The sequence below is a fragment of the Gracilinanus agilis genome, chromosome 2, assembly GCF_016433145.1.
Source record: "Gracilinanus agilis isolate LMUSP501 chromosome 2, AgileGrace, whole genome shotgun sequence".
NCBI classification, from domain to species: Eukaryota; Metazoa; Chordata; class Mammalia; order Didelphimorphia; family Didelphidae; genus Gracilinanus; species Gracilinanus agilis.
The window spans coordinates 244,433,566-244,577,744 of record NC_058131.1 but is presented as its reverse complement, the minus strand read 5'-3'; the positions used below and the strand labels follow the sequence as shown (position 1 = coordinate 244,577,744).

Genomic DNA, 144,179 nt, shown 5'->3' with positions numbered 1-144,179 from the left:
CTGAGTAAAGAGATGACATAGTTCAGTGATGGGCAAACTTTTGAGCTTGGTGTGTCAAAATTTGCCAAAAAACCAAGCATAACTAGGGTGGTGTGTCACATCGAGAAAAAAAAAACATAATTTCATGATATTCATAGTTTAAATAACAAAAATGTATAATTGTAATATATAACTATTTAATAAATCAAAATAGGTAAATCAATATCTATAGAATTGTCATTTATAGTACACAGAGTGTTTACACTACACTACAGCAAATGTTTCATCTTTGGCATTCGGCCCCATACTTCTCTGTATTATGACATCGAAAATGGCTATGCATCTGGCCTCAGACACTTCCCAGCTATGTGACCCTGGGCAAGTCACTTGACCCCCATTGCCCACCCTTACCACCCTTCTATCTATGAGCCAATACACAGAAGTTAAGGGTTTAAAAAAAAAAAAAGAAAATGGCTATGTGTGTCAGTACCGACACGTGTGTCATAGGTTTGCCATCACTGATATAGTTGAACCCAAGCTTTAGGAAAATCACTCTGGCAGCTGAGTGGACAGACTGGAGTGGAGAGAGACCTATGGCAAACAGAGCAACTAGCAGGCCATTGCAGTAGTCCATGTATAAAGAGACAAGGACCAACACCAGGGTGGTATCAGGAAAGAAGGAAGTATATTTGAGAGATGCCCTTAGCAACAGATTAGCTATTAGGGGAGAAGGGGACAGAGATAATGAAGAGTCAAAGATGACACCTAGGGTATAAGCCTGGGGAACTAAAGATAATGGATGATGATCATGATGACAGGAAAATTTAGAAAACAGGGCAAAGATGGGTTCAGTTTTGGGCATGGTGAAGTTAAGATCTCTACAAAACATCCAGTTTAAGATATCTGAAGGATATTTGGAGATGAGAAATTGAAGGTCAGCAGAGAGATTAGCGCGAGCTAGGAAGCTTTAAGAATCATCATCACCAAGATCACCACTGAATTCCATTGAATCAATGGAAGCTGAAAAGATCACCAAGTGAAGCAGTATAGAAGAGGAGAAGGTCTATACAGAATCCTAAGGGATACCCAGGGCTAGTGTACGTGACCTGGGTAAAGATCCAGAAAAAAAAAAAAGACTGAGAAGTGATCAGAGAGGTAGGAAGAGAGCCTGGATGGAATAACGACATGAAAACTGAGAAAAATGAGAGTGTCAAGAATAAGAGGGTGATCAACAGGTGTCAAAGGTCGCATACAGATCAAGATGGATAAGAATTGAGCAAGGGTCATTTGGTGGTTAATACTGAAGGGGGCAGCTAGATGGCTCTGTAGATTGACAACGAAGAGACAATCAGAGACAGGAAGTCTTGGGTTCAGATCTGACCTGATACTTCCTAGCCTTGTGACCTTGGGCAAGTCACTTAATCCTCATTGCCTAGCCCTTTCCACTCTTCTGCCTTACCAATACATGGTATTGATTCTAAGACAAAAGGTAAGGATTTAAAAAAACCCAGGATACTGATAATTTTAGAGAAAGTAGTTTCAGTTGAAAGATGAGATCAGAAGTCAGACTGTACAGATAAGAATAGAGGAAGTGAAGACACTTATTGTAGACCAGCCTTCTCAAGGAGTTAAGCCACAAAAGGCAAGAGAGTTATGGGACAATAGTTATCAAGGATGGCTGGATAGATCAAATGAGGGGTTTTTGAGGATAGGGAGAGAAGGAGATGTGGGCATGCTTGCAAGCAACTAGTTGGGAAGCAGTCAGTAGATAGAAAGTTTGAAAATAAGTGAAAGAGTAAGGATGATAAAAGAGGCAATCTATTGGAGAAGATGGAATGGAATGGGATTACTTGTGAATGCAGTTGGGCCAACCTTGGCAAAAAGAAGGACCACCTCATCAAGTGAGACAGAGGTGAAAGAGAAGACAGTAGCAAAAGGCATCTGGTTGATGTGTGATAAAGAAACAGGGAGAAGAAAGAGCTCTGAGAAAATGGCTTCAATTTTTTTTTTCAGTAAAATATGAAGCAACGTTCTCAACTGAAGGAGAAGAAAGACAAGAAGATATGGGATATTTGAGAAAGGATAAAAAAGTTTAGGATAATTACTGTTGTAAGTAGAATTATGAATTAACTGGGGGAGAGGGTGGAAGTGGGTATAAGTACCTAGAAGTAGTGAGGGCCCAGTTGTAGTGGACCTTGTTCAGACAGTTGTGTAATTTTCTCCATCTCTGTTTGGCAGCACATGCTTAGATATGAAAGCAACAGAAAATGGATATGATTCAAGGCTGAGGCTTGGCAAGGCATACTGGCAATATGCTGCAAGAGACTCTAAAGAAGAAGATGATTTAGAGTTGAACTGGTTTTCCATAGAGTCAAGAGGGGGACAAGACAAGAGTACAGGGGTGGTGATCTGAGAGAAAATTGGGGAACTCAGCCATTGAAGGTCAATAGTGTGAATGAAAGAGCTGGTTTTGGAATTGGAGGGCAGAAGAAGAGATGGAATGCCTGTAGATTGTGATAAGGGAATTTTGGAGACCATGAACATAGAAGGTGTGCATTTGTTTGTGATGGATGGCGAGATGAAGGACGTGACCACATTTTAGGAGTGGAAGAGTAGGTCATGAGAAAAGAGTATGTTGAGGAACTGGAAGGTTAGGGTGTTTGTGGGAGTATCAACATGTATGTTGAAGCTATGGGAAATGTGTAAATTGAGGAATTTTGAGAGTATTATATCAATATTTATGTTGGAGTCATGGGAAAGTAGTAAGTTAAAGAACTGGGAGAGTTTGGAGTATCCATATGTATGTTTAAGTCCCCTAGCACGATGATAGGAGTTGCTAGGAGAGAAAGATTGTGAACCAGGCACTGAGCACACTGAGGAGGAGCGCACTGAGATTTGTAGATAAGAACTACCAGGATTTTGATAGTGGTAAATATGGATTGTGCGAATCTCAAAGAAAGAGGTTCCTGAGTGGTAGCAGCATCAGAAGATCCCAGGAATGGCAATGGCTAGCTCCCCTACTTCTCTCAGTGAATAAAGGAATATGAATAAAAGTGCAACTGGAAAGGGTAGCCAGGGAAACCAGGTCATTAGGAGGGAGTCAGATTTCAGTGAAGGCCATAAGATGGAAGGAGTAGGAAAGGATAAGACTGAAGATGAAAAAAAGTTTCTAATCTATGTTGCAGGCATTTCAGAGATCACAGTTCAAGGGGTGAGCAGTTTCAGAGAAGGATATTGGGGGTAAAGGGATGAAAAGGGAGTGGGCAGATAGATGAAAAATTGCAGGTGAAAGTATAGCTTTTTTTAGAAAGGGAGGCTGTGAAAGAATTCTTTACTCTATTGTCTATCCTGATTTAACATTAACTTAAGTACCCCTACTTAGTACCTCACTAGACTGAAGACAGGATTAACTTGTCTACTTTTGAATTGAATCAACAAAAGATTGATTACAAAATATGAGTTCTTTTCAGTCAACTAGAAGTTTTCATTGAATCTCTTCTTTGTTTAAGACACTGTGCTACTAATATTCCTTAGGAATCCAAAGACAGAGTTTCTGCTTTCAAAGAATCTCCATATCCAACTATATATAGGCAACAAGCATAAATCTTGTATCCTGGAGAATTCCTCTCTCAAAAGCTGCCCAGTTATACATCCTTTCCAAGATTTCAATAGAACTTAACCTTGCCTTCTAGATTCAAAGTTTGCAAAGAAAGGAATGAAACAAGCATTTATTGAGTACCTCCTATGTGCCAACCATGTGCTAAGCACTTTACAAATATTATCTCATTTTATCCTTACAACTACCCTGAGAGATAAAGAAATCAAAGCTATCAATAATCCTATAAAATAATGTTCTACATCACTTAAAAAAAAAAAAAAACCACTGTTACCTTCTGTCTTAGAACCTAGGCAGAAGAGTGGGAATAGCTAAGCAATAGAGGTTAAGTAACTCACCCAGGGTTACACAGCTAGGGAGTATCTGCGGTCAAATTTGAACCCAGGACCTCCTGTCTCTGAGTCTGGCTCTCAATCCACTGAGCCCCCTAGCTGCCACCTAAATTACTTATTAGAAAAATGCAAATTAAAATAACTCTGAGGTACCACCTTACATATCAGATTGGTCAATATGACAGTAAAAGAAAAGTGATAAATGTTGGAAGGGATGTGGCAAAATTGGGACATTAATGTATTGTTGGTGGAGTTGTGAAATGATCCAAACTTTCTGGGGGACAATTTGAAACTATGCCCAAAGAGCTATAAAACTATACATACTACTAGGTCTGTATCCCAAAAAATTAAAAAAAAAAGGGGGGAGAAAGGACCTACTTGTAAAAAAATATTTATAGCAGCTCTTTTTGTGGTGGCAAAGAATTGGAAATTGAAGAAATGTCTATCAATTGGGGAATGGCTGAACAAAACTGTGGTATTTAATGGTGATGGAATATTATTGTAATATAAGAAATGATGAGGAGGATAATTTGATTTCAGAAAAAGCTAGAAAAACTGGTGCAGAGTGGAATAAACAGAACCAGGAGAAGAGTATACAGAGTAACAGCAATATTGTGAGATGATCAATTGTGAAAGATTAGCACTTAACACAAAGAATGCTATCTACCTCCAGAAAAAGAATTGTTGGAGTTGTAAGTCAAAGCATATTATTTTTCACTTTATTTTTTATATTTAAATATTTAAAATATTTTTATTTTGGGGTTTTGGTTTTATATGACTATTCTCTTACAACAATATGGAAGTAAGTTTTGCATGAGAATACATGATAAACTAATGGGGGAAAAACTACCCTAAGCGGTGGGCGCTATTATTATACTCATTTTATAGTTAAGGAAATTGAGGCAGAAAGTGGTTAAGTTATTTGCCCAGCGCCACACAGCTAGTAAGTGTCTGATGCCAGATGTGAAGTCAAATCTTCCTGACTCCAGGTCCAGCATTCTACCAGCTGCCTCTAAACAACCCATGATAAGGCTAATTGTTGCTCTTCTTCAGAATACTATTTGTAGAGTATTCCCTTATACACATCCCTTTGAATAGTGGTTTCATAAATCGATTTTTCCTCTCCACCCTATTCCTACACTGAAAATAAATTGGATATAACCTAATAGTTAAGTTGTTATAAAGAAACAGGAAAGGGAAGTTAGGTGGCTCAGTTGATTGAAAACCAGATAGAGATAGATTGGAAGTCCAGGTTCAAATATGACCCCAGACACTTCTTAGCCTTGTGACACTGAGCAAAAGTCACTTAACCCCAACTGCCTAACCCTTAATACACTTTTGCCTTGGAACCAATACCTTATTTATTTGTTTATTTTTTTAAACCCTTACCTTCCATCTTAGAATCAATGCTGTGTATTGGTTCTAAGGCAGAAGAGTGGTAAGGATTAGGTATTTGGGATTAAGTGACTTGCCCAGGGTCACACAGCTAGGAAGTATCTAAGGGTAAATTTGAACCCTCTGGGCCTGGCTCTCAATCCACTGAGCCAGCTAGCTTCCCCCCTTAGTATTGATTCTAAGTCAGAAGGTTAAGGTTTTGTTTGTTTTTTAAAGAAAGAAATACATGGGTATGGAGGAACCTACGACAATTTAGGACTACTGAGGAAAGCAGCCATAAAGACATGCTTGTAAGTTTGCTTGAGATTCTTGGCAAGGCCAGTCTCAGCTCACAATTGTGAGCCGTTGTCTAGGCTGAAACTCAGAAAAGGAGAACCCTCGAAGGATTCCTCCCCAAATGGTCGTAATAAAACTTTGAGCTATTCTTTATTTTGAGGAGCAAAGAAGCCTTTGTAATGTCATGACCAAATGACCCAGACTTTCATTTCCCCAAGTTACTCAGCCTTAATTTGCTTGGGTTTGTACAGGAGCCCTAGAAATGTTTTGAGTAAAGTCTTTTCATAAACAATATTCTGTGGGAAATAAATGCCTCCTAAATATGATGTAATGTTTAGCATTCTATTTTCTATAAAAATCATTCTCTTTGTCATAATAAACAGAGATTATGTATCATCCCATCTGGTACTGCTTTGTATCTCTCTCTCCCTCCCTCCCTCTTTTCTTACTCTCTCTCTCTCTCTCTCTCTCTCCTGCTTTCTCTCCCAGTATCCAAACCCTGGCATTCAACACATGGGCAGATTTTTCATTCTATCAACTATACTAAGAGGGGTATTGACAGGAAACAAGATTTTCACTTATTGTCTACAATTTGATAGAGGTTTTTTTGAAAGTAGAGACTTTGCCTTTGGATTCCTTGTATTCACTTAGGAGTATTAGTAGCAATGTCTTGCACAAAGAGATTCAATAAATACCTCTGTATATAATTATCATGAATATTTATTATTATGATTATATACTTATTATATAAGATATTCTATTTGTTATGTAATATATTCATGACCACATGACTGAAAATTCATTTCTCAAAAAGGGAAATCACAAGTCCCTTTCCTGACTGTACGTATTTTCATAGGTAAGTCACACAACTCTTATTTGGTACTCTAGAGAACGATAACTGGGAGATGTAGGGAAATGCTATTTGTAAATTTAAAATAATAATGATAACTGATTTTTTAAATTGCATTGCAAAACATTTTACACATCTATAATTGTATATGATTCTTACAATTTTGTGAAGTAGGTCTGTCTAAAATGTTTGCAGAGAAGTGAAGCTACTTTAATACTTAAAAGGTCTGTGATTTTGTGGTTACAAGTGCTCCCCTCACTGATGCAGATCACAACACCTATATACCTTACTATACAATATAGTCTTTGTTGTGGCCTAAATATTTATAACAACATTTATAATTCTCCTACCAGTAAGTATCCCTAAAGTCAGGTTGGTCCTCAGGTTATAGACATACAAGTTTGTCACTAAATCCATACCTGGGTATTTACATATTGTGTTCTATTGCATAGTCTTCAGAAATCCAAGGTTATTCTACAATTAAGCCACCAGAAGAGATCTTTAGTGAATGCTCAAAGTAATGTGAATGGTAAACTCCCATAATTAGTAGCATCATGGTGTGAATTAAATCTTAATTCCTTCACTTATCAGCTATTGTGTCCTTGGGCTCTCTCTCTAACTGGACCTCAGTTTCCTCCATCTCTAAAATGAGGACATAATATATTTACTGTTTACTTCATAAGGGTGTTGTGAGGAAAGCACTTTGTCAACTGGTAAGCAATATGTATATAGATGCAATGGAAATAATATCTTCCCTTTGTTTTGGCAGTCTAGTATGGAAATGCTACACGAATGCTATGTCTAATAGGGAAATGCTACAAGAAAATATATTTTCTTTTATACATTTAAAAACATTATTCCTAGAAGTGATGCAAAGGCTTTACCAGACTGCCAAAAGGATCCATGACACAGAAAGAGTTAATATGACACCAGAAGAGTCAAACATGGAAGCATGTTTGGCATGGAGGCCACAAAATGTAATTGGGAAATATTTATTTTTAAAAATACAATAAAACATGTTAATATTTGGTTTTCTAAGTCAGTCAGACATCCATAGGGAGCCTTATTATGGTTTAGAGGTCATCATTTCTATTTGAGTTTGACTCCACTGCCTTACTACTTTTGAGGGTAAAGAAAACCATTATGATACCTGGAATGTGTCAGAAAGTCATGAATGATATCAGTTTTTCACCAGTGTTCCTAGAAACCATCTACCAAAGAATGAAGATATTTTCCCAATGGAATTCTTTTAATGGGGTATTCCTTTCCAAAGCCTCAGAATCTAAACAGTAAGTCCCAACCTTTTCTTATACAAGAACCCCTTTTGTTGATTAGAACATAATGACAAATAACTATTATGAATTCAGTAATGCTTTTAAATGAATCCGTATTATATTATTCACAACAATACCTATATACATTTGAAATATGAGAAATGAGCTTTCCTGTGAAGGTCAGTCAACTTGAAATAACACAGTCAGGATCCATGAGAAAGTAACTCCCTATAGCTGTCTCACAGTCCAGGATAAGATACACGATGGAAAGTCCGGGATGCTACTAACCAAAATAATTTCCAGATGATAAAGTTTGCTTACTTCATCAAGGTTATGTCTCTTTTATGAACATTTACTTTGTATCTGCACCTTATAAAAACTGCATTATAATTTCAGTGTGGTGTAGCCTTCACTAGGAAACTGCCCTGGCCAGTAGGTACAATTATAATTAAATATTGGTTCCATTAATCTGAACTTCTGGGTGTCTGGACTTGCTTTATGATGTGCACTACTTCATATGTATGAAACAGATTATTATTTGTTAATTTACAGTTGGCTTATTTAAGTAATTTAATAAAATTAGCCTCTTATAATAATTTCTTGACCCCCCCCCCCACCTCTCAGCCCAGAACCCAAAGCCCACAGATTAGAAAGGATGCTAATAAAACAGACATAATCAAAATAATGCACTATAAGATCGAGGATACAAAAAAACTTAAATTCTCATTAGCATTTAAAGTGGCCGAATTGTGCTTCTAGTCATTGGCTTTCAGAAATAGAAGGGATCTTAGAAAATACAGCTGGAAGGGGACTTTATAAACTATGTAGTTCAATTAGTTCCAACTCCTCATTTTACAGCGATGGCAGTTGAGGTCCAGAAATCTTATTAAGAAGCACTGTTATTAAATGTGAACATTTATGTGCCATGAAGAAAGGCAGTGAATAAAGTAGGATATTGAGCTGAGAAGACATGGGTCTTATAAGCCCCAGCCTTGATACTTACTGGTGGTTTGAACCTGGACCTATCACTTAAGTTCTTATTGATCTAGACAACTCTATAATCTTAAATTGCAGAGAAGGAGCCAACTTTCATTGGTAGATGGAGTTTTCTCCTCTGGAAGGATATTCCAATGGAATCAAGGGTCTAGTCTCCATCTCTCTGGCACCTAAATTCCAAGCAAGTTGTTAAGTACTGAGGACATAAATATAAAAGTGATACAATCCTTGCCATCAAAGAACTTACATTCTATATTCTTAGTTAGTATTTTATATGTTTAGGTAGGTCAGTTTCATGAATTATATTTTTCATATTCTTTATTTGGAACTTCTTATATAATCGATCAATTTATAGAGCATGTAGATGTAATATGTGTGTATATATACATATGTATGTATATGTGTACTATATTATGTAGACCCAAGGGAGGTAGCTGCAGCTTAGTGGAAACAGCACAAGGAGGTCTGGGACTATTTATGATCTTATGAAAGCTGCATTCCCTCTCTTAGGAAACAGAAACCTCATCTGTTGATGTTGATCAAAAGAATGTAGATATAAAATGGGAAGGGACATTTACAGGCCATTCAAGTCCAATTCCTTCATTTTATAGATGAAGAATTTAAAGCACAAAGAGACTTGATCTCTAAGGTGTTGTCCAGTTCTATTTTGAAGTGAACTTTGACATTTATTGGAAGAGGGATAAAGAGGTGTGCTGTCATGGTCTCAATGGGTCCATCCACCACTTCTTAAGACACTGGGCCTGCTCAATGCAATGATCCAGGACAATTCTGAGGGACTTATAAGAAAGAATGTTATCTACATTCAGAGGAAGAACTGTGGGAGTAGAAACACAGAGAAAAAACAATTGCTTGAACACATGGTTCAATGGGGACATAATTGGGGATATAGACTCTAAGTGATCACCCTAGTGCAATTATCAATAATATGGAAATAGGCCTTGATCAATGATACATGTAAAAACCCAATGGAATTGCCTGTCGGCTGTGGGAATGGGGGAGGTTTTGGAGGGGAGGAAAAGAACATGAATCATGTAACCATGACAAAATATTCTAAATTAATTAATTAAATTAAAAATTTCAATTAAAAAAAAAAACTCTGGGTCCGCTGTCTGGGGAATCGAAAAGTGACCGGTTCCTTCCCGTCAGTGACAAATAGAAATGAAGATCTAGGCTCTGATATTCGCAAACTCTGAAATTATTTGTCGTGTAAGAAGAGAATGCAAAAGTCCCACACGTAGAAAGAGCTGTCATCTTAAAAGAGACAACCCAGGCATCTGAGCTCCCTGTTAATAGGGCACCAAATCTAAACCCCCGACCCCACCGGTTTCCAAGGCAACTCAGACCGCCACAACCTTGGGTCGTCGCTCTGAAACGTCACTTCCTTTCTATTGACTTCCGGGTCGTCGCCCCGGCTCCCTGCCGCTCTCCCTCTTAGGACCGGATTGGAGAGAGGTCGCCGCCGCCGCTGCTGCGGACGCCGTCTCATCTCCCGCTTCCCAGGAAGGTGCTCGCCTCAAACCGGGCGGGGCTCCGGCCTTCCCCCTTTTTCCTCCGCGCGCAGCCGCGGCAGATCCCTATCACTTCCGGTCTGTGTATTTCCGGGTCGCCTTCGTCCCCTCTGGGTACGGGTCTCGCTCGCCCCTCGGGTGGCTGGAGCACCGAACGCCTGTGTCCCCGCTCCAGCTCCTCCACTTCTGGCACTCTCCTTGCCACGGTCCAAGGTGGCAGCGGTCTCTTCAGTAAGTGTGAGCCTTTAGCATGGGGTGGCCTCTGGCGGAAATTCCCCCCCGAGCTAGCGGGGCTTCCCCGGGCTCGGGGCTTTGGCCAGACGGGGCCCTGGGGAGAGGCTGGATCCAGGCGATCTGAGGAAGGGGCGTCTGTAAGAGGGGTTCGGGGCGTGGGAGGAAGGTCTAACTCTACGACCTCTAAGATCTCTTTCCGAGCTAAGGAGTTCCTAGGGTGATTCTGAGCAGAGTACTGGTCCAGGACTCCTGGTTGGAACGAGAGTAGAGACCCCGGGAGGCGGCATGGAGAAGGAGGGCCGGGAGCTGCGATCCGAGGTTGTAGCGAGGGGAGAGGCTTGGGCGTAGAATCGGAGAGCCTAGAGTAGAACACCAGTCAGCGAGGTTGATGATGCTGTATTTGGACCCCGAGAGGAAGGACAGATGGAAATGAACTGAAATATAATCCTTAAGAAATGCTGAAGCTGAGATTGCTGTAAATCCGGGGTGGAGGAAGATAAATTGTGGGGTTGAGGGAATATACTGGGACTTGATTTTGTAAATCTCTGGTTATCTATGAAAATAACGGTGTTCTATTGCTCTGCCACCTCAGCTCCTGAAATCCTGAGATGTAGGACTCATTTGGTCCTTCAAGGTGGTCACCCTTTCATTTTTGTGATTTTTGTCTTTAGATGTGGTTTTTCCAGAAGGCCTGGAAGTTAGTATCTTCAAGAGAGAGATTAAAACATCTTTAGAAATAAAGAATAGGGGAATGGGGCAGGGGATTGGTGACTTTGGGTAGAAAGGTAGCACTGAGCCTCTATAAATCCTATTCAAGTAAGAAGTAGGTGAGGAATCTTTTTAATTCCCTTAGTTCGAAGGACTTGTGAGAGTTGTAAACCGCAAGATCTTACTTTTGAGAGCAGGGAAGCCAGAGATCTCTAGATTCTGAGACTGATGTACACCATTGGTATACATTATTAAGGCTGCCAGTCCCCATAGAGATACAGAAGGTAGGACACAAAAAGATTCCTAAGGAAATTCTTCTAGTCTTTTTCCATTCAAGGGAAATGGCTTCAGTGTGCCTTCTTCATAGCCCCTCAAGGGGCATAGAGGGATATAGTTGCTGTTATATATAGTTGTATATATATATATATATATATGTATATATATATAGTTATATATAGTTGCAACAGGAAAAGGACAACTTTTAGCCCCATTGATCCAATTCTGAGGTTCAAAAATCAGGGTTCTAGTACTTCTGATTAATTTTGAAATTAATGGAAAGGACTAAATCCAATCAAGTCTTTATATGTTAGCTATCAATGGAAGGAGTCTTGTGGATTTCCTTGGGTTGTACCAGTTTTATTTTGGAAATCTCTATGGATTCCATTGCTTCTGTTCTGGTGTAATTCCTATGAAGTTATGCAAATATAGGGTTGCCCTATTCTGTGGACTTAGGATGAAATGTGATAGAAATAACTCTTGCCTTTTTTTCCTGTGGTTTAAGGATGTGTTTTCACTAGGCTGCTTCTGAAAATGTTTGTTCTTGAATAGGCCCACTGAGCTGAAGGTGAACTAATGCTTGTTTGGCCAGGATAATTACTTCAGCTCACTTTGGCTTTTAAACAACATACCTTTCTATTGAGGTGATTTAAAAAATCCTAGTTGAGCTGCAGAATCTCTAATTGGCATTTTGCTTTTTCAAAAAGGGACCTTATTTTGAAGCATTGTGTATGCTGACTGAGCACCTTGCTTTCTTGCAGCTGTCTGAGTGCTTTAGATATTTACATTTGAGGCTTTTGAAAGAGTGACAAGTGTTTGCATCCTGATCCTGAAACTGCTTTGATAAATTAACTGCTTCTGCAGCTGGGCTGCTTTAGTCTTGTCTAACTATGCTGCTTTTCATAGAGTGTAATTTTGTTCAATTCTCAAAGTGCTGGGAATACTGGCTGGAAATGAATAAAATGCAAACATTATGCTCAAAAAAAGCTTTCACTGTGACCAGAGACGATGCAATCTTTATTCCCTTCCTGGTATGAGAAGCTGCCAGTGTAAATTCCAAAGCGAATTAATTTTGAACCCTGGCACCCCTATAAAAAGGGTTTACTTTTTCTCATTGAGAAGGGGTAATAAAAGAATAAAAGAAGAGGAGAGTTTTGTTCTATTCTTGCTTTGTGTCAGAAGGCAGAAATATTTTCATTAGAGTTTTGTTTTTGGAATTTGACCATACCTGTATGGACTTTTCCAACATAAGAGCCCTAAATTGAGCTTGCCTAAATTACTTAATTTTAAAAACTAGAACTTTGTGCCTGGATTAGAACAAAATTAGGAGCCCTAGAATCATAGATTTAGAGCCTAAAAGAAGGGACTTTTAAAAGTTCATCCAGTTATTTCCCTCATTTTGTAGAAAAGTAAAAAGGCTTAAGGGGATGAGGGAAGAGCATTGCATTTATTTAGTACCTACTGTGTGCCAAGCACTGTGTGTTAATGTATTTTTACAAATATTTTATTTGGTCTTCACAACAATTCTGCAAATGTGATGCTATTATTATCTCCATTTTACACTTGAGGAAACTGAGACATAAGTGACTTGCCCAGGTTCACACAACTAAGGGATTTGAACTTGGGCCCAACACTGTATTCGTTGTGCCACCAGCTGCCAGTTTACTCCTTTGGCCCCCAATCTACACACTATACTAGCTCATGGATTATTGGAAAGGATTCACCCCTAAATGCGTTTGAGCTATAGGAGCTCTTGGACCATCTGGTCCAACCTTCATGTTTTCTAGATGAGGAGATGGGTCTAGAAAGATTGCCCAAAGCCACCCAGCTAATTAATAATATAGGACTAGAATTTTGCTTCCCAGTTCAGTTCTTCTACCACTATTTCTGTGCTCTGAGTTGTATGATTAAAAATTATAGCCAAAGATTGTTGTAAATGCCATATGCCTTTTTTCATTATTGATTAATATTGATATGTATTATCTATAAGTTTAGACTTTTATAGCTAAAAGGCTACTTTGTAGAAAACACAAGTTTGTAAGCTCAGTTTGAAGGAGTCTGAGCTTTTGTTTTTCAAAGTTACTATACTTGGTTTAGAGCAGATCGGAGCTTTAAGAAGAAGCTTAAGTAACTTTTTTTAAACTCTTACTTTCTCTCCTAGTAATAATTCTAAGACAGAATGGCAAAGGTTAGGCAAATGGTGTTAGGTGACTTTCCCAGGGCCACACAACTAGAAGTGTCTTAAGGTCAAATTTGAATCCTGGTTTTCCCAACTTCCTAGTTCGGTGCTCTATCCACTGTACTATATAGCTGCCCATCATATGTAGTTGGACAACCTCCATTGATCACTTCCTTGAGTGATTTTTAAGGAAATTTCCATGCCTTTAGTTAAAATGTATATAAATGCTTCAGAAAAAGTTGTCTGCTGGTCCTAGTAGTCAGTTTATGACATCCTGTAGATAAATTATGTAAATTGATACTTGAATAGTTTAATTGCATTAATATGTTAATGCCATTTATGTCCATGTGCTTTTGGTAAATTCATCCCAGAGGGCCTCCCAAGTATTTTTCTCATTCTCTTGACAGAATGGATTGTCAGTTATCCCTTCCTATGGCTATGTGACCAGCCCGTCTTTTTTTCCCTTTTGGTCATGCTTTTCTCTTATGACATCCTTTTATATCACTTCTGAAGAATCATCCTTAAGTTCCAGTTGTTGTTTTTTTTTTTTTTTTTTAAATAGAGTTCCAGTTGTTGTTTTTTTTTTTTTTTTAAATAGGCAATGGGGGTTAAGTGACTTGCCCAGGCTCATACAGCTGGAAAGTGTCTGAGGCCAGATTTGAATCTAGGATCTTCCGGCTCTAGGCCTGGCTCTTAATCCACTGAGCCACCCAGCTGCCCCCTGCAGTCTGGTTTTTGATCACACTACTCAACTGAAACCACTTTGTCCAAGTTTATCAATGATCTTTTAACTATACGTCTTTTCTAGGGTCTCCTTTTATTTTCACTCTGTAGTTTTTTACATTGCCTACAATCTTTCCTTTCTGAGCATTTTCTCTTATGTTGGCTTCAGTGCCAGTACTCTCCTTGTTATCACATCTTAATCTGTTCAGCTTCTTCATCTCAGCATCCTTTGTTACATCATCCATGTCCTATCCCTTATTGTGAGTGTTTAGCACTTTTCACAGTGCCTGGCACATAGGAAACATTTAAAATTCATTGAATTGTAGTGTTATAGCCTGCTAATATCCATTATATGCGGTTGAACAACCTCCATCGTTCTATAGGGGTGATCCTTAACTCTTGTTCATCAAAGATTGCAGTGTTCTGTGATTGAGCTATCTCCAGCCTCACAGGAGGAATATTGGTGTTGAAAAGATGGACTGTATCAGGAAAAAGCTTTTGGGGTTCATTAAAAAAGAAATATGTAGTTTCCCAAAGGCAATCTAGATTGCTCTTCCTGTCTATTTCTGAACTCAAATTATGGTTTATTTGCTTTTGCTTGTCCAAGAGATATGTTCAGATGGACAGGTTCTACAGGTTGTCCATCTAACTATGTACTATAGTCTGAACAATATATATTCATGTATTTTGTTTTTCCTATGTGCTTAGCAAAACCCTGGAGTATTTACAGATCTTATTTAGGAGACCGAATTATATACAAGGTCATGTAGCAATCAGCACAGTATTATCAGTCTGTCAGCTAGCATTATTAAATACCTGCTGTGTGCCAGGCCCTGTCCTAAACACTGGAGAAATAAAGGCAGAAGACAGTCCCTGCCCTCAAGGAATTCACAATCTAATTGGGGAGACAACATGCAAACAACTACACATATATGAGATATACATAGGATAAATTGGGGATAATTTCAGAGGAAAAGCACCAAGATAAAAGACAGAAGAACTAGCTTCAGAAGGTTTGCTTTTAGTTGAGATTTGAAGGAAGCCAGGGAAGTGAGGAGGGAGAGTTCCAGGGATGGGGTACAGCCAGCCAAATGTTCAGTCAGGAGATAGGGGGTCTGAGGAGGCTGGTGCCATTGGATAGTGGAAGGGAGTGGAAGGGAGTGATGTAAATAAGGGTCAAAAGACCAGAAAGTTAAGAAGGGAACAGGTTATGAACTGCTTTGAAAGCTAAATAGATAATTTTATATTTGATCATTATAGAGTTAATAGGGAGCCACTGGAATTTATTGAATAGGGGATGAGATTTGCATTTTAGAAAGATCAATTTGACAGCTAAGTGGAAGATGGATTTGAGTTGGGGGAGACCAGGCAGGAAGAACAACTAGCAGGCTATTGCGATTATCTGGGTGTGAAGCAAAACAAGTATGGGGGTGGTGGCTATGTCAGAGTAGAGAAGGGAGTGTATATGAGAATCCACAGGATTTGACTATTGATTGGATAGAGGAGAAAAGAATTACCTTATGGTCCCTAAGTGATGAATGGGAAGATGGTAACATTTTTGTCAGTAATGACAAAGTTAGGATTAGGGAAGGGGTTGGGTGATGAGTGAGTTCAGTTTTGGACATGTTGGATTTTCTATGTCTTTGGAACAACCAGTTCAAGATTTCTAGAGGAAAGTTAGTGATGTGATAGAGGTATGGAGAGAGGTTAGGACTGAACAAATAGATCTGAGAGTCATCTTAGAGATGAATAATTGAATCATGGGGGCTGATGAGATCACCAATTAAAATAATACTGAGGAAGATGAGAAACTAGCTTCCAACCTTGAGCCACCCCCCACCCCGCCCCCTTCATTAGCAGACGTGATATGAACGATAGATCCAGCAAATTCAGCAAAGAAAACCGAGGAGAAGCAGTTAGGTAGGAGAAGAACCAGAAGAAAGCAGTATCATGGAATCTGAGAGAAGAGAGTATCAGGAAGAAGAGAGGGATCCACAATGTTAGAGGCTGCAGAGAGATCAAGGATGAGGGTTGAGAAAAGGCCATTAGATTTGACAATGAAAAGATCATTGGTAACTTTGTAAGGAGCAGTTTGAGTTAAATGGTGAGTTTGGAAAGCAGACTGCAAGGAGTTAAAGAGTGAAAGGAAAGGAAATAAGGATACCACTTGTAGAAGGCCTTCTCAAAGAGAAATTTGAGCTAAATGGCCCCAAGAACTCTTCCAAGTCTTTATCTTCGAGATGGATATAGAATTGACAAGACCTGCCAATTAATTGGATTGGGGCTGGGGGGAGATGACAAGATTGCTGAAGAATTGCAATAGCTCCAGAGTTGAAAACCTAGGCTGGAGAAGAGTCAATTTCAGTTTCATTTTGTATAGGTTGTTTGAAGTACACATAGGGGAACCAGTTGGAGATTTTTAAAGGACACTTGGTAATAAAAATAGGAGTAAAGCTCAAGGAGAGATTAGAAATGGACATATAGATCTGAGGATTACCTGTCTAAAGATGATCATTGAACCAGTGATAAGAGAACTTATATAAAGAGAAAATATTTTACAAGGGTGGGGGATAGAGCTCCATGATTAAAGCTATTCATTATGATCCAGTGAAAGAGACTGGAGAACAGGAACATCTGATGGTCCTCTCTATCCAGAATCCCTCTTTGACTTGAACTCTATGCCAAAGTCCATAACACCTTTGGAGAACATATATCTCCATATTTTATAACTTCCTTGAAAACAACAGGTTATTTGTTATATTTTACCAGAACTATTCAAGTATTTTGACATTCACAGAAGATAATTTGCTGCAAGTGTGTAAAAGGTAGTGTTTTAGTCTTATGAAATTTCATACTTTTTATAGTCAATAAACGCATGTTAGAATTTTGTATGTTCTACACTTTTCAGTCAGTTGTGTGGCTATTAGATTTACCTGTTTTCAAATACTGTCAAAACCTGCTAGTTCGCTTCTCATACTTTCATAAAGGATGGCCTTGATAAATGTTTATCCTCATAAACATTTTGTATTGATAAGGGAAAGGTATCTTCTCTTTCAGATCAGAATTGATATCTTGAATACCTCCAAAATTTATGTCACCAGTATGGAGGTCTGTGTAGACTTTTTCTTTTCTAGAAGCTTTTCCCATCTTTGTTTTCTTCAATGCAATTTCCACATCTTTCTACTAGCACATCTAGGACTGTGATGTCAGAGTTCAAATGTAGTAGCATCACAATCCATGACAGCAAAAAGAGTTTGTAAAATTTTTACAGTTCTTTTCCATTTTTCTTCTGTTTTCTTGTCCTTCCTATTTCATCTTAAATGCCCTTGGAATGACTGCATCTCTCTCTCCAGGCTTTCTTTAAACTTTTTTTCTCTCCACTGCCATTTTATGTTTTATGAGGTTATAGTACACATCTTTCTCCACGTTTCTATAAGAAAATTTCTATTCTAAAACTTTCTCTTCTTAACAAGAAAATCCAATGCACACAAGTTGAGGTTTTGGCTTTCTTTTTAGTCTTTCTGTTTATTATGAAAATTGATTTACTTGTTGAGAGTTCTTTACAGCGGGCAGCTGGGTGGCTCAGTGGATTGAGAGTCAGGCCTAGAGATGGGAAATCCTAGGTTCAAATCTGGCCTTAGACACTTCCTAGCTGTGTGACCCTGGGCAAGTCACTTGATCCCCCATTGCCTAGCCCTTACAGCTCTTCTGCCTTGAAACCAGTACTCAGTATTGATTCTAAGATGGAAGGTAAGGATTTTTTTTTTTTTAGAGTTCTTTACAGAATAGTTATAATTTGTGTTAATGGCCATTCCTCTAATTGGGTCCCACATTTTCACATCAGTGTCTTATATGTTGAAGTTGTTTTAATTTTATTTCTTTGATGTTTACTTGGTGCTTGCTGTGTTCAGTGCCCCCGATACCATTCTTGAAGAAAATACTTGTGAGATTTCTTTGTAGAGTATAAGCCATTTGCCTCTCATTTCTTAATGTAAGAGGGAAATTAGGGTATTTTATAGATATATGTGGCCACCAGGAATCAACAGTTCAGATTGATTCCGTAATTAAATCAGACCCAAGTCAGCATCCGGTTAAGGCAAGTTTATTTACAATTAGGAAGGTGAAGGTATAGGATTAAAGAGAAAGGGAGAGGCTAGTCCAGGCCTGTGAATGCCTGGACTAGAGAGAAGGTTAAAAGGCTAAATAAATCAGGCTACAAGCCACAAGGCCTAACAACCAGATAGAAGCGGCCTAGGTAGGCCAAGGAAGTCAGCCTAACTTACCCACGTGACAATACAGAGTGTAAGCGTTCTGTGGTCTCAGGAGATCCTTCAGCACCAAGTTCAGAACGGGAACTGCCTCCACAGGAAGTAACCAACTTACTTAAAGAGAAAGTGTCTTTCGTCACTTCCAGTGGGTCCACCTCTAATTCAAGTGGACAAATGGCAGCCTCTACATTGATTTGGGCAGTCCTTTGTACTTGATTTGTTACTTATTGTCACGTGTGGGTAACTCATCTCCCCTCCCCACTAAGGAAGGTGAGGGTGGCATAATTTCTATGCCTAGGTTGAGTAGGATTTTGACTATGAATGGGCTAGAGTTAATTCCATTTACACATTAATAACCTAATTTACTCCCTCCCATATCATATATTTTCTAATATTTTTGGCTGTCCTTTCAGTGACTACTTTTGCATTACACACCAGTTATCAAAGTATTTCAATTTTAATTTAAAAGGTCTTAAGTTCTTTGTAGAATTTTTCTTTGTCTTCTTCAGCAAAAAAGTTGGTATGTAAGATGTGTTTATTTTCATAAGGGTCTTTTTGCAAATGCCTACTAGAAACATTGCAATGGGAGATCATAACCAGACATCCTGTGATTTTTTTTTTCTGTTGTTGTTGACTTTGGATTGAGGTAAAACCAACTTCACTGACTTCCTTACTTGCCAGCTTTTCATTTAGCAGTAACTTCCTGTAATAAGAATGTCACAACTGATACTCAGTTTCTCCAGGAATAAGTTCACTCATTGATTACATAATTGTTTTGTATTTTGTAGTACCAGCAGCTAAACTAATATTTATATATGTCTAGAAATATTATTCTAGGGGCAGCTGTGTGGCACATTGTATTGAGAGCTAGGCGTAGAGACAGACAGGAGGTCCTGGGTTCAAATTTGACCTCAGATACTTCCTAGTTATGTGACCCTGGGCAAGACATTTAACCCCCATTTCCTATCCCTACCGCTCTTCTGCTTTAGAATCAATATTCTAAGACAAGGCAAGGGTTTAAATATATAGGTATAGATATAAAATTCTTTGAATCCTCTGCTCTATTTCCTCTCAGTGACACTATGCTATATTTTACAAGGTGGGAGGGAGATCCACATAAGACTGAGTCCCATTTTGTATTTTTGTTTCGTGGGTTCCCATTGCAAAAATTTCATCACTAAGTGGCCAGTCTCCTACCAATGCGCTTCTCCATTCTGGTTCAAGTTTGTTGCTTGAACCATACTTGAAGCCTTTTTCTCTATGGTAGAACCTGCCAGAGCCTGTATTTCTTAATAAAAACCTTTGACAATCTAGAATGATTCCTATTCCATAATGAGGCATATGGGTAGAAGTGGAAGTTTGATATATTAAAGATAATAAGTATAAGCTTTTTAAAGTGACATTGACAATGGCACCTAGTTTTTCTTGCTTTGAAGAATATTTTTTAAAATTGACATTGCATTCAGAATTAATTCAGAAAATAAGATCTGTTTTACTGTGTTCTGTAGGAAATTCAGTTTGGTTCTTAATATCTGTCCTCAGGGGACCCCAAGACTATCCAACATACTCATTAAATCCAATATTATTGTTATTATTTTTAAACCCTTACTTTCCATCTTAGAATCAATACTGTGCATTGGCTCTTAAGTCAGAAGAATGGTAAGGGCTAAGCAATGAGGGTTAAGTGACTTGCCCAGGGTCACACAGCTAGGAAGTATCTGAGTCAAGACTGAACCCAGGACCTCCCAACTCTAGGCCTGATTCTCAATTCCCTGAATTACTTAGCTGCCCCCTCCAATATAATTATTAAATCATTTTGTAGTCCACATCAAGGAAGGAAAGCACTAAATTTAGCATTCTTGAGTATGAGTCTCATCATTTACTTAGTTGGATGACTTTGGACAAGTCGTTTAACCTTTTGAGCCTTAGGTTTCCTATCTGTAAAATGGGGATAATGCTACTTTTACTATAAGATGTAATGAAAATTAATTGAAATGGTACATTTATATATTACTTTATGATTAACAAACCACTTTTATAAGAAGAAAGAATTTCTATTATTTGGATCAACTGCTATAATTTTAAAATTCAATTAAGTGAAAAGTTTTTTGTTAAACTGAGTAATTAGTCCAGATACTTATTGGTTGGCATATATATTTTTTTCTTTTTTTTTTTTTTCTTAAGCCCTTACCTTCTGGCATAGAATCAATACTAAGAACCAATATTGATTCCAAGGCAGAAGAGCTGTAAGGGCTGGGTAAGTGGGGTTAAGTGACTTTTGCCCAGGGTCACACAGCTAGGAAATGTCTGAGGCCAGATTTGAACCCAGGTGCTTCCAACTCCAGGTCTGGTTCTGTATCCACTGAGCCAGTGAGCTGGCCCTTACAATTTTCAAAATTGTTTCCAGATTACTAAATTGTAAGTTCCATGAGGTAGCAGTCTGATCTGAATTTTATGCATCTCCTAGCACAATGTTCTACACACAGTAGGTGCTTATAAATATTTAAATTAATGAGTTAATAATAACAATAGCTGATGATGGATCAAGATGAAGGAAGTCTTGTTTCTTAGAAACTTGGTTTATTAATGATCACGTGGAAACACTACTAATATCTTTTTTGTTTCTCCTCTTCCAGAAATCACAGTTGGCCAAGGCAGGTAACATGCCAATACCCTTTAAGATTGCCATGCCCCCTGGAGAGAAGCCATGGAAGAGATGAGGTAGCTGCTACCTGGGAATGTTCTAGGAAAGCTGATTTCAATGGATACAAAATATAAAGACGACTTATTCAGGAAGTACGTGCAGTTTCACGAGTCCAAAGTGGATGCCTCCAACGCTAAGCAACGACCTCTCAATGATGAGTACCTCCGGGTTGCAGCCTCGGCTGTACTCAGTCTGCATAAGATTGAGCCCTTTCATAGATTCCGGTTGATCAAATTTTATGAGGTGGTTGAGAGCTCCCTTCGCTCACTGAGGTCCTCTAACTTGCGGACTCTGCACAGTGCATTCAACATGTTGGAGACAATGGCAATCAACCTCTTCCTTTACCCTTGGAAGAAGGAATTCAAAAGTATTAAAGTAAGGCATACAGAAGTGCTTTTTTCTGTAGTTTAAATAAAAATTGGCTTTTTTAGGGAAGGTTCTTCTTCTCTGTAAAATAGGGGTTTTGAAATAGACAATCTCTTTCCAGCTATAATGAATCTATGATTTTGCAAAGACTAGATTGCTCCTTTAGTCCTTGGACCCTGTTATATAGTGAATGGAACTTTGGGTTTGTAATCAAGGGAACTGAAATTGAATCTCAACTTGGTTCATTATGATGTGACTTAGACAAGCCCCTTCTTTCCCTAGGGCTCAATTTTCTCCTGTAAAATGAAGGACTTGAAAAAATTGCCAAACCCCTACTGGCTTTAATGAACATAGACTGCAAAAAATAAATAATTGTCATCAGTATTATTTTGGGAAAAGATGTAAAACCAGCAATTGAGGCATCCAGTGATTGGCATCACCAATTGTACTTGGTGCCTCAGGACCTTTTTGGCCCTTAAAACTAAAACTTTTCAATGGATGGATGATGTGAATAACTGGCATCGTTTTAGTGCTTTAAGAATTACAGAAGCCCTGGGAGGGAAATGATGAGTTGTTATCCTCATTTTATAGATGAGGAAACTGGGGCTTGTAGGGGTGAAGTGACTTTTGAACTCAGCCCTTCTTACTTCAAATAAAGTATCCCTTTTCATTGCACTATCATATCTTTCATGGTATACTCTGCCAGGTAGGTGGTATTCTGGGAGGAGAATTTAATTGACCTGACCAAATTTAATTGGCTTTTCAATAACTGCCAATGGCTTTTATGATTTAGAGCAGTGATGGGCAAACTTTTAAAAGAGGGGGCCAAAGGAAAGGAAATGCTCATCTGTCAGGATGTTTCTAAGGCAACTCTTTCGAAGTTTCATTGTATTGTATCCTACTCATTGTATTCGTCAGATTAGGAATAATGTCGGTTGGCCTGATAGAACATTTCAGGGGGCCACATCTGGCCTGTGGGCTATAGTTTGCCCATCACTGATTTTAGAGTATGTGGATCCAGGACAATTCTGAGGGATCTATGAGAAAGAATGCTCGCTATTCATATTCAGAGAAAGAACTGTGTAAGTAGAAACACAGAAGAAAAACAATTGCTTGATCACATGGGTCAATGGGGATATAATTGGGGATGTAGACTCTAAGTGATCACCCTAGTGCAAATATCAATAATATGGTACTAGGTCTTGATCAATGATACATGTAAAACCCAGTGGAATTGTGGTTTGGCTAGGTTGGGTAGGGAAAGAACACGAATCATGTAACCGTGGAAAAATACTCTTAATTAAATAAAAAAATTTAAAATAGAGTATGTGCAATTACTTAATTTCCCAGTCTACTCATTCAGGTTACCTAAAAGATATGTAGTAGGATAAAATTTGGTAGTTTAGTCTCTACCCCCTCCTCTCACAGAGGAAATAATAGCTCCAAGGAAGTTAAATGGCTTGTCTGTGCTTACTTGTTAAATAGAGCCAGTACTAGAAACTGAATCATCTTATTTCCTATCCAGTATTCCATTTATTACAGTTTGAACCAGATTTCTGTATCATAGATGGTCCCCAGCTTGGTTCTCCAGAAATCTTTCTAAAGTGTAGAACTAAGTTAGATGGTAATTTAGCCTCATGAGTCTGCATTAAGGCATTCTGTGAGAACATTTGGATAATTTTACCAGGTAAAATGGGTTAATTGAATTATTTTATATTAATGGAAACCAAGAAAGAATTATTTTTGTCATTGGATTTTCTCCTTTGAATCTGCTCCCCTTTGTCATTCACTCATGTTTCCCTTCTTGGTAGAAAACTAGCTCCTAACCCACAGAATCATCAGCTCAAGTCCTGAATTTTCAGAAAGAGAGGCAATGTGGAATTTCTCTCATACTAGTGTCTTGGCCATTAATAAATATTTAGTCTCCTAGAACACGAGTCTACTAGTAAAGTAATTCACTTCCCTCACTTTTTCCCTCATGAACTATATTGCATTTAAATGGGAATTGTCTTCCATTTTGTGTAGACTAAAGAGATAATACTGGATTTTTCCCCCTCCTCTTTTCTAGACCTACACGGGACCTTTTGTTTATTATGTGAAATCAACATTACTAGAAGAAGACATCAGAGTCATCTTGAATTACATGGGCTATGTCCAGGATCTTGGGAGTGCATACAGGCTCAAAGAACTGATAGAAATTTTGCAGGTGAAAATGGTCTCTTTTGAACTTTTTTTGGCCAAAGTAGAGTGTGAGCAGCTGCTCGAGATACATTCCCAGGTGAAGGACAAAGGTTACTCAGAGCTGGATGTAGTGAATGAGCGTAAGCACAGCAGTGAAGATGTGAGGGGCTGCTCAGATGCCATGAAGAGGCGAGTAGAGTGTAAGGAGAACCTCACTGCTTCTATGGCCCGGCTGGCCCTTCAGAAATCAGCCAGTGAGAGGGCAGCTAAAGATTACTTCAAGCCCAAAGTGAATAAGCCTTCCAAGTCCATGGACACTTATGATAGTTACTGGGAGAGTAAGAAGCCACCGCTGATGACTTCACTTAGCCTCAGGAAGGAGCCTGTATTGGTAGATGTGGAAGATGACATCAAAGATGAAATTATTCGCCCATCTCCCTCTCTCTTGACTATGTCCAGCTCCCCGCGTGGCTGCTCTGACGAATTTGTGCCCCTCTCCTCCAATCCCAATGGCATGTTACGAACCATCCCCCCTTATAACACCTATTTTTCTCCTCAAGATGACCTGGACCTTTACACAGATCCAGATTCCAGGGGTACATATAGGAGATCAGATTCTCTCAAGCCAGATGTATGGTTATTCCGAAACGACTCCAACCCCTTTTACCAGAAGCGTACACATCCCGCCAAAGAGATCGCCTCTTCCAAGTGCCAAAGCTGTGGCGTAACATGTGGCTCCTCGCTCTGCCAGCGGTGTGAAACTGTGTTCACATGTCGGCAGGACTATCCTGTCACCAAACAGAATAGCTTCCCCATAAAATCAGGCCCCCATGATGGTTTATCCCATGGGGCCACGCTGAGGGAGAAGTCTCTGTACACGGCACAGACTCAGGGCCCTGACAGGGGATCCCACCTCCACTCAAAATCCAAGGCTGTGGCTGCATCTCGCTGTGGCTTCTGTAACCGGTCGGGGGCCTCGAACACATGTGCAATCTGTTCAAAAGTCTCATGCGATACCTGCCTCACTGCTTACCACTACGACCCATGCTGCAAAAAGAGTGAGCAACACAAGTTCATGCCCAATAGTCAGCTCAACTATAAGTCAACCCCATTCTCCCATCTCGTGTATAGATAGACTCAAACTTGCATATTCTGCACAAAGGGCTAAAACTGTACTTTGACTTCCTTGGTGAAGTCTTACACTGACCTCGGAAGTGGAGCTCTGCTGACCTACGGGGAATGACATTTCACCCCTCAGTTGCTGACATGTTTGTGGCCTCATCCAGCCGATACACACCTTGGGATCCACAGTGCTGTCAGATCTTTCCAGCAACAGATGCTTTGTGATTCGATGAGGGGGAGAGGACTGGGTTTCCTTTCCAGTTTGGCACTTGGGCTTGCTAGTTCTCTTAATGCACCTGTCACCCACCCTCACCCCTGCCCAGTTTTGGTTTTTAAAGGAGTTTGATACCTAAGGTTTTGAAGTGACTCCCCAGCTGCCCCACTGATGGGCTGCAGTGGGCTCAAGAGGGACAGTCACAGAGATTCTTGGTTCCCATTCCAGGGACTTCTGAGAGATTTGTGAAAGAGCATTCTCTCACAGCCTCCCCCCGGGGGGGGCTCTACTGCTGCCCCCAGAGGCTTATCTCCAAGTGCTTCCTGAAATATCTACCCCATCATCACCTCCACATAGATATTGTTTTCAGTAATCACCAAGATCCCTGAGGAGGCTCTCCTGAGCCCTGTCACATTTGGTTCCCTAGGTTTTAAAGTTTGAACAGAAGACAGTCATGCTTGATTTTTGTAGTGCTGCCAATAGCTTCCTCTAGTTTACTGTACAGTATTAGTGGACTTGTTGACATGACATATAATGCATTGCACCCATCCAAAAGAGGCCTGGTTTTAATTCCTTTCTGTTGCACACGTATTGACTCTCTTTGTACTGTAAATAGGTGATTTGAAAAGTTTTATTTTTTAATAAATATATTCATTGTTGTGTGCTTGAAAGCGGTAAAAATCATTACGTGGCTATTTATAACTTCCCCCTGGGTTTTTTGATTTGCTTTAATCTTCGAGGGGCAGGGCTCTTGTGTTTGCCATTTATAGTTCTTAGCTTCCTAAACTTCCCTGGGTGAAGTTAGTAGTGGGAAGGAGCATTGGAGACGGGCTCCTTTTTTGAGTCAGTAGAGATAAACTAAGCTGTTGTCTTCCCTTCCTAAAATAAACAAATAAATAAATATATGTGTACATATATATACTATGTACATGTAGATACCTACCTCCCATTTGCACTCCTTGGGGGTTAGTGCAGACTTAGCAGTGAGGCTCAGCCCCTGTAGACTGTAGTACCCTCATAAATTTAGAGGCCACACTAAGGGCCTTATCCTCAGGACTTCACTATGCCCCATGGTCTCTCTGGCACAAAAGTTGGACCTGACCCTCCTAATTGTCCAGGTCTTGTTTCTGAAGGAAATGTAACTTAATTGTTCCCTTGACTTCTCCTGTACCTTTATCCTCAATTTGCAGAATGTGAGACACAGTTTGAGATATCTTTGCACTAAAACTGGCCAGAAACTAACTGCTTATTAGGTCTTTTTATGTATGCTAGGGCCTGCCCTAAAAACTCCTTCCAGCTGAAGATACCTTTCACTCCTCCTGATGACTCATGCAGTAAATGACCAACTCACCTTTCAATTTTGTTTTGAGGTGAGGTGGGAATGGAGGAAGAGTAAGAAATTATTCCAAATAGCTTCTTTCTGAACATGCAAAATTATTTTAGCCATAAGTCTGTGTCAAATGTATAAACCTTTTGGGACTTCACCAAGTGTATTTCTAAGAACAAAGCAAAAAAAAGTTTTTTTTTGTTGTGGTTTTTTTTTTTTTAAGGGGAAAGGGGGAGCAAATCTGAATTTGACTGGATATGGTGGTCCAATGTTAATTTGCTGACCATCAAACTCAGTTGAATGATTTTTTTCCCCCAATTGTCTCTGACTTTTTAAAATCTCTGTGTATATATGCATAAATATGTACATATACATATAGATGTATATGTATCTGATAGATCATGTGTAGATACACTGTAAATAAAAACTGGATTTTAAAGAATTTCACTACTGAGATTAGCTACTTTATTCTGGAGTGTCATGCTTGTCCTACTTCTGAGGTCTCTAGTTCTCTTGTCCCCATGTCCAGATTGCCTACTGCAAATTTCCTACCAAACTGTGAAGCCACATTACTTAGATGGAACTTTAGCCCAGATGACTGCATTAAAAAAAAGTCCTGTGTATAGTACATATTGTCATGGAAATACTGTTGTTCAAAACTATTGAATTGCAAGTGCTCTGACCATGCACTCTTTTGGTGTGTATCTTATTGTACCAGGTTGCTGTGATTGAAACAGTAAAAGCATATCTGACTTTTAAATGGAGGTGTTTTGCATTTGATTTCTACCAAGACAGGTGAACTGAAGAGGTGATTTTAAAAATAAAATGTCTTCCACTGTTGTTAATAGAGGTTTCCTTCCCTCCTTTTTGGCTTGATTTTTGTTTTGTTTTGTTTTTGAAGGGGACTGGGAAAAGGATGCTCAAGTTTAGATATAGTTATAAAATCCCAGGGTACTAGAAGTCAGTTTAATTATAAGCATTTATTAGTCCAAGTAGGACTTGGAGATACAGAGAAAAAAACTAAACAATTTTGCCCTTATGCAGCTTACATTCTTTGGGGAGGAAAAAACACAAACACAGATAAATACAAAATAAATATACCTGGGGGAGTGGCAACAGAACACTAACAAGGTGGAGGGGATGGAATCAGGAAATGCTTCTTCGAGAAGTGAGACAGATGAAGAGGGTAGGACATGACAGAATTGGGGGATAGCCAGTGCCAAAGCACTGGGTACCAGAATGTTCCTTATGGGCATCAGCAAGTAAGCTAGCTTAGCAGGAACAATTGAAAAGGCAGCATGGCAGAGAAAGTGCTAGACTTGTAGTCAGGAAGTCATGGGGTCAAATCCCATCAACCCTACTTAGCTCACCTGTAAAAGGATGGAGTTTGACTCAGTGCCTTCGAAGGTCCCTTCCAGCTTTAAATCTATTCTACAGTGAGGGGGAAGGAAAGTGAAATCCGTCTAGAAAGCTAAAGTAGAACCATGTTGGTTTTACATGTCAAACAAAAAGAGCAATAGGGAATTCGTGAAGCTTCTTGAACAAGGCAGTAACACAGTCAAGCCTGTGATTTAGGAATATCAATTTGGTAGCTATATGGAGGAGATGGAATGAAAGCATGAGAAACTAGAAGCAAGGAGGCCAAAACGGGTCTGGTTTAGAGAGAAGGCAATGGATGTGTGAGAGATTGTGGATATAGAATTGACAAGACTTGGCAAATAGTGGGATTTGGAGTGAAGGAGAATGCAAAGAAGAATTGTCTCAAGTGATTATCCAGATCGAAATGGATGCTAAATCAACCTCCCTAGAACCATCAGCTAGCTGAAGCTCTAGTACAGTGTTGGCAAAGTACGGGTACTTGTACTGGCCCTGGCATGGGGAGCTGCTCCAATTCTCCCTCTTTCCAGCACCCCAGGACATTTTTTGCATGTCCCTCTGTCCAGCCAGCCAAAGCAAGCACTTCTTCCCTCTGCTCTCTCAAGTAAGGTGGGGGACTCAAAGACAGCTTGAAGTTGCAGTCTGGGCACATGAACTTGAAAATCTTCAACACTGCTCTAGTAGTTCTGTGGGAGGAGAAAGGATCAGATGCTCCCTTTTGGATGTTTAATACAACTATGGGGCATGCAAATGGAGATGTAATGGTCAGTTGGAGATTGGAAGCCTGAAGCTTTGGGAGCCACGTGGGCTGGATATGTAGATTTGGGAGTCATCTGCTTAGATGTGATAGTTGAACCTGTGGGAGCTGATGAGGTTGAGACAATGTAGAGAGACTAAGCCCAAGATTATCCCCTCACAATGGGGCAGGACATGGATGATAATCTTGCAAAGGAGGCAAGAGTGGTCAAGTAGGAGGAGAACCAGATTACATTTTGAAAACTCATAGAGGAAATTTGTGGGATGAAAAAGCAGTCAACTGTCAGCCCTGCATGTCTATATAATCATTTTTCAATCGTATCTGATTCCTAATGACCCCCTGTTTGGGGTTTTCTAAACAAAGATATTGGAGTGGTTTGTCACCTCATTTTACAGATGAGGAAACTGAGGCAAACGGTGAAGTGATTTGCCTAGGATCACATAGCTAATATAGTGTCTGGGGCCAGATTTGAATTCAGGAAGATAAGTTCCTGATGCCAGGCCTGGCACTCTTTATCTACTGCACCACTTAACTGCCCCAACACTGCACAGACATCAATAAAAATGAAGCCTGAGAAAAGACCATTAGTAGAAGGACCCTGGATATCTAGGACCTTAGATAGAAAGTGGCTTGCCCCCAATTAGTGGCATCATTAAATTAATAATTCCTGCCTGTCTCAAGATAGGGTTATTAGTACCAAATTGAGACCACAGATTTGTAAAAGTACTTTGAAACAGAAAAGATAAATATGAGATTGTAAAATCACAAAATCAGAGCTGGAAGGGATTTTTAGAAATAATTTTTTTAAAAAAAATCTTAATTTTTACATCACTCACTTTCCAATGATTCCCTCTAGTAGAACCCTCTCATAGTAAGTCAATAAAAACAAAACATATTGCCCATGTCTGAAAATATATGCAGTACTTACAAAGTTCATCACCTCTCAATGGAGAGGGTAGGAGTTCTTCACCATCAGCACTGGATACTGCAGTGATCAGAGTTCTAAAGTTTTTCAGTGTTTACTATTGCTATCATCTTGTAAATTATCCTCCTGGTTCTGTTTATTTTGCTCTCTTCATCTGTTCAGTCATCATCTCAGTTTTCTCTGAATTCTTCACATTCATCATTTCTTATAGTGCAATAATCCATCATACTAATAGCACAATTTGTTCAACCATTCCCTAAATGATGGGCATCTAATGTCCTTCCTGCTGTAAACATCCTGCTATACATATTTTTATATATATGGCACCTTTCCCTCCAATTTGTCTCACTAGTCTATATGCCTCTTAGTAGAATTGATGGATCAAAAGTATTTCAGTTTTATGGGGCTTTTTAAAAGTATAATTCCAAATTTTTTTCCAGATCACTTGGGCCAATTCATGCTGAAGAAACCATCTTGTCTAGCTTTCTCATTTTACTGATGAGGGATTCAAGGCCAGAAAGGACATGTGATTTGCCTAAAGTCACCTGTTAAATCACTAGCAGAGCCCTCAAGTATAATCCTGGTCTCCCAGCTCTCAGCAGAATCCTTATTTTTCTTTCCACTCTGTTGCTTCTCAGTGTCCAGTCTTCTTCTTCTTCTTCTTTTTAAACTCTTACCTTCTTTCTTGGAGTCAATACTGTGTATTGGTTCCAAGGCAGAAGAGTGGCAAGGGTAGGCAATGGGGGTTAAGTGACTAGCCCAGGGTCATACAGCTAGGAAGTGTCTGAGGTCATATTTGAACCCACAACCTCCTGTCTCTAGGCCTGGCTCTCAATTCACTGAGCCACCCAGCTTCCCCCAGTGTCCAGTCTTCTGACAGCACTCTATGCTCGGCAAAACCAAGCTCTTCTAGTCTTCTAGAAAACCAAGGTCTTCCTAGGACTATCAGCGCTCTGTGACTTCACTAGTTCTTTTACTGACTGTGTGACCCCAGCTAAGTCATTTTGCCTCTCTGAGACTTTTTCCTCACCTTCGAAATGAGAAATGAATGAATGGGGTCAGCTAAGTGGTTCACTGGATAGAGAGCCAGGCTTAGGGGTTGATGGTCCCGAGTTCAAATGTGGCCCTAAGACATTTTCTGTGTAACTCTGGGCAAGCCACTTAATCCCAACTGCCTAGCCCTTACAGCTGACCTGACTTGGAACCAGGACTCAGTATTGATTGTAATTCAGAAGATGAGAGTTTAAAAAAGAAAAAAATAATGACTACAAATCAACCTTGTTGAAGAAATGACATGATTCTTTGAGCTTTCTCCCTTTTCCCTTTTCTCTTTTTAAGAAAAAAGTTTTTTTTCATTGATAGATTTTCTTCTTACATTGCCTAAATTCTTTCCAGTATTTCTCCCCTTCCACACCTAAAAAAGCCAACCCATACAATATTTTTTAAAGACAAAGAGGAAGAGGGAAACATTAGCAAAACAGTCAAGTACATCAAAAAAAGACTGACGATATCTGCAATGTTGCATACTTGTGAACTTCCCACTTCTGCAGACGAGTAAGGAGAGGTTGTTTCTCATATCTCTTCTTTTGAACCAAGCTGTTCTTTGTAATTTTGCAATATTCACTTTACATTGTTTCATGATAATGGGTCTTTTCCATTTTACATTGTTGTAGTCATTATGTATATTTTCTTGGCCCTGCTTACTTCACTGAGCTTCATCAGTTCATTTAAATCTTTCCATACTCTTCTGTATTTATCATATTCTATCTTTCCTCTTTAAGTCACTTCTTTCCTCCCTTTTCAAGCCCCTATTTCACAGATGGTTGCCATCTTACAGGGATCATAGGGTCTGTAACATATGGCACCTTCCCAACCATGGCAGTCCCAAAGCTAGTCACATCTGCTGGGGAAAGGGTCCTTTTAAGGGACAGGAAACTTACAGTCAAGGCCCTGTTAACAGAAGATTCTGGTACAATGCAGCTCTGCTACCAGGCAGGTTGGTAAAAAGAACGCTGAACTTGGGAGTCAGGATACCTGCATTCAAACTTTGGCTATGGCAAGTCCTAGCTGTGTGAATGTGGGCAAGTCACTTAAGCCCTCTGATTTGCAGTTTCCTTATTTATAAAGAGGAAATAATTAATAATGTTTACACTACCTACCTCACAGAGTTGTTGGGGGTGAGGGGAAGAGAGAATGTTCTTAAAGTTCTATAGAGATGTTAACATGCTACCTGGGAAGGTTAATATATATTAGCTCATGGCTATGTGGGTCTTGATGGTCCTGTGATAATTAGATTAAATCTACACAACCCATCTTTAGATTTAATCACCAAAGGTGAAAACATCTCCATTTTTGTGTGGTCTGTAACCCATGTTTGCTAGAGTAACAAATCAGAATTTACTGACTGCCTTGTGGGCAGTCCTAGGAAAAGCATCTGTTGTGATTGGACATGTAAACTGAGAGGAGGCCACAGGAAGTGATGCAAAAGAGGCTCCTTTAAAAAGAGACCTCAGTCAGTTGGGCTCCGTCTTCTGGTTCTTGCTTGGATGTGGAGAAGCAATGGACCTGGGACCCTGAGACCCTGATGAGACTGCTCTTAAATCTCTCTCTTAGAACTACACGTGGTGAAAGAAGAAGGCTGACTCCTTTAACCTCCCAGGAGGTACTAGCCTCCGGGTGGCTCCCTTGATTGGGAGAAGCCCTTGAGGCTAAACCCCTTGTTAATTGACTTTTAGGCTATGGCTGGGCCTCTGGAGCCCTGCAGAGTAAGCCCAGACTTGAATACAAATCTCTTACTCTACCTTTTTCTCATCTCTCTATTTCCACTCTCTCCTATATTTTGTAAATAAATTACTAAAATCATTTTGGGGATTGATAATTATTCAATTCCCTGGTGACCTAACCTTTTAATATATTTACCAAAAATCCCTTTTCCCCCTTACAGTCCACATCAAAGAAGTACCAAAGCTGAATAATTCCAAATAGGGAATGTTTGAGTCTCTGGATCTGAAACAAAGGAGAATGCTTGCTCAGCATTTTGCAAAGTCACCTGTGCATTAGAATCTAGCAATATGCCTTAGAGTTCACCAACATTCATTTTTATTTCAAAATAAATAACCAGGACCCTATACCATTGTTTTCTATATACTTCTGCAGTATTGGGTGCCTTGAGTTATGCATGGAAAAATTCCAGCATAGTGGCTACATACATATATATTTCTTCAACCTTCCTCTCATTTCAATTACAAATCAACAATAAACAAATTTGTTGTTTTACAGAAATCAATTACTAATAACAAACAAAAAAACCCATCACAGCTCATTTATTTGGGGAGGAAGGAGTAAAGGTGTAAGAAGAATAATCATAACTTCTACTTGTTTTCATATCCTTGCTTAAAATGCCCTACAGGATTAAAAGCAAACCAACCCCCCTCCACACACACACTCTGAAAGCAAAAGACTTCATAATAATCAAACCCCAAGGAAATCTAGCAACCCTGGCCACGAAATATAACAATGAAAAATTTGTAAAAGTTGTCATGTGGAGAAGTTAAAATTACTTTGGTATCAGCAACAAACCAACCTAAATATGCAGGCTCTCCCCACTCCCAATCGTCTGAGCATTGCCCTCAATGCCCAGAGTGGCAAGGAGGCTAAAGTGCTCCTTTCTGTGCATATGAAATAATACAAGAAGGAATTTAGCATTGCATGCATTCGTTTTACAGATACCTTATCTTCTTCTTCCTGTGCCCTATTAAGACTATAAGATTCACTAGGGCCAGAACAACAGCTTCTCCAAACTACATTCTTCCTCAGCATCATGCCTGATGCTCTGTACAAAACAAATATTTAACAAGTGGCTGTTCAATGTTGTTTCTTTGCTGAATTCAGATAAATGGTGTTAGTGAGATGCCTCAAAAAGTGCTAGCTAATTGGCTGCCCTTTGTTTTGCTGCTACCTCCTGGGTCTGTGGTCAACTCTTCCATGTGCACATGAAAGACAGATCAACTATGACCCAGGCTGGCATGGTTGTGAAATGAAATCTGCTATTGAAGCTGACGATAACTGGTGGGTGTAAGGCCAGGGGAGAAGGATCACCTTCCTTTCCACTTTTCTCTCGGGAAGCCACAGCTGGAAAACATGAGAGGGGATGGGCCAAAATTAGGGAAAGCCTTACTCACCTAAACCTCCATTCACCCTCACACTGTAAAGGAGAGGTCTTTTTCCCTTTCAGTTCCTCCTCATGTTTTATACAAGATGTTTCATTTGTACATTTTCCCATCTGAGGATGTCACTCAACCGAAAGGTGTAAGCCATGAAATTCAAGAAACTGATATTGGTCATTGGGAAGAAAATCCAGTTAGCAGTTTTCTATATTAAAGGCTGGCCAAGGGTGAACTGGTCTTGCATCACATTTTGCTTAGCATTATTTATAAATGACATTTTCCTACTTTTGTGGCATTGCTTGGTTTAGTTATTCTCCTTCTATGTTCCTTTGTAAAATGAGGTGGTAAGAGAGATGACCTTGAAGGTTGTTCCTAGTTCTCAAAACCCTAAGAAAAAAGGCTTTCCAATTTTTTAACAACCCCTTAAAAATGTTCAATCTTCTGTTTTATGGCTATCCTACCAAAAGCAAATAAAATATAAATAAATTAGGAAATAAGTTATATTCAAATTCATATTTGTAGTATTATCCTATAATGCAAGGTTTAATATCTTTTGGAGAAATTTCAGGAATAGAAACTAACTCCTCAAATTGAGAAAGTGAACTGTTTGGAGAAGGCACCATGGAGATGCCTGCAGAAACCACACACTGCATCAAAAGATCCAGAATGAACTTTGGGATGTAGCAAGTTGAACTGTGGGGGGTTGAATGCATTTATTCTGAATGTAAACTCTTATGCCAAAGGGAATTGCCCCCAATTGGCTTTTTGTCAATGTGCCTACCAAACATTGGTTTTGCTCTCTTTCTCTTTTATTTCCCTCTTATCCCCAAATTATTGTAATTTCCCTTTAAAAAGTACAATATTGTATGCACCTCTAGTAAGAGATCTTTAGAGATATAAGCCGGTTATGTGTAATGATTTATTGGGGAGACTAGACACGTAAATCTGGGAGATTCCAACATGCTTATCTCCCAATGGAATCACAGTGGGGATTGTGTGGACAGAATTTGCTCCCCAGAACTCATTTATCCAGCATCCCATTTGTGTGCTTATGCTGCATGCAAACACTGTGTAATCATATGGAGGATAAAGTTTTGGTGTGACCCCGCCTCCCTCTCTCTCTCTTTTCCCTAAATGCAGCTGTTGACACTGGCTTTCAGCCAGGCAGGAGAATTTACACACATGGTCATACTTTAGTTAGATTATTAGGCTTCTATTTCTTTTTTTTATTTCTTCTACTCCAAGTGATTATTAATAAGCTCTATAAAAAATAATACTTGGAGCTATTGATATTAATTTAAATCTTACTTATTTTAATATCTTCAGTGTATTAATTTCCTTAAGAGAAGTGCTTTCTGCATATTTGTGGTTCAAAGATATGCCATTTTTCAGAGTCTGCCAAAATTTTGTCATTTTCCTTTTATAAATGTAAGAAAATATGCCTTCAATGAAGAACTGATTTAAATAACTAGCCAGGACTAATCAATCATAGTTTAAATTCCATGCAAATACTGTTCATAGTTGAGCTAAATCTGTATTCTTCCAGCAGAGGGCAGGAAAGCTCCACTAGTGGTGGAGAGGCATAATCTTAGCTTTTAAGAAAGCCTGTCTTAATAAATGAACAAATAAAAGGATTTTATAGCCTCCCCATTGGGTTTTATGTACGTGAATTTGCTCCAGTGTAATTTCGATTTCACAAACAAGAAGTGAAAGGCAGAGAATGGCTTGGTTAAAGAATAGGGTTCTGGTGACTGAGGCAGGATTAGAATGGAGAAACTTCTATCACCTGATAGGTGTGTAATCCTGTTCTCAATCACTGGAGCAACCAAATAGTTGTTTGTTTTTAAATGCTGCTACTATCCATAAACTTCAAAGGAATATGTAGTCAATAATGTTGGTTAGCTTTTAAAGTCAGATAATTTCAGAGCTCAGGCAAATTCTGCAGGGAAATTAAATGAGAAATCAGATCCAGGAAAGTTTTATGGATGTAACCAACTTGACATTGTTTCCATGGCTTCCATATGGGTGGAGGTAAAATACTTTAGGGCCCAGGATCTTTGACTGTCAAGACTCTTCTATTATAGATAATAGTTATAGGGAAGCATTTGCCATAGTGGGCAGATGGCTAGACTTAGAATAAGGAAGCCCTGGGTTTGAATCCTACCTTTGATCCTTTTGAAATATGTGATCATGGGCAAGTCATATTCATAACTTCTATGAGCTTTAGTTTCCTCATTTGTTAAAAAAATAAAGATGAGAATTAAAAGAAGAAAGAAGAAAAAAGAAAAGAAAAGAAGAAAGAAAACAATAGCTGCCACTAGTAAGCTACATGACAATCTTTTTTATTTGTGTATACCAGTGGTTCCCAAAGTGGGTGCCACCGCCCCCTGGTGGGTGCTGCAGTGACCCAGGGGTGGTGGTGATGGCCACAGGTGCATTTGGGGGAGGTGAAAGTATGTGACGGGGGCACTAAGTAATATTTTTTTCTGGAAAGGGGGCAGTAGGCCAAAAAAGTTTGGGAACCACTGGTGTAAACCTCACTCCACATGCCTCAGATATTTAACCACTAACATAAAAGTTGAAGCATGATGCTAGAATATTTGGGTTAATGAAAGGAGTTCCCAACGTGGAAACTCCCTCCAAAAATGCAGATTAGTAACTCATCTGCAATTTATAATCTTAGGGAGTTGGCTGCCTGGGACATTAAGTGGCTACATGACTTACCCATGGTCACACAAATAGTATGTATCAGAGGGAGGACTTGAATCCAAGTCTTCCTGCACTCCAAGACCATCTCTAGCTATTCTGCATGTGGTTTCTCACCATTATGGGCATCAGAAGTATAAATGTGTAGATTTCAAAGATATTTTAAAAGTTTTGTCACTACACAGAACTACTTTTTGTATAGACTGGGGAACACATATATATTGGGGGAGGGGGACTGAAAGAGATGAAGTAATGCCTATGACCTGTATGTGCAGAGGTTTGTTTGAGTCACAATTATCCACACAGGTGGCAGGAAGAAAAGGGAATGGAGTTTGTCACAATAGCCTAGAAAGGGCTATCAGGTCCTTCTTAAGGAGATCTCAGGGATTTAGAGAAAGATTTATATTGTTCAGATGAACTTTTCTAGGGGAAATAGGACAATCCTTATTGTTACTTCACAGTCCCCTTGCTAGCCAGGTGGTGTGTGGTAAGGCAGGTAAGAATGCTTTGGTGAGCTAAGGAGCTAAGGAGAGAGAAGTTCAAACTGGAAGGAATTGAAAGAAGTGTGGTATGAATGTGATGAGCTCAACAAGACTGCCAGAAGCTCCACCAGACAAAATTACCAGGTTGCTGCCCTGTGTCAGAAATCAGACATGGTGATTGGAAGGTTCTTTCTGCTTTCTAAAAGTATACATACATCAAATCATAGATGTTGGTCAACCAATGTAAAAATGTACATTTGGCACTATAGAGGGGTGAGAATTTCACCTATGACTCCACTATGAGAAAGTGTGACATTAGGGCATACCTCCTAATCACATTTGAAGAAATGAAACTTACTTCCAGCTAAGGGTTCAAATGTAAACATTCACAGTATTTCCTGGAGAAACTAGCTGCCTGCTACTGTAAAATTCTGTACATAGTGTCAGCACATTAAACAAAAAAGACAATATCAATTTTTATTTCTTTGGAGTGCTAAAAAATAGAAGGTGTTTTGTGCGTTGTCATTTTCAATAAAACTGCTATTTCCGTAGATTGAAATCCCTTGTGTTTTGCAGTTATGGGTTTGGTTGGTCACTGTTGTTTTGAAGGGGAGTCCAAGACATAGCAAGCTTCCAGTCCTACACATATAAGATGTTTGCTCATGTTAAGACTGTGCCTGCCAACTCAGCAGGCCTGCTCGTGAGGGCACAGTGAAAATGCTGGCCTAGGAAAGGCTGAGATCAATTGAAAGGTACTCCCCTACACTATTACTTAGTCCTACTACTGTGAGCTGGTCACTGCTAATGTCAGAAATGACGGAATCCTCTTTACAAAAAGCCACACAATTTCACAGTTTGACCTATGACAGTTCCCAGCTGGGAACCAATAATGAAAAATTCTGTAGAGAATCTATCTTGTAGAATTGTCTACCAAAGTAAGTATTGATGCTACACATTTATGACAGACACTTAAACAGGAAAACAACAAGGAAAGAACACATATTTCAAAGCAACCATCTCAGTTTGGAGGTCTGGGAAATTCAAGATTAAAAATTCATCATTCATTGTTTTGAAGCCACTTAGCTGTTCTTAAACACCACAGCAACTTTAAACAAAACTAGCTCATCTGGAGGAGGTCATACTAACAGTATCTGTATGTGCAGCATACTTACATACAGGGCTGCCTCCGGGGAGGCATAAACTTCAAGGTTTCTTATAGCTTTTAGCATCAGACCTTGTACATGACTAAAAATCTCAATGGTGGTAATCTCACTGGTTATTGTCCTAGAGCCTTCTGCATTACAGCAGCTCCTGTTCATCATCCTCAGAGCCCGATGGTCCCTGGCGTACTTCTTCATACCATTTGTTGGTAAGAGTTTTCATCTGAATTCGGCCATGATGCAAGTCCTGAGGTGGGAAACAAGAGAACCGCTATCATAGCAGGTTTGTATTCGTGGATCAAAACAAATGCCACAACTAAGCCATTTTTTTAGTGCTTGAAAATAATGACTGCAAATGGCCATATCCTCATGTTTGGGGTAGGAGAAAATGACACAGTGCTGTTCAGAAATAAAATAGGGTTAATGGAAGTCAAGGTAAACAGGAAACATTACACAAATTCATCCCACTTAATGTCAGATTAAAATGGTGCCTAGCACACAGCAGGTACTTAATATTTATTGGTTGATTAACTGGTTCTATGAAAACACAACACTAGAGGAAACAGCCGTATATAGGGATATTTATGAGTAAATAGAAAATCAGTATGGTAACTGCACGGTAGTAAAAATGCCCAAAACTAGCTCATGTGGGGGCATCTAGGTAACACAATGAATAGAGTACCAGCCTTGGAGTCAGGAGAACCTGGGTTCTTACAGTAGGGTTTGGGTCTAGCCTGTTAAAGACACTATAAAATGAGATAGATTGGAAAAATGTTAGGCGTGGTATAACTATACCATTGAAATATTATCAAGTCTGTGAAAGCCAGTCCAAAGTTAACAGCAAACCACAGTAAGCTTGTCTGAAAGCAGTAAGAATCTTAGGCTTGTGCCAAGTAATAAAGGAACTAAGGGGTCAAAGCTTGTCAATATGCTGTCAGAATCCTGCACAATTGTAATATTTACATACATCTCCAAAGCTCAGATTTAATAATCAATTCACTACATCTTTAACTAGCTAAAATCAAACTAAGTTAGCAAGTTATATTGTCTATTATTAACCTATTACAGAAGTCAGAGGAAAAATAGAAGATGTTGAATTCAATGAACATTTCACAGTTGCTTCCAATCCTACAAGTTCATTATTAGGGAAAAAAAAATGAAAGTAGCTTGTCTTCTACAGTTCAAATATTAACATTCTGAACAGTTTCCAACAGCATCTCCACACTGAGTGCAAATGGGATAATAACCTCATGTCTGAGGGGAATGCTGAAACAGCAGGTTTTGGTGGCCAAGTCACTCTCACAAACATGAGAGCAGTAGAACCTACCTCCTGGGTCAGCCTCCGGGTGAGAAAAGGATTCAGATACTTTGCATCAAACCACATAAAACCCTTGAGATCCTGGCGCTTGATGTAGTGGGCTTCATACTCTTCTTCTGTGAGCTCTGAAAGATGTTCAGACTCAATGGTGTTACCCTAGAAAAAAGGCATCAAGGCTGTGACCACAATTTCCCTGAATACCTGAAAAGCAATAGGTCTTTCTGTCTCCGTCAGTCAGGGTTACACTATTTCTATGTTAACTGTCCAATGGAGTAATGACCCCAGTTGTTTCAGGGTCAGACAGTACACAAATAATTGTTTGTATCCAGTTAGGAGCTGTTAACTATTATTATTATCATCATCATTATTTTATTTTATTTTTATATTATCATTATTTTTAAAAGACATTTATGTATGACTGCTGCACAAGAGGTATAGTCACTGCTACTGACAACACTGATTGTTGTCGAGGTCTGGTATCAGTATAAGAGAAACTTCGGTAACTAACAGTGGCAAAACAAAAACTTAATCTGAATAAAATTAGCCTCAAAGCAGATATAATCCAATTGCCCTGTGCCAAGCTACAAGGCCAAAAATAAGTCTATGAGCAACAGCCATGGTTCATCTCATTTTCAGGGCTGACAATGTTATGAAAGGGGATGGACATTCTCTTTTTGGGATTTCTTAATTAAAAGAGCATAATACAGAAAGGCAGCAAAGTGTATTCAAAAGAGACCTGGAATGAAAAGATCTGAGTCCAAGTGGCTTTACCATTTTTAGTCATGGGACTCTGGGGAAGTTGATTCCATTTCTAGTCTCAGTTTCTTCATTTGTAACATGAGGATTATAATATTTGCCCTGGCTATCTTATAGGGTTTGGCAAGGATCAAATGAAATAATTTATGTAAAGTCTTGATGTAATTATAGGAGAGTACATCCCAGACTTTTGGGGGGATATTTGTACCAACTGTTCTTACTATTCTACCTTACTAAGTAGCCATTTCTTTTTCTTTTTCTTTTTCTTTTTTTTTAACCCTTACCTTCCGTCTTGGAGTCAATACTGTGTACTGGCTTCAAGGCAGAAGAGCGGTAAGGGTAGGCAATGGGGGTCAAGTGACATGCCCAGGATCACACAGCTGGGAAATGTCTGAGGTCAGATTTGAACCTAGGACCTCTCGTCTCTAGGCCTGGCTCTCAATCCTCTGAGCTACCCAGCTGCCCCCCTAAGTAGCCATTTCTAAAAGCTAAGAAAAGTGCCTTGTCAATTATAAATCAATATAGAAATCTAAGTTATTATATAAAGCTGGCCTGAAATAGCAGAAATCACAAGTGGGAATAATAGTATTGTACAATGTAATGTATTCCTCTGTGGTTCCTTTTACAGTCTCAATACAAACCATTTTTTCTGTTTTGCTGAGGTTGATATCCTTCTTATTTCTTTTTCGGGCTTTTGAATCTTCAATGTCAATCAGTCTAATGAGAGGCATCGTTCCTCCTCCTAGCAACAGGATGGTGAAGAGAACAATGATTATGGTAGTTGTCCCAATGAGCTGCCGTTTCTCCATGGGTTCCAGGTCCAAATGAAGACTCAGGGCGTATGGAATTGCTCCACGTAAACCTGACCACAAACAATAAAGAACAATTAATTTAAAAATGAGGGAGGAAAGGGGAGAAAATGAGAGAAGAAAAACAAAAACTATTCTATATAGCTTTAAAGCAAAAGAGAGGCAATCTGTTATTATGGCAGAAGTATTGGGTTACAAAGTCAGGAGACCTGGGTTCAAGTCCTGGATCTGCCATTAACTCACTAGAAGACCTGAGGCAACTCACTTCCCTCTCATCAATGTCTTTAAAATGATAGGTGAAACTAGATTATCGCTGATCCTCCCAACTGTGAATTTTCCTTTTTAAGGGCTCTTCCATCTTTTAGACTATCATTCTAGTACTGGCTACTCATATGAAGTTGGAGGGGACAAGGGGGAGAGAGAGGAATAAGCACTGTTATAGCACCTACTGCACATCAGGCACCGTGCTAATAAGCACTTTACAAACATTACTTTACTTGAGCTTTAAAACAATCCTACAAGGTAGGTACTATTATTATCCCCATTTACAGTTAAGGAAATGGAAGAAATTGAGAGGGAGGTTAAATGACTTGCCCAGGGTTACACAACTAGTAAGGATCTGAGGCTAGATTTGAACTCAGGTCTTCCTGACTCCAGGTCAGGGCTCCATTCACTGGGCCACCTGGCTGCCTCCAGGGAAGGAAGATTTTCTGGTGAAGGTAACATTTGGGCTAAGCCTTGAAGAGCAGATAATATTTCAGTTGATAAGACTGCTCTACCATTAGTAGGGCCCTGAATTGATTTTAAAGTCTAAAACTCATAAAAATTTTCAGCTAGAAGGAACCTTAGAACACACAGAAAAAGTATATGAAGGGGCATGTGAATAGAGAGCCAGACCTGGAAAAGAGAGGTCTTGGATTTAAATCTGGCTTCAGACACTTCTTAGTTGTATGTCACTTAATCCCAATTGCCTAACCCTTACTACTCTTCTTCCTTGGAACTGATAGCATCAATTAGAAGAAAGACGGTAAGGGTTAAAAAAAAGTATATAAGAAACATGTGTCCTCAAAGAATGTCAGGCCCAGAAGAGCTCTTGGAATACATAATTGATAAAGTTAAGAGGAGAGAGAATTGCTCTAACCATCCATTTTACAGTTGAGAAAATAAAGGCACAGAGAAAGGTTATGACTTATTTAAGGAAATAATGCCTAGTGGTAGAGCTTTAACTAGAACTCAGGTCTTCTTATTCTTGACCTAGTATTCTTTCTATTATACCATGGACTTTCTTGTTTCAACTCTTAAGCTAATCCCCTTATTATTATTTTAAAAATTAACAAGCATTTTTTCTCTCCCTGCCACCTATTATCTTCAACTGTTTAAAAACAATCAATAGGGGGCAGCTGGTAGCTCAGTGGATTGAGAGCCAGGCCTAGAGACAGGAAGTCCTAGGTTCAAATCCAGCCTCAGACACTTCCCAGCTGTGTGACCCTGGGCAAGTCACTTGACCCCCATTGCCTACCCTTACCAATCTTCCACCTATAAGTCCATACACAGAAGTTAAGGGTTTAAAATTTAAAAAAAAAAACAATCAATAAAAGCAAAGCCCTTGTAACAAATATACATAGTCAAATAAAATAAACTTCCACATTGGTTATGTCCAAAAATGCCTAATACTTTGTTTTATAAATGTGGATGTCCAAAAGGCATTCTATACAAATCCTCTGAATGGTGCTATGGGACATCAAGACAGCCATATTCTCTTGTTCAGAAATAATAATAGCTGATTTATATAGTACTTTACATAGATGATCTCATTATTTGTTATCCTAATTTTACAGATAGAAAAAAAGAGGGTCGAAGACATTAAATGATTTCCTCATGGTCATAGAACTAGTACTTATCAGAAGCAGTATCTGTACCCAACTTTTCCTGCCTATGCATTTCAGGACTCAGGTGAAAGTCTTTAAATTGCCAGGCTGAGGAGTTTTAATTTATGCAAGAGACAATAGGGAGCCAATGAAGATTTTAAGTGCTGGGGATAACATGGTCAGAGCTGTGTTTTAGGAATATCTTTTAGCAGCTGTGTGGAAAACAATTTAAGAGGTAAAAGGCTAGTGGCAGGCAAACTAATCAGGAGGCTGCTGATAAATTCTTAGGGAGGTAATTATGACAAAGAAAGTGGTCTTAATTCAGAACAAATTCAATGAACATTTATTAGGCACATATGGAGAACGAGGTACTGAGATTACAAGAAAAAAATAAAAACAGACACTGCCCTCTAAAAATTTATGTTCTACTATAGAATATAACTTATACAGACATTAGTAAATATATAAGATAATTTATGAAGGGAGAAATCATTAAAACCAGAGGGCTCAAGATAGGCTTCACTTAGAAGATGGAAAGAAGGTATGGAAAGCTTGTTTTTAGAAAAACAAGGACAACAAAGAGAAGTTTTAATGCTAAATAGGGGGGAAAGAACCCTCCTGCTCAGGGTAGATGTTTTGATGATAACTGATCATTTTTTAAAAGGAGCTTATTCCAGTAGTAAGATGACAAATTAGGGGCAGCTGGGTAGCTCAGTGGATTGAGAGTCAGGCCTAGAGACGGGAGGTCCTAGGTTCAAATCCGACCTCAGATACTTCCCAGCTGTGTGACCCTGGGCAAGTCACTCGACCCCCATTGCCCACCCTTACCACTCTTCCAACTAGGAGCCAATACACAGAAGTTAAGGGTTTAAAAAAAAAAAAAAGATGACAAATTAGACATTTCCTAAAATTGGAATGATACAGAGAAAGAAGATTAGCATGGCCCCTGCACAAGGAAGGATGACACCCATGACATTTCAAAGCTCTTCAAAATAAAAATTATGCCCTAGAAATAAAGCAAGTCCTACTGTCTCCATGGTCTAGGACACATAGAATACAATGGTAAAAAGCCAACCCCCAAATCCTAAAAACAAACTCTCACTAACTCTGACTACACTTAGTACCCCACCCATACTCCCAACCTGGAGGCTATACTAGCAGACCCAAGGACACAGCACAGGCTTATAACAAAGCCTACCCCAAAACTTCAGTCTCCCTCCTTCTTTCCAGTGCCATGGAAACTACTGTTTAGACTATGAAGGTTTGTTCAGATCTCAACAGTCAACTTAGCTACAGCCCTTCAGGAAAAAATGCCTGCCCAGAGCTGCAACCTGGAAGCACCAATGCACAAATCTCTGAACTGCTAGCTCTGAGCCAGAGAACAGACTGAAAGGAGAAAATCACCATGGCAGGAAATCATGGCGGGTGTTGAGGGGAAGGGGTTGTGCAGCATTCTATCAATTCTGAATGAAAGAGCTTAGCACTCAGCTAGGGTCAGTGCTGACCACCCAAAAGTTAACTTTTTTTTTTTTTAAACCCCTGTTCTTCTGTGTATTGGCTCCAAGGCAGAAGAGTGGTAAGGGTGGGCAATGGGGGTCAAGTGACTTGCCCAGGGTCACACAGCTGGGAAGTGGCTGAGGCCGGGTTTGAACCTGGGACCTCCTGTCTCTAGGCCTGACTCTCACTCCACTGAGCTACCCAGCTGCCCCAAAAGTTAACTTTTGACAGAGAGCTAGGTTGGTGAAGTATGAATTGCCCAGTGTCAGAAAAAGCTAATATGCTTTGAGATTCAGAACCCAAGGAAATCAAACAGAAGGAAGTGAGTGATAAGGAAAATAAGGAGGGAAAACTGACAAAATATAAAAGATTTCAGGAAGAAAACTAAAAGACCTTGTGGGGAATAAAAAGAACTATTTTGTTCTTCTCAGGAACATCCTACCTCCCATTAGGAATGAAAGTCTATTTAGGGTTGAAGAACATGACCTCAAAGACATTTCATTATTGCCACAGGCCCAGTGAGTTGGGAGACCTCTTTTCTCATTTCAAGGATGAAAGTCATTAGGCAATTCTACTTCCTTATGGTCTCATTCCTTTAAGAGATAAAGGAGTCACTCTGAGGACCTGGCTACCTCCCCATAAATTTATCTCTCTGGTGGAAGCTCATGATGAGCTCACCTTATGTATCTTGCTGTTTTCTGATTGAGGTAGACTTAGAGCCTAGATTGTAAGTCCCAGACCAAGAAAACAGGGCATCATACAAAGGAGGGAGAGGGTCTTGCCTCAGGAACCTATATAATGTTTGTATCTGCACTGATGCACTGGCATTTGCCCATTTCTAATGGGAAAGAATAAAGGTCTGCTTCCTCTACTCTCATTCTCTGACTTCAGGTTTGTAATTATAATTTGGGATGGGTGCTCATTTCTATCCTACTCAACCTTGAACATAGACAGATAAATCAATAGAAAAATAATAAGAGAAGGAAAAATGGCTTTCAGATAAAGAAAATAAGTTCAGTCATCTACGAATAAATATTGTAAAATAAGGACAACGATCCACCATTTGAGAAAACAGAATCCTGTAGGAGTTGAGAACATGGAACCACAACTTGCTATTCTTGAGTGGTTTAAAATAGAATTATAATAGCAGAATTTGTGTCATATACAGCAAAAAAGAATGGGCAGAAAAACCCTAATCTGTTATGGCAAGCCTCACCAAAGAAACAAGAAAGAACAGTAGATTGAGAATGCATGAATACACAGAAGTGAAAGACAACCTACAAGAAGAGAAGCAAAAGCAAAAACAAAAATGTTATAAGAAAATATGCTCACTATATAAGTAAAACATACTGATCTCAAACACAGGATGAATAGAACCAATTTAAGAATCAAGATTCTCCCAAAAGAATGTAACAGGTTAAAAAAATCTTAATACCACAATGATTGAAATAACAGAACAGCCCAGAATTTATGAACATAGAAAAAGAAATTTCAATTAAGAGAATTCAGATTGCCCCCAGGAAAAAAAATCCAAGGCTTCAAACTCCAAGATACATAGATTAAATTTAACAATTCAATTTAGAAACAACAAGTTCTTCCAGCTATCTAGAGAAAGACCTTCAAATACAAAGGAAAGGACATTAGAAGAATGCAAAACTATTCCCTGTCCACTAGAAAAAAGAGGAGAAAATGGAATAAAGAGTTCCAAAGAGCAAAGGAGCTCAGGATACAGCCCAAGGTGACCTATTCTTTCAGTACAGGACAAAAGATAAATATTCAATAACAAAGCAGAGTCTGAAACATTTTTAGAAAGAAAACCAAAATGAAAAAGATTATTTGATTCTCAAACACCCTAAATCACAAAAATGGAAGAGGAGTAAATAAATACAGCAGGCTAGGAGAGCAACAGAGTGACAACAGAAAGACCAATAAAAGGCATTTTTCTAAATGTATACAAGCAGACAGCTGTGAAGGTGGAACTCTGGTAGAGTTAACAGTGAAGAGGTGAACAGGGAGTATCATGGACAGTGTAATGCAAAATGCAATAAAGGTTTTTGCCCTTGCACAAGTTAACTGAAAACTTCTGGCAGTTAAACCTTAGAATCCTGACAAATAGTTGGTTCCGGAGGCTTGAGGAGAGCAGAAGGACCAACTGGAGCTCTGCCTTTGGCTTTCGGCTTTGCTTTTGGCCTTTGCCTTGTCTCTGGACAATATGAACTTAGCTAATTTCTCTGGACCTCTCCCTGATCTTCTCCATACCATTCCCCTGTTACCTTTCCTGTTTTTCCTGTGGGCTCTGGGAGGAAGGGTGGCTTTGGGTATTTAGTGATTAGACTTTGTGGGTTTAGTTTCCCCATAGGCAAGTCGAACATCCTTGAATCAAACTATTCCTTGCTTTATTGATTTAGTATACCCTCTACTTTAAAAGCAGCCAAATCTTCCCTGGCTGAGAAAGCAGGTTCTCCCAAGTGGCTGTCAGAAACCCTAATCCTTCTCTCCTTCAGACCAACCCTGAATTTCAATAAATCCCCTTGTTACCTAATCAAAATCTCTGGTGAATCATTGTGTTGAAGAATTAGGCAAGGGTTGAGAGGGAAGGAATTATTCTCCTTTATTTCCTGAGGAAACTAGAGGCATCCAGCTTGGGAGGAAGTAATTACCCGATACTTCCTCCTGAATCCCTTCAGTTTCAGTGACAGGGAGGAGCCTTTCGACTCCTCCTTTGAGGATTTGAGGCAAGAAAGCCCTCAAGTAAGATTTAAACCATTTCTGACTGGCCCTATTCCTTATGTCTGTAGAAGTACTTTTCCTGCCTGGAAGGGTACATCCTATTCCCCCAGTGTCCTCTGTCTCTAGCCCAAGTGTCCAGTCTGTTAAGCTGCCTCTCCTGAATACCTCACCTGTACCCTTACCATCCAAATACCACCTTGTTCATTCCTCCCTAAACTTAGCCATCCCTTTTATTCCTCCTCCTAATACTATCTCACCTTTATTCCTTCCTTTGACCTTAAAGATTCCAAAATTACCAACTTTTTCTTGATAACAACAGAAACTGGCAAACTTTGCCTGTCCCATCTGGGTTGCCATAAACTGTGTGGGGGTGAAGGGAGGAAGGTAGAAGGATTGGAGGAATGGGAGAAAGAAGAGAGGAAGATAGAGGAAGGGAAAGGAAGGTAGTGGTCCCCAGCCCCAGCAGGGGGAAATTGATCAGAACCCTACAGAGCTCAAATCTCAAATAAAAGATCAGAGAGCAACTTTAGGGTTTTGAATAGCTAGGCTTTATTTAGATTGGGAAAGGAAAGGTATAGGGAAAACTAGGAGGTAGGAAGAAAAGGAAAAAGGCACCGAGAGAGATCAGGGTCTCAAGGTAGAGAGCAGAGCTTCTAGGGTTGAGAGAGAGAAAAGGCACCAAACTTTCTCTTTTATACCTTCCCTGACACCTCCCACAAAGGAAGTGGGAGTTGTCAGGGGAAGTTGTAGCAGAGAGAGTTCAGAGAGTTGTAATCTTCCAAGGCTTATAACAATTTCAAATGACACAAGGAAAAACAATATTCCCCTTGTCAGGAGAATCCATGGGGTAAGCCCTACAAGACTGTGGTTGAAAGTGACTAGAAGAGTAGAATTGATATCTTGGATCTAGTTTAGTTACATGGAAAATATAGAGGAAATAGAGACTAAAAGAGTCATGAATCAAAAAAATGAGGGCATAGAGTAAACAGAAAGAGAAGATAGATAATAAAGATAATAAGAGAAATTCTTTTTGGAAGGGAAGACAAAAAGAAATAATTTTTAAAAACTAATAAACAGGACTAGCTAATGGGGAAAAAGAAAAAGGGGAATTTATTTGATTAACTGAGAAGAAAAAAGAAGAGGGAGAAATATATAATCAGAAAAAAAGCAGGAGAGAAAAAGAAATTAATCAACAAAATCTTAAAGTGAAAAGAGTAACAAATGAGAAGAGGATATTAGGAATGAGGGGAAGAGAGCCACATTAAAAAAAGGTTAAAGTAAAGTAAGTAAAGGAACATAATATTGTGTTTCAAGTGGAAAGAAAAAAGTTGTACCTTGAAAAAATTAATTTTGGAGAAAGATGTAAGAAAATGTAAACCAAAATTTTATAACCTTATTTTTTTTAAACCCTTAACTTCTGTGTATTGGCTCCTAGGTGGAAGAGTGGTAAGGGTGGGCAATGGGAGTCAAGTGACTTGCCCAGGGTCACACAGCTGGGAAATGTCTGAGGCCGGATTTGAACCTAGGACCTCCCATCTCTAGGCCTGATTCTCAATCCACTGAGCTATCCAGCTGCCCCCAAAATTTTATAACTTTAAATATGAATGGATCAAACAATCCAACAAAATGAAAAAGAGTAGCAGATACAATAAGAAATCAAAACCCTACCATCTGTTTCTTACAACAAATATTTTTTAAAAGTAAAGATATAAAGAAAATAAAACTGAGAAGACAGAAAAAAATCGCTATGCATCAAGTGACTCTAAAAAAGCAGGAGTGGCAGTTATCAGACAAAGCAAAAACAAATATTCAAAAAATAAAACAGGAAAATAAGCAAACTAAAGGTTAAAAGGAATCACAGATAGCAATCCAATATCAGCAATAAATATATATGCTTTAAACGCCTTAACATTTAAAATTTAGTATCCAGATTCATAAAGAAAACATATGAACTTCAAGAAGACATAGAAAGGAACACAATAATGACAGGAGACTTCAATATCCTTCTATCAGTGCTGGATAAATCTAACAGAAAATGAAACAAAAGGGAAAATATATAACTGATAAAAGTTTCTAGAGAAACAAGTTAAAAGATATGACATATTCTAAATGGAACAGCAAAAAAAATATAACTATAACATAATACATGGCATGTTTAAAAAAAAAGACTATGCACTAGGACAAAGAGATATTGCAAACAAGCATAAAAAGGAAGAAATAGTTAATACATTCTTTAAAGACCATAGCATAATAAAAAATAGAAATTGGTTCAGGGACCACTACCAAAAATACAAAGTGGAAACTTAACAATGAAACCTTAAATAATGAGTAGGTCAAAGAACAAATCACAGAAGCAATTTATAGCTATATAGAAGAAAATATAATGATGATAACATACCAAAATTTCTAGGATACAGCTAAAGCACTCTTGGGGGGTGGGAGGGTGGGAATCACATCCTTACAATCATACATTAACAAAATAGAAAAAGAGATTAATGAACTGTATATGCATTTTTTTATTTTTTTTTTTAAACCCTTAACTTCTGTGTATTGGCTTATAGGTGGAAGAGTGGTAAGGGTAGGCAATGGGGGTCAAGTGACTTGCCCAGGATCACACAGCTGGGAAGTGTCTGAGGTCAGATTTGAACCTAGGACTTCCCATCTTTAGGCCTGGCTCTCAATCCACTGAGCTACCCAGCTGCCCCCGTATATGCATTTTTAAATGAGAAAATCAACAAATAAACAAAATTAAAATAAAGAAAAAGGGAGAAGACATTAAAAATTAGAGGAGGGGGTGCGGCTAGGTAACTCAGTGGATTGAGAGCTAGGCCTAGAGATGAAAGGTCCTAGGTTCAAATCTGGCCTCAGATACTTCCTAGCTGTGTGACTCTGGACAAGTTACTTAATCTCCATTGCCTAGTCCTTTCTACTCTTCTGCCTTGGAACCAATACATAGTATTGATTCTAAAGTGGAAAGTAAGGGTTTAAAAAAAGAGGGAAAATAGATAAATTAGATACAAAAGTAGAAATAATAAGTAAAATTTAAAACTTTAATTGAAACAACCAATAAAATTGGTAAACCTTTTTAGCTAATCTTAGTAAAAAGACAGCAGAAAACTGAATCAGTAAAATAGCAAATGAGCAAGGTGAAATCACAACAAAAATAGAAAAATAAAAGAATAATCAAAACAAAAAATAAAGCAGTTCTAATCCTTATTTTGCTTCTGTGGGTTTTGTTTGTTTTGCCAAGGAAACAAATTTTTTGGATTGGAAAGGACAAAACAAAAACAGCTAATATAGAACTGATGCCCAAGAGAAGTCAAGAGATAGTAAAAAGAGCCCTTAGTTATTCTTCTAGATATGAACTACCTAGGCTGAATGAAATATCCTACATGAAAAGAACTATTAGATGTGATTAGATTAGATTGAACTAATGTTAGTGATATGTGAAAGACTGTGGAGAATGGAAGAGAGCTTGGAAAAGGGAAAATGTCCTGTTATTCAAAATAGAAAACAGAAAGGAGTCCACAAACTATGGCCAGGAAGTTTGACTTCAAGTCCTAGCAAAATTCTAGAATGAATTATTAACATGATGGTGAATATATAGAAAAGGCAAAGATTACAAAAAAACAGCACAACAAGATCGGGTCATGCCAGACTAACCTTTTTTTTAAAACATAACTACTAAACTTTGCTAGATTAGGAAAATTCTGGAGATATCATTTAACTAAATGATAACAAAATGTTCAGTAAATTATCTCATGCAATTCTTGTAGAAAAGATGGGAAAGGGGTGAAGGGGTGGGCTAGATGATAATATAACTAGTGGGATTCAGAATTGGTGGAACATGTAGACTCAGCAAATAATCATTAATGGTTCAATGACATTCTGATAGAATATTTCTCCTGGAGTACCTGCAGGGATCTGTGCTTAGCCCTGTGCTATTAAACATTTTTATTAATGACTAGCAAAGGTGTATCCCACATGATCACCAAATGTGTAGATAACACAAAGCTGGGAAAAACAACCAACACAATTGATAACGGGGTCCAAAAAAACTGGACAGGTTAGAACAGGCTTAATGTAAGAAAATGAAAATAGGAATAAATATGAAATCTTACATTTGGGTTCCAAAAGTTAACTTCAGACATATAAGATATGCAAGATGTAGACAGTAGTTTGAAAAAAATTTCCTGCAAGCTCAATGTGAGTCAGCAGTGTGAGATCTTGGTTGGACTGTTAAGAGAGGAAGCGATTCTAGGAATAAGTTAGATTGCAGTCAACTGTGTTCTGTCACATGTGGTCAGACCACATCTGGAGTATTGTTTATCTAAAGGTGCCACAGTTTAGTAAAATGAAACATATACAGATAAGGGAAACTATAAAAGGACCTTGAGTCTATGCCACATGTGGACTAGCTGAAAGAACTGTTGATGCTTAGCTGGAATAGAAAGCTAAAAGGGAGCATAATATCTGTCTTTAAATATTTGAAAGGCTGTTACATGGTCTGGGGATTAAAATTGTTTTATTTGACTCTGAAGGGCAGAAGCAAGAGAAATTGGTAAAAGTTGCAAAGAAACAAATAAGGCTCAATATCAGGAAAAACTTCCTAACAATGAAAACTATAAACAAAATGGGTTGCCTCAGGAAAGGTAGTATGTTCCCAATCATCAAAGGTCTTTAGGTAGAGGCTGTATGGATGGGATTTGTGCAAGGAGGATGGGGCCAAAGGAGCCAGAGAGAAGGCAGTTGCTGACAGTTACTGACAGTTGAGAGGAGAGAGAATTCTGGGAATTTCTGGGAGAAAGAAGAGAGAAGAGGTCTTCAGGCAGAGGACTGAGAGAAGGAGGAGGTTGACAGCCCAGCTCAGATCCAATCCTGAGGGCTTCCTGAGGATCTTTCTTTGGAAATTGAAACCCTGATTCCCTGATCAAAGCCTAATTACATTGCATCTCACCCATCAAGACTTCAACCATTGAGTTAGCTAAGTATTTGGACTCCATTTTAGGAGCAATCTCTTAGTCTCCTTCTCCCATTACCCAACCTTGCTGAATGACCCCCTATCAGTCAAAACTTACAAGGCTAGATGATCAACCAAATCAAGTTAACAAGTATTAAGTGTTGACTATATGTCAGGCACTGTGTAATCACCAGATGATACAAAAAAAGGCAAAAAAAGTTCTTCCTTCCAAAAAGCTCACAGTCTAATTGAGGTGTCAACATGCAGATAACTATGTACAAACAAGATTATATTCAGAATAAATTGAAGATAATCAAAGAGGGAATGCACAAATATTAAGGGGAAGGTAAAATTTTAGCTGCAACTTAAACTTTAAACTTAAAGCCAGGGAAGCTGGAAAGCAGAGATAAGGAGAAAGGGGATTCCAGGTATAAAGGAACAGCAAGGCTCTACAGAGAGTATCTTGTGGAAAGAACAGCAAGGAGAACATATCAATAGAGAGTAGATAGCATGTAAAGTATTGAAAAAGTCTTGAAAAGCAGAAAAGGGGGCAGGTGATAAAGGGTTTTAAAAGCTGAACAGAAAGTATAATTCTGATTCTAGAGGTAACAGGGGATGATATGGTCAGACTTGCTTCAGATATATCATTTTGATAGATAAATGAAGGATGGACTAGAGCAGAAAGATTTGAAGTTGGGAAACAAATTAGAAAGCTACTACACTAATCCTAGCTTGAGGTGAAATGGGCCTGCACCAGACTGATGGCAGAGTCAGAGGAGAGAAAGGGGTGTATACAAGAGATGTGTTTAAGGTATAACTGACAAGGACTTGGCAAGTGACTGGATATTCAGGGTGGGAGAGAGGGAGGTGTCCAGGATGACATCTAGGTTGTGAACCTAGGTAACTTAGGAAGAGTGGTGCCCTCAACAGTAATATAAGTTAGGAAGAAGGGAGAGTTTGGTGGGAAGATAATAGGTTCAGTTTTAGGCATTTTGAATTTAAGAGGTCTATGGGACAACCAATTCTATATGTCCAATGGACAGTTGGAAATGTGAGACTGGAGGGTTAGGAATGTGATTAGGGTTGGCTAAATAAATGTGAGACTCAAATGAATAGACTTGATAATTGAATATGAGCTGTTGAGATCACCAAGAAAAAATGTATAGTGGGAAAATAGAAAAGTGCTTGGGCAAAATCTTGGGGAACACCCATGATTATTGTATGTGACCTAGCAAAGGAGACTGAGGAAAAACCAGGAGAGAGCAGTACTGTAAAAACCTAGACAGAAGAGAACAGAAAAGGGGAGGGTCAGTGGGACAGGGAGTTAGGTTTGTACAGTGACAGTGTGGAGCTAAGGGGTTCAGAATAACTGGGATGGGGAGGGTATAACTAGATGGGAATATGTCTATCACTGAAGAATGAATTCAGGTAGATTATTACCATTCCCAAGCAGGTGAGGAGGTTCCAGGCAGGGTCTCACCATCATTCACTAGGCTTTAGGTTAAAGCTGTTCCAGGGGTGTTGGGAAGCAAAAGTTACTTTGTAGGCATGCTGTGACAGAGATTCTTATTTACTTATGAAATTTAAAATTTTATTAAAAATTTTTTTCATGGTTACATGATTCAGGTTGTCTTCTTCCCTCTTCTCTCCTCCCTCCCGGAGCTGACAAGTAATTCCACTGGGTTATACATATATTATTATAGATTCTTTTTTAACTAAATGGCCACTGAGGCCAAATCTAAAATTCTACGATAGTGATAATATATTTTTATTTTCATAACATCTATTCTGTCTGTCCCCTTTTCTCCATTTACACAATTATCACTCTTGTTCAGACCTTCATTGGCTCTCATTTGAACTATTCAATAGCTTCTTAAATGATGTTCCTGCTTTCCCTTCTCCAATCTATTTTCCACAAATTTTTCAAAATACCTCTCCTACAATACAGGTCTATGTAGATTATTCCCTTATTCAATAAGAGCACATGCAAAGTCTTAAAGGCAGGAGCTAGATGGTTGAGTGCAAGAAATAATCAATGGATTGAACCCAGATTTCACAACAGTCCCCTAATTACTTTTCCTTATATTCTCTCACCTTTTCAATTTTTCCTCCACACAGCTGCCAAAATGATATTGCTAAAACACAGATCTGATCATGTCACCTCCACCACTTAAAAATCTTCAGTGTTTCCAACTGCCTTTTGTATAAGACAAAACTCCTTAGTCTGGTATTTAAAGCCTTCTACAATATAGATTTAGCCTACCTTTAACAATTTTTTAAAATGATGTTCCTTTATTTTTTTAAATTAAACTTCGCAAAAGTCACTGCCCATTAGCCATGTCTGGAAATGTATGTTTCATTGCAAATAGGAGGGAGATATCCTTCACCATAAGTCCACTGAAATAATTATTCCTTGTATTCTAAATTTATTTCATCTTACTTCCCATCACATATTCTTTATTTCAACCAAACTAGATAGCAAGCAGTTTCCTCATTTGTAAAATGGGCATAATGATATCTGCCCTGAATGCATGACAGGATTTTTCTTTTTATATATATATATACATATATATATAAAGATCCTTACCTTCTGTCTTAGAATTGATACTATCAAATCTGGTTTCAGACACTTCCCAGGTGTGTGACTGGGCAAATCACTGAACCCCCATTGCCTAGCCCTTACCTCTCTTCTGCCTTGGAACCAATAATTCTAAGATTCTAAGATGGAAGGTAAGGATTAAAAAAAGGTAAAAGAAAGTACCACACCTAGCTGCTTCATAACAGGATTTTGCAAGGATCAAGTGAATATATATATACATAAAAAGTGCCTTGTCAGCTATAAAGCAATATATAAATTTAAATTGTTGTTTCTCTGGGGGGCAGCTGGGTAGCTCAGTGGATTGAGAGCCAGGCCTAGAGATAGGAGGTCCTAGGTTCAAATCTGGCCTCAGACACTTCCCAGCTGTGTGACCCTGGGCAAGTCACTTGACCCCCATTGCCTACCCTTACCACTCTTCCACCTATGAGTCAATGCACAGAAGTTAAGGGTTTAAAATAAAAAAAAAAATTGTTGTTTCTCTGAAAGAAATTTACTGGTCAGAATATAGAGAGATTCTGAAATTTTGTTTTTGTAAGTTCTAAAATCAAAACAGAGTTCTCTCTGAGAGATTAAGCATTTATTTTGTGTCTACTCCAAGCCAGGTACTTTAAAAAAATATTATCTAATTTGATCCTTATAAAAAAAACCTCATTTTATAGTTGAGGAAACTGAGGTCCAAGGTCTTGCCTAGGGTCACACAGGTAGGGAGTATCTGAGGCTAATTTGAGCATGGGTCTTTCTGACTCTGAGCTCAGTGCTCTAACTACTCTACCACCAGCTGCCTTTATCATTGGCAGAGTTAACATTTTCAAATTATTTTAAAATACAACAAATATATTCCTACAGAACTTTCTACCACCAATATCACTCATAACCCAGAATACAATCTCAAGATTCAGAGAAATATCAGATTTTTAACATACTTCTTCAAAATAAATTATTATAAGGAATTATCTGCCCCCAAATGGCAATTGATAAAAAGCATTTTGGGGGGACTTTTCCTCTATAAAGCAAAAGTTAACAACAGATATGATATAAAAGGCTATATCAGTGATGGTGAACCTTTTAGAGACTGTGTGCTGGGCCCTGCTCCCCTCTCCCCCCAGTGCTAGGTGCCCTGCCCCTCCCTTTACCCCACATAGAGGAGGGAAGAAGCGCTCCCACTGGGCTGCTGGGTAGAGCGGCAGGTGAAGTGAGGAATGTCCTCATAAGTGTGGAGAGGCCTGAGTACTCTGTTCCCCTCCAGCTCTGCCGCCTATGAGCCACCCACCTTAACCCCTGTGCATTCCCATTGGGTTTCTGGGCAGAGGGGTGGGGGATGTGAAAAAATGTCATCTAGAACATGGAGAGGGGGAGGGGAGTGGCTCTGCCTGAGTCCCTCTGCCTTCCTAGTAATGAATTCCGGGTGGCAGGGGTGGGGGTGGGTTGGAAGGTGGGGTGTTAGAAGCTATGTGCGTGCCCACAGAGAGCACTCTTCGTACCAGCTTTGGTGCCCATGTCATAGGTTCATCATTATTGGTCTATATTATCCCTTCTCAAATTTTCTCATAGTCTTTTGAAATGTAAGATCATATTATGTTGGGGTAGATTTATAGACTTATACTATGTAGGCAGAAAAGGAAAAACTTCAGAAGGAATATTCTTACAATGACACAGAAATGTTTGGGAATTATAGTATTTATATGAAAAGACCAAAAGAGGAACTTTATAAAAACTTAATAATTTTATAGGGAGTCAGAACATTGGGAACTATTCCTTTAAGAATGAATCCTTACTAAATAATGAATAAAAAGTTCAGATGGCCTAGGGAAGCCATTTGTAGTCAAGAATCTTATATAGTGAAAACCAAATGATCACAAATCACTTCATTATTCTTGTGCCTCAACTTCCTTATCTATAAAATGAGGTTGATAAAACTTACAATAACTATTTTGGGGAGTTGTAAAGAAAGTGCTTTGCAAAGTAAAAAGCTGTACATAAAGGTAAGCAATCATTAGTGCGATTAAAATCTCTTATTATCTATAATAACCTTAGTTCTAGTCTTAAAATATTTTTATTTGAAAGAATAAAGTTCCTTCGACCTCAAAAACACAGAGGGCTATTAGTTTAATTAAAAGCATATTATTTCACCATCTTGTGTCATATATGAACAACACTGTTCTTCCAACTTTCTTCCTTAAAAGAAGTTCAACTTACCACTAAACCACATGATAAACATCATTTTGGGAGTGATTTTATGATCCCGGAAGAAATTTAGGAGGTAGGACAGTGGGAAAATGTTCACAGCTCGGCCAAACAGCACAAGTACCTGTGCAAGGGCAAGAAAATCTTCTAAGTCTCTAGTTAAAATGATACATGATACAAGCTGTAGCTTATTTGCAGTTAACACAGCTCCTAAAACACAGCCATTATTAACAAAGCTTTTTCTCTGTAATAGCAGAAATGACCATACAACATTAGCTAATATCTTAATTAGCCTGATCTAAAACATAGGTGTGGAGTTTCCTATGCTCCTAGAAAAGAATAAAATGTTTTACTTAGAAGATGTCTATATAAAGCAAGGACATTAGTTAATAATTTTTATTTTATTAGCAACAGAAGGCAAAAGAGCATTCTAAAGTACCCAGAGATTAATCTGGGAGCCACTCTAGCTCTTCTAGGGGAGATCTACCAATGGGACTAACTTTCTTTAATCATTCTTACTGGTAGAATCCTGGGCAGGAGGGGTAAGGGGGGAATAAATTATTATTTCCACTTTCCTAATAGGTCTAGGCTCCAAAGGGAAGGTCTAAAAGTCATAAATGGATTCCCTACATATACTGCACACCAGTTGCTCTGCTTGGTTTATACTCCACAAACAACATCAGGCTTTCCCCAAGATAAGCTCATCACCAGGAATCTCATCATCATGGAGACTGCTTCCAACACCCAGGCCCCTCAGTGGCCTCAGTTGTCTCTCTACTCTCAACTAGAAGGCTGGAGGCCAGAGCAAAAAACTCTCGCCAAAGCCTCCCTCTATTGAGTTCTTCATTTCTCAAGAACTGCTCTGCTTGGTTTCAACTCCAGAAATATAATGCCTCCAAGAAGGTACTTCTGGTGTTCCCCTCTACCCTCTCTTTTCAGCTTTCTTTTGCATATAGCCTTCTCCCATCAGATTGTAAGTTCCTTGAGGACAGACTATATGACTGTCTGACACATAGTATGCACTTAATAAATGTTTAATGACTGACTGATGTGCAAATGCTCTTCCAAGTATCCAGTGAATATTATAAAACTAAGCAAACATATCATGTCTAGTAATATGCCACTGTTTACTTATGCATATAGAGGCTAAACAACTCAAAGACAGTGGTCTTAACTATAAATATTCTCCTATACAGACTGAATACCTTGAAGAGTACTTAGGTTGAGTTCTTGGGACAATTCTGATCAAAAATTAACCTTCACGAGGAATACATAGACTAATTTGGTTAAGGAAAATGCCGAGTGAGTCTTAAAAAAAGCAAAGAAGATTCACTAAAGGTTTTAGGTAGAACATCCCAAGCTATATTATTATTTTTATTTTTGTAAACCATTGCCTTTCATCTTAGTATCAATTCTAAGACAGAAGAGTGTCAAAAGCTAGGCAACTGGAGTTAAATTACTTGCCCAGGGTGACACAGCTAGGAGGGATCTGAGGCCAAATTTGAATCCAGGTCCTCCCATCTCTAGGTCTGGTGCTCTTTCTGAAGCTCTCCTTCCTGTCCCTCCAAACTATGTTATTACAAGCACAGAACTTAGCAGATTCAAATAATCTTAGAACTGAAAGGAAACTAAGATATCATCTAGTTTAACTTCTCTAAGTCATCTTGCATCCCCAACTACATTTCAGATTATTGAGATTTTACATAAGTATATAAAACAATTCAATTCAACAAACAGGTATTAAAGTTCTACCAACAGTGTATTGTTGTCCTCATTTTACCTAATTCCCTCCAAAAGGGTTTTTTTAATTTAAAAAAAAAGTGCTAAGCAGCTACATAAAAAAAGATTTATGCTTGTTTACTTATAACCAAGAAGCTTAAAAAGGAAAAGTAAGGAAAAATACTTACTATGCACCAGATGACAAAGGAAATTTCAAATTTGTGAGGAAAACTGAAAATGGACAGGCCAAGAAATGCAAACACACATGTTTCTGAAATAAAAAAAAAATAAATTTATTCAACTCTAACTAACTTTTTAAAAAAACAGTGTGAAATTATGTTCAGTTAAGTAACTGAACATAAATTACCTAAGAATATGATAAAATCCAACAAAATGATTTATCATTGAGTATGTTCTTCCATACTTAACTGTGACATACTCTGTGACTTTATCAGCCTGAGTATTCCCTCCACAGATACAAATTGCAATTCTTTTTTGCCTTCCTCTCTTAAAAAAAAAGAACCTTTTTAATTGGTTTACTGAATTTGTATAACCAGCCTTTTGGGCATAAGCATCTCTGAATTTGGTTAGGCTGGTCCCCAAACTACAGATATATAGACTATTGATGGTATTAGATGAGGCTTTCCAGCTAGACAGTTCTTCCAGAGCCTGCACTCTACTGGCAGTCTTTCCAAAACCAGTCTACAGCACTACAATGAGGCCTTGAAGGAGAATTTTAATAGCAGTTGCAATCAATACCTTAAAAAAATTTCTGCTTAAGTCTCTTTCATTCCCTTCTTTACCACCTTGAATTCCAATCTACTAAACACACATACACATGAGGAATGTATTTGCCATTCAAAATATCCCATTTTGATGGATCAGTTGTCTAAGTGTGCATAAAAACTAGTGTTAGCAATCCAGGAAAAACAGTGACTATTATATATAAATCCATCAGTTTACTAAAAATTGTGATTAGCAAGGCTCCTTGATTGCAAGAATGGCAAAAATCAGGTCCATGGCTGCAAGTGCAACCCACAACATACATACATTTAACTGTACAACTTATGGAATTCTAGGCTAAAGCTGACAAAGCATGTCCAAATTCAACAGCACCAACAGATATGGCTACATTTCCAGCCCCAGCTTCATTCTACTGGCAAAAGAGACCAATTGCCTGTTACTTATTTTCTTTTGTTTTTCAACCCTTATCTTCTGTTTTAGAATAAATACTAAGTACTCCTCCTGAGGCAAAAGAACTGTAAGGGCTAGGCAACTGAGTTGAAGTGACTTGCCCAAGGTCACATAGCTAGGAAGCGTATGAGGCCACATTTGAACCCAAGACCTCTTGTCTCCAGGCCTGGCTCTCTATCCACTGAGTTACTACTTTTAGGGTGAAATCGGTTGAATTTAATTTAAGAAAAATGCCTTTCAGAGTTCTAACATTTATTTCTAAAGTTATCTCAAGTCTAGAATGAATCAATTAACTGAGTTGTTAAAAAGGATGATTAAAAGACATTAAGAGCTAGAAACAAAATTGCATGACAATTGAAATCAATAAACAAAGTTTGTGTCTTTTTCTATTCTAACTCTGGGTAGATCCACTTAAAGATTCATGTCCTTATGCTCAGAAAGCTGATACATATATATATTTTTTAAACCCTTAACTTCTGTGTATTGACTTATAGGTGGAAGAATGGTAAGGGTGGGCAATGGGGGTCAAGTGACTTGCCCAGGGTCACACAGCTGGGAAGTGTCTGAGGCCAGATTTGAACCTAGGACCTCCTGTCTCTAGGCCTGGCTCTCAATCCACTGAGCTACCCAGCTGCCCCCAGAAAGCTGATATTTTATTGAAAATTGTTATTCGTTGAATTAAAAGTGAGAGTAATCAGTAAAATATTTTTTTGTTCTCCAACAAATTTTAGGACACAAAAAATATAACTATGCCATGACCTAATGTGGGCTTCCTTGGACTCCAGATGTTATAAAGAAAGTCACTAAACTTGACTCAAAATATGATTTGATTCTAACAGATTTAGCTCAGATTGTATCAAGATATGTGAGTTGACTTTTGACGATGATTCTCAATTTTAGATCTTAAAAAGAAGGCCCTCATAATAAAAACATTCATTACAACTTTTTTAGGCAACAGGATAATTTCATTCAATCCCCCACCAATCAATCCAGTAATGATCTAATCCAAGTCATGGTAACTATGGTATACACTAATACCCAGGTCACTCTTCCTCCTTTCTCATGTTAAGGACTGAATATCCCTCTCTCCTTTCTATCTTATGCTAAGAGGTCTCAGCATTCATATTGACACTCTCTCTATTTCCTTGAAGTTTCTTAGACCCCTTAAATACAACTCACTCCTTCACCCTATCTTCAGTCTTATAGTAGAATGGTCACATACTGAATGTCACCATTACCCACAAATGATTCTTAACTAGATACTGTGACCTTCCTGTATCTAACTACAATCTCTTATCATTCCACCTCTCCTCATACCTCATCCATCCTAAACCTGTTCTTTGCCTTCATCAAGAACTCTAATCCTTCCACTCCCTTCAGATTTTCTTGTCATACTTCAAGGCAATTAGGTGACAAAGTGGATAGAGTGCTGGGCCTAAAATCAAGAAGACCAAAGTTCAAATATAAATTAAATACTTACTAGCTCTATGATTCTAGGCAAGTCACTAAGTCACTTATCCTCTCCTCTAGCTGCCCAATTTCCTCAACTATCAAATAGGGATAATAATAGCACCTATCTCACATGGTTGTTATGAGACTCAAATGAGGTAATATTTATAAAGGACTTAGAACAATGCCTGGCACATAGTAGGCATTTAATAAATGTTTGTTCCCTTCTCCTTCCTTTCCCATTGCTCTATTCTGACTTCGGTTTTCTCCCTATCCAATTTGGACTTTTGTTAAACATTTCACTTTTATACTGTTCTTCTCAAATCCCCTGCCCCTCTGGTTTTATTGCTATTTGTTCATTACCAAACACCAGCCCCAGAATACTTCTATCATCCTGTTTTATTCTTATTCATGGACTATTGAACATAGCTGGAGGAAATCTCACCACTGTACTGAGTGGGCAACCTAATGTTATCCAGTGTCATTTGGGCCCTTTCTGGAAGAAGGTAATTATTTTATTTCTTTTGTACTGATTCTTTATCTCACTCCCCAGTGGAACTATTTAAAATTTCTCTTCCTTCTTCAAGTTCCCCACATATCCCTCTCTCCCCTTCTCAGCTTTACTGAGATAATTAAGGCAATTTGATGTGATCCATCTTTCTTCTCTCTCTCTCTCAAAACCTGTGACAAGGGGGCAGCTGGGTAGCTCAGTGGATTGAGAGCCAGGCCTAGAGACTCCAGGTCCTGGGTTCAAATCCGGCCTCAGACACTTCCCAGCTGTGTGACCCTGGGCAAGTCACTTGACCCCCATTGCCTACCCTTACCAATCTTCCACCTATAAGTCAATACACAGAAGTTAAGGGTTTAAAATTAAAAAAAAAAAAAAAAAAAAAAAAAACCTGTGACACCATTTATCTCTACTTTTTCCTAGACTCTGACAAAGAGGTGATTCCTCCATGCCAAGACCACTCTCCCTCTATATGTGCACTTGATCCCATCACCTCTTGTCTTCTCCAACAGACTCTAATCTTAATCATTCCCTTCCTCTCAAAGCTTCAACTTCTCCATATCTATTAATTCCTTTCCTATTGCTCTCAAACATATTTAAGTCTCTCTTCTCCTTAAAAAGCCTTCATTAGACATCACCATACCTGCAGGTTATCATCATATATCTCTTCTCCCTTTCTTGGACAAATGCCTACAAGAAGTGTCTACTCTTGCTGCTACCACTTCCTTTCCTTTCATTCCTCAGCCCTTGCAATTTGGCTTCTTAACTCATTACAATAAAACTATTCTCTCCAAGATTATCAAATATTTCTTCATTGATAAATCTGATGGTCTTTTCTAAGTTCTCTTTGATCTATCTGTGCATTGTTTGATACTTTTTTTAACCCTTAACATCTGTCTTAGAATCTATATTAAGTATTTGTTCTAAGTCAGAAGAGCAGTAAGGGCTGGGCAATGGGGGTTAAGTGACTTGCCCAGGGTCACATAGCTAGGCAGTATTCTGAGTTCAGATTTGAAATTAGGACTTCCTGTCTCCAAGTCTGGCTCTCTATTCTAGATGCCTCCATGTTTGACACTTCTGGCTGCTCTCCCCCAGTTCTTTTGCTGTCTCATTTTTGATGATATTCCTTCTTTGTCTTGGCCAAACTCCTCATACATGTTTGCACATTAACTGGGTATATCCCAAGGTTCTGTTCTATACTCCTTTCTCTGCTTTCTATGAACTCTCTCTTAGTGATAATAGCAGCTCCCATGGGTTTAATAATTCTCTCTATGCCAGTGACTCTGACATATATAAATGCAGCCCATTTCTCTTGAACTTCTGTCCTGTACCTATTACACATTTCAAACTGAATGTCCCAGAGACATTTCAAGTTCTTATCTTTCCACTTACACCCTCCTTCTGAAATTCCCTATTTCTGTTACAGAAAGTATAAGAAACAAAGGATCTGGGCTTAAGGCAACTTCTAATGGAGTTTTTTCTCCCCAATTTCCTCTAGGCTAAATCATAAACCTGCTATGTTTAGCTTTTAAAGCCCTTCACAATGTGGTTCTAAACTATCTTTGCTCCCTCTCTGGACATTACTTCTCCCACACTCTGGGATTCAGTCAAACTGACTTTTTTCTTCCTCACACATGACACTCCATTTCATTTCTCCATGCCTTTATAGTGGTCACTCCTCATTCCTTTTAATACACTCCATCCTCACCTCTGCCACACAGAATTCTTCTCTTCCTTTAAGAGCTCGTCTCAACTTCTAGAGGTGACTCTTTACTGATTCCCCCAACTACCAGTGCCTTTTCTATCAAACTACCTTGCATTTATTCTATATATGTTCTATATGCATCTTCCCCTAGAAAGTAAGCTCCTTGAGAGTTAGGATTATTTCATTCTTTGTATTTGCTCCCCAGCACCTACCACAATGATTCCCATTTAGTAGGAGTTTGATAAATGTCTGATGAATGAACTAATGATTTAATGACTATAGCCACACACTACAAATGTGAAACTTACCACACATGAAGGCAACAGTTCGTAGGGTTTGCTGCATTAGGATCTGTGTAACTGGGGAAAGGTTATGGTGTGTATAATGAGACATCACAATACCTGAGAACAGGATGGCCATGATACCTACAGAGAAACAGGAAGAGAAACTAGTAAATGAGGGGACAATCACTCAGTGGGTTCAACATCCATCTATTGAATTCTACACAAAGATGAGAAGCACTCAAGTACCTGCTTTCAAGAAATTAAAATTTGTGTGAGAAATAGAGGGTTAATGGATTAATTATTCCCTGCTAAACAGTTACTTAGTTCCAGAAATAGATGTTTAATTGGTTCCCATAACACTGGGTAATATAATGGGAAAATTAAGACAAGAACAAAAATAACAACACAAAATATAATACATGAAACATCATCAGAGCTCTTCATACATGGAAACGTTTATGAAGAAGGTGGCATTTGAGCAGGAACTTAAATGATAAATGGTTGGAATTTGGATGGATAGATAGGGAAGAAATCTCATTTTTGAAGACAGCCAAAGGAGATCCTATAATCTCTTTCCCTTAATTCTAGTATATAACAACTCTTATTATCATAAAATTCTTCCTAAACACCGTACTTCATAGGTTAAGCTGTGACATGGTCAGACCTGTACTTTAGGAAGATCATTCTTTCTGAAGCTTGGATTGGAGTAAGGAAAATTTTGAAGCAAGAAGACCAACCAGAAGGTTATTGTAATAGTCCAGAAGTGAAGGCCTGCACTAAGTAGTAGCAGTGTTAGAGGTGAGAAAGAGATGTACATCCAGAGATGCTGTGAAGCTCAAGTGAGATAATATATATAAATTTAAAGTACTATGCAACTGGGTTACCTAACCCCCATTGCCTGGCCCTTAATGATTTTCTGCCTTGGAACCAATACTCAGTACTGATTCTAAAGTGGAAGGTTGGAGTTATTTTTTTTTTTTTAATTAAAAAATAAAAATAAAGTACTTTGCAAACCTTAAAGTACCATAAAATTTCTGGTTATTATTATCATTATTAGCTTCCAGCCACCAGGTCTCTGATCTGGTGATGACTTCATCCCCTGAGTCTTCTACTGCATTACCACTGAGCTCAAGCAATGTTTATAGAGCAATACAGAAGTGTGCTGGTAAATGTGGGACTGGGAGTGGGGGGCAATGAGGCTAAATTTTATGCTCATAAACTTTTAACTTTAATCTTCATTTTTTTTTAAAACCCTTACCTTCCATCTTGGAGTCAATACTGTGTGTTGGCTCCAAGGCAGAAGAGTGGTAAGGGTAGGCAATGGGGGTCAAGTGACTTGCCCAGAGTCACACAGCTGGGAAGTGTCTGAGGCCGGATTTGAACCTAGGACCTCCCATCTCTAGGCCTGGCTCTCAATACACTGAGCTACCCAGCTACCCCCTTAATCTTCATTTTTAACACTTTTTAAAGCCTAGGTAATCCACAAAAATTTAACTAAAGTCTTGGCATGTAATTACTACATTTGAAGTATAAATTCTCACACTGAAAATTTTAAAGTTGGTTAGCAGTGGCTCCCTAGATATACAAAAGCTGTTGCCATGGAATAATCAACAGGACTTGGCAATGGATTGAATATGAGGGATGACAGAAGGTAGAGGAAAGATGAAAAGTTCAGGTTTTAGATGCAGTGAGTTTAATATGTCTACATCCAGTTCCACATGTCCAGTAGTATTTGGAAACACAAGATTGAAGGTAAAAGAACAAAAATTAAATAGATCTGAGAATCAAATGCAAAGGGCTGATAATTGAATTCATGAGATGATGAGATTATCAAGTGAAATAGTATAAAAGGAGAAGAGCTCTTGGCAAATAACTTCAATTTTTTTTTTTTAGTTTAATATGAGGTAAACTACTTTTGAGAAAATAAAGGGCAGAGGGAAGGGAGCAGCTAAGTGGCTCAGTGGATAGAGGATCAAGTCTGAAGTTGGGAGGTACTGGATTTAAATTTGGTCTGTATGACCCTGGGCAAGTCACTTAACTCCAATTGTCTAGCCCATACCTCTCTTCCGCCTTAGAACCAATATTTAGTATGGGCTCTAAGGCAGAAGATAAGGGTTTAAAAAAAATAAATGAGAATAAGGGAGGGGAATCCATAGAAGCTTTAAGGAGGGATGAAAAGATTTGGAAAATAATCTTTGGTGAGTAGACAGTCAATTAGGGAGGTAAAAAGGATTTCCTTGGCAGCACTGAGGACATAGTTGAGAGCCCAGAACTGAGTATTTAAACTCAGATCCTTTGATTCCAGTCAATTCTCTTTCCACTATACCATGCTGCCTCCAATGTAGTAAAAGTTTCTATTAAGCTGCCAGGATACATCCTTGTTGACATCATCAAGAACATGAATGGCCAGAAAAGGAGATGGTCTGATTATGGTGGGGAAGGTAAGGAATAATAATGAAGGATAGCCTGAATATTATATTGGTATGGGGGCAGCTGGGTGGCTCAGTGGATTGAGAGCCAGGCCTAAAGATAGGAGGGCCTGGGTTCAAATCTTGGCTCAGACATTTTTTAACTGTCTGTCTCTGGGCAAGTCACTTAACTTCCTGTTGCCTAGCCCTTAGTGCTCTTCTGCCTTATATCAATATTGAGATTGATTCTAAGACAGAAGGTTTAATATATTATATTGGTCTACTATTGTGCTATTAAAAAAACCCAGAAGAAATACTATCATTAAGTGGATACTCTATGAAAGAATTATGGCAAAATATAGATTAGAATTATACAGAGAAAACATCATGGATTTATGGTGATCTGCATTGGTAGAGGGAATACATACCCATGAGATCACTAATTCATAGGACTATTAAGATTAAGTTGCTAAGGTAAATGAATCAGAAAAACCACAAGAAAAGGTCATTGCATTGAAAACTATATAGTTACTGCTAGAATGTCTGTTTTTAGGACTTGATGACCACCTTGGCTCTTGTTCAGATTTTCATAGGAGCTCGTTCTCCTTGACATCTGTAATTTCTGACATGAATATCCTGTCTTCTCTATTCCCATATACTGCTTCTCTTCAATCTTATTTGCAGATATATATCATCGATGTCACATTCCTTACTGTAAGCCATACTGTCTCAAGGTTCTGTGTTGGGCCTTCTTCTCTTTTCTTCTTTTGCTCTCTCACTTGGGTGATCTTATCAGCTCCCATTTATTACTATCTCTAAGCAGATGACTCTTAGATCTATCCAGTCCAAGTCTCTCTTGAGATTTAGGAACATATTAGATGTCCTTATGGCATCTCGAATTAAACATTTCCAAAAGAGAATTCATTATCTTTTCCCTTTCTTATACTTTCCTTACTGGTGAGGGTACTACTACCCTCTCAGTCACTCAGAATGGTTCATATCTCACTGTCATCCTGGGGAATTTATTCTCACTCATCCAAGATATCCAAGCAATTGCTAAATCTTGTTAATTATCTCCATCACATCTCTTTTATACAGTCCTCTTATCTACTAATACAACTTAACCTCACTGGTAGGATGAAGCCAAAGAGGTTCATACCCTCATTCTCTCTCTCTCTCTCCTCCTTTCTCCTCTCTCTCCTCCTTTCTCTTCTCTTCTCTTCTCTTCTCTTCTCTCTCTGCTCTCTCTCTCTCTCTCTCTCCCCCCCCCCCCCCCCCCCAACTTCTTCTCTCTCTCCTTCAATTCCTTTCCGTCAAGGTAATTTTCCAAAATCATAGGTCTAATCACTTTACCTGCTTTTCCCATTTCAACAAACTAACAAATTACAAATTCCTTTATAAGGTATTTAAAGTTCTTCACAACCTGACCCTTTCCAACTTTTCCAGTCATCTTTCACATTATTTCCCTCTATAAAGTCTATGGTCCAGCCATACAGGCATATATGAAATTCCATCTCCAGTTATTTGGGATTTTCACTGGTTGTTCCTCATGCCTGAAATGCATGCCCTTTTCACGTACATCTCTCAGAATCCATGTTTTTCTTCAACACTGCTCCAGTGTTATGTTCTATATGAAGTTTCTTCCTTTTTTTTTTTTTTTTAAGCCCTTCCTTCTGTCTTAGAATCAATACTATTGGCTCCAAGGCAGAAGAGAAGTAAGGGCTAGGCAAAGGGGGTTAAGTGACTTGCCCACAGTCACATAGCTGGGAAGTGTATGAGGTCACATTTGAACCTAAGACCGCCCATCTCTAGGCCTGGCTCTCAATCCACTGAGCCACCCAGCTGCCCCCATGAAGTTTCTTCCCGATTCCCCTTCCCAGCTGCCCTCAAAACTACCTTTTATTCATTTTGTATATATTAAATATATACACATATGTATATATTTGTATATACATGTAGTTTCCCCATTAGATAATGTAAGAACACCTTTTATCTTCCTTTCTTTGTGCAGTAGACAGAGTGTTGGTCTCAGAGTCCATAATACCTGATTTCAAATCCTGCCTCAAACACTTACTAATCAATCATGCCTGGATAGTACCTGGGCAAGTAATTTAATCTCTGTCTCAGTTTTCTTCAACTATAAAATGGGGATGATAATAGCAACTACCTCCCAAGACTGTTGAAGATGAAATGACATAATACATGTAAAGTACCCTGAAAACCTTAAGATAATATATGATGCCAGTTATTGTTATTGTATTCCCAGTACTTTGCACAGTACCTGGTACACATTCTTTCATAAAAGTGAGATATGAGAGCTGACTGAGATGAATTCTAAGAGAAATTGGGAGAAATGAGTGATGATGACAATGTTAGAAAATAACAAACTCACTTTCTTCCATGTTGACTATGTGATGTTTATTAAGAAGTATTCATCAAGGTGAGGAATTCCTTTGGGTTTAAAAAAGCTCTGAAACATGCTCTGCTTTCCTGGGTTTAGAAAACACCATTTATTCTAATTTACTGCTATTTTCAATGCATTCTGATAGCAAAATCTCAGGAACTCAACTGCTTTTTATTTATGAACTATTCCATGCAGAACACCAATTTAAAAGTATTATGTAGCAAAATACTCTGACTTATAGTGACTCCTGGGCTTCCTTAATATGGATTTCAATTCCCATAGATCTCCAATCTCAATATCTAAGAAGTTTTTTCTTTTTTTTTAAATCTGTGTTCCAGTTTTCAAATAACTTTATTTTCCTTGAATGCCTCTGTTTCAATAAAGCTATCAACTCAGTTCATAAGCAAAGCCTTTTTTTAAATTCAATTTTTTATTTTTTTAAATCCTTACTTTCTGTCTTAGAATCACTACTATGTATTGGTTCTAAGGCAGAAGAGTGGTAAGGGCCAAGGAATGAAGGTTAAGTGACTTGCCCAGGGTTACACAGCTAGGAAGTGTCTGAGGTCAGATTTGAACCTAGGACCTCCTGCTCTAGGCCTGGCTCTCAGTCCACTGAGCCACCCAGCTGCCTATCATAAACAAGGCTTAAACTCCACCATTCTCACCTTAAAATAAAAATCAATACTTTAGAAAAGCCCAAACATCATTAAAGTAGTAACTTATTTACCTTTTTTCAAAATCAGAGGATCACAGAAATTAGGGAAAGTAAAGAAAAGGGAATAAGCATTTATATAGCACCTAGTATTCTGTATTAAGCACTTTTACAAATATTATCTCATTTGATCCTCATGACAATCCTGCAAGGGTAGGTGCTGTTATTATCCTCATTTCACAGTTGAGAAAACTGAGGCAAAGAGTAAGTGATTTCCCTAGGGTCACACAGCTAGCAAGTGTCTAAAGCTAGTTTTGAATTCAAATCTTCCTACCTCCAGGCCTAACACTCTAATTATTGCACCATCAAGCTACCTAGTTGAAAAATTCTTGAAATCTTGAAAATTGTCTAGTCCAGTGATGGTGAACCTTTTAGAGTTTTAGATTCACATGTGAGTCCTCTGCCTTACCCCAGACAGGGGAGGGAGACAGGGAAGTGCTCCCATTGGGCTGCTGGGCAGAGGGGCGGTGAAATGAGAAATGTCCTTAGGCACACCTGGAGAGGGGGAAGGCAGCAGTCCCCTCCAGCATACATGCCCTAGATTTGCTGACGTGGCACTAGTAGATCTATATCCCAAAGAAATCAAAGAAGAAGGAAAAGAATCTACATGTACAAAAATATTTATAGTAGCTCTTTTTGTGGTGGCAAAGAATTGGAAATTGAGGGGATATTCATCAATTGAGGAATGGCTGAACAAGTTGTGGCATATGATTGTGACAGAATACTACTGTGGTATAAGAAATTATAAGGGGAATGGTTTCAGAAAAAACTGAGAAGACATATGAATTGATACAGAGTTAAGTGAGAAGAACCAGGAGATCATTATATACAGTAACAGTAATATTGTAATGAGGATCAACTGTGAAAGATTTAGTGACTCTAATCAATACCATGAGCCAAGACAATTCTGAAGGACTCATGATAAAAAAAGCCATCTACTTCTAGAGAGAAAACTGATAAACTTTGAGTGCAAAGTGAAATAAAATGTTCTCATTTTCTTTATTACTCTTGCTTTTTTTGTGACATGGCAAATAAAGAAATATGTTTTGCATGCTTTCACATATATAAATGATATGTTGCTTGCTTTCTCAGTAGTCTGGGGAGGGTCTAAGAAAGGAAAGAATCTGGAACTCAAAATTTTAAAAAATGTTAATTTTTTTTGAAGTGTTAAAACTTAGAGAGATGTCAAAAAAGAATGAAGAGTAAGAAAAGGCCAATGGGGGCAGTTAGATGCCACAATAGAGCTCCAGGCCAGAAGTTAATAGGACTCATTTTCTAGAGTTCAAATCTGGCCCTCAGATACTTCTTAGCTGTGTGGCCCTGGGCAATTACTTAGCTCAGTGGTTCCCAAACTTTTTTGGTCTACCGCCTCCCTTTCCAGAAAAAATATTATTTAGCACTCCCTGTAACATACTATCACCACCCCCTTACAGTTATTCACCACCCCCAAATGCACCTGTGGCCATCACCACCCCCCTGGATCGCTGCAGCACCCACCAGGGGGCGGTGGCATCCACTTTGGGAATCACTGACCTAGCTCTTGCCCTTCTGTCTTAGAGTAGTTACTAAAACAGAAAGCAAAGATTTTTTAAAAAGAGAGGTGGGGGCCTTAGGTTGAGTAATTAAAATATGCATAAAGGTTCTAATTTGTACTTACAAAGTTATTGAACTAAGAACTAAGTTAGAACTGTCTCAAACCTAGGCCCTCTTCCAGTTCTATGCTTTTTCCATTATAATACATTTAACATAGTTCAGTGTCTTATGGATTTATTTCCTGCCTGAAACCACAGGATCAATTATTTAAAGCTAGCAGGTGCCTTAGAAGCCACTGATGTCAATTCTCTCATTTTTTACAGATCAGAAAACTGAGGCACTGAAAAATGGAGTGACTTGATCAGAGTATCTGAGGAAAGCCAGGGCTTCCTGACTCCATGTTCAGTGCCCTATCCTCTAAGTCAAATTGCTTCAATCTTTTGTTTCTATTAGAGATTGCAGAAGAATACTGAACTTGGGAGTCAAGAAATGATCTGGGTTTTAAAGTCCAGTTCTACCATTTACCAGCTGTGAGAGTATGAAAAGGGCTTAATTTAAATCAGAGCCTCAGTTTCCTCACACATAAAACCCAGACAATAATTTCTGCACTATTTAATGAACAGGGTTTTTATAAAAATAGCACTTCGTAAACTTCAAGTCATTACAGAAATGTGAACTACGTGCACAAGCATAGATTCCCCAAATCCACTAATCCCATAAGAAATTAGAAAACACTGTTGTTCAGAGTCAAGAAAAGCCAAGGAATGGACTCTCAGGTAACTATCAGAAAATCAAAACTGATATATTTAGTAGATATGTTTCCATTAAATAATCATTCGGGAGCAAAAAGTAAAATAGTTCAGAAGGAACCATATTTTTGCCCTTTTTTTTGACACCTTTAATACTTGGAATAGTACCTTGAATAAAAGTAAATATTTAGGGGGCAGCTGGGTAGCTCAGTGGATTGAGAGCCAGGCCTAGAGACGGGAGGTCCTAGGTTCAAATCCAGCCTCAGACACTTCCCAGCTGTGTGACCCTGGGCAAATCACTTGACCCCCATTGCCCACCCTTACCACTCTTCCACCTACGAGCTAATACACAGAAGTTAAGAGTTTAAAAACCAAAAAAAAAAAAAAAAAAAAAAAAGTAAATATTTAATAGTTGATGATAATGATGGTGGTGGTGGTTGTGATGAATGGAAATAAAAAAATATGTAAGATAAAATTCAATGTTTTTCCATATTTGAGGTGCAAAGTTTACATAAGTACTAAAATCTTCTAAGGACAAGACAGAGTTGGCATAAATCAGAATGAAAAATAATATGGAAAATGCCCAAAATATTAGAAGTTCTACAATTCTGGTATGGGGGCAAAATATGAAATTTAGAATTTCCCACTTCACTAAATGTCTTTTATTTCCTCCTTTGCAGTAATAATAATAATAATAATAATAATAGCTAGCATATATGGACACACAAAGACAGACACACAGATCCACACATCTTCATTTACTACATGCCAAGTACTGTGCTTAGTACTTTCACAAATACCTCATTTCATTCTCACAATGACTCTGGAAGGTAAATGTTATTATTAGCTATTAGCTATTAGCTAAATGTTATTATTAGTTATTATTAGGAAATAGAAGCAAACTGGGGTTAGATGACTTGCCCAGAGTCATACAGCTAGTAAATGTCTGAGACTAGTTTTGAATACAAGTCTTCCTGACTTCAGACCCAGTGTTCTATCCACTGTACCACTTAGTTTCCCAAACAGAACCTATACAATCTTTACTCTTTTTTATTTCTGTAATGAATTTACAAAATCATACATAATATCTATGTATGTTATTGGGCAGTAAGATTCACAAGGTGCAGTGCTCTACATGTAAGTAGACACTTAATATTTACTATTTCTAGAAAATCATGAGAGAAATTTGTTCATTGTTATCTAATTGAAGTCCATTAGAAATCAATATGGACCAGGAAGAAGCTAGGTAGCACAGTCAATAGTGTCAGGCCTGAAGTCAGGAAGACCTGGGTTCAAATCTGGTTTCAGATACTTCCCAGCTGTGTGTGACTCTGGGCAAGTCACTTCACCCCAGTCACCTCGGCCTTGCTGATTTTCTGTCTTAGAATTGATACCAAGACAGAAGGTAAGGGTTAAAAAGATCATCATGGAATTTTTAATGTATAAAAGTCTGCCTCTTCCTGTACTCCAGGTCCAGCCCTAAGCTGAGGAAAGGGTCTTGTCCCAATTTATTGGGCAGTTAGCATACAGTACGTAATAAATCAATATGCTCAGAATATCAAATCTTTTGTCTCTTCATTTATTTCATCTTTCACTTGTTATACCCCTCAAAATAATTAATATATATGTATACACACACATAGCATTTTGTTCAATGCTTCTCTGAAGTAAACACAATGTAATATTTGTATTATTTTATTTGTGCTCCATGAAGGCAGAAAAACTGTCTTCCCTAGAGCTCTAGACCAAGTAGGCCCTTCACAGATAAAATTATATTCTGCTGTATCTGCTACTGATACTGAGAAAGGCAAAATGTCAGATAAAAGAATACTACAGATAGTTACAGATATTATGTTCTGAAGGTAAAATTCTTAAAACTTCTAAAATTATCTAGACTGATTCATAGGTCAAGTTTTAGAGTCCAAAACTCTGGCTATGAATCTCAGCTCCCTATCATTACTTAGCTTCTCAATGATGACAGGATTTCGCTTTTATCTTTGTATCCCTAAGTACAGGGCTCTCCAGACATACAGTAAGGGCTTACTTTATGCTTCTTGATTGATTGTATGATCATGATCCATTTAATTCACATTTCTGAACTTTAGCTCACAATCTTATATAACCTCTAATATCTCTTCCTGCTTAAAAAGCTAAGTTGCTCCAGGTTTTAGGTTCAATTTCTTCCTTTCTTTCTTCTTTTAAAGCCTTACCTTCAGTCTCAGAATGGATGCTAAGTACTGAGTTCTAAGGCAGAAGAATAGTAATGGCCAGGCAATTGGAATTAAGTGACTTGCCCAGGATCACACAGCTAGGAAGTATCTGAGGCCAAATTTGAACCCAGAACCTCCCATTTCCAGGTCTGGCTCTTCAGGCTCAATTTCTTTATTAGACTTGTTCAAAGCTCTCAAACCCTGAATAAGTATTTTATTGTCAGCATTTAGCTATAAGGATAAAAGCTATATGCTCCAGCACCTAGAAAGTCAACTCAAAATTCATATCCTACTAAGAGGGAGCCAGTACATTCTGATCACTTAAACTTCTTTAATTCTAAAACCTACCTGAAAGAGAGATTCCTTCTGCAAGCCCATAAGGAAGATATGCAAAGATAATCATCATTCCAAACTCCAAGGAAGGCGTTTTCCTTAAATCAATATGCTTTAATACTTGAAGCACCAAACATTATGGAAAAAGAACCCAGGAACAACATATTGCAGTTTCAGGATAGATGCAAAGATACTGTTTTTAATCCCTGAACAATAACTAGATATTAAAGTTTTCAAAATATCCCTAGGTTACAAATGAAAATGAGTGACTGACAGTTATTTAATTTATCTATGGGAAGAAATTAAATGTTAGAAAAAGGGATGTGGCAAATACTGTAAGTAAGACACTCAGACCTTAGCGTTCTTTAAAAAAAGAAAAAGAAAAGAAAACTAGTAAATCTCAAAATCAGCCTGAATTCAAATAATGGAAATCAAGATAGAGTATCTGAAGATCTGGATTCAAATTCCAAATTTGCTGTTTAAATACTATCTATGTGAGCTTATTAATATTAGCAAGTCACCTAAAGTCTCTGACCTAGAGTTTTCTCCTTTGTAAAATAAGGGATAGGAGTACAAACTAGTATCATGGGAGAGTCAATACAGTACATGGAAGCCACAGGAAATCTATACTATTCTTGGGCTATCATGTCTTATTATCTCCATTATTATCACACCAACCCAGAAGTCAGAGCTGCTGAGCTGCAGTTCAAGGGTCTTTTCCTTACTCTCTCATTTCAGTATTTGAAGTTCTGCAGGTCTGTAACCAATAACCACATAATTAGAAAACAGTCATGAGTCAGAGAAGGATTATACTAGTTGGCCTAAACTTCCTCATCTACGATAATGTCAACCCAACCCACTTCAAAGGGTGGTTGTATAGATCAAATGAAATATAAGTAAAACTTGCAGTATCAATATGGTTTTATGATCTGTTATTCTGATTTTGGTAGGGAGAGTACCTCTAATAGGCAATAAGCTCTCCATTTTGTTTTTTAAATCTTTATCCTTTGTCTCAGAAAACACACTAAGTATTGGCTCCAAGGCAGAAGAGCAGTAAGGGCTGGGCAATTGGGATTAAGTGGCTTGCCCAGGGTCACACAGCTAGGAAGTGTCTGAGGCCAGATTTGAACCCAATATCTTCCATCTCTAGGTTTGGCATTCTAACCACTAAGCTATCTAGCTGCCCCTGTGTTCTTGTTTTGAAAACATTTTGTAATAATAACAAAATTAATAATAATCATATTTATTTTTGTATTCTACAGTTTACAAATTGCTTTACTTAACACTGGTTCATTTGAAACTTGAAACAATCTTGTGAAATAGGTGGGGGCATTATTATCTCTACTTAACAAATAAACTGAGACTTTGAGAGGGTAAGCATTGGATATCAATGGATCCCAAACCCATTGTTCTTTCTACTACTATATCATGTGTTTCATAGTCTAGTACCCAGCAGTGGCTTGTCTCTTCATTCTTAGGGAATTTCTACTACAAAATCTCTCTAATGGAGATGGGGCTCTTCTACTCCATAAAACACTCAGTAGCCCCTAGCCATACACATTTCTTTCTCTTCTCTCTCTCATCTTCTCTCTGTTTCATTTCTCTCTCTGCCTCTCTGTCACTTTTTCTATTTGCTCACTTGTGTGTGCGTGCACACATACACTCTCTTTGGATTTTCTCTATTTCCTAGTGTCCTAGCTTTTAGCAAATTTAGCTTTCTATCAAAAATGGTAAGAAAAGAAGAACAGGAAACTAGAAAAATGTTCTTATTATCCACCTAATTCTCCTGGCCCTAGGTCAGAGAAAGACTGATCTACATTAATGGAGGTACTACCTACCCTAGCAAAACAACACATCCTTGAAACTATGAAATAAACATACAATATGAAATGTTCCTAGATTTTTTTTAAATTATAAGTTCATGAGAAAAGTGTAGGCAGTTATCTATGACAAAGCAGACAATCTGTTCCTACTACAAAACAAGCTGAGAAGATGGCCTAGGTGTAGTTATCTCATCATAGCACTCAGCAGGCCTAGAAATGGACAGCCAATTGGTTCTATTTTAGACACAATAAGCTTTATGGAAAGTAACAAAAGGAAAAAGTTGTCTTTCTTAAACAAATATCTCTCTCTAGGTAGAAGACCTATAAGCTTTTACTTAACCAAATCAATGAAAGCAATTACATACAATTTATTTTACAAACCCATTTTTCATGACCTAAAAGACGTTATCTCTCTCTCTCTCTCTCTCTCTCTCTCTCTCTCTCTCTCTCTTTCTTTCTTCCTTTTTAAAATAAATTTATTATTTATCATTTATTTTAAAATAATCCTGAATTCTAAATTGAGATACTATTTCTAATGTGGAGATTTTTGAGAGGGCTAACATTTTCAAATAAATTTAATTTTCTTTTTTATGGACATGAAAATTGGAATACATAGAAATTAATTATATCTAAAGTGTAATTAACAAGCACTTGAATTTTAGAAGATACAGTATCTGATCTCACCATTTTACATAATTCATAAAACAGCATTCTAATTGTTTTAACTACTGTAATACTACCTTTTATATATTGATCTGTGGCTTGTTAATTACTTTTACATATATTGTCTTATTTGATGCTCATTACAACTTTATGTTGTAAGTAGTACAAGTGTAATTTTCCCATTTTGTAGATGAAAAAGTAAAGTGACTTGACCACAGTCACATTTCTTTTTTTTTTTTTAAAACTCTTACCTTCCATCTTAGAATCAATATTAGTTCTAAGGCAGAAGAGCAGTAAGGGCTACGTAATGGGGGTTAAGTGACTTGCCCAGGGTCACACAGCTATTAAGTATCTGAGGCCAGATTTGAACCCAGGACCTGGGTCTCTGGGCCTGGCTTTCAATCCACTGAGTCACCTAGCTGCCCTCCACAGTCTCATTTCAAAAAAGCCTCAGAGCTAAATTTTGAACCAATGCTCTATTCATGACACCATGCTGCCTTTAGGTGACAAATTTAAAATAGGTTTGTCATTAGTTTAAATATTACTAAAACCAAATAAGAGAGTACCAAAATTATCTGTTAAACAAAAACTTGATAGGGAAAAAAAACCACACTTAAGGAACATTAAAGGTTGATGAAAGATGAAAATGAAGAGGAAGAATTTATCCAGTAATTCAATACATTGCTTTCAAAGGATATTAATGCAGAAATTAGCCCTGTTAGAGTGCCGAGTGCAGCCGAGCCAAAGAACATCTTAAGGAAGTAGCCAAGGGCTTGTAGAAAAGTCTGCCACCCACTGACATCAGACATGTTTTTTCTTGTCAAGCCTTCAGCTGTGCTAGTAATTCAAAGGGAAAGGGGAAAAAAAAAAGAAAGAAGTTAGAAAGGTACTTTCCCCAGGTGCTAATAATGGAACAAAAGAACTGATAATAACACTCAGTTTTAAAGGAGAATTTCAGAGTCTCACAGAATAGCAAGGGCTGGAAGGGACTTGAGAACAGCTCATGTTAAAGCTAAAAGGGTCCTTTTAAAGGGGTATGGGGGGGAGACAGAGCTAAAAAGAGCATTAAAGGTCTAGTACAACACCATTACTTTACAAGGAAGAAAACTGAAGCCCAACAAAGGCAAGTAATTTGCCCAAGGTTAAAAAGAAGTATTTACAGACAGTCCTAGGACTAGAGTTTTGAGTCTCCTTTCTTGATATGAAAAGAATTCCTGCATGATATAAATTCACCTGGATTAGCCATTCCTTTCCTTTTTCTGATCCAACATTTCCACACATTTTATTTATTTGTTTATTTACTTTCTGTCAATAACAAATCTAAGACAGAAGGGCAAGGGCTAGGCAAACAGGATTAAGTGACTTGCCTAAGATTTCACATCTAGAAAATATCAGGTCACATTGAAGCCAAATCCTTCTGATTGCAGGCCTGTCTCTATCCACTGTGCCACCTAGCTGTCCCACCCATGTTTTATTTAATAATATTGAGAAAAAGTGACAAATCTGGAACAAAACTCATTCCATTGAGCATAAACTGAGCTTTTACTGGAGAAGGCCAATGGATTAGATTCCAACAGCTAAAAGAATGAAACTTCACAGTAACAAATTGAAGTTGGAAGAAATTTAATGAAGGCCAGTACAAAAGCTCTTTAAGTACTGAAAAATTAAAGTAATGCAAAAGAAGTAAATGAGGAACAAAATGTCCAGTGACATTTCATGCCAAAATCCAGCTTCCTATGAAGCTACTTGACAGACTGATCTTTTATGAAACATTCCTCTTAAAAACAAGCAAATGAGCACATTCCCTCAAAAGGCTGGGGACACACTAAAACTTTGTTGGAGGAGCCTTTGAAACAAGTCAAACTTAATCACTGAAATGGGGATTGTATCCTTGCTTCCAAAAGGCCTTTGAAATTTCTACAATTTAATTAGATTTGACTGCCTGTGAGCCTATTTCCTAAAAGTAGAAAGGGAAAAGAATCTCCTTTCTACATATAGCAGACAAAGAAAGATGAAGCAAATAGGACATTAAATCTTAGAGATATAAAGGAACTTAGAGGTCAAGTCCAACATCATTACCACCAACTTTCCCTCATTTTACAAATTAAAAAAAAAAAAGTAGACACATGACAAAGCAGAGCATTCAGCAAAGCAGAGCCTTGAATTCAGGCACTTGACTCCTAATCCAGTGCTCTTTCCTCTATAACATGCTAAACTACAGCTAAAATGAACAAACTAATATTTGGGGAGTAAAGTTGAAATGATCCATAACTGAAGCAGTTATGTAGCATGGAGTCAGGAAGACCTGGGTTCAAATCTGGCCTGGTACTTTCTAGCTGTGTGACCCTGTGAGTCACTAAACCTAGATTGCTTAGTTCTTGCCACACTTCTGTCTCTTCTGTCTTAGAATTGATTCTATGACAGAAGGTAAAGAGTTTTAAGTGGGAGGGAAGGAAGAAGAAAGGAAGATGAGCCACAATTAATTTCTTTTTCCTGATGACTCCTTTGAGTCACCTCTTTTATGTGCCATATTTAATAGACATTATTAATAAACATGATCCTATGAACTACTACAACAAAATTTTATCATTCTGTACAAAAGATAATTTTTCTCATGATTATTACTAAAATTGGTAGTTTGTTTTGAAAACTTTCCTTTTGTAAGACTGTTAATTCTAAAGTTGATTGCAATAATAAATCAAGGTACTACTACATTTAGCAAACAATCCTACAGGTAAGGCAACTAATTACATTTACTATGATGACTTGGATATACTAGCTATTTGGTTTCATATTCTTTTTAGTTCAATAAGTTTTGTTTTTTTCCTATACATTGACAAACTTACTTGGTCAGAACAATAGAGACCGCATCATTCAGAATGCTTTCCCCAAAAACTAACATATTAAGAACTGGATCCACATTAAGTGCGTTGAAAATAGCAATAGTAGCTACTGGGTCAACAGCAGATATCAAGGAGCCAAATGCAAAACTGAAAGAGAAAAAGAGATCTTGTTCTACTGTTATGTAGATTCTTCAAGCCCACCTAAACTTAAGGGTTTTGTGATTAGAAAATTATTCTTAAATGTTCAATTTTTGAAATATTTAGAGCAAAAAAACTGATAATTTTTAAGAACCTGTGAATTAATCAACAAATATTTATTAAGCACCTACTATCTGCCAGGCACTGTGTAAGCTCTGAGGATACAAAAAAGAGTGTCTCTGACCTCAAGAAGCTCATAATCTAATGGGGGTGGAGGGTGGGGGAACAATATACAAACAAATATATACAGAGCAAGTTAAATACAGAAAAAATAGGAAAGAATTAACAGAAGCAAGGCCCTGTAATTGAGAGGAGTGGATGAAGACTAGTTGCAATGCAGGTTTAAAAGATCCATACTACAGTTGTGAGTGAACAAACAAATCCCTGAACCCAGTCAGCAGCAGTGAAAATTAACAGGCCAGAAATTTCCTTTGAATAGGATAAACATTCTCCCTGTTACCCATACTCAAAACCTTGAATTCATCTTTGACTCCTTCCTTACCTCTACAAAAAATTACTTGCAAAGTTCTCTCCAGGGTACCCTCCTTTCTCTCCCCAGGTGTCTCTACAATATCTCCCCAAAACTCTCAATCTAGAAAGCTCACTCTACCTCTTAAAGCTTCTCCCTCTAATGAGCTGATTCCTCCCAGAACTTCCATGTTAAAAAGAAGACCCAGAATTGCCTTGTCTTCATTCCTCTCCAGGTTCTCTCCTCCAATCTCTTCTATACAGTCTCAGAGCCTGGCAACTTCATCTCTTTCTCCTCTTCCCCTTTTCACCTTCCTTTTATATGTTGCCTACCTCCTTTATAATCACAAGGGCCTAAGAGTATCCCCAGTTGGCACACAGTAAGTTCTTAATAAATGCTTGTTGGCTTGACTAAAGTTCTTTCACTTCATCTGAAACAGTTATATTTTTTATTTAAATATTTTATTTTTCCAATTATATGTAATAACAATTTTCAACATATATTTTCTGAACTTATAAGATCCGAATTGCCTCCCTCCCTCTCCCCTCCCTGAGATGGTAAGCAATTTGATCTGGGCTATACATGTTTTAACAGAAACAGTTCTGACACAAATTGGACATTCATAGTTGTCTTTGAGTATGTTAAAGGTTGTGACATCAAACAGGGACTAGACTTGTTTTCCTTGACCCAAGAGGACAAAATTAGGACCAAGGAATAGGGAGATTCTGAGGAGAGGAAAACTAAAGCTGATGTAAGAAAAATCTCTTTGGTGGCAGCTGGGTAGCTCAGTGGATTGAGAGCCAGGCCTAGAGATGGGAGGTCCTAGATTCAAATCTGGCCTCAGACACTTCCCTGCTGTGTGACCCTGGGCAAGTCACTTGACCCCCACTGCCCACCCTTACCACTCTTCCACCAAGGAGCCAATACACAGAAGTTAAGGGTTTAAAAAAAAAAGAAAAGAAAAAAGAAAAATCTCTCCCCTCCCTCATTCCCTGATTTTAATTTTGTTATTCTGAATTTAACAAATATAAACAAATATGAACATTTCCATATCCAAAAAAAGAGGGTAGTATATGAACCATAAATTTCTATTTCATATCATAATCCCTTATTGCTCTTCTGCCTTGGAACATATATTTACTATCAATTCTAAGACAGAAGATAAAGGTTTTGAAAAAAAGAGGAGTGGGTGTTCTATAAATATGCACTGGATTCCCCTTTACAATTAAGTCTTTAAATCAAGTATGATACAAAGTAAAATGAGATAGGCAAGTGCTGAAAGTGTATAGTTTTTAAACATGAGCTTTTTCCTCTCTTTTACTATTTTAGAAAGAATTAAACCCCCAGAAACAATTAGATTAAGACAGTAGAGGGGGAGGGGGAGTTTCAAAAGAAGTTTCAAAAACAGTTTGAAGTTTTTAAAAGAACTTTGAAAAGAAAATACAAAAGAAGTTTTCAAAAGAAGTTTTAGTAACTGAAATGTAGTTACTAAAAGCAAAGGAGGAAAGAGCAGGTGCAGGCGAGATACCCAACTAGAGAGCAAAGAATTCTTTACACCAACCAGTGCCTAGCATATAAAAGGACTTAATATATGTTTATTACTTGATCAGACTGACTAACCTACCTCAATAGCTGCAAAAGACATCAATGGATTAGTATAAAGTACAACAATTTGTGCTTTTAAAAAAGTTATCCTAAGTCATCAAAAAAAAGGTAAGACTGTATTCAGTATTCTTTCTCAAAGAATGCCTAGAAATGCACAATACATTTTTAAAAGACCTACAATATCGTGCACAATATGTAGAAAACAGATAAAATAACAGTATGATCTAGTATTTAAAGGGTTTCTGAAAATCTCCTTTTGTGAAACAACACCCAGATAAGTCCATATAAGTACCACTGCCTTATGAATAGATATTAGCAACAAGAACTCAATTAATAAAAGGGTTAGTAGTTTATATTAAATGAATATAAGTCCTCTCTTCTATTTCTAAATTATGAAATAAAAAATCATTTGATTCTTAAAATGGTTTATTTTCTTTTCTGGGTAACAGTTAGTAGAACAACCTTTTCCATATATGAAACATATAATAATAATAGGCATAATAACAATGAACATATATATACACACATACACATATATGATATATATATACACACACATATATATACATATATATACACACCATATGCCAAGCACTATGCTAAATATTTTGTGATTATTATCTAATTTAATCCTCACAACAACCCTGAGAGATAGGTGTTATTATAATCCCCATTTTTACAGATGAGGAATCAGAGATAAACAGAGATTAAGTGACTTGTCCAGGGTCACACAGGATCAGGTACTTGAATTTGAACTCAGGTCTTCCTGACTCCAGGCTCAGTGTTCTATCCACAGTGAATACCTAGCTGCCTCAATATCAACAAAACATGTTTCACATAAATTTGAGTTTGATGTATGGTCATATATTTGGACAATGAATAATTATGATAGACTATAATACTGAGACAATAGCTGCCTGAATTACTAATATGGCTGAAGCCAACCCAAATAAGGAGGCCATTTAACCTCAGAAGACGGTGTATAAATTTATATAAGCATAAAGTATAAATTTAAAGATGTGGGTGGCTTTTCTTTACTCTATCAAAAAAAAAAAAGACTTCAGGGACCTTCATTATACACAGAGGGAAACTAAGCCTCAAAGTAGTAATGATTTATTCAAAGTAACAGAGAAAGCAGAGCCCAAATTTGAATGCCAAGACCTCTAACTCTAAAACTAACAGTCTTTCCAGTGCTTCAGATTGAAAAGGAGGGAGGGAGGAAGGGAGGAAAGAATGAAAAAAGGAAAGAAGGTGGAAAAGAGAATTCTTTCCTTGGTTCAAAGGAAAAAAATGGAAGACCTTAATTATACATCCTGAGAAGTGAGTTATATTCTTCACAAATCTTTTCATTTCACTTTAAGCAGCAATTCAGTTCAGTTGAGTTCAGCTCAGCCTGTCAAATATTTATTAAGTGCTGGCTTTGGCCAACATGTGGTGCTAGAGTTTGGTATGTGGGATTTTATTGGTACAGGGAACTCCCATGAAGAAATCCTCCACTATGGCAGATCAGTAGTTGCTCTACAGTTTATACTTTTGTGGAATTTTCTGGAGCACCAAGAGGTTAAATGACAAGGTCAAATCTCTAGTATTTGTGAGAAATGAGACATGAAAAAACTTCCTCGTGGCTGGGGATACAAAGACCAAAACAAAAGAAAAATGTTTTGTCCTCACAAATTTATTCATTCAATAAGCATTAATAACTGTCTACTACCTGCCAGAGATTTTACTAGGTATTTGGAATTCAAAGAAAAAAAATAATCTGCTCTCAAGAAACTTTCATTAAATAAAAGATAGTTTGAGGAAAGAGAACACTAACCACTAGGAAGATCAGAAAAGGCTTTCCTTAATAAGTGATTCATGAACTGAGCCTTGAAGGAAGGTAAGGTTTTTTTACAGATGTAAAGTGAGGCCATGTTCCAGGGAAGAGAAGACAAACAACCAGGGCAAAGGTATGGTACAAAGAGAGGAATGTCGAATTTGGGTAACAATGAGTAGGCCTTTTCAGAGATTTTGGAATCATCTACATAGAAATGATCTTTGAACCCATGGGAGCAGATTAAGTTACTGAGAGTATAGGAAGAGAAAAGGACTCAGAGAGAGATATTGATGGTTATGAAGTAAAAGGCAAATGATGACTTTAGCAAAGAAGCTTAAGAAATAAATAAAATAACCAAGAGAGCAGTGTCATGGAAGTCAAGGAAGGAGATGGATATCTAAAGAAAAGGAGTAGATGACATTGTCACATGCTACATAGAAGTTAAATAGGGTGGGCTCAGTGGATAGTCAGGAGGACCTAGGTTCAAATCTGACTTCAGATACTTCCTAGCTATGTGATCCTGGGCAAGTCACTTAACACCCCCCACACCCCACCATTGCCCAGTCCTTACCACTCTTCTGCCTTGGAACTGATATTTGGTACTGATTTTAAGACCAAAGGTAGGGGTTATTAAAAATTAGAAATTAGGGGGCAGCTGGGTAGCTCAGTGGATTGAGAGCCAGGCCTAGAGATGGGAGGTCCTAGGTTCAAATCTGACCTCAGACACTTCCCAGCTGTGTGACCCTGGGCAAGTCACTTAACCCCCATTGCCTAGCCCTTACCACTCTTCTGCCTTGGAGCCAAGACAGGAGGTAAGGGTTTTAAAAAAAAAAAAAGGAAATTAAATGAGGTGGGTTCTGAGAAAAGGTCAACAGAATTAGCAATTGGATCATTGGCATTCTTTGAAGAAAGTAGTTTCAGTAGAGTAATAAAGTTGTAAGTGAAATTGCTAAGAGGCTGAAGAGTAAGAATGAGGAAGCACAATATAGCTGACTCTTTCTCAGAGAAAGCGTGACTTTGAGAGGGAGAATGAATGAATGAATGAATGAATGAAAAAAGCATTTATTAGTTCTTACTTTGTATCAAAGCTATAAGAATACCAAAAGAAAGGCAAAATAGTCTCTGGTCAAGGTGCTCACATTCTATTAGGGAGAGACAACATATATTTCTACAGATTGGAAAGGCCTTCGGGGCCTTAAGGTGCAGCAGCAAAGCAGATGGTAATCCACTCTTTAATGTCATATGAGTGGTATGAAAATACTTTTAGTGAATAAGATGGTTTAGTGAACAAGATGATGGAGATCTGAACATTTTTATAGCTAACAGGGGACATAAGATAGAGATATTCAAAGTAATAAGTTCTGAGTAGAAGGGAGTCAATCTTGTTTTAAAATTTTTTTTCCACTTAAAATTTTATTCTCTCCCATTCCCAATCTTTTTTTTTTTTAATCCTTACTTTCTGGGTTAGTAACAACTCTAAGATAGAGGGGCAAGGGATAGGCAACAGGGATAAGTGACTTTTCTAGAGTCCTACAGTTAGGAAGTGTTTGAGGCCAGATTTGAATTCAGGTCCTCCTGAGTTCAGGCCTGGTACTCTATCTACCATACCACCTGACTGCCCCTCTCCTATCCCATTTTTCCAAGGTAAATTAGGGGGAAAATTAATCTTGGCAAAAAGGCTTACTTTTTTCCTCAAAGATTGGAACAATGGAAGAGGCAAAAAAAAAATATAGGAGGCAGGGTGTGAAATGTGCAGGAGAGAAGGAGGAGATTGTGGCAGATGGCATACATTTTCTTAGTAAATTAAGAAGTGAAAACCATTGCTGAAAGGGGATGGGGACTCTTCTGGAGAGAGAGAAAAGGATGAAATAGTCCCAAAAGAGAATATAAATCAATTAAGGGAAAATGTAATGGACCCAGACAGTGAGGTGACATGATTTCTTCTAGCAGGGTTCAATAGCACTAGAAAACAGGAAAGGAAGATAGTTTGGCTAATGCAGGTTTGAAATTTGATAAGGTGTGAGTGGCAACAAGGTAAAAGATTCCAGTGTAAAGGACACTGTATAGTTAAACTGTCAACTACAAGGTCAAGTTTCTGAAGTGAGGAAAGTTAAGCTAGAGGTAATGGATCAGGAAAACAGGGAAGGGGTGGAAGGACCAGGGGTGACAGTTAATACAAAGAATGCATTTAGAAATATCAAAGGGGTGAGACAGAGGAAGAGAATGAAAGATAAATTGTTATTATAATCAAAGAAGAATTTCAGAGTTCAAAATCATGGGGGAAATTTTTATTTAGAAAGCAATAGGTTAAAAGTGTGAACATTTCTGGGGCTATCTGTAGGAGCTAAGGAGGTTGATTTATTAAGAGGCTAAGGTTATACAAGAGGACACCAATTGAAGTCACTAAGCATGAGGCAGAAGTTAGGAAACACTGTGAACTCGCTGAGAAATGCAGAGGAATGACTGTTACAAGGATCTGGATGGGGTGATATAGATAGATTCAATTTAACAAACATTTAGAATTAATCTCTAAGGAGCAGGGGTTGTTCAGTAATATTAGCTGAGGGAATGGGTTTTCATTTCAGCAGATGGTAACTGAATCACAAAGATAAAAGAAACAAAAGGTAGAAGGTTCTCAGCCATAGTATGGAGAAAGAATCAAATGACCAGGGACTCATACTCTAGACACTGTGATGACTGTACATGGCATTCAAGTGAAGGCAGTAGTGTCAACTTTCAAGGCTTCTTACTTTAAACACTAGGGAGATATAGTACAAATGGTAGACATATGCAGTAAGGAGTTTTAGATAGATCTCTGGATCAATAAATATTGTGCATATAGGTTCCCTGGGCTAGCTGCACTCAAACTTCATGCCATGGAACTTCATCCTAAGACGGTGGACAATGAGAAATATTCAAAAGAAACCATATCTGCTATCAATCTTGAAGTCCTAGAAGAACAACCTTCAGTAATACCACTGGTTCCCATAAGATTGAAAGATTTGGTCTGGATATGCATTTTTAGGTATAGGCTCTTTAAAACCACCAGCTCTCTGAAGCTAAGATCATTAATAGATGTGAGTCCCTTTCAGTTTATCCCTCAACTTCAGTTTGGCCTTTGACTTCTTGAGGCTAGGAGTTCTTACAGGTTATTATCATTGTAGTGAATGGGTCTCTAGGAAGTGGAATTCATGCTTGATGCCAGCACTGAAGTCATTTCTGAAATAGATTGGAGGTAAAGTATGCTCAAAAAATGCCCTGTTTCTGGAGGGAACATTTGGCTACCAAGTTCTTTGTCCTCAGAAACACAGGGTCTCTTTAATACCTTTGGGGACTCTCTGATGCACGTAGCATTCTCTTCTACACAGACCATCTATTGTCTGCCAATAAAGCTTCCATTATACTTTGGATACCTTGAGCATCCCACCTGAACTCACAAAACAATACACCCAAACCAATAACAAAAGAATTCAAGATTATGGTGATATGTATGACATTTTCTTCAAACTACTAGGTTTGGAGCATTGTTTTTTAATTGGTAATTCACTAAGACAGCTAGGCATCAAACCTGATTCAGTTCTAATATCTGCAGATGAGGAATATGATTTCTACTACTTCTTTTATGATATATTACATTATCTATAGTAGTATAAGCTTCATGAACATAAGAGACTAAACCATTTGCCTAATTTATCTCTGAATTTCCCTCTAGCTGAGTAATTTTAACTTCTAAGTTCAATGCCTTCTAAGGCATTTCTATTACAAAAACAAAAAAATAAAATAATACCTCCCAAAGGCAATGAATAGTAATCAATTCCTATTCCTTCACAGACCACCAATGTGCAATGTTATCAGATCCCAAATTGCTGTTAAAAGACTGGAAAAAAACTCAGGCTGATTTATCAGAAATGGAAGTAGGCTAGAAACATATCTGGCCTGGTTTCACTGCCCTTTGGAAGAGTGCCCACAAATGATAACCAGAATGGAAATGGGAAAATCATACAATTGAGAGTGATCTGTTCCCATTGGCTCCTGCCAGAAGCCAGTAAGGACTCAGGCTGAGATAGGCACGGTTTTGCTTATGGCACAAAGAACTGTAGTTAACTTCAAAACATGGTTGTTGCCAAGAAGAGCAGTTCAGGAAACATAGGAAAAATCAGTAGAGTTGTGGGAGATATAATCTAAAAAGTATAAGCTTGGATATAGAATCAAGAATCCAGGAGACAGAGGGATCATGTAAGAAGAGCATATGATCTAACAGTACATGGAACAATCACAAAGATACTATTCACTTAGCTTCTAAATTTCTTCATGATGTGTTACCTATGCTGGTCCATACTTTTTTAAACAATGAAACTATTGAAATAAAATTATCAAAATATTAAAAAAATAAGTTCAAGGACCTATCCCCTAATTTAGAAGGATGGTAAACAGCAAGGCATATAAAGTTTTATAAGGAGGGGAAGCAAGGGTTAGATGAAGAAAAACTTTAAAATAACAAGAGATCTGGAAGGGTAAGTTTCCATGCTATGGTTTTGATTAAAAAGATTAATTTCAGTAGAGAGTAAAGAGCAAAGTACCTTTTGCCCATTTCAATAACAACTCAATATATTCTTTCATTGGTATTACTTTGAATAGCAAGTACAGATTTTGATACTTTGTCATAAGAACCATCCTAAGTAGGAAAGCCCATCACCTCTGCTACTTTGTCTTTGCTGGGTAAAAAGGTACTTTGCTAAGCCTGCCCACATTTTTTAAAGTGGTACAGAGCTATAGTGGCAAATGCAAATAATATATTATATGCAGAGTACACTGGAAGTTGACATCAGAATACTCTGTTATAACACATACAAATAAAAATTCCAGAAATTGGCTTAATTCTTTGCAAAGAATCAGTTTCTTTACAAAATGTCATAAGAACATGCTTAGATTTGGCTCCTAGAAAGGAGCTTTAACATATCCATTAAAGCAAAATGGAATGAAGAGGGAAAGGGGGGGGGGGGCGCAGCTGGGTAGCTCAGTGGATTGAGAGCCAGGTCTAGAGACGGGAGGTCCTAGTTTCAAATCTGACCTCGGGCACTTCCCAGCTGTGTGACCCTGGGCCAGTCACTTGACCCCCATTGCCTACCCTTACCACTCTTCTGCCTTGGAGCCAATACACAATATTGACTCCAAGATGGAAGGTAAGGGTTTAAAAAAAAAAAATGGAATGAAGACGGAAACCCTCACAAGAGAAGCCTGGCTTCTTTCCCTTGGAAAGGGAAGGACTTTCTAAATGGAACCTACCTAGCTAGATGGAATCCTAACTAGATGACAAAATTTCAACTGTAGTCACCAAAAAGTATTTATAAATTAATTGAAAATGATTAGTACCTTTTCACCTAAAAACACTTTAGTTAGTACTTCAATGGTGGGGGGAAAAAAGAGACAGTTTTGATTTTTTTTCAGTAATTTTTATTTTAAATTACATTAGGAACCAAGGAAGACAAGGAAAATGTGTTATTTTATGATGCACTGAAGTTTTCTACATTAATATTGAGCAAGTTGCAAAATCAAGCCAAACTTCAAATGTACAATGCACAATGCATTGTCACACTGTTGAATTCAAACTGATTACTGGTTTGTAGTTTCACACTACTAAAAGGAACTGAAGTTGGGGAGAGTACAAGAGATATTTTGCAACAACCTCCAAGAAAGAGCAATGTATTTCTGAACTTTTCTAGATAGGCAATATACCTTATTTGGTTTTAGTCCAAGGTCAAAGTCCACCTCATTTCTACGCTGAAGCATAGAATGATCTGGAAAATGTATGATTTTTGACTTCTAAAAAGTCCATCATAACTATCAACTGCTTGCCTATATAACACACTTCTGCTACTCTGAAATCTCATCAGGGCATGGAAAAGTCCAAATTCTGACAGGTCCTACACCAAACTGGAAGGCTCTGAGTGTGAGTTTGATGACAGATAAAATATTTGCTGCCTGAAGACCAGCCTAGCTGACTTCATAAAAGCTCTAGTTGGCCATAATGTGATGAATTTTTTGGACAGAGCAACTCTTAGAGAAAACCTAAATTATGGATAAGTTGTGATCTATGTTAGAGAGAATATCCAAAGCAATGAAAACATGACTCCTTGAACTTCTAAGTATGTGATGGCTATCCAGATGGCTCTTCTTAAGCTATCTTTAAGCAGGGTAAGGGAGAGTGAGGAGTGGAGAATGACTCTAAGGTTGGCAATTAAGTACATGAAAAGATGATGGTGCCTTTAACAGGAATAAGGAAATTCAGAAGTTGAGTACATTTGGGATACAGTTTTCTTTGGGAACATAATGAGTTTGAGTTGTCCATGAAATGTCCAACAAGATAATGAGGATGTGGGACTAAAGCTTAGGAGAGAGAATAAAGCTGAATACATAAAAGTGGGATCTAGGTCCATACAGATGATAATCAGCCATGTGGGGAGCTAATAAGTCACTGAGAAAGAGAGTATAAAGAAAAGGAAGCCCAGGCCTGAGTTGTGGGGAATATCTAGTTAGGAGATAGAGATGGATGATAATCTAGCCAAGGAAACTGAGAAGCAGTTAGACAGGTAAGAAGAGAAATAAGAGAGCTGTATCTTTGTACTGTAAGTTCCTAGAATAGCACCCATCACATAGCAGGTACTTAATAAATACTTGGAAATTATTATGAATAATAAAGAACAAAAATGTGATAAAAAAAGGAAAATAGTTCATTTTCTAAAGAGAGCTCTTTTCTCCAAATGCCAAAATAATAATTTTCATCAAAATATTATTGTCAAATGATCCTGAAAAGATATCCCAATAAAGCTACTTGGGAAAAAAGGGTAGTAAGTACAGAAAAATGATCTTCATTCATGCTTCAAAAAGACAAATTCAGATTAGACTCTACCGAAGCATTTTCTAGCAAAAAAAAAAAAAAAAACCCTTGTATAATATATAAATATTCAACCCATTTAGTATTATGAACGTAATTTCCCCAAAATGCAAAGTAGTCACATATATGTTGTTAGGAAGGATTTACCTGTCTGTCATGTTGAGTTTAGAAATTACATCAGCCTGTTTTAAAAAACAATGACAAAGAAAAGATTAATGAAGAATAAAGAGATTAAAGCACCTTTTGCTTGCTTACAAAGTATGACCATATGACTATATTAGCAGAATGTTCATTTTAACAATAAAGCACAAAATTCCTAAATTTTACTCTGAACCTAAAGTAAAATTTCATGTTTAAAAAGTATGGAATAGGGCAGCTGGGTAGCTCAGTGGATTGAGAGCCAAGCCTAGAGACGGGAGGTCCTAGGTTCAAATCCGGCCTCAGACACTTCCCAGCTGTGTGACCCCCATTGCCCACCCTTACCACTCTTCCACCAAGAAACCAATACACAGAAGTTAAGGGTTAAAAAAAAAAAAGAATAAAAAAAGTATGGAATAGTACCATGGTGGTGAACCTATGGAGTATGGAGGGCACTCAGAACCCTCTTCTGTGGGCATGTGTGCCATTGCCCCAGCACAAAGTTCACCAGAGTTCATTACTAGAAAGCCAGAAAGGGACAATGGGCCAGCCTGTTCCCCTCCCCTTCTCCACATGCACCAGAGAACATTTCTCTTACCATCTGCTCTTCTAAAAGGTTCGCTATCACTGGGATAGTATATTGAGACAAAAAACATTTAATCAAATTTCTTTGCTATGAAACTCACTTTCTAGTTGAACATTCAAATCCAAATAAGGAAAAAAAGTCACGTGAAGAAACAGATACACGAGGACTATGTGGCATAAAGTGCTAAGAGGAAGAATATGATAGCATGGGCTTTAGCTATTGTCAAAAAAGAAAAAGGATTCAGATTTGTCTCATTTAGGAGAAATGTCAGGTTTTAAGATTTTTTAAATTATATTTAGTTTAGTAATGAAAGAGTTAACAGCTCTGTTACTGACAATGAATGAAAGGAACAACACATATAATGCAAACTATCTGATATCCTATATATTTATATTTGACTATAAATGAATACTTTTTTCCTTGAAGACTGACTTTACTAATTATGTTTTGAGTAGGCTAATTAAGATGAATCTAAATTCCCTGAGAACATGGCGATAATAGCACTACTAGCTGGCCAAAAGCACAGCAGAAAATGCCTAACTTACACGTGATGATCCGTATATCATGTAATGTTGATAGTAATTGAAAGTGAAATCGGAAAGAATAACCTAAATATAAATTATTGTTTAAATATAGGTCAGTGTAACAAGATGTTTGCCTTCATGACAATTTACAAAATATATATATTTTTAAGACCAGGTCTTTCCCTGTGTTGCCCAGGCTGGAAATACAATAGTCACTCTAGGGCCCAATCTTCTACTGATTGACATAGTAGGATTTGACCTGCTCCTTTTTGACCTGATTTGGTTCACTCCTCCTTAAGCAGCCTGGTAGATCCTGGCTCCCAGGAGATCCCCATATTGGTGCTGGACTTAGTATGGATACCTAATAAGCTTATTAACATATTGCATCTCAGAATTCCTGGGCTCAATCAATCCACCAACCTAAGTATCCATAACAGTGGGAATTGGAGGCATGTACCATCACACTGTTCCTCAGCAGAGTTCTGTAGGTTCTCTAAAGCTTAACATAGGATTATTTTTTTTTTGAGCAAGACTTTTGTTTCCAAAAGTACTGAGAACTCCCAGGGAGAAACTTGAAGAGTCATAAAAAGCTTCCATGGGGCATTAATAAGTCACGTAACTTGCCTAGGGTCACAGAGCCAGTATTATTATTGGAGGTAGTACTCAACTACAAATCTTCTCAGCTCCAAGGATGGCTTTCTATCTTATAGACCAGTGATGGGTAAACTTTTTAAAGAAGGGGCCAAAAGAAAGTAAATGCTCATCTTTCAGTCTGTTTCTAAGGCAACTCTTTCAAAGTTTCATTGTATTGTATCCTACTCATTGTATTTGTCAGATTAGGAATAATGTCCAGCAGCCAGATAGAATATTTCAGGGAGCCCACATCTGGCCCAAGGGCCATAGTTTGTCCATCACTGTTATAGACCATACATTCTCTCCATGCAGTGCATAGACCAGTAAGAACTGACTTTAACATGCTAAGTGGGAGTATGAGTTTTTTTTTATGAGTAAATAATATGAAATTCATTCGCACATAAGTTTTAATTAATTCAATAAATATAAGTGTTTCAAAGACTTCTCTCTTACCTGACCTAAAAAATATATTCCTCCACCTACAATAAAAGCTGAAATTGCTGTGCCAAATACAGCAAATAGAGTGATGGAACCAATATTCTGAAAGAAGTTACCCTAAAAAACAAAAACAAAACAAGTAAAGAGAAATGAACAAGAGGAACAGTTAAATTAAAAATAAGTCAAACTAATAAAAAGATAGACAACTTTTTCACACATCTACAATTTATACCCATGTTATATATTTAATACAAGAAATGGATTCTGGAGTCACAAGAATCCCCCACTCCTGACAGCCTTATTATACTTACTGCTGGGTAACTTTGGAATAAAATTCACTTGACTTCTTTATGCCTCATTTTCTTAATTGAGAAAATGACAGTGCTGGACTAAATTACCTCCAACATCCCTTCCAGCTTTTTAATGATCACTGCACAAATGAAACCTAGTCTACTCAATTATATATGATAATTTAACTAAGAAATCATTTGTTTAATCCTCAGTTTTTTTTTGCAAAATATATATTATGTTTCATTAGCCTATTTTCATTAAACATAAAAGTATTATACTTATGAAATTATTAAAAAATACAAGTACTATGATTCATTCTTCCTATGATCCTGAGAACTGTGTACCAGCCCATCTTTCCTTGCTTAAATAAAGAATAGCTGATTGTTCAAAGAATAGGTCTTCTACTGATAAGCAAATACTAAAAATATTAAACATCTTTTGTAGGTTTGTACAAAGACTAATGCCATGTTCTAACATCATTGTCATGTCACAGATTTTTAAAAATCCACTTTAGGAAAGCATGCCAGTTAACAAGGACCAAAGCAAAATTATAAAACCAACATCAAAAGGATCATCTTGATAGTTTGATGGTATCTCTGGTTGAGAGATGTCATTTTACTTGATTTGCCTTCATTACTTTGTCCTCTAAAATGTTTTCTGGTTTTCTTTGTTGAGTATTATTGATCGTTAAAGGAATAGAGATTACTACTGAGGTCCTGACCAGGTACCTCACTATGGCGTGGCTCTAGAAGGGTCCTCTAGCAGTTTTTATACCCAGTACTGTCCTACCCTAACCTAAAGACTGAGTATGGGCCTGGAGGCAGATTATATGTCTGTGGTGAAAGGTCAAGTTTGGCTAAATGCAAAGAAGTTCATTACCTTCAGGTTTGCCTTCAGGGTAATGAATTTTTTCAGTCACACAAGTCATGAAAACTCTGTCAAAAGAACTGCAATCTGCCAGTCACCTGGATGGATGTTTTAAATTATAGATCTCTGAAATATTATGGTTTTGAAGAAACAAAGAATTTTAAAATAACACATTGCAAACAACATGTTTTATTTTTCTAAAAAAGTTATTTCCATCTGTGATTTCTTTTCATCTCAAAATAGCTGCATTACTTTAAAAATTAAAAATAGATTGGGGGCAGCTGGGTAGCTCAGTGTATTGAGAGCCAGGCCTATAGATGGGAGGTCCTAGGTTCAAATCTGGACTCAGACACCTCCCAGCTGTGTGACCCTGGGCAAGTCACTTAACCCCCATTGCCTACCCTTACCACTCTTCTGCCTTGGAGCCAATACACAGTATTGACTCCAAGATGGAAGGTAAGGGTTAAAAAAAAAATAGATTAACCTAGTCTGCTTTGAGGGATCTGACACTGAAAAGGCTCATTTATCAGAAAGACCATAGATATGAAAATCCCTGGCCAATATTAATTTTAGATTAGTAGTGTCAAATTAAAACAGCAACAGAGACCACTATGTCATACACGAAAATCCCTGTAGGAGCATTTTGACTTATAAAACCATTTAAGATTATCTATACTTTATATTGTATTTTTATTGTTAGAAAAGTCCCAATTACACTTTAATCTGGTTGAGGCAGTCCTTGGAAATACTGTGGGCCACATACAGGTACATGTTTGACATCTCTATCTTAGATCACTCATATTTATAGAGTACTTATTTTCAAAATGCTTTAAAAAATTAGCAGATATTATACCAATGAATGACATCCTCATTTAGATATGAACCTCAAATCCAAAGTTGCATGAATGAATCAAAATTTAAAACCATATACAAACAAGAAATTTAGAGTGTTTCAATCTTCAGAGGAAAAAGTATCAAAGAGATCTAAAAAGAGATCTAAAAAGATCTAAAAGTATCTACTACAATGTCTTTTAAAAAAATTTTTATGGGGAAGGAAACTAAAGCTTTGTAAGAAGAAGGATGAAATGGCATCCCTCTGAATTATGTCAATAATCCAGTACTATTCTGTGCACTTGAAAAACTTTTCTAGGAAATTTAAAAATTTTCACTAAAATTCTATTTACACTATTTCAATCTCTCATACAAAGTTTACATACTTTATTTTCAAATTAAATCTTGGGAGGGGGCAGCTAGGTGTCTTAGTGGATAGAGAGAGACAGGCTTGAAGTCAGGAGGACCTGGCTTCAAATCTGGCCTCAGACACTTCCTAGCTATGTGACCCTGGGCAAGTCACTTAACCCCCACTGCCTACAGTAAGAATTAAATTTTAATGGTTTGACTAAAATATATGAAGATTATAAATAATAATGGTGGTCACTGATTCAAAGTATTATTGCTCAAAGTTGAAATGACTTCAATAGCTTTTATTTACAAAAGAATGAAAACAGAGAAATATAAAAGGGTAGAGAAGACATTAGTCTATCTAACTAAATATTGCTCCTGTGCTCTACTCAGCCAAGACTTGTTGACCTTCAACCAGAATTAAGCTCTCTCCAGAAGGGAAGGGAAAGCCAGCTATCCACTCATCCAAGTTCCCTCTAAGAGGCAGGTCAAGATGATGACTCAAGCTAAAGGTGACTCCTAAGGTCAATTTTCTTCCCTGAGCCTACCTTCTTCTTGAAGCTGACTTCCTTCTTGAAGTCCAACTCCTTCTTGAAGTCTACTTCCCTAGCCCCAGAAATTCAAGGTCTTTTATAGTCCCTTCCCCTCATCACAAGGGCTAGTCACAGCTTCCAAACTGCCCAGCACTGCCCAGGGGGGCAGTTTTGTGGGAACCATTTCTCACTTTCTGGAGAGTTGAATACTCATCAGAAGGATTCATAGATTCCTGGCTAATTAAGGTGTGAATTCTCATTTCATGGTTGATTGAATTGAAAGGGTGAAGAGCTCCTCCACCTAGTGCTAAGTAGGATGTTCAAGATTTTATTGATTCAATCCAAAAGTAGACAAAGGAGAGTTAATCCAGTCTTCACAAATCTAGTGAGATACTAAGTAGGGGTGCTTTAGTTATTGTTAACTCAAAATAGACAAAGGGAATAAAGGATTCCTTTTCACAAGTGCGAACTCAGAATAGACAAAGAGAACAAAGAATTCCCTTTTCACACTGCCCCTAAGCATTCTTCTGCCTTGGAACCAATACCCTGGACTGATTCTAAGATGGAAAGTAAGAGTTTAAAATATGTATATTTCTCCTCTCCCCTGGCTTTCTTCATATCTCAAAAAAAGTTCTACCTTCTGCAAGAAGCGTTTCCAAGGTCCTTTTGAAAGGCAGCTTTACCAAACCAATAAAATTTAAGATCAGAATGCTATCAGCAAAACAAATTACTTTTTGCTTTTGTTCAGTAATCTAAACCTTTCCTATAACAATCTTTCTATATAAGCCACAAGAAAAATTTTTTGTGAAGACAATACTCTTAAATTAAACTATAATTGAAATAATTTGCCTTCCTAAACAAAAGGATTATAATGAGATGGAAAATAGTATTACTGTATTTTACCTTGTGTAATGAATATCCTGATTCAAATATGATAGGAGGAAGCAAGAGAAGAAAGAACATATTTGGACGAAACATTTCTTCTTCCTATAAAAAAAATATATACTTTAGAAGCAGACACATTTAGGATTGTTGAACAAATAAACCTTCCTGTCACTTAGGCTTGAAACCAAAGGATTCATTCATCCATGATTTCTCATTCCCCACAATATCTAATTTTATCTTACAAAAACAAATAAACAAAAACAATGCAGCTAGGATAAAAAAGGAAGGTGTCAATTGGGGGGAAAATCTTTGCATAGGATTTTATATCCAAGATTATAGAGCTGTTTTTTGATGCAGTTTCCCTTATCCTGACATAACTTCCTCCATACACATACAATTTCCTTCAATCCTGGCTTCCCTAATGAAACTTCCTCCCTGCTCCCCTCTCCCATGAAATCTGATTGGCTCCAGCTTCCTTGATGCAGCATCCTGGCTTAGGGTCAACAAAAAGTTCAAGAAACTTCGTGCTTCACAGACTTAATGGGTTCCAAAGACTTCAAAGAGTCTTTTTATGCTTTGATCTGTGCCTGACCAGATGCATTTCCAGATGAGTCATTGTATCTTTGTTGCATATCTTTGCTAGTCTGGGACAAAGTAAACCTTCTCATTTGTCTATGTTCATGCCTTGTGAGTGCCTCATTTCTGTCCCAAAACTGAACTACAAGGGTACTGGCTTTAGAGCCACATCTACAACAAGGATATATGGGAAACTTAATACAAAAATATAAGACCAATAGCCATTTCCCAATGGAAAAATTGTCAAAGGATTTAAACAAATGGTTCTTAAAAGAAATGCAACCATTAACAATCACATGAAAGACTGCTGCAAATAGTAATAACAATAGAAATGTAAATCAAAACTCTAAGGTTCTACCTCAAATATCCAACAAACTGGCAAACATGAAAAATGATTAAAACATTTAATGATGGGAGATATGTAGAAAGAAAAGCCTATTAAAACTGTGAATTAAACTATTCTGGAAAGCTATCTGGAACTGTACTAAAAAAGTGACTAAAGCATCTCCACTCTTTGATCCCAGTCATTGGGTAGGCCTGAAGAAGGTCAAAGACAGAAAGAAAGGCAGAGCAATACTTTTTGTGGTAGCAAAGAACTGAAAATAACATCGATGCCCAGCAGTGGTTCAGTAATCACTGCCAATTCTTTCGGTAGCCTGAGATATAGTCAGTCTGGGTTATGGACTTGAACTCATCAAAGGCAGGTAGGTAGATTTACTCTCTTATAATGTTCTTAATTACCTTGGGTATCAATTCCTATTGCCCAATTTTGTTTTATCTTTTTAATTTCAATGATCATTGTCCTTGTAGAGAAAACAGTCACAAAATAAGAACTGAACAATTTTATTTTATTATCAGCATTGGTGATAACTGCCTTGTTAACATGGAACAGAAATCCTACACCTTCTTCTTATACTATACTGCTTTAAAGACCACTTGTTATTCTTAACGTCCCTCCTCAGGATCAGCTCATTTGGGAATGTCAGAATTCAATTTATCAATATACATTAAGTGCCTATTATTTGAGAGGCAGTATGGTATAATAGACAGAGAACTGGCCTATGAGTCAAGAAGACCTACATTTAAGTCCCTCCTTTGATAGGTACTTTTTTTTTTTATCCTGGGACTCCATTCCAGGAGCATAGGGCCACAACCAGTAGGCAATGGGACACACAGTCGCTCAGGGTCACCCAGCTGGGAAGTGTCTGAGCCCGGACTTGAACCTAGGACCTTTCGTCTCTAGGCCTGGCTCTCAATCCACTGAGCTAGCCCAGCTGCCCCTACTTTAGGTTGCAGTTTCTTTAGCAGATGTAGTTTTTACAGGGTGGGGTTGCTAGCCCCACGCCCAACCCTCCTCCTTTTTTTTCCTTGGCCCAGAAGTGGTAAGGGTGGGCAGTAGGGGTCAAGTGACTTGCCCAAGGTCACACAGCTGGAAGTGTCCGAGGCCGGACTTGAACCTAGGACCTCCAGTCTCCAGGCCTGGCTCTCAATCCACTGAGCCACTCAGCTGCCCCTTGATAGGTACTGGCTGTGTAATATCTATATCTTTCTCTAGAGATAGGTATAGGTGTAGATACATACATACATATAGGTGTGTATATAGACATATCTTTATATGTACATCTTTTTATCTTTAAATATACATCCACTTAAGTAACACTTTGCAAACCTTAAAGTGCTATAAAAATATTAGTCATGTATTGCTATTACAAAATAGCAAAAATATTACAAAAACACAAAGTAATTTCAAAGGAAAGAATTAGTACATGTAGGATCAGGCAAAAAATGATTTGAGAAGTAGCACTTGAAATTATGTTTCAAGGGAGGGGGATTCTAAGAGTCAGAAATGAAGAGGAAGTACATTCCCAGCTATGGGAAATTTCTTATGCAAAAGGAGAAAGAATGAAAAGGAAATATTGTATGTGAAGGGGAATAATCAATAAGATGTCTATATAGACAGGTTGGCAACAAGTTTAAAAGCCAAACAAAAGTTTCTATTTGGTCCTTGAAGCAATAAAGAGCCATTGAAGTTGGCTGAGAAGGTGAGCAAATGATGAGACCTGGGCTGTAGGAACTTTTGACAGTTTTACAGAACTGATGGATTGCTTCTAATACTATTCTTCTAGTACTGGGATAGACTATTATATGGATTTTGTTACTTGCCTTCACTGTCAAGTCTTTTAAAAATCTAAGTTGTTCAATAAATTCCCTGCAAAATCACTTAATTTTCTTTAGATAATTCTTCCTTTTCCTCATTGGAATTATTTCTCTTTGAATCTTCAGAATTTCATTCTTAAGAATTTCATATCCTTCCTGAGATACTTATTCTGTAGAATTTTAACTTTTAGTCCACTGGATTCTATTTTTTTTCTTTGAATTTCTGAAATTTAATCTTCCAAAATCCATAGGCCTGGTTTTCCCTCCTCTATCATAAATTCTAATACAAAGTGGTTACTTCCTATTATAAAAAGTAGTAAGGTAATCTGAGTGGGTCTCGAAGGCAATTTGGGTGTGAGGATAGATAAAAGGGATATAGGCGATTATAAGGTGATTGGGGGAGGAATGAAGGTAAGAGAAGGTATATAGGAGATAAGGGAGGGATATGTAGGAGAGGGCAGCTCAAACAGGTTTATTCACAGAGACTAGAGACAGAGGACACTGGGGAAATAGGCTGGACCCTTTAAGCAGAGAAGGTATCCCTATGATGTAAAGGAGTTTAGGCCAGTCAGAAATGTTTAGGTTTGGGTGGAGGATTTTCTCTTGTTAATTTCTAAAGTCCCTCAGGGAGGAGTTGAGACGGCTTCACCCTGCCAGTCAAACTAATCGCTGCAGGAAGTCTCAGGTAGGTACTTCCTCCCAAGATGGATGCCCCGCAGTTCCCCTCAAGAAATAAAAGAAAATTATTCCTTTCCTCTTTAGCCCTTGCCTTAATCTTCGATATAATGATTCACCAGAGACTTTGAGTAGATAACAAGGGGATTTATTAATCTCAGGTTAATCAGAGGGAAAGAGGTTCAGGGTTTTCTAACTGCTGCTAGGGAGAGGGGTGATGGTGGGGGATGGGTCACGGAGAGGTTTAGACTGAGAGAGCCCGCTCTCCCAGTCAGGAAGATTTGACTGCCTTTTAAGTAAAGAATTTATCAAATCACTAAAACTAGGGATAACTTATTTGAGGATACTCTACTTGTCTATAGAAACTAAACCCACAATTTCCAATCACCAAGCCCTCTCTTCCACTCAGGGCCCAAAGGAAATTCAGGGGAAGGGAAGGGATATAGATGGAGAGATCAGGGAGAGGTCCAGAGAAATGAGATAGGTCTAAATTTCCCCAAGACAAAATAAGCACAGGCCAAGGCCAAAGCAATTAGGCCAAAGCCAAGTCTAAAGGCCAAAGCCAACAGGCTAAGTCAAAGCAAAAGCCTCCAGCCACAGCAAAAGCCAGAAGGCAAAAGCTTCATTAGTTGGAACTTCACCTCTATTTATAGCTTCAAATTCTAACTGACTTTCTGAAGATTCTAAGATCTTTAACTGACTTTTGTGACCATTTGAAATTACAGAAGCAAAAAGGTTCTGTTAGCCACCTCACATTACATTCCTCAATATTACAAGGTTCCTGTGTGGAGAGAAAATAATTAATTTGTTCTTCTAAGGGTGGGATTCCATTAGAGAAGGAAAATCTGTTTAGGAGTTCAAAATAACATCTTAAGGACATTTTGTTATTGCCATAGGCCCAGTGGGTTGAGAGATCTCCTATCTCAAAGAAAGCAAACCACTAGACTATCCTACCTCCTTATCTCCTTTGATCTTTAGAAGTCAGAAGAATCCCTCCTAAAGACATAACTACCTCTTCATAACCTCCCTTCCTGCCACCCCACCTTGTGGAACTCATGATAGAACTCATGCTGTTTGAGGTGTGTGCATGGTGGGGGGTGATTATGCTTTTTTTTTTTCTGATTGGGTAGTCTTTCATGCCTACATTATAAATTCAGTCCCAGACCATGGGTATCAAACAGAGTGGGTGGGGGGTTTGCATTAGGAATCTATAAAATGCTTGTATCTTGGCAAGTCACTTGACCCCCATTGCCCACCCTTACCAATCTTCCACCTATGAGACAATACACCGAAGTATAAGGGTTTAAAAAAAAAAAATGCTTGTATCTTCACCCATGCATTGGGCATTGTGACCCCTTCTCATAAGAAAGATTAAACCTTGCTTCTGTTCACTTAAATGGTCTCTATTTCTTTACGCCATATCATCTCATACAGTTCCCATTATTTCTATCCTAGGATCCAGTTCCTTCCTGTTGGTGAGAATTAAGTGAAAGATAGAACTCCCTCCATTGATTCCCTCTCTTTTTTCTTTTTTTTTTTAAACCCTTACCTTCCATCTTGGAATCAATACTTCAAGGCAGAAGAGTGGTAAGGGCTAAAAAATGAAGGTAAAGTGACTTGCCCAGAGTCACACAGCTAGTTAGTGTCTGAGGCCAGATTTGAACTTAGGATCTCATGTCTCTAGGCCTGGTTCTCAATCCACTGAGCTACCCAGCTGTCTCTGATTTTTCCTCTTTTTGAAGTTTGAAAATATCTTAAAACTAAAGCAAGAAATTATTAGATGTTATGCTTTGGCAAACAAGGAAAATGCCAGCAGATATCCACTTAAATTGAAGTCTCCTTATTATTTTCCATATCATGCTTCTGTACCAGATATATAGATCATATTTCTCATCTTTCTTCTCTTTCTCAAAGTAGACTAATAGTATATTCTTTCCAATTTCTACCTCTATTGTTTTTCACTATGCATCCCAACCCTAGTTCCTAGATTTCCTCATATGAGTATATCTTCTTAAAATACAATAGATTCTATCTTATGGGGTCTTAGTGATACCTTAGTCAAATTTATCTCCTTGCAATGAAGTCTCTAATTTACTTTGATTGATTGCCTGCATTTTGCGATGTTTTTCAGAGGTCAAGGATATTCTTTTGGGGGTATTTGTCTTATTATTAATATCAACTCTCACTGCTCTCTGTTAAAAATGTAAGCTCCTTCAGATTAAGGACTACTTCAGTCTTTATTTTTATGTCTTCAGGGCCAGACACAGAGAGGCACATGATAGACAAATTTAACTCATTTTTATTGCTCTTCTTATGACTTTAGTGGAGGACCTCTCTATGGACTCTAATAACTTGGTGAATAAATGTAGGCACTTCTCTTATCCATTTCTTTCACTTTAAAGCCCTTTAGATTCAATTATAGGACTCTAGACAAATATATTCTTGTCATTCCTCCCTACATCCTCTAAATCAGTGATTTCCAAAGTAGGCACTACCACCCCCTGGTGGGTGCTGCAGCAATCAAGGGAGGCAGTGATGGCCACACTTTTTTTGTATTACATTCTATTCTTAGTTCAATAAATAGTTTCATAATTTCCAGTGGGCGTCAAGTAATATTTTTTCTGGAAAGGGGGTGGTACGCCAAAAAAGTTTGGGAACCACTGCTCTAAACCCTGGTCATTCCTAAAATATAAGCCAGATCATAAAACTAAGCTCTCCAAGACTCTCAGGTTCAGAGCATTAGTCTTTATGGGTAAAATAAGTTCCTTGGAACTCCTCAAGTAGATAAAATTATAGGTTTGGTAAAAAGAAAAAAAAATTCAAATCAGATTGTTTTCAAATACTGCTATTACAAAATGAGAGACAGACAGATAGATAGATAGTGTGTAAATGGAATTAACTCTAGCCATTCATAGCTAAACTCTTACTTAACCTAGGCATAGAAATGATGTAATTCCTCACCTTCCTTAGTGGGGAGGGGAGACGAGTTACCCACACGTGACAATAAGTAACAAATCAAGAACAAGGGACTGCCCTTTGAGCAGTCCAAATCAATGTAGAGACTGCCATTTGTCCGCTTGAATTAGAGGTGGGTCCACGGGAAGTAACGAAAGACACTTTCTCTTTAAGTTAGTTAGTTACTTCCTGTTGGGGCAGTTCCCACTCTGAACTTGGTGCTGAAGGACCTCTCCTGAGACCACAGAACGCTTACACTCTGTACTGTCATGTGGGTAAGTTAGGCTGACTTCCTTGGCCTACCTAGGCCGCTTCCAAACTCTGCCTTAAGCAGGGTTGCTGGGCCTTGCGGCTTGCAGCTTCATTTATTTAGCCTTTTAACCTTCTTTCTCGTCCAGGCCTGACGAGGCCTGGACTAGCCTCTCCCTTTCTCTTTATTCCTATACTTTTACCTTCCTGATTGTAAATAAACTTGCCTCAACCAGATGCTGACTTGGGTCTGATTTAATTACGGAATCAATCAAAACTGTTGATTCCTGGCGGCCCCGTTTTAAATATATATATCTATAAAATACCTAAATTTCCCTCTTACAATAGATAGATATAGAAATAGAGATATATTTTCTCTTGGATATGACCTCCTTGAAAGCACAGATCATGTCTTATTTCTCTCCCCTAATCAGTAGCACAGTGTCCTAAACATCCTCTATATACTGCTCAGTGGATAAAGAGCCTGGGTTCAAATTGGCCTCAGACACTTCTAGGTGTGCAACCCTGGGCAAATCACTTAACCCAATTACCTACTCCTTACTGTTCTTTTGCCTAGGAACCAATACTTAGCATTGATTCTAAGACTGAAGATAAGGTTTTGTTTTTTTTTTTAAGTTCTCTGTACTTATAAATACAGTTGGTGAATGAACAAATATATAAGAATCCACATATGAGCATTGTGAACGGGATTTTCTTAATCTCTCCCTCTGTCTAGTTTAAGAGGGGAGAGAGCAGGATTTCTCAGTGGATCACAGAACTGACAGGTTCAGTGAGCAGTGAGCCAGAGCTGAAGATTCTGTTACCAAGGAGACTAGGAACTGAGGAGAGGAAATAGGAACTGCTTTCTGGCAGGAAGACTGTAAAACAGGAATTGGTCAGTGAGGAGATAAAGGAAGCAAGCTGCTGAGGGAAGGGTCTTTTGCCTCTAGGATCTTTATATAGAGCAGGAGTTCTGACTCTCAGGCAAGGGGCTGCTGGCAGTTGGCTGGTGACAGTTGGCTATCTATTGCTTTAGGGAATTAGTTGGTTAATATTTTACAGATAGAGTAGATTAGGCCTGGTATGCCAGGAAGAAGAACCTGTCCTGAGAAGACAGAGGTAATATTAGGAAAATTTAGGTAGATATTAGGAATTATTTATTAGTAAGACTTAGTTTAAGTAAATTTATAGTGTATAAGATTAATAATCTCTCTTTTTCTCTTTTCTATCTTTCCATCTATACTTCTTTCTAAATTAAACAAAGTTTTAATTAAACTGCTCTCTTCACTTAATCAGACTCCTCATTTAACCCTTACAGTATTAAAAGTATAACTATGGCAGATAAATTTCTTCCAGTACTAATGATACTATGTACTCAGAGGTATCTAAGTAGTTGACAACTGAATAATATTCATAAGGTACTTATTCCTCAGTGTTTTGAATAAGTCCATAACAAAGGGGTTTTTAAATCTAGTGTTACTCATCTATTATTCTTCACTTGGGGTAGCATAGGAACAACAACTTTAGCTGCTTAGATCTGAAGACATCAATATAAAAATGAAGGCTAATAGAATGCAATCAAAATCAACAGAGTATTATAAACAATTTGATTAGCAGAATATAGTAGTAAAGGAATCATATTCACCAGAATACAATTTTCACCAGTATTACCTTTAAAAACAAAATAAGGGCAACAAATAAAAAGGCTCAAATTATATTAAAAGTAATTATAAACATTACCTTCCAATTTGCCAATTTCTGAGATTCTATGATTTTTATAACTGCTCCCATGAGGATACCTATAAAAAGGGAGATAGACGACTTTGATTTGAAGAATTTCATAAAAATTATAGTCACTGTTAGTAAAATAAGCCCTCCTTGCAGGAAGCTTATATTCTAATAGGGGAGACATGTTCGCATAGAAATATAAAGAGAATAAACACAAAGCAGTTAATTTTATTAAAAAAAAACAACAAAAATATCAATAAAATTTATTTTTTGGAAAAAAGATTTAGATATTAACTATTCAATATTCAAAATTAGGGTTAAAAGTACTACTCTTTTTTTTTTTTTTAAACCTTTACCTTCCATCTTAGAATCAACACTAAACCTCTGTTCCAAGGCAAAAGAGTGGTAAGGGTTAGGCAACCGGGTTGCCTAGGGTCACAGAACTAGGAAGTGTTTGAAGCCAGACCTAAACTTCTCATCTCTAGGCTTGGGTTCTCTATCCACTAAGGCACTTAGCTGCTCCCCTTAACAATACACTTTATTTTCTCAAACAGGATGAGTTAAAGTAGAAATAGCCAGGGGTGGGTAGTACAAAAACCTAGTTAAATGAATAAATACTCTGGTCTGATTACCATAAAGGATCACAAATATGAAAAAGGCAGAAAAATATATGGAAGTCTAAAATTTTTAGAATAAAGCAAAGTGAGAAAAGTAGACCCAAGAGTAATATATACATAGACAGATATTTATACATGTGCACTAAAATAAATCTACAGGAGCCAAGCAGCTACAGCAGTAGGTGACAGTATCCTCAGTTTCACCCAGAATTTAACTAGCTGAGTCAGAAAGAGTTGGTAGCATAGATGTAACATGCAAATAAACAAACAAATAAATAAACAAACAAACAAACAAATAATTAATTAAACAAACAAACAAACAAACAAATAAATAAACAAACAAGCAAATAAATAAATAAATAAAAGAGAGAGCAAGAAAAAGAAAGTGAAAGGTGGGCTGAACTATAGCAGAGAAATGAGAGATATCTAGGAGAGTCATTAGGCGATCATCAGGCAAATTTGCACCATAAGATGTACTGAAATGACCAGTTTTTTAATTGACAATTCAGTTCTCTTTAAGGACTGGGGAAGTTCCATATAAAAGTCTACTCTTTTCCTAACTTTCCCTCCCTGTCAGCTACTGTAATATATTCTACTCATTTCTTTTCCCTAAACATTTCCTGTATCCTGATTTTTGCCTCAAACTAAAAGAAATGAGGAATTAACAATAAGCATAAATTTCAATTAATGCAGAGAACCAAACCTTTGCCTTAATTTTAAGAATTTTACTAGATGGTGTCTCTGAACTATTGTGATTATATTACTTTTTGTCTGACATAAATTCCATGAAACAAAATGAGTGTGGGGTGACGGAAGGAACCTTAAGGACCTAATCAGCTATTATATTGCTTCTGGTTAAAACGTAAGCTAACCATAGTAGCATCTTCTGGGAAAAAATCAGGGAATAGAAAGCAGCGAGCAGAGAAGAGAAGCATCCTAAACCATCCATCAAAGATGAGAAAAGAAAGGCAAGGGAAGGAATAAACACAGCCCCAATCCAGTAGGGAGGAGGAAACATAAAGGACTAAGTACAAGGACTGAATCAGCAAAGTGAGGCCTCCACAGTAATACCTTTATTCATAAATGTTACCCCAATTCTAAGATGTCCTCTCAACCACTGTCTACCTAGGATATGAGAATTTTAAATTAAAATTTGTATTTCAAAGCAACAAACCTGAAGTCATGATAACCAAAGATGATAGGTCTACTGCTACTTTATAATACAGAGCTATTTTCAGCATCAAAAAACAAAAAAACAATCTGATAAAGGAACTATGCCTCACAAAAAAATGTGGCTTAACAGGTATCAGTGCTTACTTATATGATGAACTGCAATGTAATGAATGGCTCTCAAGAGTTCGATACAGGAAAAAAAAAAGATCATATGTGATCAGAGGCTCCAATATGGATGAACTTAAAGAGTGTTTAAGCTATTTTTTTTCCCCATGATGGGAAAATTGAAATTTCTTTTAATGCAGAGAATTTTAAAAACCAAAAAACCTATCTGGATACATGACATATAGTATTCTTGGGCATCATTATTCTAATATTTCTCTTCAAGTTCTAGAGGCTCAAAATCAAAAGGTGGCTCATGATTAGGGAACTGATATTAGTAAGACAGCACTGGTTGGGTTTATATCTCAAAAGAGTAAAGACTGTGCTAAGTATGCTTTAAGGGAAAAGATTGAGATGAAGTAGTCCTCTGCACATTTAGTGACATACACAGGGTTCTTTAAAAAATCTAACCTTTAAGATTCATATGAATTGAAGCAAAGTAAAGAGAGCAGAACACTGTACAGGAAAATAGCAATATTGTAATGATGAAATATGTTTTGCATAACTTTTTAAGGACAATGGGTATCATATTTCTTGCCTTCTCAGTGGGTGAAGGAGGGATAGAATTTTGGAATTGAAAATAAATTTTTTTTTAAATCTCCACTAGGGAGGAGCTAAGGTGGCAGAATACAGGCAGCAACACAGCTGACCTCTCCCAACACATCCTTTCCAAACAACATTTTAAACTTCTCAAATCAAATTTTGGAGTAACAGAGCCAGCAAACGGTCAGAATGAGACATTTCTCCAGTTTAAGACAACTTAGGAGGTTGGCAGAATAGCAGGGTGAGAGCCAACCCAGAGGGGGGCCACAAGGGGGCCTTGGAGGCAGTCACTTTAGCAGCAGCAGCAAGCAGCAAGAGCAGCAGAAGCTTCAGAAGCTCTCAGCCCAGATGATAATAAGGTCAGACGGCTGTTTAGAAAGAGATTACAGGGGATCCTTTGCTGGCCCTGGGTGCAGGTGGTGTTGTCTAACAGTTCTACTGACCACACACAGTTCTGAGTCACATCAATAGCACTGGTGGATTCAGAGGAACAGCACTCTTCCTGGATAAAGATCAGGATGCAGACCAGAAGAACAGTGACCACACCTATCCCTGGATCATACCACTTTAGGGAAGCACAGAAAACTTGCAGACTCACAGAACTAGCTCTGAAAACCACAGCACAAAAAAAGTCTGAACTTAGAACAGTGTCTTCTCACCTTCAGTTGAGCAGAACCTAAATTTAACATTAAGTTCAAAGTGAAGAAAGAGACTGGGAAAATCAGCAAACGACAAAAAAAGAACTTGACCATAAAGAGCTATTATGGTGGCAGAAAAACAAAAAGTGTAAAACTAGCTACAAGCAAATTCATTGGACCAAAGAGCAACAAGAATTCCTAGAAGAGTTAAAGAAAGAGATAAGTAGGGAAGGAAAAATCATGAGGTAAAAAATGAGTGATGTAAGAAAATTATGAAAAGAGAATTAACAAGTTGGTAAAAGAAGTACAAAATTTCATTTAAGGAAATAATACCTTAGCAAATTGTCCTAACAATAGAAGAGGCACAGAAATTCTCTGGAAAAAAAAGAACTTCTTAAAAAAAAACTTTGCTTCAATTCATATGAATCTTAAAGGTTAGATTTTTGAAAGAACCCTGTGTATGTCACTAAATGTGCAGAGGACGACTTCATCTCAATCTTTTCCCTTAAAGCATACTTAGCACAGTCTTTACTCTTTTAAACCCAACCAGTGCTGTCTTACTAATATCAATTCCCTAAAAAAAAAAAAAAAAAGAACTGGCCAAATAGAAAAAAAAAGTTCAAAATCTCACAGAAGAAAATAATTTCTTAAAAATTAGAATTGGAAAATAAATGAGAATTGGGCAAATGGAAGCTAATGATTCCATGAGACATCAAGAAACAATAAAACAAAGGCAAAAGAATGAGAAAATAAAAGAAAATGTGAAATATTCATCAGAGTAACTACTGACTTGGAAAATAGATTAAGGAGAGACAATTTTTTAAAGCTCTTAATTTCCATCTTAGAATCAATACTGTGTATTGGTTTCAAGGCAGAAGAATGCTAAGGGGTAGGCAATGGGTGTTAAGTGACTTGCCCAGGGTCACAAAGCTAGGAAATGTCTCAGGCCAGATTTGAATCCAGGACACTCCCCCCCCATCTAGGTAAGAAGAGATAATTTAAGAATTATTAGACTAGGGGGCAGCTGGGTGGCTCAGTGGATTGAGAGCCAGGTCCAGAGATGGGAGGTCCTGGGTTTAAATCTGGCCTCAGATACTTTCTAGCTTTGTAACCCTGGGCAAGTCATTTAACCCCCATTGCCTAGCCCTTACCACTCTTCTGCCTTGGAACCAATACCCAGTATTGATTCCAAGATAGAAGGTAAGGGTTATTTAAAAAAAAAAAAAAAGAATTATTAGACTACCTAAAAACTACAATTCCCCTATTGCTTAGCCCTTACCACTCTTCTGCCTTAGAACCAATACATAGTATTGATTCTAAGATGGAAGGTAAGGGTTTAAAACAAAAAAGAGCCTAGAAACCGTCTTTGAAGAAATTATAAAGGAAAACTACCCTGATATCTTAGATCCAGAAGGTAAAATAGAAATTGAAAGAATTCACCAACTACTTCCTAAAAGAGATTCCAAAATGAAACTCTTAGGAATATTCTAGCTAAATTCTAGAGCTTCCAAGTCAAAGAGAAAATATTTCAAGCAGCCAGAAAGACATAATTCAAATATTGTGGAGCCACAGTCAAGATCACACAAGATCTACCAGCTTCTGTGTTAAAGAAACAAAAGACTTGCAATAAGCTATTCTGGAAGGCAGAGGAGCTAGGAATATAACCAAGAATTACCTATCCAACAAAACTGAGTAAATACCTTCAGGAGAAAAAAATTTGATATTTAATGAAATAGAGGACTTTCAAGAATTCTTGATGAAATGACCATAGCTAAATAGAAAATTTTATATTAAAACACAAGTCTCAAGAGAAGCATAAAAAGGGTAAACATAAAAGATTAATTATAAGAGACTCAATAAAGCTAAACTTCTTACATTACTATGAGGGAAGATGATGCACCTAATCCTAAGAACCTTATCATTATGGGGGTAGGAGTCTACACACACACACACACACACACACACGCAATGAATGAGACTTGATTATGTTGGGGTGATATCAAAAAAACAAAAAAAAGAAATGAGAAAGAGGGATAAATTGGGAGAAGAGGAAGGGGAGAGGTGTAATGGGGAAATTTTTCTCATATCAAAGAGACTTGCAAGGAAGAGCTTTCATAGTAAAGGGGAAAGTGGGGGTTCAATGCTTGAACCTCACTCTCATCAAAATTAGTTCAAAGAATAACTTTGGGGGGCAGCTTGGTCCTCAGTGGATTGAGAGCCAAGCCCAGAGATGGGAGGTCCTGGGTTCAAATCTAACCTCAGAAACCATGTGTGTCTGTGTAACCCTGGGCAAGTCACTTAACCCCCATTGCCTAGCCCTTACCAGTCTTCTGCCTTGGAACCAATACACAGTGTTGATTCTAAAACGAAAGGTAAAGGTTTTTAAAAAAAAAAAAGAATAACTTTGGAAAATGTATTTGGAAACTTGTTATTACATGTAATTGATAAAATAAAATAGCTTTATAATAGAAAAAATAAATTGGTTCAAAGAGGGAAGAATATATAGACACACTCAGTTGGGTATAGAAATCTATTTTACCCAATAGAAAAATAAGGGGGGGAAGGGACTAAGAGATTTGGGAGGAAGAGGAATGGAATGATGAAGTTAGATTAAGAAACACAGTGGTCAAGAAGCAAAACAGACTTGAAAAGGGAGGTGATGAAAGAGAGAGAAGGATAAACAGAAGAAAATAGAATGGAGAAAATATACAGTAAACAAAATCTGTGAATGGAAATGAAATGAACTCATTCATAAAAAAAGAAGTGGATAACAAAATGGATCAGAAACCAGGATCCAACAATATGTCGTTATAAAAGACACATGAAACAGGAAAATACACCCAGAGTTACAATAAAGGGCAGGAGCAGAACCTTAATTCAGGTGAAATAAGAAAGGCAAGGGATAGCAAGCATGACCTTAAACAAAGCAAAAACAAAAATAGAATAATTAAAGAAATAATCAGGGATACTACATTTTGCTAAAAGGTACCATAGAATAATAATATTAAAAAAATTTTATAGCAGGTTTCTGTGATAAAGGCTTCATTTTTCCAGTATACTGAGTAAAATTAGTAAAAAGATAAGAGAGATTTCCTAATTGATAAGTGGTCAAAGGATATAAATAAGCAGTTTGTGGAAAAAGAAATCAAAGCTATTTGTAGTCATAGTTTTTAAATGTTCTGAATTACTACTGATTAAAACAACTCTAAGTTACCACCTTATACCTATCAGGAATGACAAATGATGGAGGAGATAAGCAAAACAGGGACATTAATAAACTACTGGTAGAGTCGTGAGCCATTCTGGAAAACAATTTGGAACTATGCCCAAAGGGTTATAAAACTACATGCCAGAGTAGCTAGTTGATTCAGGGGACAGAGTGCCAAGCCTGGACACTGGAGGTCCTGGATTCAAATCTGGCCTCAGACATTTCCTAGCTATGTGGTCCTGGACAAGTCATTTAAACCCAATTGCCTAGCCCAGTGATGGTGAATCTATGGCAGGGTGCCAAAGATGGCACACTGAGCTCTCTCTGTGGGCACATGTGCTGCCCTACCCTCATCTCACCCCCCCCAGAGTTCGTTACTAGAAAGGCAGAGGGACTTGAGTGGAGCTGCTCTCCTCCCTCTCTCCACTGAGCCTGACATTTTTTTTTTAATTTAAACATTTATTAATAATCATTTTTAACATGGTTACATGATTCATACTCCTACTTTCCCCTTCACCCTCCGCACTCCCCCCACCCATGGCCGACGCACATTGAGCCTGACATTTTTTAACTTCATCTACCCCTCCACCCAGAAGCCCAATGGAAGTGTTTCTTCCCTCCCCTGTGTGGGGTAAGAGGGGTGGCAAGGTGCATCCAGCAATCAGTGCAGGGGAGGGGCATGGCACTCATTCTCTGAAGGAGGTGGGGCATGGTACTTGGTGGTCAGGGGGGTGAACCCAGCACTCCTCTAAAACCATCACCATCACTGGTCTAGCCCTTGCTGTGGTTCTGCTTTGGAACCAATATTCAGTGTCAATTCTAAGAGAGAAGGTAAGGGGTTAAAAAAAACAACAACTACATACTCTTTGACCCAGCAATATCACTACTAGGCTTGTACCCCAAAGAATTCGAAGAGAAAGAAAAAGAACCTATATGTACAAAATATTTATAGTAGCTCTTTTTATGGTGTCAAAGAATTTGAAATTGAGAGGATACTCATCAGTTGGAGAATTACTGAACAAGTTGTGGCATAGGATTGTAATGGAGTACTATTGTGGTATGAGAAATGATATAGGGAGTTGTTTCAGAAAAAAACATGGCAAGACTTACATGAACTGATTCAAAGTTAAGTGAGAAGAACTGGGAGATCACTTGTGCATAGTAATAGCAACCCTGTAAAGATCAACTGTGAAAGACTTAACTACTCTCATCAATGCAATAATTTGAGACAATTCCAAAAAAATCAAAAAGAAAAAATACTTTCCCATTTGAGAGAGAGAACTGATGAATTTGAGTGCAAATTAGAATATAATTCTTTTACTTTCTTTTATTTTCTTTTTTTTGCAATATGGTTACAATGGAAATATATTTTGCATGATTTCACATGTATAATTAATCAATATAATTTTGCTTGCCTTCTTAGTGGGTAGGGGAGGGAAGGAGAGAATTTGGAACTAAAAATGTAAAAAGATTGTTAAAAATAAATAATAAAATTTTGAAACTTTAAAAAGCAAATGCAAAAAAAAAAACCACACCCTAACCCACTACACATACAACAATTATTAAATAACTCATTCTGAAACCTTTTTTGTTTCATAGCCTTTAGCTGTTTCCCCACTGCCACAAAATTTCTCAATCTTAAGACTAAGTACAAATTAGAAATAGCCTGGAGGAAAGAAGCAGCTCCGGAAAAGGAAGGCTATCAAATGTCATATTTTAAAGGACTAGGTATATTTTTTTGCAGGGGCCTGTGGCATATATCTCAAAACCTTTGCTTCAAGAAGAATCAAAGAAAAGGGGCCTGCACCAGAACAAATGCCCCTAGTTTTCCCAGAGCCAGCCCACTAACAAGTGAACATCTTGATCACCTTGCAGATAACCAGGATTTGGATATATTCTCTATAGGTGTCACAGAACTAAAAGAGACTAAGGTGGTAAGCCAAGGTTTCTACATTTCATGTTGGGGGCACTCACAAAGAGGCAAAGCAGAGAGAAAGTGGTGGAAAAGCAGAAATTCAGACTTTCCCAGAAATGGAGGCTTAACCAATTTGTATCTTAACATGGATACCTTTGGTTAGTTTCCTTTAGTCAATTCATTTGGCCTATATATGCTAAGTGAATTCTTTCAGGCTATGCTTAGAAGAAAAGAAAAATTAGGGACTCCCTATAAATAACTGGAGACAATACAAGTCTAAAAAAGCTACAAATTTTGGCGGGGAGGAGATAAAAACTAAAGCCCTAAAAATATTTTTTTTTCCTAAGATATATTTTTGGAGAGTTGACCCTGGCCCCAGAAGACTGGGGCATAGGATCCCACAGGGCCAGGGTGGCAAGGAAGGGGGATGAAATCAAGGCTTCTTCTTTTTGGTTGCTTAAATAACTAAAAAAAATGTCATTCCTCAGGGTTCAGCACAACACTTGCAAACTCTAGGACAAGTACATATGGAAGTTGATAATATGGTCTTGCAGAAGGTCCAGGAGGAAGCCAGGATTGGTGAACTTTAATGATCATCTATGAAGAATCCTTAAAATACTTGTATATTGACCACAGCTGCTGAACCAACACAAGATCCTTGTCAAATTCATTTGGAATCTTTACACTATTTTTTTAAAACCTTTTCCTTCCATTTTGGAATCCATACTACATATTGGTTCCAAGGCAGAAGAGTGGTAAGGGCTAGGTGATGGAGGTTAAGTGACTTGCCCAGGGTCACACAAGTAGTTAGTGTCTGAGGTCAGATTTGAATCTAGGACCTCCCATCTCTAGGCCTGGCCCTCAAACCAATGAGCCACCCAGTTGCAGAGATAATACTTAAGGTCTACTGAGGTCCTTGGAGATCTGCTAGCTAGAATGCAAGCAAGCTTCTGTATTTTGTGAAGCTTACGCTGGACACAAAAATTACTAGTTACATCTCTGAATAAACCCAATGGTACACTACAACTCTCTAAAAACATACAAATTTTTTTGTATAGCCATGTCTACTTGATAAGTGTGTATGTTTGAATCTAGACATTAGTTTTCTTTTGTTAGCATTAAACACTTTCTTTCTCTCTCCAACCATAGGTGTCTAAGACTGTAATAGATCCTCTTTCTCCTTTCTGCACACTCTTTCCTTAATTTTTCCGCTGAAAATATCACAAGCTCTCTGCTGAACATCTCCATTTGAATCAGCATGTCAAACTCAATATGTACAAAATAGAGGGGGCAGCTGGGTGGCTCAGTGGATTGAGAGCCAGGCCTAAAGACGGGAGGTCTTCGGTTCAAATCCAGCCTCAGACACTTCCCAGCTGTGTGACCCTGGGCAAGTCACTTGACCCCATTGCCCACCCTTACCACTCTTCTGGCTTGGAGCCAATACACAGTAAGAAGGCAACTGGGTAGCTCAGTAGATTGAGAGTCAGGCCTAGAGACAGGAGGTCCTAGGTTCAAATCCGGCCTCGGACACTTCCCAGCTGTGTGACCCTGGGCAAGTCACTTGACCCCCATTGCCTACCCTTACCATTCTTCTGCCTTGGAGCCAATACAAAGAAGTTAAGGGTTAAAAAAATGTACAAAATAGAATTTATATTTCCCTTAGAAATTCATTCCTACAAAATTTCTTTATTTCTGTTAAAAGCACCACTATTATCCTTATGATCACTTAGGTTCGCAATCTTGGAATCATCTCTGACTCTTACTTTTCCCTCACTCTCAATATCTAATTAATTCCCCAGAATTGTCACTTGTAACCACAAAACTATAAGTGTAACTACAAAACATTTCTTGCAAATGTTCCCTTCTCTCCATTCACACACTCCCTATCCTATTTCAGGCCCTTATCACCTCTCAACTGGATTATTGCAACAGTGTCTACCTAGTATCCCTGCTTCAATTCCAATCTTTTCCCATCCCAAGGGAAACAAAGTTTCAAAAATAATTTTCCTAAATATGTTATGTGTGATAATACATGTATAATCCAGATTGAATTGCTTGCCAGCTCTGGGAGTGGGGGAGGGAAAGAGAAGACAATTTGGATCATATAATTTTGGAAAACTTATATGAAATTTTATTACATGTAATTAGTAAAAAAAAATTAGTGCATGAAAAGAGTTGAGGTTACACAATAAAGGAAAAAGAAGGAATATCAGGTTTAAAATAAAATGTATATATTTAAGAAAATATAAAGAAAGTCCCCAAAAGATGGGGAAATCTCTTTATTTTTCTCCTTCTTTTCTTTGGAATGATAGTGAACTACATGTATAGAATGTTGCATGTATCCACAATGTTATAGAATTTTGCTTACCTTTTTGTTATTTTAGGAGAAGGGAGGGAATGAGGGGAGAGATTCAATATGTCTGGAAATGACTGATATAAAAACAAAATGAGATGATAAAACTGAAAGGAAAAAAAAAACCATGAAGGATCTTGAAGATCCCTAATGAAAAGATAGAAATAAATGTAGTATCCAGGTAGACTCCAAATCAAGATGAACAGTTTGTTGGTAATGTGGTTTTTAAAACCCTTATCTTCTATTTTATTGATTCTAAGGCAAAAGAACAGTAAGGACTAGGCAACTGGAGTTAAGATGCTTCTATTGGAATGGAACTAGGAAATAGATTAGGGCTAGATATGCAGATCTAAGAGTCATCTGCAAAGATAATAATTGCACCCATACAAGTTGAGGAACTTACCAAGACAGAGACTGTGGCAAGAGAAGGGCAAAGGGCTCAGATCTGAGCTTTAGGGTACACACACAGTTAAGAAGAAGAATATGGATAATGATCCAGCGAACAAGGATAAAAATGAATGGTTAAACATACAGGAGGAGAACTGAGAGAGAAAAGCATCATGAAAACCCAGAGAGGAGAGAATATCTAGAAGGGCAAGATGGTCAACAGTGTCAAATGCCTCAGAGATAGCAAGAAGGATGTAGATTGAAAAGTCACTGGATTTGACAATTTAAAAATCATTGGTAACTTTAGAGAGAGTAGTTTCAATTAGGTGATGAGTTCGGCAGCCAAATTATATAGGGTATGAGAAGTTAGTGAAAAGAGAAGTGAAAGCAATGATAGAAGAAGCAAAATAAATAAAAACTGAAAATTTTTTCAGAGACTTAAACCAATAAGGGGATGAGAGATTTAGGATGTTACCTTTGTAATGCAGGATTACTGCAAGAATCTCTTGGACCCTGGTCTCATGGCCAAAAAACCGTTAGAGCTGGGACTATAAATATTCCTGGAGAACCAACTGTGGGGCAAATTTTCCTTGACCTTTCCCTTGACATCCTGCTATCCCCTGGATCTCCCCATTGGGCCCTGGGAGAAGGGAATTTGGGGGAGAACGTGGGAAATTAGTTTCCTTAGGCAGGCAGGGACAACCTTAAACCAAGCCATCACCTTATTTGTTAATCTGCTAGACCTTTCTACATCAGGGCAGTGAGATCTATCCCTGGCTGAGGGGCTGGTTCCCTCAGCCTGACCTCTACCTTCTGTGACCCTCCCCAGCACTGGCTTCAACCTTAGCAACAGTTTCCAGACCTTAACCCTCTTCCCTCAGCTTACCCTTGCCTTTAATAAACCCCTTGGCCTTTATTCAAAGAGCTTCTGTTGATTCATTATACTATCAATTAGGGCCAAGGCTGAAGAAGGAAAGATAGCTTTCCTTGGTTTCCTGAGGGCTAAATCAGGCATCCACTTTGGTCAGAAAGTGAACCAGGTTCACTTCCTGTGGGCTTAGAGTTTCTTTCCAGAAGGAAGGGGCTTTTACTCCTCCCTTCAAGGGAACTTAGAGACAGCAGGTAGGCTGACTAAAACATTTCAGCCAGGCTCACACAACCTCTGGCTGACCCAAATCATCTTGTACTAAAGAGATAGCCTCCCTGCCTAGAAGACTCAACTAGTACCATCTAGCCCTCCAATACTTAGCCTCTATTCAGCCATATTGTTCCTCTATAACACCCTGAAGGGAAAGTATAGTTAGGCAAGGGTTTTCTAAGGATAAGGGAGACAGACCTAGAAGTACTTTTAGGCAGCAAGGAAGAAGCCAAAAGAAGAGAGAAAAGATTAGGGAGACAGGATGTATGATAACAAGAACAATACATCAGAGAATAAAAGGGAATAGGCTCAAGGGTCCTATAAAGAATGGCTGGCCTTGGCAAGAAGGGTCACCACTTCATCAGGGACTAGAACAAAGAGGAAGAGACTGGCGATAACATCAAAGAGTTTTGAAATATGGAGAGGAAAGGAGGCTATTTATTAAGTGTCTGTGCAATGCACTGTGCTAATTGGTTTCTCATTCTATAAAACTCTAGCCAAGCTTCAATACAGTAATAGTCTCTGTAACTGTGTTCTATAATGCTATAATTATATTTTTAATCAGTAATTACTGTATTGCCTAAGACTGTAACTATTTCATTACTACACATGAAGCCTTATGAAGCTCTATACAAAACAATGTGGAAATGAAATATTTAGAAACAGACATATAGTTTTCTAGCAGCTATGGAGCAAGATTATTATGCAATGATCAAACTATTCATGTCTAGAGTTAGAGGTTGAAGTTGAGGTCAGATCAGTGGAAAAGTGGGAAAGAGTTTTGGCCCTCAAATAACTTAACAGTTAGAAATGGCCAGAAATGGAGTTTAAGGAAGCAATTTTGAAGAACAAGAAGTAAACAGATAAAATGAGACTATTTCAATGACTTGCAAGTGGCTATCTCTTCTATGGTTCATGACTACATAAATGTCAAGATAGAGAATAAAAGTACCCACAATTATGTCTGCCTCAGTTAGAGACATACCACTAAGGAAGAACAATGATAGGGCTATAAACTCAAACTCTATTCTTTCCCCAAAACAATCTATTCTGTTTCTATCAAAGCAAAATAAACAAAAAACCCCACTCTACTTAATTAATTACTCCCCTTTGATACTTTTTTGCCCCTCAAATCTACAAAAAAGCTTGTTTAAACATTTTCAATCAATCCTACAATTATTATCAATTACTTTCATTTAATTCTTTATTTGCTTCTTACTCTTTTATAGGTACTCCCCCTAAGAATACAATATGGAACACAGACCTGAATTCATATGAACACTTCAATGATCTATAGTTTCATTAATTATTATCTAGCTATGTTTACATTCTAACTAATTTTAAAAGTTCATTTTGCCTGCTTTTAATACATCTAATTTTTAGAAATCTTTAGATAGAATGGGTTTGAAATCCATGAAACACAAATCTTTCCCTCCTGATAAACAAAAAAATAACAAAAGTGAAAAGTGACATGCATTATCAGTCACATTCACTGTTTAAGGCCATTTTGTTCAATGATTTCAGAGAATACATTGTAGAGAATTTTTTGTATTTCCTGGGACAAATATGTTGTGTCAAAACAAAAATTATCCATAAATTTGTTTTAATACATAAGATAGCAAATGATGACTATTAATTAAATCTCCATGGGGAAGGGACTACTTAAAAAAAAATTTTTGTGGTCCTAGCAACCAACACAATACCTTGAACACAATAGGTATTTTAAAATGGTTGCTGAATGGAACTAAGTAAAGCTGACTTTATTGACATAAATAAAATCTGTCTAATACTAGATAAAAGCATTAGAAATTTAGTAAATAACAAGGTTAACTGTCAAATAGTTGCCTAAAAAGGCAAGATTATTACTCCTCTTGTCATTAGTGTTCTCTACTTCCTCAGTGAGCTATAATACAAGATAAATTAGAAATAATCACAGAAGGAAAGCACTAGAATTAAGAAGAATTGGGAAAACCATCCTGTTGAAGGTTGTACTTTAACTGGTACTTGAAGGAAATGAGGGAAGCCAAGAAGTAGAGATGAGAAAGGAGAGCATTCAATGCATGTGAAAATTCCCCAAATCTGGGAATGGAGTGGCTTGTTCAATAAACATCAGGACAGTGCTAATGGATCAAAAAGTACACCACAGGTTTAGCATAAAAAGACTAGAAGAGGGCAGATAGGTAGCCCAGTGTTAGGCCTAGAGTTGGGAGGACTTAGGTTCAAATTTGACCTCAGACATTTCCCAGCTATGTGATCCTAGGCAAGTCACTTAACCCAATTGCCTAGCCTTTGCTGTTCTTCTGTCTTAGAATTAATACATAGAAGTACTTAGATAGATACTAAGAAGATATTTAGAATTGATACTAAAAAAAAAGAAAAAAGACTAGAAAGGTAGGGAGTAGTTGGATTATGAATGAGATCAAGTGCTATTGCTTATATGAAAATCCTTCCTAATTTCCACCTACTGCTAGACTTCTCCCCCAAAATTATTTTGCATATACTTATACGTATACATGTAGTCTCCCTTGGCATAAAGTAACTCCTTGAAGGCAAGGAATCTTTCAGTTTTTGTCTTATCTCTCTCCTCCTTATCTCAGCCAAACTCCTTAAAAAAGTTGTCTACATACCTCTGACGAAGGCTAGGAGAGGCTTGGGCATGTTTGAAGGCAACTGGAAAGGAACCAGCTAATAAGAAGAGGGCAGAGGGACAATAATTGAGCATGTAGCTGGATGAAGAAGAGAGTGGGAAATCAAGTGCACATGTAGAGGGACTGACCTTGGTAAGAAAAATGGTCACCTCACAGACTGGAAGGAAAGGAGAAATTGGAAAATCATGGCAAGTGGATTTGGATTGATGAGAATAGAATAGAGAGCTCATATCAAATGGCTTCAATTTTTTCCATCAAAAGGCAAAGTCCTCAGCTAAGTGAGAGAGGGAGAAGGTGAGAGGCTTGAGGAAGTAAGAGATGGAACAGCTTCTGTAGAGAGTAAGATAGGGAATCAATTAAGAAGGAATAAAAGAACTGCCCAACAGCAGTGAGGGTCCAGCTAAGGTTGGATAACATGATTGTGTAATTTATCTAGTGTAGGTTTTTCCTCTAGCTTAATTCAGCAACTTGTAAGTAGGAGTGGAAGAGACAAATGGTGTAAATAATTTAGGCTTGAGGTTTGGCAAGGGAAGAGTAAGAAAAGAAAAGGGGTCAAGAGATTCAAGAGAACAGTGAAGGGTGGAAATGTGTAACTACTGGGTTGAGGCTGGAGAGGAAGGAAAGTGAAAGCTGAGCAAAAGTAGTGGCATGAAAAAACACTTGATAAAGTCAGAGAACAATTACAGGAGGGCTGAAATATAGGGAAAGGGGTGACAGTAGGTTATAGTCAAATAGGAGAATGTGCCAGAGTTTCAAGTAGAAAAGCACAAAAGGATTGTCCTCTGATAGTGCAGGCCCAGCTGAGTTAGATAAGATAAATTAGTAGTATATTCAGTTGTCATTGTGGTGTGACTTCAACTGTATATGAAAGCAACAAAAGAGTAAGAATATGGAAAAAAGCAAAAGGGCAAAGGGGGATAAGATCCTAGTCAGAACAGGGTAAAGAGTGACCAAGTAGAGAGTTATTAAGGCAGGGAGAGACTACAGCCTGTTTGAAGGCAGAAAGAAAAGAATCAGTTGATAGGAAGAGGTTGCAACCTGCCCACAGGCTAATGAATGAAACTGGAAGAAGAGCCATAACCCTGCTGATTTGGGTATATTATACATGACATCAGAAGATGAAGAGGATACAGAAGAAGGACAGTGAAGCCACACATCAGGGATAAACGAGAAATGGAGAGAAATAAAAGCAGATAAGAACTGAGGGCCTGAAAGTCAGGCCTAAGTGATGACAAAAAATAGTTTGAAGCAGGAGGCAGGGGAAAGAGGAAGGAAGAAGCATTTATTAAGTGCCTACTATGTGCTAAATGCTTTACAAGCATTGTTTCATTTGATTTTCACAACTACTCTGGGAGGTAGGAGCTATTAAAATCTTCATTTTACAATTAACAAAACTAAGAAAAACAGATTAAGTGACTTGCCCAGGGTCACATAACTAGGAAGTGTATGAAGCTGGATTTTAATTTGAGTCTTCTTAACTCTAGGCCCAGAACTCTATCCCCTCTACCACTTTGCTGCCTTAAAAGAGAAAGACATGGGACAGCTAGGTAGCTCAGTGGATTGAAAGCCAGGCCTAGAGACAGGAGGTCCTGGGTTCAAATCTGGCCTCAGACACCTCTTAGCTGGGTAACCCTGGACAAGTCACTTAACCCCCATTCCCTACCCTTACCACTCTTCTGCCTTGGAGCCAATATGTAGTATTGATTCCAAGACAGAAGGTAAGGGTTTCAAAAAAAATTTTTTTAATATAATAAAAGAGAAAGACAAAAAGAACAAAAGGATATGATTAGACAGGGGAGAGCTCAAGATCATGGTGGTAGCAGCTATGGGTAATGAGCTCTAAGTTAGGCCCATTCATATAAATCCCATCCATGTAAGTCATGAGAGTTAGAAAGGAGGAACTAAGATAACAGGGTGTTTAGGAAACATCAAAATGTATTCTGAAGTCTCTGTAGTAGATAGACCAAAGTTGGCACAAAGAAGACAATGAGCCAGATCCTGAACTCCTTGAAAAAAGGAGGGTGATCTGGAGGCTGATGATTAAAACAATAATATAGACGGGGAGAGGTAGATAGCTTAAAATAAGAAATGTAGTCAGTTCTGTTTGAAAAATATTGAGAATATAGAAAAATTGCACCACTTCACAACAACTCCTAAGCTGCAATCTTTCTCACATTCGCTTCCACAAACTTCAGGTCTTTTACAAGGTAAAACACCATATTTACTGTATATTTTTGGGTGCAGTAACAGCTATGGGTGAAGGAAAATTGGTTCAGTGGTTTGACCTCCTTCTCCCACCCCAAGCCCAGAGTTCCATCCTACCCAACCTTGAGCTTGAGGTTGAAGACAGACTGTAGTCAAAGATGTGCCACTATTTATTGTAACATTTATATATTTCTTAACCATTTAATGGGTAGAACTGTGCTACCATTTTTATTAGGTTCCTATCTTCCTTTTTTGAGTCAGCGATGACATTTTTGAGCATTATTCCACTAAGCCCATTTTCATTATATGCTCTGTGGTTTTCAGTGTACAAATTTGCATAGTATGGTATTTGGGGGGAACTCAAATGTCAAATTATACTAAGGTAAGAGAGAGAGAGAGAGAGAGAGAGAGAGAGAGAGAGAGAGAGAAAGAGAGTCTAGAAACAGGATGTTTCTAGAAACAAAAAGTATCTCTATTCCACTTGTCCCAATAGGTTTGAGAGGCTCCAGAGGGAGCACCCAATACTAGAGATGTTGGCCAGAGATGTAGTATCTTTGGAAGGAACCAAGTGTTCATGGACTCTAGAAAATTAAAAGTATGATGAGAAGAAATCTAAGATGAAGGGAAGTCTGTTAACAATAGAATTGGGGTTCTAGTAGGAAAAAGAAAAGAGGAAATTTATATAACTTTACATATACATTCTCTCATTTGATCTTGAAAACAACCTTTTGAGATGCATATCATCATCTCCATTTTATAAATAAGGAAATTGATGGTTTCACAGCTAATAAATGTCAAAAGCAGGATTCAAATTAAATTCTCTCCTGAACCTGAATTTGCCTCTCTTTACACCACACCAAACTTGGTCCTAATTCCAGTTCTGCCATCAACTCATTTGTGGGACACTGGATAAAACAACTTCTCCTTCCTGGGCCTCAGTTTCCTCATTTATACAAAGAGAGTAGGTTAGATTCAGCTCTAAATTTAATAATTCTACAAATTAACTGGGTTTAATATAGAGAAACATTGTAGCACAATGTATATAAGGCCCAAGTAAGACCTATATTCAAGTTTTCCTTCTTACATATGTACTAATAGTGTAATTGTGGACAAATCTTTAAAAATCTTGGTGCCCTAAATAATGCTCTAAAGTTTTAAGTTACAAAAGGATTTCCAATTTGCAAAGGTAGAGTGGGGTTTCTAAACCAAGAATTCCTTACATTAATGAAATTATAGTTATGGACTTTCCCCTCCAAAAGGTCATCAATTTAAACTGAATTAATATCATTAATAACTTTAATTTAAACAGATTTTAACTACTTACCTAGGGAGACAACTGCAACACTCTCTGGTAGGAAATGTAGTCTGTATCTGATCAATAAATGCACCAATATGATGCAAATAGCTGTTCAAGGGAAGTTAAAAACACTGTTAACAATGGCCAATTTCTAGCAATCATTTAAAGGTGACTAAAAATCTGGTAAAATATACAACATATAATGTCAATTTTTTTTATCCCTTACCTTCATTCTTAGAATCAATACTGTGTATTGGTTCCAAGGGAGAAGAATGTTAAGGTCTAAAAAATGGGGGTTAAGTGCCTTGCCCATGATCACACAGCTAGGAAGTGTCTGACAACAGATTTGAACCCCCAATCTCTCATCTCTAGGCTTGGCTCTCAATTAACTGAGCTAACTAGCTGTTCACAATTTTAAATGTTTTAAAAATTATTGAAAATAGAATAAAACTATCATTTTGACCTCAACATGGGTTTCATTTTCCCATAAAACCTGGCTCATATGAAACCTAAGTAAAGTGTACAATCAGTGCTATTTTTCAGTGCACACAAACTTCTTTCCTTTCAAAAAGATCTCACTTTAGAGAGATCACATAACATAGTATAACACATGATGAGTTATGAACTGACCAATGGAAAAGTGATTTTAAAAAATATTTCTGAATTTGTTATATTTATGAATAATGATGATTTATAAGTTCATAGTTCTTCAGGTTTGTAGATCATATTGCACAGGGTGTATATAGTAAAATATAGCCCCAATAAGTGAATGTCAAGACCTGGAGACATCATGTATATAGATTGTTATTTATAAATGGAAAAGTGATTTTTAAAAGCTAGAAACATAATTTTGTTCCTAATTTTAAATTGCTTGGCTACTAAAATCTAAGTAAATACAGTTGTAATAGAATACAGAGAAACAAAGATATTATTCTATTACATTATATAGCATCTTTTTATTAGAAATAATCCTTTGCTTTCCTTGTTTTTAACTAAAGCAAACAAATAACCAATAAATCAGTTGCTGACACACATCAACTAACATTTTTGTGATTTTTTTTTTTAAACTTTTACCTTCTGTCTTGGAGTCAATACTGTGTATTGGCTCCAAGGCAGAAGAATGTTAAGGGCTAGGCAATGGGGGTTAAGTGACTTGCCCAGAGTCACACGGCTAGGATGTATCTGAGGCCACGTTTGAACCTAGGACCTCCCATCTCTGGGCCTGGCTCTCAATTCACTGAGCTACCCAGCTGCCCCACATTTTTGTGATTCTAACACCAAAGGAAAGAGGGGAAATAAATCAACACGAATGTTATATATCTCACAATTTAACACAATGGTAATTCTCAAAATACAATCCTCCCAATTCATAAAGAAGTAATTGAAAAAAATAATATTAAAGCATGGATTTGTCAATTCCAACAATCTACATCTACTTTATCAGTTAAAAAATGTTGATCATTGCCAAGTATAAGAGTAATAAAAATGGTATACAGGCATTATTATGGCCTAACGTTCTAAAAAATCAGTATAGACTGCTAGCCAATTGTTAAAGGGTTAAAAATATACCCATAAACACATAAGAAAACCCACAGGTGCTCAATCTTACAATTTTGACAATCTTTCTTAAGACCCTAGAAACAAGTTATAACTGAAGGAAAGTATATGCTATGCATACCCATTATACTTTTATCCAGCAATATCTCTGACTTGCAATCAAATTATCTCCTTTTCTTTATCATAATTTGTGACCCACAGTGATCAACGGCACAAAAAAACCTTGCAATTTATTTTCTGGCCCAATTTAAACAGCAGAATAAGGGCAATGAGATGACATACAAGGTGAGACTCTCACTCTTCACTGCCCATGCTAAAATGTTCTAGTTTCCTTCCATTCATTATGGTTCATGAATTTAGTGCAATGACACATCACCTCATATAGAGCACTCTTTTTTTAAGACCTTAGATATATCTCATTTAAACCTCTGATCAGAAGTAAATAGGCATAATGTACAAATACAGATACAAGATAAAATTTTCCCAATTCATTTAAAAATTCTTAATCCATTCTACCGGCATACACTAGCATTCCAGGAAGCAGTTAAGTTAAATTCATTAAGTGTTTCTGGATACACAAGTTAAAAAAAGTAGAGTTCAAAAACAAGCAAATGAACAAACTCCCTAAAATACCCTACTTGATATTAAATGTGATTTTGGAAAGACATTTGAAGATCTGATTACCCTAGGGAAAAAGGTAGCACCATATAAATTAAACCAAACACTTTTTTGGCCTAACAAAGGTATAAAGCATAAGTAGATTTTTTGTTTTAATTAGTCAGCAAGCTGTGGAAACCAGTTTTGTGGTCTTTGGCATAAGTTCATTTTAAATATTCAATTTAATAAATTCTACTAAATAAACATTAAACATTTTACTATATTAAACATTTTATTAAACATTTACTATAAATAAAGCCAATCTTAAAATTTTACCTCCTTTTTCCCACCTCCACCCCTTTATGGAGAAATAATGAAGGATGGGCATAATTTTTACCAAAAAAAATTATTTTTTCTGATCCCTCTTTTATAATCTTTAACATATCAAATTGCCTGCAACATTAAATAGAATAATGATCCTCTTTGGCCTCAAAGGAATTATGTTCCATCTTCATATTGCATTTCAACAGAAATATTCTCTTGAATTTCTTAACTACTATACAAGAAATGCTATCTAAAGAGATTTACAAATAGAGTTATTGATGTTTATTAAATCCAAATAGAATTCAGAGAGGTATTTTGTATTTGTATTCTAAGCTTTCAAATAAAACTATTATATTACCAAGACTCAAGCCATTTCTGAAATATAGTGATAATGAACAAAAAGACACTGCACATTTATCTGAAACATAGCATCCGGGCAAAGCACAACAAAGATGTCCATTCTGGCCTTGTATTCCCCTGAGAGAATGTAAGTTGGCTAGAAATATAAATAAAGCACCAAAGAAGGGAGAAAATTTTAAATTCCACCTTTCCTTAGCCACCAAGAGGCCATGGCATTTTCTCTTCAGACCAGAGTCAAACTGTAATTTGTATCATTACTCTACCTAACTAAAAGTTTTGTACTTTTCATCAACTCTCTCACTCATCATTCTTGATTCTAAATAATCATGTGTTATTTCAATAAGGATTTTGAATCATCTCTTTCTATTTCTTCAAGATACCCTGTGAGCAGACATTATAAAACACCTCTAAAAAGGCTAAGTAGTATTTCATAAAGGAAAATAAATGACAGATTATGAAGAGATCAGCTTTTGTTGAGAGTAGAAAAAACTTGCCCTTACCACTCTTCTGCCTTTTGAAACCAATATCGATTCTAAGACAGATGGTAAGGGTTTGTTTTTTGGGTTTTTTTTTAAACACATCTGAGCAAAGGAGAACAAACATAAGTATTTTCCATACAGACACAATATTTCAAATAAGTAAAGAATATTATTTCAAAATTCACCTAAAACAAGTAGACTAAAGAATATAGTCATGCCACTGGATTGCTCTTCTTGCTGAGCTTGCTCTCCAGTTTGGACTGGAAGGATAGGTTTGGCAGGAGTTGGAAGCACCAATTTGGTAGTGATGGCCAGGGTGGTATGTAGGGTTATATTGGGACCCTCATGGGTTGTGTTGAGGTACCTGTCAGAAGACATAAACCAAACAGATAAAAAGAGAATGCTTCTCTCTAAGGTATAAACACACAATGATGAACTATTAAATAAGCAGTTGAAAGAACAAGTTTTACAAGGCCAGCTTGTTATGGTTACCCACTACAACATCCTAGGACCATAAATTTTGAGCTGGAAGGAACCTTAAGAGGTCATCTAACCCTATTTTCTTGCTTTAGAGTTAAGGAAACTGAGACATAGAGAGGTTAAATGACTTGCCCAAGGTCATATGCCATTTTATCATTACAACCAAGGCACCTTTAAGAGCAGCCTGGAAATACCACCAAATTAGAAGATGAAAACAGCTAGGTGACACAGAATATAGAGCACCAAGCCTAGAGTTAGATACATCTGAGTTTAAATCCAACCTCAGACACTTTGTTGCATGTATAACCTGGTACAAGTCACTTAATCTCTCTGCGTCAGTTCCTTCATCTGCAAAATGGGAATAAAAAAGCATTCCCCTCCCAGAGCTGTAAAGATAAAATGGATATTTGTAAAATGCTATATAAATGATAGTTACAACTATTACTAAAGTAATATAAAAGTATATATTATGCCATTGGCCATAGTCAACACAAAGTGTATAAACAAAACGCTTTCCACTTTTGGAGGGGAAAAACAAAAAAAGAAAACTGGAGTATTTTTTATTTTCTACATCTATTTAGCCTCTTCGCAAAATGTCTCCATGTTGAAGAGACAACTCTGAAAAGCTGTGACATAAAGAATGGTATCAATGTTGCATTCAGAAATTTATCTCATAAATCTGGTTTCAAGACATGTGTCTTCTACTTCCTGCCTACTGGCAAGTATACAAGTTACTTGAAAATATAATTGTAGTGAAATGGAAAGAATTCTACCCTTTAAGGAAGGAGGCTAGGTTCAATCTCACAGAGAAACTAATAGCCATATGACATTGGATAAGTTATCATGCCCAACTCTCTGGGCATGGGAAGTCCTGGGTTCAACTTTGGTATAAGACACTTCCTAGCTGTATGACTCCGAGCAAGTTACTTAACCTTCATTGCCTAGACTTTACCACTCTTCTGCCTTGGAACCAGTATACAATAATGGATCTAAGATGGAAGATAAGGGTTTAAAAAAAAAAAGGCTGGATAACATTATACTTTGCATTAGTGTAATAAAACTTTAGAGCTTTGAAGAACTTCAGAAATCAACCCCTTTACTTTACAGATAAGGAAAATGGGGTCTACAGAAGTTAAAAAAGATTTGTCCAAGGGCACAATTTAGACACAGAAAAAATCTTGGGTTCTAGAACTCCAAATCTATTAGTCAGCTAGGTGGCAGCATTGCATAAGAATGCTGAACCTAGATTAAGTTCAAATCCAATCCTAGAAATTTAATAGCTCTTGGGCAAATCATTTAAACTATTTACCTCAACTCAAAAATGGGAATAGTAATAGCACCTACCTCCTAGGGTAGTTGAGAAGAATAAAATGAGGCAATTGTGTAAGCACCTGAGCTATATAAATGCTAACCTCTATTATTACTATTATTCCTTCCCTGACACTCCACAACCAACTCTCAATATCTACATTCAAGGGTCAGAGCCAGAAATGGGCTTTTTTTAAACCTTAATATGCAGTTATATAATTGTGTGGACACTGCTGCTTCTCTTCAAGCCTGATTTTCTTTTGTAAAATGAGGATGTTCTTGCACTGGAAGTAATAATGGTAGCCTATACTGATAACTTGCAAGCTTTAAGGTTTCCAACTTTTACATACATCATCCCATTGAAATCTCATATTATGAGGTGCCTTGTCATTATTAGCCTTATTTTACAAATAAAACTTTATGAGGTTAAAATGACTTGCTCAGTCACAGTAAATTTCTCAATTGGATTTGAACCCAGGTTTTCCCCTTTCCAAATTCAATTTTTCTAACCACTGTGAGACAGAGAGCTCGGGATCTAATCCCAGGTAAATCACTAAATGATTTTGGGCGAGCGCTCTGACCAAGCTCAGTGAACAAGATTTTCAGGAGGAAAGCCCAAGGTGGTGCTCCTCCTTTCCGGAGACCGGGGTAGGGGCCTCCTAGCACCATCCCCGCAAAGGGTAACAGGATCTTATTAAAAAAAAAAAAAGGCAGGGGTTGTGAGGCCCGGGACCTTGGGGGAGGGACGAAAGAATAGAAATGTTCCCTCGGTAAGTGGGCCTAAGTTTCCACATTTGTCAAAGGTCAGGTCTGGGAGGAAGGAGGTGACCTCGACCCTCCACACAGAGAAAGGGAGGGGCCGCCAACCAAAGGTCTGCGGCTGGGGGCGGGGTCGCCACCCGCAGACCCCAGGGGCCGCCAGTCACGAGCCCAGGCTGGGGGCTGAAGGCCACACCGAGGATGCGGCCGGACTGCCCCGCCCCACTCCAGCGAGGGCCTCACCCCCACCCTGGGGGCCCATAGCCCCTCCACCTCCCGGAAATCCCACTCACTCCTCTTCCGCCATCTTGTCCCCCATCCTGCGGATCCACCGCGGCCACCGAGAGCCCGCAGTAGCGCGGGGCTAGTGGGCTGCCTAGGGCTTCCGGTGGAGGGGGGCGGGGAACCGAGAGAGGAGCCGGATGTGGGAAGGCACCGGGCTGGGAGAAAGAGGGGAAGGCTCCTCTTTCCTTTCGTCTCTCTGGTTCTCGCTGGGGCTGAGGAGAGGAATAGGGAGCGGGAATGGGTGGGGGTGAGGGGAAGGCACATGACTTGGTGACCACGTGGCTGCCTGTAAGGCGTCCTGGGCGGTGGGTTACTTCATTCTTCTTTCGACTTTCCTGACCTAGCGATGTGCCATTTACCCTAGATGAGACTAAGGAAAAACTGGGGGGCGGGGAAGGCCATGTTCGAGGACTCGTGATTCATTCATTTTGTCCTTAGCGTACAAACTCCTTTAACATAAATGCCCTTTAACCACGATTAGTTAATACACTGTCAACATGGAATCTAGAGTCTCCAACTTGTGGCTTAGTGAGATCTGATGAACCCCAAGTTTAGAAATAGTTTGTAGGCTGGAGACCCCCAAAGCTTGTGCTTGTTCCCTGTTCCCGTGAGAATCCACCCTGAAGGGAATCTCAGGCTAGCAGTTGCAGACTGAATAATGGACCCTAGGGTAAATGCTAAATAACCCTTTCGCCTTAGGCAGTCTTCCCCTTTGTATCAGAGACCTTACCCATGGGGACACACCTGGGCAGGGACCATCCTTTAGTATCCTTTGTATAAGCAGCCCCTTCCCTTACACCCTAGCCTCTAGCTATGATTCCTTTCCCAAACTTGATTGTATTCTGTCGGTATAATGTCAATCATCTCTCCGCGCCCCTGGATCTTCCCAAATGGTATATAAGTTCCCCAATTTCCTTTGTTCTGGGGAGTCGTCATCTAGAGCGGTGTCACTCCAAGGGGGATCAGGGAGCAGAGCGAAGCAGTTCTTAAGACTCTGCACAAGGCGCAGCTCTGCAAAAGAGGCCAGGTAGCCCTCATCCCCCTTTCCTTTGATTAAAGAGTGATTTTATGACTATTTAATAGTTCTGTGTTTTTTCTAAGTTAACAACACATTTGTCAGCATGGTGGTATTTTGAATCCAGATCTTCCCCGCTCCGAATTCAAGAGCTCTATCTCTGCCGGGAGATGAAAGGAGAGTTGTCTTTGCCACTTAACTAGTTACCTTGACCGTGATCTGGTCACCTTCCTCTTTGTCAACTCCCATCTCCGACAATTTGGTTAAGTGCCGTTTAACCTGAGGGCTGAGAGAAAAGCCTTTCCAAGGGTCTCATTCCTGGTTCTGTGGCTGGTATTCCTAGGGCCAGAGGCTGGCTAAAAGGTGTGGGATGCTGGGAGGGGCACTTTACAATCTCAGCTCATAGAATGTGAAAACCAGGAAGGATGTTAGAATGAATCCTTTTTGCCCATTCCCACCTATAAAAAGTACCTATATACCTATATAAAGTATCTAAGATCACACAGTCACTTAACCCAGACTTGGCAAATCCAGTGAAATTGCTACCAGGCAACTAGCTCACTTCATAGACCCTTTTAGCACATACTAGCTTCATGATTTTTAGTAATTTACTTCAGCTTCGTTTCAGCTTACTCATCAGTAGAATGGGCAATCAATGAAATGAGATTTAAAAAAAAACAAAAAACTTTTTCTGTGTCCCCCAGTGGAGGATGATTCCACTTAGACCTCACATGGCATTTTTCTTGCTGTATTGAACCGTACTTCCATAATAATTGCTAACATGTTATAGCATCTATTATGTGCGTTTGCTAAACATTTTACAAATATTATTTGATTTAATCTTTACAACAACCTTGAGAAGGGGTTGCCATCCCTATTTACAGATGAGGAAAATAAGGTACAAGCAAAGGTTAAGTGATTTGCTCAGTACTACAGGGCTAGTGTGTGAAGCTGCATTAGAACTTTTTGTTTTCCTCAAAAAGGCACCTTTATTCATTGTATATCATTTAATCTTCCTTTAATATACTCATCATGTAATATTATTAGTGTAATGAGATTCTAGTACTGATATTTCCTACTTGTATAGACAATTCTAGCACGGCTTTGAATTTCCCACAAATCTAGGGAGGCCTGGTGCTTAGTAGAGAAGATCGTGTTGTCGACATGGAATCTAGAGACCCCAAACTTGTGGCTTAGTGAGATCTGATGAACCCCAAGTCTTAGAAATAGCTTGTAGGCTGGAGCAGGGAGCAGAGCAAAGCAGAGTTCTGACTACTTCTCAGTTTATTTTGCTGGATAACCTTCCTCTTCTTACCCTTTTTTTTTTTTTTTTTTGAAATGTTGAGTTTGAAATGCCTTTGGGATATCCATAGAGTTATCTAGGAGATAGTTGATAATATAGGGTTATAATTTAGGAGAGAGATTAGAACTAGATTTATACTAGCCACTAGCACTCCAAGAGTACCTAGGGTTAAAGGGAGAAAGGTTTAATCTTAAAACTAAGCTACAACTTTTCTTCTTCCCCCACCTTCTGGTTGAATAAGAATGCTGACAAACCCTTTTGTTTATCTAAAAACAAGCTTCTTAATACAGAGAGGCAGAGAAAAGAGGATGCTCACTCTTTAGCCATTTTAGAGGTCTCCAGACTTCCCAAGTCTGGAAGGCACTCCTCTTACCCTGAGTGAGACTGGAGCCCTCCAGTCAGAGAAGTTTTGGAAAAGGATGGTAGGAAGAGCATAAATTGGAATACCAGGAGGAAGTGGGGGAAGGGAGCAGTTTTCTGGAATTCCAGAGAAGTTGTGCATAGCCCTGGCTCTTAACAGAGAAGACAAGGTAATTGGACACATGTGGCTGGAAGCCCTTTTTTTTTCCTCTGGCCCACTTTTTATTTAATAGTTAAAAATTAAGATAGTGTCAACCTAGAAAAACACAGAACCATTAAAGTAGTCATAAAAACCAAGTCTTTAATCAGGAAAGAGATAGGTCCAAAATAATCAGCCCCTACACCAAGCCAGACACCAAAATGCTACACAGTCAAAATCCTAGGGCTCTGGGGGCAGCATTGATCCTCCCAGAGATACTGCCCCCAGAGCCCTAGGATTTTGAATAATAGAACTTGGGGAATTTATTCCTTTGGGGAACTGAGGACTGGGAAGTATGATTGACTTTATCTGGCTACAAGGAAATGAGAGGACTTAAGACAAGATTATCTGGGAGAGGCTGATAAATAGATACAAAAGGAAAGGATCCAACCCAGGCTGGGCTACCTGGAGTGGACTTTAATACAAAGGGAGAAACTACTAAGACAAAAAGGGTACTTAACATTTGACTTCTACCAGTCCCACCTAAACTGGGATTCATTAAGTACTTTTAGGTCTATTGTTCAGTCCTAAAGGGTGAGTCTGGGACTTCCTTTGGGGTGAGTTCTCAGGGGTAAAATTAGGGTTCCCCCCCAAAAAAAGTTGACAAGAGTCTCCAGAAAATTTTAATCTTTATGGTACATGAGTCTTGGCATAACCATAATCACTGAACCCATGGCAGTTGATGAAAACATCAAAGGATAGAAAAAGAAATGACTTTAGGATTGATTGTCTTAGAGGACATATAAAGGGGAGAGGGAGCTAATGAAGTACTTCATAAAATGGGTCCAGACACCCAGAAATTCAATAATTGGAACCTTTATTGATTTTAAAAAATCTACCAGCTGGGACAGCCTTCCCTAATGGAAACTGTTTCAGACTGACATTACAAGACAGTTTATATAAGTTGTAAGATACAAGGCTATTTCCTTTCACGTGCAGGTTATTTGTCAATCAAGCAAAAAAACAAAACAAAACTCATCACAAACACAGGTGTATGTGGTCAGTGCTAAGTGGATAATACTTGGGTCACTCAGGGGTAATATACTTTTCACATGTACCTAATCACTTATCTATAGTTAGCTATGTGTTACCTTGCATTCCATCCTGACCTGTTTGTTTGTCCTGATGTCCCTTTATTGGTCATAGGATAATTGGATTCTGGCCCACCACCTGCATAAGTTGCTTGACCTGGAGGGACTAGGTCAGTTTCCTAAATAATGCAAGAATGGATTAATCTACTTCATCTATTTCAATTCTACTTTATTCTCTAACCTATTTCATTTATTCAGACTACTTCATTCCCTCCTCTTCTTGTTCATAAGTCAAACCCTTGACTCATCAGATAAAGGAGAGTAATGTGACTGCAGGACCAAAAGTTTAATAGCCTAAGATGCTGCTAGATATAGGTCTTGAGACAGTTGATCAGGCAGGGTCCTATTAGAAGACCTACTCTTACTAATAAGAGTGGTCCTGCAAGGGCCGTGATTAGGGTGGTCAACAACGAAGACCAAGAGAAAAGACTAGAATACCAGTTGGTGGGCTGAGTATTAGTCCATTCCCTCTCTTGTATCCTCCCTCAGAGCAGAGCTAGGGATTCCTGTACAACTCCAGAATGAGTGGCATAAAAACAGCAGGATTTTCCCAATGCAAAACAGAGTCCACCCTGCTTAAAGAAAAGGAGGTCCAGTCCTCACCTATTTTGGAGAACCATTTCTGCCAGAGAGGACAGTAACTTTTCCAAGAAATTAACAGAGGTTTCTAGTTCAGTAACGTCTAAATCAGTAATGGGCAAACTATGGCCCGCAGGCCAGATGCAGGCCCCCTGAAATGTTCTATCCCACAGCATGACATTATTCCTAATCTGATGAATATAATGAGTAGGATACAATACAATGAAACTTCAAAAGAGTTGCCTTAGAAACAGACTGACAGATGAGAATTTCCTTTCCTTTGGCCCCCTTTTTAAAAAAGTTTGCCCATCACTGGTCTAAATCAATCTGGTGAGAGAGAGACTGGAAATCTGGTTTCCCTGAACCAGGGCAGCAGTGCTTAGAGCTGCAGTTCCTCCTATACCCAGCCCTACCAAAATTGGGATGAGAATGGGCACTCTTTGAAGCCAGACAAGGCCCATCAGGTATTCACCAGTCTGCATCCCTTCAAAGTGTTCTCTACCTCCTTCACCTGAATAATAGTAAACCTGGGGAATAATATGAACTAGGATGCAAATTATGGGGTTACCTGCAGCATCCCTTGTTCTTAAGGTATGAGGGGATAGGCCGGGTGTGAGGACTGTAATATAGGAAAACCATGTTTCAGGTGGGACTTTCCAGTACCAAATCTCATAAGGGTTAGAGTTAGGTGCATTGATGATGTTAACACAGTGAGGAGCAAGAAACAATCTATTAAAATCTGTCCCAGACTCCATAAAACAAGTGCCATTCCCTTGTAAATCCTCTAAGGTAAGAATCGGCTCATGTCCCCACTTATATTGGGCTTTGGCCTCAACATCAGTGATCATGGCAATATACAAGGCATTGGGGTGGAGGGGAACTGAAGGAGTCAGGACCCCCTGGGCCCCAATACCAATGTAATATGGTGGTGGAGGGCTCAAAGAAAGCCAACAGTCCAATGTTGTCTGGGGGCTGCTGACATTCAAGAAGGTGAAGATGATTGTGAGTATAGTGATAAGAGATTGCTCTCTTTGAGGGCACTTTATGGCAATCTCAATTGGTCACCCAGGTGCAGAGGCTGTGGGGGTAGGTACAAGCCCCAAACCCACAAGGATTCCTGGTTCTAGCCAACAGGTGAGGGTGGCACTTTATCAGCTATTTGCTGCACCATAAATTCTATCCCTGGATCCCTGCCATCCATCTCCAGTCTAAGTCCCCATGCTAGTGGCCAGCCTGCATCTGCTGGGTCTCTGATTGTTAGAGCAAGCAGATTTCTGGAACCAATGGGGGCTTGCCAGCCCATGCTCTGCGCCCTTTGGAGTATGACATTGAGGTCTTTTTTTTTTTCCTTTTAACCCTTACCTTTCATCTTGGAGTCAATACTGTGTATTGGCTCCAAGGCAGAAGAGTGGTAAGGGCTAGGCAATGGGGGTTAAGTGACTTGCCCAGGATCACACAGCTAGGAAGTGTCTGAGGCCAAATTTGAACCTAGGACCTCCCATCTCTAGGTCTGGTTCTCAATCCATAGAGCTACCCAGCTATCCATCATTGGAGTCTTTCTGATGCCACAGGGCAATGGTTTTACAATCCCAGTCTGCGCAGTGGAATTCTCCTGGTCTATTACATGAAGATGGTCCTATGGATGGGCAGGCATAGATGGGGGTCTCAGCTAGATACAGAGTCCCAACTGTAGTCGTGCATGAAAGGGTATGGAAGGGATCTTTATAATCGCTCCTTAATAAATCACACAGATCAAAAATAATTTTTTGGGCCTTCCCTTTTGCAAGGGGGGAAAAGGGGGTTTTGGTTGAATATATTAAAAGGTTTGATTGCCAGGGAATTGAGGTTATTCTTAATTGGGAATTGAAAATTATTCAAGTCAAAATGACTTTTATGGAAATTTATTTACAAATAAGAAGAGAGAGAAAAATTAGGAAATTTAGTGAGAGGATAAGGTAAGATAATTAACCTGACTAAATAATTTGCTTAGGTCCCTGGTTTAAACCAAGCATATCTAACTAGTTCTCAACTGGAAAAAGGGCAAGCCTTGAGCCAAGGGCTGAGGCCCAAAGGCTCTGGAGACATATGAAGCAAAAGCTTCAGTCACAGAGTCTCTTTTGAAAGGGAAGTTCAGGAAGAGTTAGTCTTTAGACTCACCACGTGGAATTCCAAGGTCTCAGGGTCCAGGGCTCCTCCACACCCAAGCAAGAACCAGAAGAACCCCTGACTCACTCAACTCTCTCTTTTTAAAGAGGCCTCTTTTGCATCACTTCCTGTGGCTTTCTCTTAGTTTTCATGTCCAATCACAACAGATGCTTTTCTTAGGACTACCCAGGAGGCAGCCAGTAAATTCTGATTTGTTACTCACTCTAGTACACGTGGGTTACAGACTTCCTAACTTGTGAGTTAAGTGAAGATGTTTTTACCTTTGGTGATTAAATCTAAAGACAGGCAGGGTAGATTTAATCTCATTATCACATCTTCCTGGGTCATTCTGGCATTAGCCACTTCCTTTCTATCCCCTGGCCTACTGACCACTCATTGGTAGTGAATTACCTGGAAGGGTAGACTAACTTCCCAAATCCCCCAAAATACAAATCCAAACATACCCCCAACCCATTCTCCCTTCCCCATAGTATTCAATGTCGACAAATCTTTAGGGGATCTGAGGTTCTGGTAGTCATCCACTGCTCTGCTCCCTGCTCCACTGCCCTTGGTTTAACTGGTTTCACTTGAGACATGTGGATCCAGCTCTTCTTCCCTGACACCTTAACAGCCATTGGGGTGGTTAATATTATCATGTAAGGTCCAGTCCACCATGGTTCGAGAGCCCCTGAGGGGATCTTCCGAACCCACAAAAGGTCTCCTGGTTCACCTGTAAAAGGGGGCAGGTTATGTTTGGGGGCTGAAGGGTGGGCAGCTTGAACAGTTTGATTAATGGTTTTCCTGAGCTTGTCCAAAGCTTTTAGGGAAGAGAACAGATATTGGTTATTGTATCCAGTCAAGCTTTCTAGTCTTAATTTAGGAAGGAGGAGTTGGGGTTGACTAAACAGAATTTCAAAAGGGGTAATACTTTGTACATATGATGTGCAATAAGCCCTCAGGAGGGCAAAGGGGAGGAGGCTTACCCAATTCTCACAAGACTCTAGGACCAGTTTTGTCAGGGTCTCTTTTAATGTGTGGTTCATTCTTTCAACCTGTCCCAAACTTGGGGCTGAAATGCACAATGTAATTTCCAATTTATACCCAGAGCCTCGGCCAATTGCTGGGTCCAGGCAGGTCCATTATCTGATCATATTTCTAGTGGGTGCCCAAATCTAGGAATGATCTCCAATATTAATTTCTTAACTAGCACCGAGGCAGTCTCATGTTTTATTGGATATGCTTCCACCCATCCTGAAAAAGTAGCTACCAGGGACTAAAAGATACTTGTACCCATATTTCCTGGCTTAATTTCTGTGAAATTGACCTCCCACTGTTCTTCTGGCTCCCAGCCCTCCCAACCTGGTGCCCCCTAGTTCCTTTGGTCCCCCTTTTTGATTAACTTGTATATATGCTTCACATCTGGAAGTGATATCTTTGCAGACTCAGTGCATATTATGGAAATATAAGTCTCTGTCCAGCATGTCCCTCATTTCTGTGCCTCCTATATGTGTGGTCTCATGTATTCTTTTTGCTAGTTGTCTCCCCACTACTTCTGGCAAAAGGTCCTACCTTCAGGCAGGACCAGCTATCTGTCTGGATTTGAGGTAGCACCTAGCCTCTTACCGTCAGGAGAGTAATGAAGGACTGGGGGATCTCATAGCACATCCATGGGCAAGGCCTGAATAGGTGACACTGGCTACAAGGCCACAGTTCACGTCGACTTGTCAGCCAGGTGATTATGTACGGCTTCAGGGAAATTGCCCTTCTGATTTCCCTTATAATGGATGATGGCAAGATGAGATGGAAGCCACACAGCCTCCAGGAGGGCCAGAATTTCAGGGCCATTCTTGATATCCTTGCCACCAGAAGTGAGGAATCCCTGTTCCTGGTATAATGCCTCATGAACATGGACAGTGGCAAATGCATATCAGCTATCTATATAATGTTAACAGACTTCCCTACTCCCCAGGGCAAGGCCTGTGTCAATGCAATCAGTTCTGCTACTTTGGTCAAGGTCCCATGTCCCAGGGACTGTGCCCAAATGACCCTTGGAGGCTCCACCACCATTGCTCCAGCATAACATATCCCATCTCATACAAAGCTGCTACCATCAACAAAAGGGGTTTGGGTAGCCTTAGACAAGGGAACATCAGTCAAATCAGGGCACAGACTGGTTAGGGAGTCAAGAATTTGTAAGCAATTGTGGGTCACCCGTTTCTGGGAGGAGAGTTGCTGGATTCAAGGCTTCAGTCTTAGAAAAAGTCACTGGTGGGGGGGTTAAGCAGGAAAGCCTGATACTGAGCAATACAGGCATTAGAAAGCCATTTCTGCAGAGGACTTCTGAGTAAGGACTCTACTGAGTGTGGTGCTGTCACAACCAAATCTTGGCCAAAAGTAAGCTTTGAGGCTTCCTTGACTAAGGTAGCTGTAGCAGCTACTGCTCGGAGGCATTAGGCCACCCAGCTGCCACAGGATCCAGTTTCTTAGATAGATAGGCCACTGGCCTCCACAATAGTCCAATGGACTGGGTAAGGACTCCCACTGCCACCCACAGGTTCAGGAGCCCAAGGACAGGGGCACTCACCAAAGCTGCTTTCAGTTGAATGAAGACCTGCTGACAGTCCTCCATCCACTCCAGATTTTCCAGTTTGCCAGTCATAGCTGCATACAGGGGCATATCCTAGAATCAAAGTCTATAGTATCCCACCATGCCCCAAAACTCCCCTACCTGCTGTTTGGTTCCGGGCATGGAGATATTAAAGATTGCCTGGATTTGGGCACATGAGAGTTTCCTCTCATCCTCTTCTAGCTTATAGCCCAGATAGGTAACAGAGGTGGTGCAGAGTTGCGCTTTCTTGGCTGAGACTCTATAACCCGGGGTGCTCAGCAATTCTAGCAAATGGGGGGGTAACAGTTTTACAAGTCTCGGCACTTGGGGTGGCCAAAAGCAAATGGTCAACATACTGGAACAAGGTGACATCAGAATGGTTTTCTCTGAATGCAGATAAATCTCTTACCAGGGCCTCCCCAAAAAGGGTCAGTGGATTTTTGAACCTTTGTGGAATTCGGGACCATGTTATCTAACCCCCCTTTCCCTCCCTTGGGTCTTCAAAAGCAAAGATTGGTTGACTGATGGGGGCCAAAGAGATTGAGAAAAATGCGTCTTTGAGATCAAAGACAGTATAAACAATATGTTCCAGTGGAAGCCGACTTAACAGGGTTTAAGAGTTTGGTCCCATAGGATGAACAGTTTCAATTCTCTTACTGACTTCTCTGAGGTGTTGGACAGGGTGATGGTCCATGGTGCCAGGTTTTTGCACAGTTAACAGGTGTGTATTCCAAGGGGATTGGTAAGGAACTAAGATTCCTATAGAGGTCCAGCTCTATATGGTAGGGGTCCTGAGTGGCACTTAATGGCGTCGGATTGAAAAGACAAGAAACAGAAACTGAGAACAGTCATTCTAATTGTTTAGATCATAGCTGATCCAACATCATGGATTTTTGAGTTTATTTTTATACTGGTTTCAAACAAAGAGCACAAAGAAAGAGTCATAGCTGTGAAGGGGTTACAAAGAAAATCCTTTGAGGCTTCCAAGTAAAGATAGGACAGGGTCCAAGGCCGAATTCTAGCCACCTGGATATCAGCAAGCAAATTCTGAGAATTGTAAATATATTCTATAGATATCATGAATGAATTGAGTCTTGTATTTTTTTATTGGGAGGACTGCACCTGGATGGAAGAAGTCCTGTCTAGCTCTGACCTTGGCTGACTTAGGAATATTCTTAGAGTTTATGGATCTTAATTTTCTTGTAGAGGAATTGTTAACCCAGTAACTGCTGGCTTGTTTAAAGCTTTCCAATGGGACTTATAATATTATTAAGAAAAGGTGTGGATCTGAAAAAGAGTCAAAAGAGGAGCCTCAGATTTTTACTTTAGATGGCCCATTCTATCTGCATCTGATGTGCAGTGCAGAAAAATCATGCACACAGTTTTACTTGCTGATGATTTTGTAATGGGATCCAGATAAAATATCTATTCCAGACTCTATTTCTCTAAATGACTCCTAATAGCCTCCTGGAGGGGTCAAGTTGTTTTTGGATTAACCTACCTGCTGGTACCAGAGCTTTTCAGGGATCAGGTGACCAGGACTAAACACAAAGACTGCCTCAGCCTGGATTGGTCATGTAGGGAATCCAGATAACAGGCCCTAAATTTGACCCTGTTTCTCCAAAGGATTTCTACAGATTCCTGCCTCCAAAAGTCTCTGTATGTGGATGCTAATTCTCTTTATGACCTGCTTGCTGATATTGTACTGCCATACCAGGACAGGTGTGGCAGAGCTAAGAAGCTGCATCACTATTGGTGGCTGGTGGGCAGCCAGGCCAGGGGGATTGGACTCTGCCCAGATGCCAGGAACTCTGGCTTGGAATTCCTGCAGTAATGAGGATAGTTCTGGGTAGTTGGCCTGTGCTGTTAATAAATATTCCTCTGAGAGTGGACAGGATAAGAGGAGGGTCCAGGGGGTGTTTAGTAAAAAGTAAAGTTTAGTTCCTCCCCACGTAAATGAGAGGGTAGCTTTCAATTTGTGCAGTAATTCCTGAACCAGGTAGGGGGTAGGGGCAATCAGGCATAACCAAGGAGTGCATCACAGTCCCTGTTCCTAGTTTGATAGTAGGTATCATTCTTCCAATGGTCCTTTTCCTTACAATAGGTATACTGATATTTTTGCAATCAGAGCATTTGTTTTTCAACATTTCCCTTCCTTCTACCCCTGCAATCCAAATTTCTTCCCTTTTTTTCTGTCCTACCCCTTACTAGGTTGTCTGGCTTTCCCATCCACTAATGCTGCCAGAACTGCCCTATCTGCCTTTTTAGTGTTTTGGTTGTCAGTTCTGTACCTAGTATTGAACATTTTTTGAGCCACTTCCATGAGCTCTGATAATAGCATGAGCCCTGTGATTTTTGGGAGCCTCAGGGTCCACCAGGGTATACATTTTATAGGCCTCCTCGAGGCATTCAAGGAAATCTGAGGGTGACTCATCTGGACTTTGGGTCACCTCACTTACTTTAGATAGATTGATTGGCCTCCTGGCTGCAGCCCAGAGTCCTCTGAGTAGAGTGTCAATAATGACCAAGAGCCTCCTTACTTTGATCAGAATTGAAATTCCATTCTAACCTACTAGATGGAAAGATAGTCTCTATTCAGTGTTGGTTGGTGGGTGGTTGGCCATCCCACCCAAGGATAGTTTTAATAACCTCTCCCTTGATCTGATCCCATTCCTCAAAGATAAACAGAATCTCTAACAGCTGCTGACAATCATCCCAAGTGGGATTATAAGTAAAGAAAACTGTTTCAAGCAAAGAAATCAGCCCTTAGGGCTTTTCAGAGAAGGAAGGATTCTGGTTCTTCCAATTATAAAGATCTATGGAAGAAAAAGGGGCATAAACCAGGAAAGGCTGTGGATCTTCACCTATCCCTAATCCTGCCTAACATAAGGGCAGTTGGGATGTAGCAACAATGTTCATATCAACCTGCCCTAGACCCTGGGTATGATGATAGGGGGTACCCAGCAGTGTATGGGATAGACTAGTCATGGGTATAAGCCTTATAAGAAGAGTGGGGTAAAGAGAGCCTGAAGGGGATGCTGATGGTAAGGACAAAGGTGATAAAGGTTATGGGGATAGAAGATGTGATGATACAGATTCCCTAGTGACATAGGGAGGTGGCTCCTCAAGGTCCCCTTGGAGCACCAGAGGAAGATGCTCTTTTCTTCTTGGGGAGGCTTGCTCTTTTCTCTTTGGGGAGGCTTGTTCTTTTCTCCTAGGGAGAGTGAGTTAGCTAGCAAAGCAACCTCTGTTTTAACAGCGTAATTTTGTCCTGAGAGGCAAGCTCTCAATTTCTTTGGAGGACCATTAAGTAAATTTATCCAAATATCAATATAGGGAATTTGATCAGAGTGCCCTGGTTTCTTAGATATTACTCTCTGGACTACATAGGCCACAGAGAGATCTGTAGTTCCCTCTGGGGGCCATTTGACCCCAAGGTAAGCTACTCTAATTCACATAGTGTACAGAGGGTACCAGGGGAAACCTGAATTCCATAATCAGCTGCTGCCTTTTTGAAATATCAGAAATTCCTAAGGACACATGATAACAGGGTTCTCAAATCTGATGATGATAACTGACCTATTATAGAAAACCACACAAGAATAAAACAAAGACTCAAAAGAAATCCACAAGACACACACTCAATCACACACTCATACACCCAAACCTTAAGATTCTCCTGCAGTCCCAGAAGATGTCTCTTCATGGAAACTGGCTGTGGGATTAAAGCCACATCCAGCAACCCAACAGCTCCGTCTGGACCCAGATCTCCAGAACAAAAGAGAACTCCAGAGTCAAACAGAACTCCAGGGCAAAACAGGACTCTAGGACAAAAAAATAGAACTCCAGGGAAAAACAGGACCATGGAGCAAAAAAGACTCCTAGAGCAAAACAAAACCCTGGGGCAGAATAGGACTCTAGAGAAACAGAACTAACTTTCCAGAACAGAGCAGATGGTTCCAAAACCAGCTTAAAATTTGTCTGAGATCTCAATCACCAGAACCAGGGGTGGGCTCTGGAGAAGGCATTATTCACTTCCTCAGATTTCTGACCCAGTCCCTCACAGTCTATGGGAAATGCAAACTCTCTGAGTTCTCATTCAGAAATACCCTTGAAGGGGATATAGATTCAAGACTCCTTCATGAGCTCTGACTTAGTAAAAACTGCCCCAGTATATTTGGGATTACCAACTCAGCCATTTAGCTCTATACCATGAGCCTAGAGATCTTTTCCTCACTCTAGCACACATACACAGATACACTCTCACAGCGGCTCTCTCCAAAAGTCATTACCTCTTGGTTCTGGTGAACGACATCTCGCTGGGGCCTCTAAATGAAGTGGGGTACTTCATAAAAAGAGTCTAGACACTCAGAAATTCAATAGTGGAACCGTTATTTATTGATTTAAAAAATCTACCAGCTGGGACAGCCTTCCCTAATGAAAGCTGTATCAGACTGACATTACAAGACAGTTTATATAGGTTATAAGATACAAGGCTATTTCCTTTCATATACAGGTTCTTATTTGTCAATCAAGCAAAAAAAACAAAAACCTCATCACCAACACAGGTGTGTGTGGTCAGTGCTAAGTGGATAACACTCAGATCACTCAGGAGTGATTTACTTTTCACATGTACCTAATCACTTAGCCATAGTTTGCTATGTATTAATGTTGGAATCTATCCAATAGCTTCTTAGGTCTGAGAGGCTCACGGTTTAGGTGAGAAAGAATGAAGCAGATACTGGGAGCTGTCCATTAGCTCATGGCTGTTCCCCCAAGCCTCTGAGCTTTTTTTATTTCATACATTCTGTTCAAAGAGCCATTTCTTACAAAGCACAAAGGAGCTTGTGGCTGCGCAGACACACCAAGGTTACAGAATTATGTCATGATTGATATATTTTTTTACAAAGGTTTTTTCCCATGAAGATCATGCCCAGATGAGAAAAAGTCCCAAGGTTAAAAATGAGGCTAACTTTATCTAAAGTGGAATTTTGCCTGAGCCGCCACTCGTGGCCTTGGTACATCTGGAGCAATAAGAGAGATACACCCACAGCTGCAGCTGTTCTCTACTAAGAGGGAAAAGTCTGTTAACTCATTAAGTGCTGGTTTACTATATGATACTTACAGGCTCATCTACTTCAATTCTACTTTATTCTCTGACCTATTTAATTATTTAGACTATTTCAGTGTATAGAAAGGGAATCAAGGAAATATGGAAGCATGCTGAAGAGTATTTCCTCCATGGAGTGCCTGGGACATAGTTGACATTTAATAAATACCTTTTGACTGGCTGAGAGGCAGCTAAGTGGCACAGTGGATAGAATGCCAGGTTTGTAATCATCTTCCTGAGTGAGAGGAACAACATCCTATTCAAAAGAATCTTGAACTCTGCATAAATGTGTCAAAGGCTCTTTTGTTTCATTCTTGTGAGAATGAGCACTCACAAGTCACTGTTACAGGTGATAGACTCAGTGAGCTCAAAATATAGGAACCAGAAGCCTCCCTTTTATCCTGGTTCCTGTCACAAAGATAGGTCTTCCCCCTTGTTCACCACTGGCTGGTCATTAGAGAGTTTCGATTTATACACAGAAGCTAGCTAACCAGAACATAGGTCAGGGGGCAACTGGGTGGCTCAATAGATTGAAAGTCAGACCTAGAGATGGGAG

The 144,179-nt window shown here is 38.4% G+C and overlaps 2 protein-coding genes and 1 non-coding gene across 3 annotated transcripts; 2 read left to right on the top strand and 1 right to left on the bottom strand.

Moving 5' to 3' along the window:
- The first annotated feature begins 20,970 nt into the window (after nt 1–20,970).
- On the top strand, nt 20,971–27,394 carry SPATA2 (spermatogenesis associated 2). Its single transcript, XM_044661102.1, has 2 exons — nt 20,971–21,714; nt 23,774–27,394. The coding sequence occupies exons 1-2, from the start codon at nt 21,397–21,399 to the stop codon at nt 25,019–25,021; spliced, it is 1,566 nt and encodes a 521-aa protein (XP_044517037.1). The 5' UTR covers nt 20,971–21,396; the 3' UTR covers nt 25,022–27,394.
- Nucleotides 27,395–37,939: 10,545 nt separating this feature from the next.
- SLC9A8 (solute carrier family 9 member A8) lies at nt 37,940–129,247 on the bottom strand. Its single transcript, XM_044663822.1, has 17 exons — nt 129,222–129,247; nt 128,206–128,208; nt 126,567–126,745; nt 123,092–123,172; nt 104,793–104,851; nt 96,459–96,542; nt 92,698–92,799; nt 90,511–90,545; nt 79,384–79,527; nt 77,237–77,374; nt 74,067–74,173; nt 63,727–63,843; nt 58,751–58,833; nt 56,856–56,967; nt 40,838–41,058; nt 39,450–39,596; nt 37,940–38,369 (listed from the first exon to the last, which is right to left on the bottom strand). Exons 1-17 carry the CDS (start codon nt 129,245–129,247, stop codon nt 38,262–38,264), a joined length of 1,746 nt encoding a protein of 581 aa, XP_044519757.1. The 3' UTR covers nt 37,940–38,261.
- Nucleotides 43,761–43,862, top strand: LOC123238429. The gene has a single exon (XR_006505601.1). It is a non-coding gene; the product is annotated as a U6 spliceosomal RNA (small nuclear RNA).
- Nucleotides 129,248–144,179: the final 14,932 nt, after the last annotated feature.

What these genes read in the sequence shown, in the direction of transcription:
- SPATA2 (XM_044661102.1), top strand. Translation starts at nt 21,397, where the DNA reads ATGGATACAAAATATAAAGACGACTTATTCAGGAAGTACGTGCAGTTT. An exon ending in AGGAATTCAAAAGTATTAAA is followed by an intron (nt 21,715 to 23,773) that starts GTAAGGCATACA and finishes CCTCTTTTCTAG; the next exon opens with ACCTACACGGGACCTTTTGT.
- SLC9A8 (XM_044663822.1), bottom strand. Translation starts at nt 129,247, where the DNA reads ATGGGGGACAAGATGGCGGAAGAGGA. An exon ending in GAATATATTTTTTAGGTCAG is followed by an intron (nt 90,546 to 92,697) that starts GTAAGAGAGAAG and finishes TTTTTAAAACAG; the next exon opens with GCTGATGTAATTTCTAAACT. An exon ending in ACAGGGCTAATTTCTGCATT is followed by an intron (nt 74,174 to 77,236) that starts AATATCCTTTGA and finishes TTTGGTGCTTCA; the next exon opens with AGTATTAAAGCATATTGATT.